The sequence below is a fragment of the Haliotis rufescens genome, unplaced genomic scaffold (assembly GCF_023055435.1).
Source record: "Haliotis rufescens isolate VD_foot unplaced genomic scaffold, xgHalRufe1.0.p SCAF_8, whole genome shotgun sequence".
NCBI lineage: Eukaryota > Metazoa > Mollusca > Gastropoda > Lepetellida > Haliotidae > Haliotis > Haliotis rufescens.
Window position 1 is genome coordinate 19,577,471 of NW_025964372.1, and position 120,806 is coordinate 19,698,276.

General features: G+C 40.2%; 4 protein-coding genes across 9 annotated transcripts in view; 1 reads left to right on the forward strand and 3 right to left on the reverse strand.

Moving 5' to 3' along the window:
- The window catches only part of LOC125376813, an 8,631-nt gene extending 4,723 nt beyond the window's left edge, over positions 1-3,908 (reverse strand). The window contains exons 1-5 of one of the 2 annotated variants that reach the window (XM_048388836.1): positions 3,517-3,908; positions 1,872-3,062; positions 1,022-1,081; positions 581-637; positions 1-5 (exon numbers count right to left, since the gene is read on the reverse strand). The exon at positions 1-5 is cut by the window's left edge and continues 89 nt beyond it. In XM_048388836.1, coding sequence (XP_048244793.1) covers positions 1-5; positions 581-637; positions 1,022-1,081; positions 1,872-3,062; positions 3,517-3,688 — 1,485 coding nt within the window. In that variant the 5' untranslated portion in view covers positions 3,689-3,908. Of the gene's footprint in view, positions 9-580; positions 638-1,021; positions 1,082-1,871; positions 3,063-3,516 lie in introns of both variants that reach the window. The other variant, XM_048388835.1, reaches the window with a different exon arrangement.
- On the reverse strand, positions 3,720-7,552 carry LOC124142515 (IgGFc-binding protein-like). The gene is made up of 3 exons (XM_048389732.1): positions 7,396-7,552; positions 3,865-4,665; positions 3,720-3,754 (listed from the first exon to the last, which is right to left on the reverse strand). Exons 1-3 carry the CDS (start codon positions 7,451-7,453, stop codon positions 3,720-3,722), a joined length of 894 nt encoding a protein of 297 aa, XP_048245689.1. The 5' UTR covers positions 7,454-7,552.
- LOC124142514 lies at positions 7,507-10,669 on the forward strand. The gene is made up of 3 exons (XM_048389733.1): positions 7,507-7,569; positions 9,988-10,323; positions 10,466-10,669. Exons 1-3 carry the CDS (start codon positions 7,507-7,509, stop codon positions 10,667-10,669), a joined length of 603 nt encoding a protein of 200 aa, XP_048245690.1.
- A 9,855-nt stretch (positions 10,670-20,524) lies between these two features.
- On the reverse strand, positions 20,525-89,564 carry LOC124142513. Of its 5 annotated transcripts, none has more exons than XM_048388828.1 (10): positions 89,496-89,564; positions 86,954-87,010; positions 84,948-85,030; positions 47,173-48,348; positions 44,281-45,459; positions 43,569-43,625; positions 43,382-43,438; positions 42,366-42,422; positions 41,812-41,908; positions 20,525-20,888 (listed from the first exon to the last, which is right to left on the reverse strand). In XM_048388828.1, exons 3-10 carry the CDS (start codon positions 85,012-85,014, stop codon positions 20,681-20,683), a joined length of 2,898 nt encoding a protein of 965 aa, XP_048244785.1. In that variant the 5' UTR covers positions 85,015-85,030; positions 86,954-87,010; positions 89,496-89,564; the 3' UTR covers positions 20,525-20,680. The 5 variants fall into 5 exon arrangements, with proteins under 5 accessions (XP_048244785.1, XP_048244786.1, XP_048244783.1 ...); XM_048388829.1 differs by lacking the exon at positions 20,525-20,888 and adding an exon at positions 36,962-39,569 and having other exon boundaries at positions 41,812-41,905; XM_048388826.1 differs by lacking the exon at positions 20,525-20,888 and adding an exon at positions 36,962-39,569.
- Positions 89,565-120,806: the final 31,242 nt, after the last annotated feature.

Sequence of the window (120,806 nt, forward strand, 5' to 3'; positions counted from 1 at the left end):
ATTGTCTGCTGAAATGAATATATTTTTAAAAATAATTGAATGTTTTTACAAATCAAAAGGACTGTAATATTTCATAAAAGGCCACATATCACGATATACAGACATGGCGTTTTGCACTCATCACATCACTGAATGATGATGTCGTTGGCATGGCAACTATCGTTTTCTTCACTGATATTAACGTTGTTGTTTTTGACACAGAAATAACGTCCTTCATGTTTCAGACATGATAACAAATCAACAGTATAAATGCCGCTGAGCATGGGGGAAGAAGATAGTGAAAGAATATCACTCACAGCTTTGTTATTATGACCTGTCTGCTTAATAAAAGTCTGGTATTCCAGCGTATCTGTGACAGCTACAATCAATCCTTGGCCTTGTTTCACAAAACAATCGCAAATCAGTGTTTAAGTTGTACAATATAATGGTGGTGACTTTTATGATCAGCTCGAAAACAGGTCCGCGTAACGAATACATCAATATATGTTGATAGGTATAAGTTTCAAGGCAAAGTAGAATGTGGATACACATGGCACATGGTGGACGACGGACGAGAAAAAGAATCATATTTAACATTCACCTTGTAAGGAACCTTCTGTATTTAACTTGTTTCCAATTCCATCTGGCGTAGAGGTCACTGGAATGAATCAGTGAAGGTATTCAATGTATGTATTGTCTTGATAACTGACACAAGAATAGAAGTACACCAAGCAGTGCACAGGTTCAAACATACAGAAGAATGAGCTGGTTTGGTTTGAGGCCACTTTGAACATGAATAGTAGACACAATGACTGTTACGCATTATTGAGAAAGTTGTTAGTGGAGACCTACTATTTTTTCTTAACTCCTTTGACACACTTCCGCAGTAACACGTTAATGAGAGAGTAAAATATGTTTAACGTTGCAATAAGCTGTACCACGACATATATATAAGCTGTACCACGACATATATATGGCAAAGAAGATAAACATGGCAGACGATGGACGACGGACGGGAAAAGGAATACCATTACCCATTTACCTTGAAAAGAATCACCCGTGTTTAACGTGTTTTCATTAATTCCATCTGGCGTGGATGCTTCTGGAACGAATCAGCAAAGCAATTCAATGTATGAAGTGTCTGGATAACTGACACAAGCATGGCAGTATACCGAGCAGTATATATTGCAGAAGGGTGTGTTGGCTTCGTTTATACGAATAAAAGGCACAATGATTGTTACATATTATTGACAACGTTGCGTTTGTCGGACCAACTACTATTTTTATCTAAACTCCTTTAACACAATTCCGCAGTCACACGGCAGTAAGAGAGTGAGTATAAGTTGCTTAACGCTGCAATAAGCAATATGTTAACCTGTTAATAATTATGCCTAGAATAGGCAAACCAGTGAATGAAAGAACGACCAACGATCTCCGTATTCAGGACACAATAACAATGAGCAAAGTCACAGATATCGACTACCCGACCCCAGTTTAGTCGGCACATACTGTGTTTATTGTTCAACGCACACAACAATATTCCAGGTGTATTACGGTGGCCTAAACATAATCTAGTCTGAATCAAACAAGCCAGTGATTAATATTATGAGCATCGGCACATTAAGTACTTGAAAACCATTCCGATTCGAAATCACCACATGGCATTGGACCTACAACGTCAGGCTTTGTTCTCAAACGGCCATGCAAATACTGTTGATTCTTGCTTCAAAGAATTGCCCTTACACATCTGTAGGTACATGGACATGTGTCTTGAGGAGAAGGTTGACTCCAAGTAAAGAACTGAAGGACCTACGTACCTACATAAAGAAATAAGGCATCGAAGGAATGTAGGCTTTTAAGTTTTACGTATAAATGTACATGAAAAGACCTACCTGCATCAAGATATGTCCTAAAATTGTATCCTCCGTTGTATATGGCAAATCTACCGTATCCAAGGACAGCAAAGGAAAAATTTGAACGAATTGTTGTTATGTGTTGACCACTTGGTAATGTTCCCACTTTGTATCTTGTACCTGGAACTTTCGTCCACTTTATTGGAGGACTGAAAACTGTAGAGAGAAGGGCAGGCATTTCTTGAACTTGTACATTGTTGTTGTCTTTATCTGTCATTATTTCCCTGATACCTTGGACTTGTAGGGTTGTTTGTTTAGAGTAGAGGGATACTGGTGGTACTACAATTAACCCATCAGGGACAAAATGATAATACGTCCCAATAGTACACAATGTGACCATGGCTGGCCTTGTGGTGTTGAAGTAAAATGTTTCAAAACTTCCAAATTGTTCACGGTACAGTCCATCTTTACCCACAGAGACGGAAGAACCGTTATTAAACATGATGCTTGCGTCACTGTGGTCAGTAACAACTTGAAGTTGGTATGGTAGGGTACCCATGGACGTTCGATAGTAAGAAGAATCTTGGATAGCGAGAATATACTCACTGCCATAATGTTTCACAGGCAGTAATTGCTCATGAGTTGCAAAGACTCTATGGCGCATATCGTATGTTCCACTGTAGACAGCTATTGTTTCCGTGGCATTAACAATGGTTCTGGTCATATCAGATGAACTGTTTATGGAGAAAGTCTTATATTTATCTAATCTCATACTGAGGGTGTCCCCGTCGCTGTACGTCCTGCCGTTGTAGGTCACGTTGCCCTCCAATCGGAAGATGATGTCAACATCCACCTTCTTGCTGTGTGTTGCTATCACTAAGACTGCTTTGTACCCTGTGCTTCTATACATGTTGTTAGTAAGAAGACAGGAAGAAATGATGTACTTGGTGCCTAGCGCAGACACAGGAAGGGGAGAAAATAATGTGTAAGGGGTCAGTCGACCACTGATCTGAATAGTCTCATCTCTCACATGCACAAGCACTACCTTGGTTGTTGTGGTATTAGGATAAAAGTAGTCTGTGTTGTAAGGATTGAAGCGTCGAGACCAGACGCGCCCGGAGATAGGATCCTGTACCTGCCACTGGCCTCCTGTCTCCCCAGCAGTGGCGAGTATCAGGGGATCGTAGGAGGAGGGATCGTATCCCGGCAATGCCATCAAGTAACTTTCCCCTGTATGGAATGTTAATGTTTATGTATTTAATAAACCTTATGATTAGCGAATTAAAGACAAAGTAATACCAGTATCTTCTCTGGCACAGATGTCTATATTAGAATAATTGATTTTGATTAATACAACGTTATGTTGTGAAAGATTATCAATAGGCAACAGTCGAAGAGACCCCATTCTTTGACAAGTTTCCTACATGCATAGGTCTAAAAAGAAATTTGTCAGAAGTACAGAATAGTGTTTAGCTTGTAACCATTTGTTATGAAATAAGTCTTTAACTCCGCTTTTAAAAATAGTTTAGTAATATAATGGCATGCGAGCTAAATGACACTGCGCCTCAGACAACATCATGAAAACATTACACACATGTACTAACTACACAGTCAATCAATGTATTCAAACGTAGTTCGTTGATAACTATAATGCCATTATCATGACGGAAACTGTGACACATACCTGTATACTGCACTGCTTCCTCTGCAGACAATTTGTAGCCGATGTTATGGACCGATCCGTTATAAAAGGACAGACCTGTGAAGGGGAGGTCGCTGGAAATGAACGTAAAAGATGTATACCCTTTGGTTGACTTCACTGTGCCAACTTTGTATCTGCTGCCCGGTACATCCATCCATGTCAGAACATCGTTTAGTTGTTCGTTTTTAATCAACACTCTCGCTGTCTTCACAGTTATTATCTTTAATGTTGTATTAAGTTTGTTACCCAGAAGCCAGACACCCCTGTGTGTGACGTAAGAGTGTACAGGTGGTACAGTTGCGAAGGCACTGCTGTAACCATCCGCTCTACTGAGTGTCACCAGTACTGGGTGTGTGGTGGTGAAGTGAAGACTCTCTCCCAGTTGAAGTGAGCGGTTATAGAGACGACGCTCACCAGTGGAGACTGTGGCCCCGGTACTGAAAGTGATGTGCACGTGGCTGTGTTCACTGATGATCTGCAGCTCCAGCTTGGTGTCATCAACAGCAACAACATACTCCTGTCCGTGGTGCTTGACAGGCAATAGTTGGTCATACACAGTGTACTTCGAGGCATAGTCTATACCACTGTAGACGGCCACATTGTGTTCACTGTTAATTACTGTTCCATTCAGATCATGTGGGGTGTTTATCATCAACGTTTGATATGGATCAAGTTTGATGGACAGAGTATCGCCGTCACCATATTCGTAGTTGACAAAGTAAACACTTCCTTTTCCCATTTGAAATAATAGTTTAACATCAGTGCTCATGTTGTGTGTAATTATCAGTAGCAAGGATCGATAATAACTGTTAGGTGCAAGACTGGAAGGTACAAAGTACTTGGTCCCAAGGACAGATACAGGAAATGGAGAGAATAAACCATCAGCTTCTACCAGAATATTTACATCTTCGTCACTTCCGCTTACAACGACAGCTGTATTTTCTACAACACTAGTGATTTTCATCTTATCGGTAACACTGCGTGAACCCCCATTGAAGGGACCCACTTCACTGGATGTTCTATAGGCGAAGTGTGGATACTGTATCTCCATCAGGCCCCCGGTTTCTCCAGCTGTGTACCTGATGTACGAGTATTTGCCTCTATATGCCAGAGCCACCACGTAGTCTTCACCTGTAAAGTCAATTCAAAACGATATTACATCCATATATAATGTACTGAATTCTGGTATTGTTGGCAGCGAGATCAAAAGATGACAGATGTGCTGTACCCTTGAACCACACCCATCGGCAGGACAATGTGCAGAACTCAAATAACTGTGTCCGTGCTATGACGTGGTCAATATCGCAACAGTTTGAGGAATGTCCTTCATAGGCCAAAGGAACCCTCCAAGTGTAATAACATTCTACAAGGACAGTGCCAATGAAATAGTCCCATTATGTGAGTCGCTCTATTCAACAACGGCCGTGGATCTGCCGGATACGCTGGAACCGTCGGTCACAACGACAGACCAACTCAATGTACCTGATAATTTTAGAGGGGTGCTCTGCTCACATTATGGTGCTGCATGTACTACAAACAGCTACTCATGACGTCACAAACACCTTCACTTCAATCTCTATATTGTCAGCAGTAAGCGAGAGGAACTGTTGGAGTTACTGTGAAAATGCTTCAAAAATCAGGGCCATGGCCACGCAGTGACAAGAACTGAAAATCACCCCTTAATACTTTTGCATTTTGGCGTGTATCCTGGCCCCTTTACGCTTTCGTCATGACAACAATACTTTTTGAGAAATATTTCATGGATTTATGTGTTAAGTAAAATAATAAAATGACCCTTTTATAAAAATAAATCCTGTATTACCGTCAGTAAGTTAACTAAATGTAAGAGCCAATAGTTGTTACATTCGTGAATGTGTAATAGTAAGGCCCCGCAGTCACAATGAGAAAGTCACCAATCAGGGATCAATCAGTATTTAAAACTAACTATATTATCATGATCATCAATAGTATTTGTTATTTTTTTGTCGGGATTCCGGTTAAGAATGTGTAGGTCCCCAGCAACCTATGATGGTCGTAAGAGGAGACTGTATGGTTTGGGTAGACAGGTTCGGTGACTTGGTAAATTGCATGTCGTCGTGTCCCAATAACGTTATATAACAAACAAACAAACAACAATTCTGCAGCAAAATTAGTTATATCTATAATCGAATCTGGATCAGGCAAGCAATTGTTGAAAGCATGGTCGATGTCCCAAAACTTCGGGGCAAAGTCACAGACCCTGACCACTGGTCCTTGCTTTACAAGAATGTGGTACTGTGAACCTATTCGTACCCGTATTGACCATAGGGAACATGTATAGTAAGTTGTTGTCAGTTAAGTTTTGTCAAATACCCAAATACATGAGGAATTATGGGTTGAGTAACAAATTATATGAAGCCTCTTTAGCAGACTGAGAATGTTTTCGAAAGAATTCAAAACTTCAACGCCATAGAATAAACAGTCTCCCTTTTCTTCAGAAACAGATTCCATTGGACGTAAAAATGCTGACTGTAATTATAGGAATGGATCATTGAAAATCAGTGATGACACATATGGGTGACACATCTGTGAAGTCAATGTAATGTTAAGGGGATCCATTATTTTCCATGAATGGACCGCCCAACAATCATTCGGTCATACAATAATTAATGTAAACATATAATTAACTGAATGCTTAGTTTGTTTTCACTTTGACACTCAAATCACAGATTTCAAAATTTGTAGGAAAACATGTGTCGCCAGTGGGACCCGAACCAGCATAGTATGATGTGAGGACCTTGTGATAGTAGACTTCGGTTACATGACACATGTCAGAACGCTCTGAATGTATTTATTTTTTCAAAAGTTTGTACAGCACATAAAGGTTTTGAAAATAAAATATTCATTTGAAACCCCAGGCAATTGTAAAGAGCTTTGTTCAATGCATTGTAAAATGACTCAGTGATCAACAGATAACACATTTTGCGGCCAGCACGCAACGGTGACGCAAACGTTATAGATAAAAACTACAAAGGGCTCTTGTTTATTTTTTAAATATTCACCATGGCAGTATGTTTTGTCAGAGTATAAAAGTATTTCATATTTAAGTAACTTGGGACGTGTGTTAATAAAGAGAACATGCTTATTACTCGTATGTTCTCCTTAACGTAAAATTTGTTTTTCGATTTTTACGACAAACCTAAACATGTTTTTTGTCCCCTACATTAAAGTCCTAAACATATTTTAAAAATCCATACCTTTTTATGATATGATTTCTTTGATCTGGCGGATTTTGACATTCAAGCACTGTTTGTGTGTATAGATCTTAAACGTGATGAGATGCAACACGCAAAAACCTTTATTGAACATGTCAAGTCCGTGTTAAATACCTGAACACCTTTTTTTACAGCGTACGATTTTAAGAATTATTTATGGCTATTTGAAAGATGTTTTGTTTTCATGAACAGAAATGAATATACCTCAATTTTGCTTGTCTCATTTCATCTATGGTATTCTTGACCTCATACGAGGTCATACAATATCTAATCTTAAGAAGACTTGGATTCAAGATCGTGTTTATCAAATACAAATCACAAATAATTAAGTTATTGGGATCCCAACAAATTATGCAGATTCAAGTGTCATTCAATTATGTGTTCGAAATTCTGCATGGACAAGTATTTGGTTATCTCCAACCGTGTGACAATTATGGTATCAATATGTGTGAAATTCGCTGTTGATTGAAAAACCGATTAAACCATACATCTTTATTCTTTGTAATAATAACAGTTAATAGATAGTTTCCAAACAGAGATTTACTTTGGTGACAACAGTGATTTGTCAAAGAAACGTGGCAAATAAAACCACAACAGAGTTACTTACCCTTGCCACTCTGCAGCACCGTCAAAAGAACAACCAAACGGAAGTACTTGTAATTCATCCTCTCACTCGGCTGTTTCTGGTTCCCATGAAAATAAGGGATGAAGATCCCAGATGTCTCCTGAGATGACTGGATGGAAAATCAAATCCACATGTGACAGGTCGACCCAAGCGGGTGTGAGTATGCCATCAGTGACACGGCCTCTTATATACAACAATATTTTACATCCTTGTTCTACATAGGTCTCGTTTGTGTTGTCAGAATATACTGGATAAGAATTGTTACAAATCAAGGAATGCGTAGATAACTACGAGGAAGTGCTATTGAATCACTGTGTGTGAGTGAATGCTTTGATGACGCAGTCAGCCAAGGTCCAGCTAGTTCATGTTTGTGTATAATCATCACTAGACTTTTAAAGGCAGGTTTAGTGCACATAAAACATATGTTGTCGATGGTAAGATGTGTCACAGAGATATTCATGTTGTAGTTCTCTGCATTTTCTACAACAGGTTATAAAAAGATACAATGTTTCCTGAGGGAAACCGGCGCGGTCGGGTAGCCTAGTAGTTTAAGCGTTCGCTCGTCACGCCGAAGACCCGGGTTCGATTCCCGACATGGGTACAATGTGTGAAGCCCATTTCTGGTATTCCCCGCTGGATATTGCTGGAATATTGCTAAAAGCGGCGTAAAACCATACTCACTCACTCAGTCACTGAGGGAGACCATCGCCATATCGTTCCTACATATCAACACGATATCGCGCAACAAAGCGATAGTCGAACTGACACGATGTTCCGATACGATACAGTGATATTGCGATACAGACACAAACGACACAGAGTAAACACACACTGAATAAGCGTTAGAATGAGACGATGCGGTGGATGAACGACACGACATTATGACAACACGACACGATATGGCGACAGTACAACAGCAGTTACATGCATATGAGACAAGTAACACCACATGACAACGTGATCAGTGCACGTGCAGGGTTATGCAGTGGGGTGGTTATGTGTTATCTGAACTGAACAGAACTTTATTTACACTCAGAGGTACAAAAGTATTTCAACAACATAATACATATACATATGAATATAGAATACATACAAAAACATCTTTGCCGAGCATACATGTATATTTAACCAGATTTACTATGGTAGCAATATATGTTCAATTCAGAAAGAGGGAGCGTTACTTGATATATTTAAACAATGACATGATGATTTTACAGAATTTGGACAGTTTTCTCAATGTTCCTAGTCGTGAGTTATTGAAAAGTAAATTCATTTTATGCATATTGGGTTTAATGTAGAACCTGTGTAAAAATGTTTTCTTTCGTTTTCTAACGATGTCAAAATGTTGACTGTTAGCGTCGGTTTAATTATGACGTCATTAGATCATGTTGGTGTGTAATCAACACTAGCCTTTGACAGGCAGGGTTGGTGCACATAAAACATATGTTGTCGATGGTAAGATGTGTCACAGAGGTATTCCTGTTGTGGTTCTCTGCATTTTCTACAACAGGTTATAAAAAGATTTTCTGAGGGTGGTCATCGCCATATCGCTCCGACATATCAACACGATATCGCGCAACAGAGCGATAGTAACAAACTGATGCGATGTTCCGAAACAGTGAAATTGAGTTACAGACACAACATTGACTAAAAATTGACTAAAAGTTGACTGTTAGCATCTGTTTAACTATGACGTTATTTCACGGAGGATTGCAGTCAGTTGTAGAAACGATACTGAAAAGAGACGTTTATGAGGTACTGAGGATGTTTGGACGCTAGGGGTGTACCGGCCGACGAAGGCTGATCAACAGAATATGCTTTTGCAGCGTAATAATACGGGCGGATTTCTTTCACACCGGAAGAACAAACCCAGTGCCAGGCAACTGAACAGCACAGCGCTCTTGTGATGGAATTGTGTAGCCGCACGTTTTCATCACGTTAATTATGTTTCAAGGTGACAATGCTGGACTGCATACTACATGTGTAACAGCAATATTCGTATGAATTAACAATGTCCAGATCCTTCCATGGCTCTTTTGTGAATGTATATCTAAAGCTGTTTTTAAATATAATTAATTACTCGTTGATCTTGTGTAATCATTTATTTATTTCACAATTAAGTTCTACATGAATAGATTTCTTGTTGAACCTTTGCGTTTAAATTTGGAAATCACCTCGTAACAACAATACAGGGTTTGTGAGCTATCAATCTCCAACGTGTACTTCGTACTCCGTGGACAGGCGGTGGCTTGCCCTCATCTACACCTTATATCGCATACACCTCATATGGCCTTCACTAAATACAAATGGTTTCTTCCACACCCCTGTTGTGTAGAATGGTACTGTCCATTAACCCATTAATGATTTCATTCATTTATATCAATTAATGACCTGAGTACATGGGCCTTTGATCCTTGAGTTTATTTTGACTGTTTATACAGGATTACTGTCATAACCCACTTTGATCATTTAACAGGTCTACTCATCTCAAATGTTTTGTAAGTGTGTATACATTACCTTACCTGATATAATCCAATTATTCTGTTATTATTATTACTGTTCACCTTGCTGAAGGATGTTGTTGGCACAAGGACTGGGGTAGACCTCTCTCCAGACATCATCCAGACAGACTACGAAGCAGCTGTCATCAGTGCCATCAGCGATGTCTTCCCAGCAAGTTCCGTCAGAGGATGCTTTTTCCACTACGCCCAGGCTCTGTGGAGACAAGTTATGGACAGAGGCCTGGCCCGAGACTACACCGACAACCCAGCAGTGCAGACCCACATCAGAAGAACTGCAGCGTTGCCGCTTCTACCCCTAGCTGAAGTCCATGATGCCTGGATTGAAGTGATGGAGCAAGGTCCATATGGGCAGCAGATCAGATGGGTTCAACGACTACGTCACCAGCACGTAAGTGGACTTCAATGCCACGTTCCCTCGAGCCCTGTGGAATCAACACGAGAACACCGGTCCACGCTCCAACAACCATCTTGAAGGTTTCCACAACGGCCTGAAGAAGAGAATGCCGAGAACCCATCCCAACATCTTCCAGTTTGTCAAAGAACTCAAGAAGATCGAGACAGCAGATAGACGGCCAAGAAGGCAGATTGGACAGGGTGGTGCAATGAGACCTCGTGCTCGTGTTGACAGAGACCGAGATGCAAGGATCGAGAGACTGAAGCAGCAGCTTGCTGTTGGCAGAAGATCAGTGATCCAGTTTCTGGATGCAGTTGGACATTTCATCAAATTACAGTAATTTTGCTAGTAATGATGTAGTGCTTATGTAATAAAACATGAAGGTGATGGATATAAATGTACAGTGCTATGATAATACATGTGTATTTATGATATTTGATTTTGTGAAAACATTTGAGTTGTGAAGATGATCTCATATACAAAATGAAATTACAGTATCAAAAGTCATTTACATTCTTTGTTATCTTGTTGCAAGAGTTCATTTTACTTAAGAGATAAGGGTACAAGTGTGATGTGCACTCATCCATAAATTTGTTTTGATAGTAGTGTAGGCGATATGAGGTGTAGGCCAGATGAGGACAGGCAGGCGGTGCCAGGCCGCTAATGGCAGACACATGAGATATTGAGTTCTCATTTAACTTGACATTTTGCGTGTCATGTCTTCATATTGGACACGTGTTTTATGGCCTTTTATGTATCGCTATGTCGAAATACTGCAATATCGTATTGTGTGATGGTACAGATAAATAAGATGTATTTTTTTAATTATATATACAGGAAAATCTTAGTCACTCGAACTATTAGAACTAGAAATGAGAAATAAAATACATTCACATTAGGAGTTTTGGACCAAATTCATCAGTAGTAATCTTGCTGCTGATCAGCGTATTATGCATTTCCACTCATTCCACCATACATGTAGTTATCAGTTTAAATTTCCTCATATGCATTCATTGATCAGTATTCGATGACGGATAACTGACGAGATTTATAAATAAAATGGGAACATATTTTACCTGTAACATATATAGTTCTCAAACAAATAGAAATGTATAGAAACTGGATCTGGATAGCACTGACGCAAATAGTTCTCAAACAAATAGAAATGTATAGAAACTGGATCTGGATAGCACTGACGCATATAGTTCTCAAACAAATAGAAATGTATAGAAACTGGATCTGGATAGCACTGACGCATATAGTTCTCAAACAAATAGAAATGTATAGAAACTGGATCTGGATAGCACTGACGCATATAGTTCTCAAACAAATAGAAATGTATAGAAACTGGATCTGGATAGCACTGACGCATTATTGACTACGACAACAAGTTTCCTTGTTACAGTAGATAGTAATACCCTATTCAACATAATATTCCTCCTTCCTTATCTGGTTTTCCTCGTATGTGACAATTATTATCAACTTGTTGGGTGTGTCGACGTATGGTCTAATACCAGTTAGCTTTTTCGTGGGACTTCCACTGCAGAATAGGTACCAGTTTGCTTGCCTTTGTAGTCAATTGGAATCGAGCGTATTTTGTTCTGTTAAATACAAATTTAGACACTTGACACTTATTTAGACTTTTCCTGTACAATCCTTGAATATTCCCATATATGTGTCAATTAGCTGACTGGTAAACAAGCATGTTCGTGGCATGTCCTGTATATCAACGAATATGCAAATTATTTATAACAACGCACGCGTTGTAATATAAAGACTAAATCAATATTTAAAGCTCGTATCAATTGATCTTTTATATCTTTGTTGATCTGATCGATTATAACTAAGCAATAATGTTTTTAATAACATGTACATTTAACTTTGATGCTTCAGAATTAAGCTTGAATAGAATTCCATAGAGCACCCAAAACTGGAACGTTTCTTTACAAATGAATTGTAGACTCGTATTCGTTATTTTTCGATGTAAAAATGTTAACCCGGTGCTCTGTTTCGGTTGTGTGCATGTATGTCCCGTGGCTGTCGTTACCTGAGAAACACGACTTGCCTTCAGTGTACTGCATGATTTGCTATACACGAGAGCTCCTAACTTAGCTTAACACAGCGTGGGGCGTTCGGGTAGCCTAGTGGTTAAAGCGTTCGCTCGTCACGCCGAAGACCCGGGTTCGATTCCCGACATGGGTACAATGTGTGAAGCCCATTTCCAGTGTCCCCCGCCGTGATATTGCTGGAATATTGCTAAAAGCGGCGTAAAACCATATTCACTCACTAACTCACTGAACACAACGTAATGTCATAATGCAAATAGTTAAAGACTCACGAAACAACTGTATCTGTCTAGGCATCTTCGCGATTGAAATAAATATTCATTTGTGCCATTTTTTAAGATTAAAATTCAAAATGTTATTTCATACTCAGAACAACTCTAAGAAGCAGAAACACCCATTTTCAACTTCCGTGGTCTAGTTGATAGAGCGCCTGCCCGGAGAGCTGAAGGTCGGTGATCAGATCCACGGCCGTGTCATACCAAAGGACCTTAAAATATGGTATTTGTTGTAAACCTGCCTGGTCCTCGGCATCAGGGTTTAAAGCAAATAGTGCCACGGCACTGTTTAAGGATGAACAAAGACAGACACACAACAAAAGCTTTGATATTGAAAAATTTTCTACATTAATAATAATCAAATGGAGAAACATACATGCGAAAGTCCAACTCCATCCGTCTGTCAGGGGATGGAGTTAACAGAACAAAATATGCATTTTGAGAAAATCATGGTCAAAACAAAGGTAAGATATTAAAAAAATGAAGAAGTAAAACAGAACATATTTATTGCTCCCATTTCATGTTACATTTTCTGCATAAACGGCCAGGTAATTAAAAATAGGTACGAACGTTCATGTATTATAACTGATTGGAACACGTGATGTTTAAGCCTTATTCTTCCAGTGGTTTCTGAGTCAAATTTTAACGTATCGGACAACAAGGAGCATATGTTGAGTCCCACTACCAAGAAAATACATTGTGAAACTGCCTGAGGCGCACGTAAACTCTCTAACTTCGACCACACATTACACAAGTAAGCTTCTAAACGAATGCTGACCACCATTCTGCAGGGTACAACTCACTCAGTCAAAACGGTTGCTTAGCTCCCCTATTCTGGGTGCACTCTCACTCAGTGACACGGCTGCTGACCTCCTCTCTGCTGGGTGCACTCTCACTCAGTGACACGGCTGCTGACCTCCCTTCTTCTGGGTGTAGTCACACAGACTAACACGGCTGCTGACCTCCCTTCTGCTGGGTGGACTGTCACTCAGTGACACGGCTGCTGACTTCCCTTCTGCTGGGTACACACTCACACAGTGACACGGCTGCTGACCTCCCTTCTGCTGGGTGTATTGTCACTCAGTGACGTGGCTGCTGTCCTCCCTTCTGCTGGATGTACTGTCACTCAGTGACACGGCTGCTGAACTCCCTTCTGCTGGGTGGACTGTCACTCAATGACACGGCTGCTGACCTCCCTTCTGCTGGGTACACACTCACACAGTGACACGGCTGCTGACCTCCCTTCTGCTGGGTACACACTCACACAGTGACACGGCTGCTGACCTCCCTTCTGCTGGATGTACTCTCACTCAGTGACACGGCTGCTGACCTCCCTTCTGCTGGATACACTCTCACTCAATGACACGGCTGCTGTCCTCCCTTCTGCTGGACGTACTGTCACTCAGTGACACGGCTGCTGACCTCCCTTCTGCTTGGTTCACTCTCATTCAGTGACACGGCTGCTGTCCTCCCTTCTGCTGGATGTACTGTCACTCAGTGACACGGCTGCTGACACGGCTGCTGACCTCCCTTCTGCTGGGTTTACTCTCACTCAGTGACACGGCTGCTGACACGGCTGCTGTCCTCCCTTCTGCTGGATGTACTGTCACTCAGTGACACGGCTGCTGACACGGCTGCTGACCTCCCTTCTGCTGGGTTTACTCTCACTCAGTGACACGGCTGCTGACACGGCTGCTGTCCTCCCTTCTGCTGGATGTACTGTCACTCAGTGACACGGCTGCTGACCTCCCTTCTGCTGGGTTTACTCTCACTCAGTGACACGGCTGCTGTCCTCCCTTCTGCTGGGTTCACTCTCACTCAATGACACGGCTGCTGAACTCCCTTCTGCTGGATGCACTCTTACTCAATGACACGGCTGCTGACCTCCCTTCTGCTGGGTACACACTCACTCAGTGACGCGGCTGCTGACCTCCCTTCTTCTGGGTTCACTCTCACTCAATAACACGGCTGCTGACCTCCCTTCTGCTGGGTTCACTCTCACTCAGTGACACGGCTGCTGACCTCCCTTCTGCTGGGTACACACTCACACAGTGACACGGCTGCTGTCCTCCCTTCTGCTGGATGTACTGTCACTCAGTGACACGGCTGCTGAACTCCCTTCTGCTGGGTACACACTCACACAGTGACACGGCTGCTGACCTCCCTTCTGCTGGATGTACTCTCACTCAGTGACACGACTGCTGACCTCCCTTCTGCTGGATACACTCTCACTCAATGACACGGCTGCTGTCCTCCCTTCTGCTGGACGTACTGTCACTCAATGACACGGCTGCTGACCTCCCTTCTGCTGGGTTCACTCTCATTCAGTGACACGGCTGCTGTCCTCCCTTCTGCTGGATGTACTGTCACTCAGTGACACGGCTGCTGACACGGCTGCTGACCTCCCTTCTGCTGGGTTTACTCTCACTCAGTGACACGGCTGCTGACACGGCTGCTGTCCTCCCTTCTGCTGGATGTACTGTCACTCAGTGACAAGGCTGCTGACACGGCTGCTGACCTCCCTTCTGCTGGGTTTACTCTCACTCAGTGACACGGCTGCTGTCCTCCCTTCTGCTGGGTTCACTCTCACTCAATGACACGGCTGCTGACCTCCCTTCTGCTGGATGCCCTCTTACTCAATGACACGGCTGCTGACCTCCCTTCTGCTGGGTACACACTCACTCAGTGACACGGCTGCTGACCTCCCTTCTTCTGGGTTCACTCTCACTCAATGACACGGCTGCTGACCTCCCTTCTGCTGGATACACTCTCACTCAATGACACGGCTGCTGTCCTCCCTTCTGCTGGACGTACTGTCACTCAGTGACACGGCTGCTGACCTCCCTTCTGCTTGGTTCACTCTCATTCAGTGACACGGCTGCTGTCCTCCCTTCTGCTGGATGTACTGTCACTCAGTGACACGGCTGCTGACACGGCTGCTGACCTCCCTTCTGCTGGGTTTACTCTCACTCAGTGACACGGCTGCTGACACGGCTGCTGTCCTCCCTTCTGCTGGATGTACTGTCACTCAGTGACACGGCTGCTGACACGGCTGCTGACCTCCCTTCTGCTGGGTTTACTCTCACTCAGTGACACGGCTGCTGACACGGCTGCTGTCCTCCCTTCTGCTGGATGTACTGTCACTCAGTGACACGGCTGCTGACCTCCCTTCTGCTGGGTTTACTCTCACTCAGTGACACGGCTGCTGTCCTCCCTTCTGCTGGGTTCACTCTCACTCAATGACACGGCTGCTGAACTCCCTTCTGCTGGATGCACTCTTACTCAATGACACGGCTGCTGACCTCCCTTCTGCTGGGTACACACTCACTCAGTGACGCGGCTGCTGACCTCCCTTCTTCTGGGTTCACTCTCACTCAATAACACGGCTGCTGACCTCCCTTCTGCTGGGTTCACTCTCACTCAGTGACACGGCTGCTGACCTCCCTTCTGCTGGGTACACACTCACACAGTGACACGGCTGCTGTCCTCCCTTCTGCTGGATGTACTGTCACTCAGTGACACGGCTGCTGAACTCCCTTCTGCTGGGTACACACTCACACAGTGACACGGCTGCTGACCTCCCTTCTGCTGGATGTACTCTCACTCAGTGACACGACTGCTGACCTCCCTTCTGCTGGATACACTCTCACTCAATGACACGGCTGCTGTCCTCCCTTCTGCTGGACGTACTGTCACTCAATGACACGGCTGCTGACCTCCCTTCTGCTGGGTTCACTCTCATTCAGTGACACGGCTGCTGTCCTCCCTTCTGCTGGATGTACTGTCACTCAGTGACACGGCTGCTGACACGGCTGCTGACCTCCCTTCTGCTGGGTTTACTCTCACTCAGTGACACGGCTGCTGACACGGCTGCTGTCCTCCCTTCTGCTGGATGTACTGTCACTCAGTGACAAGGCTGCTGACACGGCTGCTGACCTCCCTTCTGCTGGGTTTACTCTCACTCAGTGACACGGCTGCTGTCCTCCCTTCTGCTGGGTTCACTCTCACTCAATGACACGGCTGCTGACCTCCCTTCTGCTGGATGCCCTCTTACTCAATGACACGGCTGCTGACCTCCCTTCTGCTGGGTACACACTCACTCAGTGACACGGCTGCTGACCTCCCTTCTTCTGGGTTCACTCTCACTCAATGACACGGCTGCTGACCTCCCTTCTGCTGGATGCACTCTCACTCAATGACACGGCTGCTGACCTCCCTTCTGCTGGGTTCACTCTCACTCAGTGACACGGCTGCTGACCTCCCTTCTGCTGGGTGTACTCTCACTCAGTGACGTGGCTGCTGACCTCCCTTCTGTTGGATGCACTCTCACTCAATGACACGGCTGCTGACCTCCCTTCTGCTGGGTACACACTCACTCAGTGACATGGTTGCTGACCTCCCTTCTTCTTGGTTCACTCTCACTCAATGACACGGCTGCTGACCTCCCTTCTGCTGGATGCACTCTCACTCAATGACACGGCTGCTGACCTCCTCTCTGCTGGGTTCACTCTCACTCAGCGACACGGCTGCTGACCTCCCTTCTGCTGGGTTCACTCTCACTCAGTGACACGGCTGCTGACCTCCCTTCTTCTTGGTTCACTCTCATTCAGTGCCACGGCTGCTGACCACACTTCTGCTGGGTTCACTCTCACTCAGTGACACTAAACCCGTCAGCCACACTATCAAACAAGCATTTATATGTATTCCAATATCTGTCCCGAGTGGAATAACCTTGTTAAGTTCGGGGGAACAATTGATCATGACCAGCCTTTGGATTTGACTTTTCGCTGGCACATGATTTTGACTATGGAAATGGTTGTGTTGCTTTTATCTGTAACGTGTATGGTTCGGTTTTGGTCCTGTTATTGCATGCATTGATCCAATTCGATTTCCACCAGATTAAGTTTCCTTCCTCAAGTAATAACATCACACCTAACCTCATCTTCCTCATCTTATAACAATAATATACAGGCGACAAAGCCCTTTGCCTTAATCACAAGAAATCTCTTCTGAAAGAAAGATACATTGTACGCTTCCGTCTATATGATGAGCATGTGTTTCTAAATCATTATCAAATAGTGATGATGCCAGGCCCCACCTGCGGCACTTGTCACAAATACACGCAGTGGGAGTCAATTATTCACCTGAACAAACACAGGCATATATGATGGTACAAGTCAAGACAAGTAAGGAGTCTGCAGTACCCCGCAGCTGTTACAAATGATGAACGTCGCTTCATACTTTGCAAAGAAGTTTATTGAAAGATGGAAATAAGCTAATTCTAAGAAAATAAAACATTTAAGAAACATGTTTGGTTCTAGCAAATTAAAATGGGAATGACAATCAATGACAACAATCAGAAATCTCCAAACGAAACATAACATTACAAAGCTTCATGAAATTTAATACATGTGAACTATTAAGACATCAGATCTTAAACCAAATCATCTCTCAAAAGCATCAAGGTGATTTAATGTTTTTTAAGGGGTGGTCTTTAAATTTAGAAATAACCTCTCGCAAATTAAAGAGATACCAATATTTAATATTATAACGGGTAAGGGTAACGCTCTTTTTCAGGGCATTATCATTTGCAGAAGCCCGAGGTTTTCCATTAACTGCCCGACGAAGGAGGGCAGTTGAAAAGACCGAGGGCTTCTGCAAATGATAATGCCCAGAAAAATAGCGTTACCGTTATTATAGCTGAAATGGATGGAATTTGTTATCAAATAAAAAGAAACAACAACAACATCGGTTTTGAAACATTTACTGCAATCAACACGAATGTCACTGACCACATTTTACAAATATGGAAACGTCATAAAACAAACAAGATGACGTCACTATAATACGTGACGTCATTTTCTCACCCTATGGCGACACCGAACAACGGGCTTGATAATGGCCCGTCGTCGAGCAATATGAGGGCATTATCAAGTTACAGTGGCCCGCTTATTTCTGATAACGTGCGGGAGGTTTAATGATGATTCTATCCATTTTAGCTATAAATAAAGATATGCATGTATGAATAAATGACAAAACTATAAATATAACAAGAGTTAATCATTAGAATGTATTTTAAATGTTGAATCGTGTCAGTAAACAATAAACAATGAAATCATTAGAAACATGGTCAAATACAATAAAAGGTTGCTACACAAAAAGAGTCAAGAATTAAACCTCTTCAACCGTCAGTTAAAGCTATCCTCCCACGTCACCGTATGTGATATAATTGAATCACTGTTAAACAAATCTCCATGAGTAACTCAAGTAACAAATTTAAGAAAACTGAAAAATAAAAACTAGCTTGAGGCTGCTATAGTGTTGCTCTGTCCTGCTTATATCAATATAGTCACACAGCTTTGGTATAGAACTCTGCAAACTCTGGAATTAAACCTAACTTTATAATAACATCAATGTTACCCCAATACGGTGCTTTTCCTTGAAATGGATGTCAGGGATACTCACCACAACAAACTGAAATGTGTTTTTAAAGAGAGATGCTTTATGCATGCCCCTTAACACCAGATAGCCTTATCTTGAACGATCCGTGCAACAATGCAATATCTACACTAAAAAAAACCAAATGCAGACGGGACCAGTTCACAAAGACTTCCTCGAGTGCCGCCATATGTAACTGTTTTGTAATCAAGTCGGTTTGAGCATGCTGAAAAGTCTTATGTTGAGCATTTTACATAACCTCTTAATATATGTTTACAAATACTAGCTGAAAATGTATTAACGTTAAAAAACATATGTAATAAATATAAATATTAAGTCATTGTATAGCAGTGAATATATGCTCAGCACATTAAACATTCATTTGAAACTAACTTGGATGAATGCTTACACTTGTTAACGAACCTTTAACCAAACCATCTGTGAAAAGCTTCCAGTTTACTACTTCCACAATGACGAAACAATTAACAGTGTGTTCTTAAACTGCATCTACATGTATGTTATCAAGAAAATGTACAAACATGTAACCCCTCTCGCCCGAAAAAAATTCCCCCCAAAACAAACCCAAAACAACAATAAAATGATAACAAAAAAACACTACGAATATAATACAAAGTTGCTACACCCAAAATAAAAAGGATTAAAATCTCTACTGCTGTCAAATCGATCCCCTGATTCAAAATTGTAGGCCAGTGAGTGAAATGGTACACTAAAAACTAAAATGAGGCTTCACAATGTTGTTTCCAAAATTCATTCTTCCTATTCCAATGAGTAGAGGAATAGAAACGAAGAAACAATTTCCACAATCAACATGTAGCGGTACTGTGAATGATTCTGCTTTACATGATAATATAAATAAAACCAAGTTGGTTCTGGAACCTGTTCAATAAATACTCCCTCATCTGACAGTTCTAAAAACATATTAGTTAAATGGCACGGTCAGAGATTGTTTCTGAAGACAGAGAACACATTGAAATGTTTCATTCTGTGTTTTATAAATTTCAGTTGTTGGGGGCAGCTATGTACGTGAATCATGTCCTGGTTGATGCCTTGTACTTTACTCAAACTGTAGCAGATGCAATTTCATGACCTTAATACGACAGTACTTACCTTTTGAAATTAAATGTAATACAATCAAAGCTCTTTGTGCCTTCTGATACATGTCCTAATTGTTAAATAAACTCTGAAAAGTCACATGAATACGACTTAAGATATATTCTTATGAAAATAAAACATATGTACACAAATCATTTAATGTTTATAACATGAATGTTTACTCAGTGTGTTTGAGAGAATGTATCTACAGTAAAGTACGTTTATAACGAACACGCTTATAACGAACTGATGGATATAACAAAATGATTTTTTGGTCCCGACTATTTGCTATAGTTATGCTGTATATATGCTTATAACTAACTACGGTTATAACAAACTAAAGTTAGTGGTCCCTTCGAGTTCGTTATAACCGTAGTTTACTGTATTTAAAATAAGACAGCTAAATGTCTCAGAATCGGTTTCGATAACAGTTCTAACTCATGTTTGCATTGTTTCGAGTTATTTTCCACCTTTGAAATTGACATATATGGCAGAACTGTCAGCGATGCTAACGTCGACAGGTGTGCAGTTAGTTGTAATCTCCGTGTAGGTGGCCTCATCTGCTGCTCCTTCAGCGACACTGTCAGGCACCGTGTAGATATTGGAGGTCGAGGGAGCATCGGCGCCTTGTGCTTCAACTCTCTTAAGTGGCATTATCTTCCTGCGGCTTAAAAAGAGAAACAGACAGACAGTAGTTAATCCAACGTAAGATACATCCAAACAGCGAGTATTAAAGAATTAAATCATTTTCTTCAGATTCACAATGATAAACAGAATAAGATACGCTTGTATCCTTCAAAGAATATATATGTAGTGACCCCAGAACTTCTGAGGTGTCCAGTGTAGAGATTAGCTGAGTACCTTATCTGACCAGAAAGACAAAGGGACTTGAAAGGGGAAGGGATTGGACTACAGTGTTAGGCAGTGCAAAGGGCGTATTAGAGAGAGAAATAATCTATCATAATACTAATCACGCAGAAGCTTGCTCAATTAAATGGTTGTTTGTTATGGTTTATGTTTGAGGGGTGTTGAACAAATAATAAAATCAGGTAGCTAGAACTGTAACTGAGAAAGGATTTCTATATTTACATGACTTATAGTAACTAAGACACTCATATCAAGAAAACTGAAATAATCATATGCTGGTGATACCAGAAATATCTAAAATCTGTTACTGCCAGATACATGATATTTAAAAGGGCATGAAATAGTTTCTATATCCTATCAATTTCCTTGTTCAAGAAAATATTATTGGGTTTCATCACGCACATACCCTACGACTGATACCGCTATAGTATCACACATATCTCATCCTGTCTGTGTGTACTCCACAATTAACTATGTATGTTACCGGTTGGACAGGATAAGACCGCTGATATCGCGAGCTGTTTCTGTACATGTGATCTTGAATAGAGGCACAGAATACGTCCAAATGACACCCTGTTTGTCATTACAGCCGACATAAATTCGGTTCAGATTGTCACAATGCGTGACGTGGCTGATTCCTCATGCTCTCAGTCGCTAGTTCTCATTTATTTACTTGCAGCAGTCATATATGCTGCTACTGGCTGCATGCATAGCAACACTTACTTGATTTGGTTTGGAGTCTTAGTCTTCCAACTGCTGAATGGTGGTTATAGACGATCGCTTTCATATATTATACTCTTAAAAAATGGAGGGGATCATGAAATATAAATGTTAATACCAGTAAAAGAACAGGTGTTGACGACAAACATCCTATGCAAGTGTGACAATCGTCCTCTTTCAGGCGTCCCAGGAGGTCAACGACACGAGTACAGGATCGATTGATCCGAAACCAGGCTCTACAAAATCGAGCTCAAACGGCGAATCAAGCTGCTGCAAACTTCAGGCAACTGGAGTACGGGTCAAACGATTAGAAATCACCTACAAGCAGCTCATCATCTATGCTCAACAGCCACGTGTTGTGCCGCCACTTACAAATCGTCATCAAGCCAACAGAGGTCAATGGTGTAGACAACGTCAAAACTGGGGTCATTGTCGCTGGTCACGTGTCATGTTTTCAGATGAGTCCCGATTCACTTTGCACGTCCTTGATAGGTGTGGTCGTGTCTGGCGACGTCGAAATGAACGTTAAGCCAATGTCAACCTGAGACATCATGACAGACTTGGCGATGGGTCGTATTTTGTGGGGGTTGGCATCACTATGACTGAACGAACTCCACTCCATGTTGTGTAAGGAAGGGTCACAGGAGAGTACAATCAGGACAACATACTGAGCCAAGACCTTATCCCCATTGAACACGTCTGGGACATGATAGGGAGACGTGTGCGTCAACGTCATAGGCCGCCGACCACGTTGGCTGAACTTGGCCATGCGCTGCAAGTGGAGTGAGACACACTCCCTCAAATCACCATTGGGAGTCTCATACGCGGTATGCCTCGTCGATTGAATGAATGTTTGACAAACGTGGCGGTAGTACGCACTACTGATCAAAGAAAATCAACTCTCATACTTCACTACCGCTTGTAATGTGTTCCCAATTCGTTATTATTATCATGCAATTATTACTCGAAACTAATATCTCATACAAGTTTGAAAATTCTGAGTTATTTCCAAGTATCCCGTACTTTTTAGAGGGTATTGCTAAGTAACATGTTTAAGAGATAGCGTCTTTAAGTGGCTTTTCAAAGTTCGCATAATGAACAAGGGATACAGTTCTATGGATATACAACTTCTTTATTACAATGAAAGCGACGTTCCGGTGTAAGGATCAACACCAAAACGTCGCTTTCATTTTAATAAAGAAGTTGTATATCCATGGAACTATGTCCCTTGTTCAAGAGATTGTAATACGTTTCGACAATTTGAATGTTGTGGTTATCGACTTATTTAAGAGTAAAGAACGATCACGTTTGAGAAACAAATCTCAGTGAACTACCATTTTTAAACATATAAACACTTACAAATATAAACACTTACATGTAGAATACATATGACATAAATGCGACCAGGAGAGCCACAATAACAGACCCACAGATTATCCCTACGATCAGTGCTGCGTTGTTCGGATTGTCTGCTGAAATGAATAAAACTTTTAGAATAATTAAATGTTTTTACACATCAAAAGGACTGTAATATTTCATAAAAGGCCACATGTCAAGATATACACACATGGCGTTTTGCACTCATCACATCACTGAATGATGATGTCGTTGGCATGGCAACTATCGTTTTCTTAACTCTCATTAACGTTGTTGTTTTTGACACAGAAATAACGTCCTTCATGTTTTAGACATGATAACCATTCTACAGTATAAATGCCGCTGAGAAGGGAGAAGAAGATAGTGAAAGAATATCACTCACAACTTTGCTGTTATGACCTGTCTGCTTTATGGAAGTCTGGTATTCCAGCTATCTGTTACAGCTATAATCAATCCTTGGCCTTGTTTCACAAAACAATCGCAAATCAGTGTTTAAGTGGTACGATATAATTAATGGTGGTGACTTTTTTGATCAGCTCGGAAACAGGTCCGCGTAACGAATACATCAATATATGTTGATAAATATAAGTTTCGAGGCAAAGTAGAATGTAGATACACATGGCAGATGGTGGACGACGGACGAGAAAAGGAATAACATTTAACATTCACCTTGGAAGGAACCTTCTGTATTTAACTTGTTTCCAATTCCATCTGGCGTAGTGGTCGCTGGAATAAATCAGTGAAGGTATTCAATGTATGTATTGTCTTGATAACTGACACAAGAATGGAAGTACACCAAGCAGTGCACAGGTTCAAACATACAGAAGAACGAGCTGGTTTGGTTTGAGGTCACTTTGAACATTACTTCAGTATTCAGTACATATAAATAATAAATAATATACACAACGACTCATTTGACACACTTCCGCAGTAAGACGGTTATAAGAGAGTGAGTAAAATATGTTTAACGTTGCAATAAGCTGTACCACGACAGCCTGTAAATAATCGTGCCTGGACCATATAATTCAGTGGCAAAGAAGAATGTTGATAAACATGGGAGACGATGGACGTCGGGCGGGAAAAGGAATAACATTACACATTTACCTTGAAAAGAATCACCTGTATTTAACGTGTTTCCAATTCCATCAGGCGTAGGGGTCTCTGGAACGAGTCAGCAAAGCGATTCAATGTATGAAGTGTCTGGATAACTGACCCAGGCATGGCAGTATACCGAGCAGTACATATTTTCACACACTACAGAGGGATAAGTTGGCTTCATTTATACGAATAATAGGCACAGTGATTGTTACATGTTATTGACAACGTTGCGTTTGTGGGACCTACTACTATTTGTATCTAAACTCAATTCCGCAGTAACACGGTAATAAGAAAGTGAGTATATGTTGATTAACGCTGCAATTAGCAATATGTTAGCTATAACACGGCACACAGTAAATAATCATGCGTAAAACAGGTAAACCAGTGACTGAAGGGACGAGCAACGATCTCCGTAGTCGTGACACAATAACAATCAGCTAAGTCACAGATCTCGACTACCCGACACCAGTTTAGTCGGCACATACTTTGTTTGTTGTTCAACGCACACAACAATATTCCAGGTGTATTACGGTGGCTTAGACATAATCTAGTCTGAATCAAACAAGCCAGTGATTAATATTATGAGCATCGGCACATTAAGTACTTGAAAACCATTCCGATTCGAAATCACCACATGGCATTGGACCTATAACGACAGGCTTTGTTCTCAAATGGCCATGCGAATTCTGTTGATTCTTGCTTCAAAGAATTGATAATGTATCTACATGGTCATGTGTCTTGAGAAGAAGGTAGACTCCAAGTGAAGAACTGAAGGAACTACCTAAAATCAAATTAATGCATCACAGGAATGTAGGCTTTTAAGTTTTACATATAATTGCAAACCAAAAAGACCTACCTGCATCAAGATATGTCCTAAAATTGTATCCTCCGTGGTATATAATATTATAATCGTATCCAAGGACAGCAAAGGAAGAATTAGAACGAACTGATGTTATGTGTTGACGACTTTGTAATGTTCCCACTTTGTATCTTGTACCTGTAACTTCCTTCCACTTTATCGGGGGAGTGAAAACTGCAAAGAGAGTGTAACCAGTTTCTTGAACGTGTACATCGTTGTTGTCTTTATCTGTCAATATTGTCCTGGTACCTTTGGCTTGTAAGGTTGTTTGTTTAGAGTAGAGGGTTACTGGTGGTACCACAAATAACCCATCAGGGAGAGGATACATATACGTCCCAATAGTACACAATGTGGCCATGGCTGGCCTTGTGGTGTTGAAGTAAAATGTTTCAAAAAGTCCACATTGTGCACGGTACAGTCCATCTTTACCCATAGAGACCAAAGAACCGTTATTAAACATGATGCTCGTGTCACTATGGTCAGTGACAACTTGAAGTTGGTATGGTGGGGTACTCATGTATGTTCGATAGTAAGAAAAATCTTGGATAGCGAGAATATACTCACTTCCATAATGTTTCACAGGCAGTAACTGCTCGTAGGTAGAGATAGCATTGTCGGCCATATCGTATGTAACACTATAGACAGCTATTGTTTCCGTGGCATTAACAATGGTTCTGGTCATATCAGATGAACTGTTTATGGAGAAAGTCTGATATTTATCTAATCTCATACTGAGAGTGTCCCCGTCGCTGTACGTCCTGCCGTCATAGGTGACGTTGCCCTCCAATCTGAAGATTATGTCAAAATCCGCCTTCCTGCTGTGTGTGGCTATCACTAACCCTGCTATGTACGCTCTCTGTCTAGTCATGTTGTCAGCAGGAGGAAGACAGGAAGACATGATGTACTTGGTGCCTAGCGCTGACACAGGAAGGGGAGAGAATTGTGAGTGAAATGTCATTTCGCCACTGATCTGAACAGCCTCATCTCTCACATGCACAAGCACTACCTTGGTTGTTGTGGTATTAGGATAAAAGTAGTCTGTGTTGTAAGGATTGAAGCGTCGAGACCAGACGCGCCCGGAGATGGGATCCTGTACCTGCCACTGGCCTCCTGTCTCCCCTGCACTGGCGAGTATCCGTGGGCCAATGGTGAAGTCGAAGGGATTGTATCTCGCCAAGGCCATGAAGTAACTTTCACCTGTAAGGCATATTAATGTTTATGTATTTGATAACCTTTTGATTAGTGAATTAAAGGGGAAGTAATACCAGTATCTTCTCTGGCACGGATGTCTATATTAAAATATATGACTTTGATTAATATAACGATACGTGAAGCATATCGATAGGCAACAGTAAACGAGAGCCCATCCTTTGACATATCATGTTTCCTTCATGTACAGGCCAAAAACGGAATCTATCACAAGTAAAGTATAGTGTTTGGCTTGTAACCATTTGCAATGAAATGAGTCTTTAACTTCGCTTTTAAAAATAGTTTAGTAAGATCTTGGCATGTGAGCCAAATGACACTGCGCCTCAGACAAAATCATGAAAACATTACACACATGTACTAACTACACAGGCTATAAACATTTATTAATGTATTCAAAACCCTGTAAGTTGTCGACCATAATGCCATTGTCTTGAAGGAGACTGTGACACATACCTGTATAGTGTACTGCCTCCTCTGCAGAAAAATTGTAGCCGATGTTATGGACCGATCCGTTATAAAAGGACAGAACTGTGAAGGGGAGGTCGCTAGAAATGAACGTATAATATGGATACAGTTGTGTTGACTTCACTGTGCCAACTTTGTATCTGCTGCCCGGTACATCCATCCATGTCAGAAGATCGTTGAGTTGTTTGTTTTTAATCAACACTTTCGCTGTCTTCTCAGTTAATATCTTTAATGTTTTTTTAAGATTGTTACTTAGAAGCCAGACACCCCTGTGTGTGACGTACGAGTGTACAGGTGGTACAGTTGTGAAGGCACTGCTGTAACCATCTGCTTTACTGAGTGTCACCAGTACCGGGCGTGTGGTGGTGAAGTGAAGACTCTCTCTCTGTTCAAGCGAGCGGTTATAGAGACGACGCTCACCAGTGGAGAATGTGGCCCCGGTACTGAACGTGATCTGCACGTGGTTGTTTTCACTGATGATCTGCAGCTCCAGCTTGGTGTCATCTACAGCAACAACATACTCCTGTCCGTGGTGCTTGACAGGCAATAGTTGGTCATACACAGTGTACTTCGAGGCATAGTCTATACCACTGTAGACGGCCACACTGTGTTCACTGTTAATTACTGTACCATTCAGATCATAAGGGGCTGACATCATTACCGTTTGATATGGGTCAAGTTTATGTGACAGAGTATCGCCGTCACCGTATTCGTAATTGACAAAGTAAACACTTCCTTTTTCCATTTGAAAGAATATTTTAACATTAGTGCTTATGTTGTGTGTAGCTATCAATAGGAAGGATCGATGCCAGCTGTTAGGTGCAAGACTGGAAGGTACAATGTACTTGGTCCCATAGGCAGATATAGGAAGAGGAGAGAATTCACCATCAGCCCCTACCAGAATATTTATATCTTCGTCACTTCCGCTTACAACGACAGCTCTATTTTCTACAACACTAGTGGTTTTCATCTTATCGCTTACACCGAGTGAACTACCAGTGAAGGGACGCACTATATCGTATGTTCTATAGGCGAAGATTGGATACCGTATCTCCACCAGGCCCCCGGTTTCTCCACCTATGTACCTGACGTACGAGTCTTTGCCTCTATATGCCAGTGCCACCACGTAGTCTTCACCTGTAAAGTCAATTCAACACGATATTACATCCATATATTACGTACTGAATTCTGGTATTGTTGGCGGCGAGATCAAAAGATGACAGATGTGCTGTACCCTTGAACCACACCCTTCGGCAGGACAATGTGCAGAACTCAAATAACTGTGTCCTGGCTATGACGTGGTCAATATCGTATCGCAACAGTTTGAAGAATGTCCGTCACAGGGCAAAGAAATCCTCCAAGTGTAATAACATTCTACAAGGACAGTGCCAATGAAATAGCCCCATTATGTACGTCGTTCTATTCAACAACGGTCGTCGATCTGCCGGCTACAGTGGAACCGTCGGTCACAACGAGAGACCAACTCAATGCTCCTCAGAATTTCAGAGGGGTGCTCTGCTCACATTATGGTGCTGCATGTACTACAAAATGCTACTCATGACGCCACAAACACTTTCAATCTCTATATTGTCAGCAGTAAGCGAGAGGAACTGTTGCAGTTACTGCGAAAATGCTTCAAAATTCATCAGGGCCATGGCCACGCAGTTGACAAGAGTTGAACATCGCCACTTAATACTTTTGCATTTTGGCGTGTATTCTGGCCCCTTTACGCTTTCGTCATGTCAACAATACTTTTTTAGAAATATTTCATGGATTTATGTGTTAAGTAAAATAATAAAATGACCCTTTTATAAAAATAAATCCTGTATTACCGTCAGTAAGTTAACTAAATGTAAGAGCCAACCCAGCAACCTGTGAAGGTCGTAAGAGGAGACTGTATGGGTTGGGTAGACAGGTTCGGTGACTTGGTTAATTGCATGTCGTCGTGTCCCAATTACGTTATATAACAAACAAACAAACAACAAGTCTGCAGCTAAATTAGTTATATCAATAATCGAATCTGGATCAGGCAAGCAATTGTTGAAAGCATGGTCGATGTCCCAAGACTTCGAGGCAAAGTCACAGACCCTGACCACTGGTCCTTGCTTTACAAGAATGTGGTACTCTGAACCTATTCGTACCCGTATTGACCATAGGGAAAATGTATACTAAGTTGTTGTAAGTTAAGTTTTGTCAAATACCCAAATACATGAGGAATTATGGGTTGAGTAACAAATTATATGAAGCCTCTTTAGCAGACTGCCAATGTTTTCGAAAGAATTCAAAACTTCAACGCCATAGAATAAACAGTCTCCATTTTCTTCCGAAACATATTCCATTGGAAGTAAAAATGCTGACTGTAATTTTAGGAATGGATCATTGAAAATCAGTGATGACACATATGGGATGACACATCTGTGAAGTCAATGTAATGTTAAGGGGGATCCATTCTTTTCCACGAATGGACCGCCCAACAATCATTCGGTCATACAATAATTAATGTAAACATATAATTAACTGAATGCTTTGTTTGTTTTCACTTTGACACTCAAATCACAGATTTCAAAATTTGTAGGAAAACATGTGTCGCCAGTGGGACCCGAACCAGCATAGTATGATGTGAGGATCTTGTGATAGTAGACTTCGGTTACATGACATATGTCAGAACGCTCTGAATGTATTTATTTTTTCAAAAGTTTGTACAGCACATAAAGGTTTTGAAAATAAAATATTCATTTGAAACCCCACGCAATTGTAAAGAGCTTTGTTCAATGCATTGTAAAATGACTCAGTGATCAACAGATAACACATTTTGCGGGCATCACGCAACGGTGACGCAAACGTTATAGATAAAAACTACAAAGGGCTCTTGTTTATTTTTTGAATATTCACCATGGCAGTATGTTTTGTCAGAGTATAAAAGTATTTCATATTTAAGTAACTTGGGACGTGTGTTAATAAAGAGAACATGCTTATTACTCGTATGTTCTCCTTAACGTAAAATTTGTTTTTCGATTTTTACGACAAACCTAAACATGTTTTTGTCCCCTAAATTAAAGTCCTAAACATATTTTAAAAATCCATACCTTTTTATGATATGATTTCTTTGATCTGGCGGATTTTGACATTCAAGCACTGTTTGTGTGTATAGATCTTAAACGTGATGAGATGCAACACGCAAAAACCTTTATTGAACATGTCAAGTCGTGTTAAATACCTGAACACCTTTTTTTACAGCCTACGATTTTAAGAATTATTTATGGCTATTTGAAAGATGTTTTGTTTTCATGAACAGAAATGAATATACCTCAATTTTGCTTGTCTCATTTCATCTATGGTATTCTTGACCTCATATGAGGACATACAATATCTAATCTTAACGTGTTTATCAAATACAAATTACAAATAATTAAGTTATTGGGATCCCAACAAATTATGCGGATTCAAGTGTCATTCAATTTTGTGTTCGAAATTCTGCATGGACAAGTATTAGGTTATCTCCAACCGTGTGACAATTATGGTATCCATATGTGTGAAATTCGCTGTTGATTGAAAAACCGATTAAACCAGACATCTTTATTCTTTGTAATAATAACAGTTAATAGATAGTTTCAATACAGAGATTTACTTTGAAGACAACAGCGTTTTATCGCAGATACAGGGAAAATAAAACCACAACATAGTTACTTACCCATGCCACTCTGCAGCACCGTCAAAAGAACAACCAAACTGAAGTACTTGTAAATCATCCTGTCCATCGGCTGTTTCTGGTTCAAATCAAAATAAGGGATGAAGATCCCAGATGTCTCCCGAGATGGCTGGATGGAAAATTAAATCCACATGTGACAGGTCGACCCAAGCGGGTGTGAGTATGACATCAGTGACACGGCCTCTTATATACACCAATATTTTACATCCTTGTTCTACATAGGTCTCGTTTGTGTTGTCAGAATATACTAGATAAGAATAGTTACAAATCCATGAATGCGTAGATAACTACGAGGAAGTGCTATTGAATCGCTGTGAGTGAGTGAATGTTTTGATGACGCAGTCAGCCAAGTTCGAGCTAGACCATATTGGTGTATAATCAACACTAGACTTTGAAAGGCAGGGTTGGTGCACATAAAACAGATGTTGTCGATGGTCAGAGGTGTCACAGAGGTATTCCTGTTGTAGTTCTCTGCATTTTCTACAACAGGTTATAAAAAGATAAAATGTTTTCTGAAGGAAACCGGGGCGGTCGGGTAGCCTAGTGGTTTAAGCGTCCGCTCGTCACGCCGAAGATCCGGGTTCGATTCCCGACATGGGTACAATGTGTGAAGCCCATTTCTGGTGTCCCCCGCTGGATATTGCTGGAATATTGCAAAAAGCGTCGTAAAAACCATACTCACTCACTCGGTCACTGAGGGAGACCATCGCCATATCAACATGACATCGCACAACGAAGCTATAGTCGAACTGATACGATGTTCCGATACGATACAGTGATATTGCGATACAGACACAAACGACACAGAGTAAACACACACTGAATAAGCGTTAGAATGAGACGATGCGGTGGATGAACGACACGACATTATGACAACACGACACGATATGGCGACAGTACAACACGTCATTACGATAGAACGACAAGCCATGACCATAACGCGACATGACATGGCGATGAAGCAAAAAAGGTGTAATGCGATATGGTCACGCAAAACGACGCTATAACAATATATTGCGAAAGTGCGATATCACGGTATGGCAATGGTGCGATATTGCATAATTGCGTTGTGACGATACTTTCAAATCTACAACTCAAACCGGGGCTGATTTGCCATCTGCAGATGCCTTGAGAATAATACAATGAAAATGATCCAAAGTTGTGACAAAGTGACACTACTACCTGCACCATAAACATGTCTGAGTCGTTCAAAGCGCAACAGCAGTTACATGCATATGAGACAAGTAACACCACATGACAACGTGATCAGTGCACGTGCAGGGTTATGCAGTGGGGTGGTTATGTGTTATCTGAACTGAACGGAACTTTATTTACACTCAGGCCGCTATCAGCGGAATCAGAGGTACAAAAGTATTTTAACAACATAATACATATAAATATAGAAGAGATACAAAAACATCTTTGCCTAGTATACATGTATATTTAACCAGATTTACTATGGTAGCAATATATGTTCAATTCAGAAAGAGGGAGAGTTACTTGATAGATTTAAACAATGACATGATGATTTAACAGAATTTGGACAGTTTTCTCAATGTTCCTAGTCGTGAGTAATTGAAAAGTAAATTCATTTTATGCATATTGGGTTTAATGTAGAACCTGTGTAAAAATGTTTTCTTTCGTTTTCTAACGATGTCAAAATGTTGACTGTTAGCGTCGGTTTAACTATGACGTCATTAGATCATGTTGGTGTATAATCAACACTAGCCTTTGAAAGGCAGGGTTGGTGCACATAAAACATATGTTGTCGATGGTAAGATGTGTCACAGAGGTATTCCTGTTGTGGTTCTCTGCATTTTCTACAACAGGTTATAAAAAGATTTTCTGAGGGTGGTCATCGCCATATCGCTCCGACATATCAACACGATATCGCGCAACAGAGCGATAGTAACAAACTGATGCGATGTTCCGATACAGTGAAATTGAGTTACAGACACAACATTGACTAAAAATTGACTAAAAGTTGACTGTTAGCATCCGTTTAACTATGACGTTATTTCACGGAGTATTGCAGTCAGTTGTAGAAACGATATTGAAAAGAGACGTTTGGTTAATCGATTTATGAGGTACTGAGAATGTTTGGACGCAAGGGGTTACCGGCCAACGAAGGCTGATCAACAGAATATGCTTTTGCAGCGTAATAATACGGGCGGATTTCTTTCACACCGGAAGAACAAACCCAGTGCCAGGCAACTGAACGGCACATCGCTATTGTGATGGAATTGTGTAGCCGCACGTTTTCATCACGTTAATTATGTTTCAACGTGACAATGCTGGACTGCATACTACTTGTGTAACAGCAATATTCGTATGAATTAACAATGTCCAGATCCTTCCATGGCTCTTTTGTGACTGTATATCTAAAGCTGTTTTTAAATATAATTAATTACTCGTTGATCTTGTGTGGTCATTTATTTATTTCACAATTTAGTTCTATATGAATAGATTTCTTGTTGAACCTTTGCGTTTAAATTTGGAAATCACCTCGTAACAACAATACAGGGTTTGTGAGCTATCAATCTACAACGTGTACTTCGTACTCCGTGGACAGGCGGTGCGGCTTGCCCTCATCTGGCCTACACCTTATATCGCATACACCTCATATTGGCCTTCACTAAATACAAATGGTTACTTCCACACCTCTGTTGTGTAGAATGGTACTGTCCATTAACCCATTAATGATTTCATTCATTTATATCAATAAATGACCTGAGTACGTGGGCCTTTGAACTAATCCGATGTTTTCATAGTGGTATCTGATCCTTGAGTTTGTTTTGACTGTTTATACAGGATTACTGTTATAATCCACTTTGATCATTTAACAGGTCTACTCATCTCAAAAGTTTTGTAAGTGTGTATACATTACCTTACCTGATATAATCCAATGATTCTGTTATTATTATTACTGTTCACCTTGCTGAAGGATGTTGTTGGCGCAAGGACTGGTGTAGACCTCTCTCCAGACATCATCCAGACAGACTACGATCAGCTATCATCAGTGCCATCAGCTTTGTCTTCCCAGCAAGTTCCGTCAGAGGATGTTTTTTCCCACTACGCCCAGGCTCTGTGGAGTCAAGTTGTGGACAGAGGCCTGGCCCGAGACTACACCGACAACCCAGCAGTGCAGACCCACATCAGAAGAGCTGCAGCGTTGCCGCTTCTACCCCTAGCTGAAGTCCAAGATGCATAGATTGAAGTGATGGAGCAAGGTCCATATGGGCAGCAGATCACCAGGTTCAACGACTACGTCACCAGCGCATGGGTGGACTTCAATGCAACGTTCCCTCGAGCCCTGTGGAATCAACACGAGAACACCGGTCCGCGCTCCAACAACCATCTTGAAGGTTTCCACAACGGCCTGAAGAAGAGAATGCCGAGAACCCATCCCAACATCTTCCAGCTTGTCAAAGAACTCAAGAAGATCGAGACAGCAGATAGACGGTCAAGAAGGCAGTTTGGAAAGGGTGGTGCCATGAGACCTCGTGCTCGTGTTGACAGAGACCGAGATGCAAGGATCGAGAGACTGAAACAGCAGCTTGCTGCTGGCAGAAGATCAGTGATCCAGTTTCTGGATGCAGTTGGACATTTCATCAAATTACAGTAATTTTGCTAGTAATGATGTAGTGCTAATGTAATAAAACATGAAGATGATGGATATAAATGTACAGTGCTATGATAATACATGTGTATTTATGATATTTGATGTGAAAACATTTGAGTTGTGAAGATAATCTCATATACAAAATGAAATTACAGTACCAAAAGTCATTTACATCCTTTGTTATCTTGTTGCAAGAGTTCATTTTACTTAAGGGATAAGGGTACCAGTGTGATGTGCACTCATCCATGAGTTGGTTTTGATAGTAGTGAAGGCGATATGATGTGTAGGCCAGATGAGGACAGGCAGGCGGTGCTAGGCCGATAATGGTAGAAACATGAGATATTGAGTTCTCATTAACTTGACATTTTGCGTGTCATGTCTTCATATTGGACACGTCTTCACCTTTGTCTTGTTTTATGGCCTTTTATGGCTACTATGAGGACTGTAAAATAGAATGCTTATCGAGAACATTGGGTTTGAATTTAATGTTATCATTATCTATTATCGTCTTTATTTTACGTTTTTACAAATATATAATGGTATATAATGGTATACATCAAAACAGAAACATCAGTATAAATTTGCGATGATTTTGCAATTAGAATGCAATTATTTTGTTGTAGCCTTACACTTGTGCCTCTACTAGCAAAATGGTGCTTTCGGGCTTGCAAATTCGATATATAAGTTTATTACTCGACCGTTGTATATGCCACTGTTTAATAACAAAAAGCGCGTGATTATGTTCTATTATTTTATCAGAACTATTCACACGTTTCATAAGATTGGTATTACACGGGAACTCGTTGCGTATTCTATCTTTATGCTTGCGTTTATCACACTTACGTACTGCTATTATAAGATGTTCAGTTATGGCACAGACATGTCGTGTCGTGTCATCACAATATCGCTATATCGTTTCGCAATATCGCCATACCGCGATATCGTATTGTATGATGGCACAGATAAATGTGATGGAATTTTGGAATTATACTTACAAGAAAATCGTAGTTACTCAAACTATCAGAAGGAGAAATGTGAAATAAAATAATTTCACATTATGGGTTTTAGACCAAATACATCAGTAGTAATCTTGCTGCTGAACATTGGTGTCAGCGAATTATGCATTTCCACTCATTCCGCCATACATGTTGTTATCAATTCAAATTTCCTCATATGCATTCATTTATACGTTTTCGATGACGGATAACTGACGAGATTTATAAATAAAATGGGAACATATTTTACCTGTAACATGTATAGTTCTCAAACAAATAAAAATGTATAGAAACTGGATCTGGATAGTACTGACGCATTATTGACTACGACAACAAGTTTCCTTGTTACAGTTGATAGTAATACCCTATACAACATAGTATTCCTCGTTCCTTATCTGGTTTTCCTCGTCTGTGACAATTATTATCAACATGTTTGGTGTGTCGACGTATGGTCTAAAACCAGTTAGCTTTTCGTGGGGCTTCCAGTGCAGACTAGGTACCAGTTTGCTTGCCTCTGTAGTCAATTAGGATCGAGTATATTTTGTTCTGTTAAATTCAATTTTAAACACTTGACACTTCTTAAGACTATTCCTGTACAATACTTGAATATTCCCATGTATGTGTCAATTAGCTGACTGGTAAACAAGCATGTGCGCGGCATGTCCTGTATATCAACGAACATGCAAATTATTTATAACAACGCACGCGTTGTAATATGAAGTCTAAATCAATATTTAAAGCTCGTATCAACTGATCTTTTATATCTTTTTTGATCTGATCGATTATAACTTAGCAATAATGTTTTTAATAACATGTACATTTAATTTTGATGCTTCAGAATTAAGCTTGAATAGAATTCCATAGACCACCCAAAACTGGAACGTTTCTTTACAAATGAATTGTAGACTCGTAATCGTAATTTTTCGATGTAAAAATGTTAACCCGGTGCTCTGTTCCGGTTGTGTGCGTGTATGTCCCGAGGCTGTCGTTACCTAAGAAACATGTCTAGCCTTCAGTGTACTGCATGCTTTGCTATACATGAGAGCTCCTAACTTAGCTTAACACAACGTGGGGCGGTCGGGCACCCTAGTGGTTAAAGCGTTCGCTCGTCACGCCGAAGACCCGGGTTCGATTCCCGACATGGTTACAATGTGTGAAGCCCATTTCCAGTGTCCCCCGCCGTGATATTGCTGGCATATTGCTAAAAGTGGCGTAAAACCATATTCACTCACTCACTCACTCACTTAACACAACGTAATGTCATAATGCAAATAGTTAAAGACTCACGAAACAACTGTATCTGTCTAGGCATCTTCTCGATTGAAATAAATATTCATTTGGGCCATTTTGTTAGATTAAAATTCAAAATGTTATTTCATACTCAGAACAACTCTAAGAAGCATAAACACCCCTTTTCAATTTCCGTTGTCTGGAAGACAAAGCGCCTGCCCAGAGAGCTGAAGGTCGGTAACCAGGTCCCCGGCCGTGTCATACCAAAGGACCTTAAAAGAAGGTATTTGTTGTTACCCTGCCTGGTCCTCGGCATCAGGGTTGAAAGCAAGTAGTGCCACGGCACTGTTTAAAGATGAACAAAGACAGACACACAACAAAAGCTGTCAGTTTTGATATTCAAATATTTTCTGCATTAATAATAATCAAATGGAGAAACATACGTGAGAAAGTCCAACTCCCTCCGTCTGTCAGGGGATGGAGTTAACAGAACCAAATATGCATTTTGAGAAAATTAAAAAGCATTTAAAAACAAAGTTAAGATATGCACAAAAATGAAGAAATAAACCAGAACATATTTATTGCTCCCATTTCATGTTACATTTTCTGCATAAACGACCGAGTAATCTAAAACAGGTACGAACGTTCGTGTATAATAATTGATTGGAACGCGTGATGTTTAAGCCTTATTTTTTTTGTGGCTTCTGAGTAAAGTTTCAAAGTATCGGACAACAAGGAGCTAATGTTGAGTCCCACTACTTAGGACATACGTTTCGAAACAGTGTCTGAGGCGTACGTAAAATCTCTTACTTCGACCACACATTACAGTCTCACTCATGGACATGGCTGATGTCTCCCCTTCTGCTGGGTGTAGTCTCACTGACTAACATGGCTGCCGACCTCCCTTCTGCTGGGTGTACTGTCACTCAGTGACATGCCTGCTGACCTCCCTTCCGCTGGGTGTACTCTCACTCAGTGACACGGCTGCTGATTTCCCTTCTGCTTGGTTAACTCTCACTCAGTGACATGGCTGCTGACCTCCCTTCCGCTGGGTGTACTCTCACTCAGTGACACGGCTGCTGACCTCCTTTCTGCTGGGTGTAATGTCACTCAGTGACACGGCTGCTGACCTCCCTTCTGCTGGATGGACTCTCACTCAGTGACACGGCTGCTGACCTCCCTTCTGCTGAGTTCACTCTCAGTCAGTGACACGGCTGCTGACCTCCCTTCTGCTGGGTTCACTCTCACTCAGTGACACTATCAAACAAGCTTTTATATGTATTCCAATATCTGTCCCGAGTGGAATAACCTTGTTACGTTCGGGGGAACAATTGATCATGACCAGCCTTTGAATTTGACTTTTCGCTTGCACCTGATTATGACTATAGAAATGGTTGTGTTGCTTTTATCTGTAACGTGTATGGTTCGGTTTTGGTCCTGTTATTGAATGCATTGATCCACTTTGATTTCAACCAGATTAAGTTTCCTTCCTCAAGTAATCACATCACACCTAACCTCATCTTCCTCATCTTATACCAATAATATACAGGTGACAAAGCCCTTTGCCTTAATCACAAGAAATCTCTACTGAAAGAAAGATACATTGTACGCTTCCGTCTATATGATGAGCATGTGTTTCTAAATCATTATCAAATAGTGATGATGCCAGGCCCCACCTGCGGCGCTTGTCACAAACACACGCAGAGGAAGTCAATTATTCACCTGAACAAACACAGGCATATATGATGGTACAAGTCAAGACAAGTAAGGAGTCTGCAGTACCCCGCAGCTGTTACAAATGATGAACGTCGCTTTATACTTTGCAAAGAAGTTTATTGAAAGATGGAAATAAGCTAATTCTAAGAAAATAAAACATTTAAGAAACATTTATGGTTCTAGCAAATTAAAATGGGAATGACAATCAATGACAAAAATCAGAAATCTCCAAACGAAACATAACATTACAAAGCTTCATGAAATTTAAAACATGTGAAGACATAAGATCTTAAACCAAATCATCTCTCAAAAGCATCAAGGTGATTTGATGTTTTTAAGGGGTGGTCTTTAAATTTAGAAATAACCTCTCGCAAATTAAAGAGATACCAAAATATCATATATAAAGATATGCATATATGAATAAATGACAAAACTATAAATATAACAAGAGTAAATCATTAGAATGTATTGAATTGTTGAATCGTGTCAGTAAACAATAAACAATGAAATCATAAGAAACATGGTCAAATACAATAAAAAGTTGCTACACAAAAAGAGTCAAGAAATAAACCTCTTCAACCGTCAGTTAAAGCTATCCTCCCACATCACCGTATGTGACATAATTTAATCACTGTCAAACAAATCTCCATGAGTAACTCAAGTAACCAATTTAAGAAAACTGAAAAGTAAAAACTAGCTTGAGGCTGCTATAGTGTTGCTCTGTCCTGCTTATATCAATAAAGTCACACAGCTTGGGTATAGAACTCTGCAAACTCTGGAATTTAACATAACTAAATAATAACATCGATTTCGCCCCAATGCGGTGCTTTTCCTTGAAATGGATGTCAGGGATACTCACCACAACAAATTGAAATGTGTTTTAGAGAGAGATGCTTTATGCACGCCCCTTAACACCATACATCATTTGTTGGGGGCAGCTAAGTACGTGAATCATGTCCTGGTTGATGCCTTGTACTTTACTCAAACTGTAGCAGATGCAATTTTACCACATTAATACGACAGTAATTACCTTTTGAAATTAATGTAATATAATCAAAGGTTTTTGTGTCCTAATTGTTAAATAAACTCTGAATATTCACATGGATAAGATATATTCTTGTGAAAATAAAACGTGTACACAAAACATTAAATGTTTATGACATGAATGTTCAGTCAGTGTGTTTGAGAGAATGTATCTATTTACAATAAGACAGCTAAATGTCTCAGAATGGGTTTCCATAACAGTTCTAATTTATGTTTGCATTGTTTCGAGTTATTTTCCACCTTCGAAATTGACATATGTTGCAGAACTGTCAGCGATGCTGACGTCGACAGGTGTGCAGTTAGTTGTCAGCTCCGTGTAGGTGGCCTCATCTGCTGCACCTTCAGCGACACTGTCAGGCACCGTGTAGATGTTGGAGGTCGAGGGAGCATCGGCGCCTTGTTCTGCAACTCTCTTAAGTGGCATCGTGTTCTTGCGGCTTAAAAAGAGAAACAGGCACACAAATTACAGTAGTTAATCCAACTTAAGATACACCAAAACAGCGAGTATTAAGGTATTAAACCCTATTCTTCAGGATCACAATGATAAGCAGAATAAGATACGCTTGTATCCTTCAAAGAATATATGTGTAGTGACCCTTCTTAGGTGTCCAGTGTAGAGATTAGCTGAGTACCTTATCTGGCCAGAAAGACAAAAGGACTTGATAGAGGAAGGGATTGGGCTACAGAGTTAGGCATGGCAAAGAGTGTTAATATTATAGAGAGAAATAAGCTTGCTCAGTTAAATGGCTGTTTGTAATGGTTTATGATAAAGGTGGGTTGAACAAAATAATAAAATCAGGTAGCTAAAACTGTAACTGAGTAAAGATTTGTTTATTTACATGACTTAATTAATTACAGTAACTAAAACACTGATATCAATAAAACGAAAATTATCACGTGCTTATGATGCCAGAATTATGTTACTGCCAGACATATGATATTTAAAAGGGCTTGTAATAGTTTCTATGTCTTATCCATTTCCATGTTCAAGAAAATATTAATGGGTTTCATCACGTATATACCCTGCGACTGATACTGCTATAGTATTACACATATCTCGTTCTGCGTACTCCACTATTAAATATGTATGTTACCGGATGGGCAGGATAACGTAGCTGTTTCTGAGATGCTGAATATGCGGTTCATCCTCGAGTTGATTCAGGCACAGTACCTACCAATCATATATGCTGCTACTGGCTGCAGGTACAGCAACACTAACTTGATTTTGTTTGGAGTCTGTTTATTCTTTCAATCGCTGAATGGTAATTATGGGCGATCACTTTCATAAATTATACTCTTAAAAGTAAGGGATCATAGATATAAATGTTAATACCAGTATTAAATCAAATCTTGACGACAAACATCCTTTGTTAAAGCGTTTATGTCTGAAACACAGAAGCGTCGCACACGTACATGGGGTATCGTTCCCAATTCTGTCACTTTCATTGAAGGTCGATTAATCTCTATGGATCATTATTTCTGTCAATCTATGTCTGTCTATTCATTGACTCTGCTTATCATACAGTTGCGATTTACTTGATTTCATTCATTGTTTGTGTATGCACTAGCGGTACGCTGTCTGCAAGGCGCGGAGCGTCTACGGGCTGTCAGCATGATGGAAACTTTCACAAGTCAGCAAACAGTGACCAACGTTCGACGTTTCACAGTCTATGATTAGCAGAGTATAGAACATACCCCAAATGTGACAATCGTCCCCATTCAGGGGGTGATACCAGGCTCTACGAAATCGAGCTCAAACGGCCAATCTAACTGCTGCAAACTTCGGGCTACTGGAGTACGAGTTACGTGTCAAGACCATTAGACATCGCCTTTATACAGCTCATTTCTATGCTCAACGACCACGTGTTGTCCCGTCCCTTAAAAATCGCCATACACCCAAAAGAGGTCAAAGGTTAACTTAACATCGAAAGTGGGGTGATCGTCGCTGGTAAAGTTTTGAGATGAGTCCAAATTCACTTTGCACGTCCTTGAAAGGCGTGTCTGGCGATGTCGAAAGTTACGTCAAGTGCTCAGTGCTAACCTCGAGCAGCACAACATCCACAGAATGTCACTGCCAGCAATAAGCCCAGACCTTACTCTCGTTGAACACACCTGGGACATGGTTAGGGAGACGTGTGAGGACGTCATAGACCGCCGACCACCTTGGTTGAACTTGGCTAGGCACTGCAAGAGGAGTGGGACAGACTCCCTCAAATAACCAGTAGGAGACTCTGTATGCCTCGTCAAGTGAATGATTGAGTGGCGGCAGTACGCACTACCAATCCACAAACATTAACTTTGAAATTTCTCATCTCACCCTTATCCTCCTTCAAGATCGTTGGCGGTCAAATCATTGACTGTCATACTTCACTTTCTGTCGTACTGTGTTCCCAATTCGTTCAGTATTATCGTGCATTAAGTCATTTCCGAGTATCTCCTACTGTTTTAAATGGTATATAACCAAGTTACCTGTTCGAAGTTCCTGTGATGAACAAGGGATATGGTTTTATGGATAGTATCTGCACCGAAACGTCGCATTCATTGTAATAAAGAAGTTGTATATCCATAGAACTTTTTCCCTTGTTCAAGAGATTGTAATACATGTACGTTGTTATAGATCTAAGAACAAAAACGTTTGAGAAACAAATCTCAGTCAACTACATGCATGTAAATACTTACATGTAGAATACATATGACATAAAGGCGACCAGGAGAGCCACAATAACAACCCCAGAGATTATCCCCACGATCAGTGCTGCGTTGTTTGAGCCGTCTGCTGAAATGAATATATTTTTCTCTTAAAATAGTGACATCTTGTAAAAAACGAAGGACTGTTATATTTCTGAAGGGGCTACATGTCAAGATATACAGAGTGAATGAGTTGGGTTTAACGCCGCTTTTAACAGTATTCCAGTTTTATCACGGCGTGTCAGCTTTATGTGGGGGGAAAGCCCGAAGTGATGCAGGTCTCAGACGTTTACCACTTCGATGAAACCAACGTGCACGGGTATGGTGCTGACACAGCGAATCGCGGCGCCTTAGACGACTGGGCCACCCGCGAGTGTTTAAGTGGTATACTAAGATGCTGGTAACGTTTATGATCAGCTCGGAAACGGGTCCGCATAATGAATGCATCAATATAAATTTGGGAAATCTCATGGCAAAGTAGAATGTTGATAAACATGGTCGGTGGTGGACGACCGACGAAAAAAGGAATAACATTTAACATTTACCTTGTAAGGAACCTCCTGTATTTAACTTGTTTCCAATTCCATCTGGCGTAGAGGTCGCTGGAATGAGTCAGTGAAGGTATTCAATGTATGTATTGTCTTGATATCTGACACAATCATTGAAGTATACCAAGAAGCATAAATGTTAAAACATACAGAGTGAGTGAGTTGGGTTTAACGCCGCTTTTAACAGTATTTCAGTTATATCACGGCGTGTCAGCTTAATGTGGGGGGAAAGCCCGAAGTGATGCAGGTCTCGGACGTTTACCACTTAGGTGGAACCCACGAGCACGGGTATGATGCTGACAAACCTAGAAACATAATTGGGGCGAACCGGGATTCAAACCCACAATCATAGGTTTCTGGTGTGCCCAAGTGACGCAACTCTGCACAGCAGATCGCGGCGCCTTAGACAACTGGGCCACCCGTGCCCCCTAAAACATACAGAAGAAAGAGATAGTTTGGTTTAAGACAAATTTGAAATGCAGTATTCAGTATTTCACAACTATTTTGATCTTAACTCTATCTATCTATACTTACACATTCCTGGGTGGAACCCCCGTGAATTCCCAAGCACGAATACATACATACATACATACATACATACATACATACATACATACATACATACATACATACATACATACATACATACATACATACATACATACAGAAGCGTTGTTTCTGATGATTAAGATTCTTCAATTTTGAATTCAGCATTTTATCAAACATTGAGAAACGTCAGAGAGTTTGGCTGCACGATCGTTCTCGTATATCCTCACCAGTAACCCGTCCTATTTAAAAAAACAAAGAAACGTACATCCAACCTAGGCCTATCGTAGTATCGACTCTATCCGTGTCTGGAGTGACGGTGACGGTCCACAGCAATCTATGCATTTACATGCGTATCTATTTGACACATCCTCATAATCACCAACGTGATAGGTCAAACATACAGTTTGGCCCTCACTCTATGAGAGTTCATACTCCAAAGAAAAAGAATAATATTAAACATTCACCTTGAAAGGCAACACTTGTATTTAAATTGTTTCCTCTTCCATCTGGTGTAGAGGTCTCTGTAACGAATAAGTGAAGCTGTTCAATGTATCAATATATGTTTGGGAAATCTCATGGCAAAGTAGAATGTAGATAAACATGGTCGGTGGTGGACGACCGACGAAAAAAGGAATAACATTTAACATTCACCTTGTAAGGAACCTCCTGTATTTAACTTGTTTCCAATTCCATCTGGCGTAGTGGTCGCTGGAATGAATCAGTGAAGGTCTTCAATGTATGTATTGTCTTGATAACTGACACAAGCATGGACGTATACCGAGCAGTACATATGTTAAACCATACAGAGTGAGCTGATTTGAATCCAATTAGCCAATTATTCCACGACTTGAGGTACATATGACCAATCCGTACAATGATTGTTACACATTAATGACAAAGTTGTTTGTGGGGGACCTACAACTATTTTAAGCTCAATCCCCTTAACACACTTAAAATGTAATATGGTAATAATAGAGTTGAGTATACGTTGCTTAACGCTGCAATAAGCGAAATGCTTGCTATACCACGGCAGCCTATAAATAAACAGCCACACATCTCGACTACCCGACACCACTGTAGTCGACACATACTTTGTTTGTTGTTTAACGACGCACACAGCAATATTCCAGCTTTACTACGGCGTCCTGGACATACTCTAGTCTGAACCAAACAATCTAGTGATTGGTACTATGAGCAACAGTACATAAGGTACATCTGAAAACCATTCAGACCCGGAATTCCAACATCGCACTGAACACATCACGACAGGCTTTGTTCTCAAATGGCACTGCAAATTCTGTTGATTCTTGATTCAAAGAATATCCCTTAAGTTTTACATTTAAATATACATTAAAAGACTTACCTGCATCAAGATATGTCCTAAAATTGTATCCTCCGTTGTATATAGTAAAGTGATGATATCCAAGGACAGCAAAAGAATAGTTGGAACGGATGGTTGTTGTGTATGAACCACCTGATAATGTTCCCACTTTGAATCTTGTTCCTGACACTTTCTTCCACGTAATTGGAGGACTGGAAACTGTAGAGTGAACCTTGTGGGTTTCTTGAAAATTATTGTTTTCTTGAAATGTCAATATTTGCATGACGCCTGGGACTTGTTGTGTTGTTTGCGTAGAGTAGAGGGTTACTGGTGGTACTACAATTAACCCATCAGTATAGTAAAACGTTCCAGCAGCACACAATGTGACCGAGGCTGGTCTTGTGGTGTTGAAGTAGAAAGTGTCGAAACTTCCACATTGTTTACGATACAGTCCATCTTTACCCATTGAGACCAAGGAACCGTTATTAAACATGATGCTCGTGTCACTATGGTCTGTAACAACTTGAAGTTGGTATGACAACCCTTGTCGCTTGTCGTCAGAATCATTGATCGCAAGAACATACTCACTGCCATAATATTTCACAGGCAATAATTGCGCGTAGGTTTCAAAGACTCTTCGGATCATAACGTATGTTCCACTATAGACGGCTATTGTTTCCGTGGCATCAACGATGGTTCTGGTCATATCAGATGAACTGTTTATGGAGAACGCCTGATACTTATCTAATCTGACACTGAGAGTGTCCCCGTCGTTGTACGTCCTGCCGTCATAGGTGACGTTGCCCTCCAATCTGAAGATAACGTCAACATCCGCCTTCCTGCTGTGTGTGGCTATCACTAAAACTGATAGGTAGGTGTACTCGTATATGTTGCCAGTAGGAGGAAGACAGGAAGACATGATGTACTTGGTGCCTAGTGCAGACACAGGAAGGGCAGAGAATGAAGTGTAAAAGTTCATTCCCCCTGTGATATGAATAGAACCATCTCTCACATGCACAAGGAAAAGCATTACTCTATTGGATATTGGGTAAAAGTAGTCTGTGTTGTAAGGGTTGAAGTTTCGAGACCAGACGCGCCCGGAGATTGGATCCTGTATCTGCCACTGGCCTCCTGTCTCCCCTGCACTGGCGAGTATCCGGGGGATATGGTCGTGGTCGGTGTGGCCAGTGTTTCCTGGCAGTGCCATCAAGTAACTTCGATCTGTAAGGCATAGTACTGTTTCTGTATTTGATAACCTGATGATAAGTGAATGAAACAGTAATACCAGTATCTTCTCTAGCACCGATGTCACATGCAACTTTAAGTAAAGCATTTCAATAGGCAATAGCCAAAGGGAGCCAGTAACAATCACATGTTCCTTACAACCACAGATCAATGAAGTATTTTTTTCAAAATTAAAAATATAGTGGGTGGCTTATAACCATTTGCAATAATGAGTGCTTGACTCCGTTTTCAATAATAGTTCAGTAATATCAAGGCATGTGAGCTAAATGTTGGATGAAATTCCGAAGGTTTCTGGTGTCTACATTCCACAACTTTTCAGGTACAATCGAGCATGCTCTTTCTGCAAAGATTTTTAAAGACTTTATTCGACTCTTGCTCAAAAGTTGTTTTATCAAAATTACAAAATTCAAGGCTTAAGTACAACTTTCAAAAAGTGTTATTGTAGACATGTGGAGGATATTTTCAATCTGATACAATTCGTAATTTTGACTTGCACCATATGTTCCCGGGTTTTTCAGGTGAACAGATGACATGCATTTGCATGTGTTGGTGACGGATGCCACCGGTTTGGCGGGATGCGCTCACCTTTTACGAACACGTATCATTGTTATGAGTGACGTTTTATATTTGTGTAGTTCACAAGGGGTCTAGTTTGGGTGGACGGCGTCATGCTTGATTGAGTTAAGCAAGCTACCTGACGGGGAGAAGCGTGCTTGTGGGGTGATTGGAGTTTGAGTTGGCTTGGTAACTGATTGGTGTGGGCCGATCAACCTTTTGTTGTGTGCTGAAGTAGATAGCTTACTTGGAAATGTGTTTACTATATGAGGGCAAGTTATCGAACAGAAAAAAAGAAGGAAAAAGAATTGGAGAGGGAGAAATATGGTTTAACTGAACGAGGGCAGTTCAGCCCAGCGTTATGTCCGGAGACAAAGTTAGAGGGTCATGTCGACGCTTCGAAGGAGGAAACTGTTGTTACCCAGTTATCCTGTGAACTGTTATATATAAGTTTGGAACAATGTGAAATGGAATTCATTGGGAATGTGATGACAAGAAATCTGAGGTGACTATTATCTATATTGCACATTTGCCATATTGCTTTGCCTAAATAGATGTGTATGAGTGCCTTGCCCAGTAACTGAGAACTGTTATATACTTATCTTTGTTTTAATTATTAAATCTAGCTTTAAACTTCAGAGATTGTTGTGTGATTATTGTAATTGTTATTTGTGGTATTAGCGGGAACCCCTGCCGTTCATACCACACGTAACATCATCACTATTTGATAGTGATTCATAAACACATTTTCACTGTCGGAATCGTACAGTCGACTCTGCTTTTAACAGAGATTTCTTGTGTGTATAGAAAGGAATTCGTCGCTTTTATTAAGGAGTATACAAGTTGTATGAAATCTATAAGCAGTGACATGGTACTGACACAGATTAATCCTAAGCAGGCGGAATCTACTCCACACAGCGGCGCCCCAGACACCTGGACAGACCATGAACACATTACACACATGTACTAACTACACAAGCCATACGGAATATACCTACATCAAATTATTCAAAACACTGTGCGTCACTATATGGCTGAAATATAGCCGATGTGACGTTAAATTTTAACTCACTCACTCACTCACTCACTGAAAACATTTTAAGTTGATAACCATGATGTAACTGTTCCACTTACCTGTATAATGTACTGCAGACACACGGTAGCCGATGTTATAGACTGATCCGTTAAAGAAGGACAGAGCTGTGAAGGGGAGGTCACTAGAAATGATCGTAGAACGAAATGTATATCGGTCTGACTGTACCAGTGTGCCAACTTTGTATCTGCTGCCTGGAATATCCACCCATGTCAGACGATTGTACGGTCGATCGCTTTTAAAAAGCACAGTCGCTGTCCTCTCAGTTAATATCTTTAATGTTGTATTAAGATTGTTTTCTTGAGACCAGTAACCCAATGATGTGGCGAAGGATTGAGGCCAGTAACCCCTCTGTGTGACGTAAGAGTGTACAGGTGGTACAGTTGTGAAGACACTGCTGTAACCATCTGCTCTACTGAGTGTTACCAGTACCGGGCGTGTGGTGGTGAAGTGAAGACTCTCTCCCTGTTCAAGTGAGCGGTTATACAGACGACGCTCACCAGTGGAGATTGTGACCCCGGTACTGAACGTGATCTGCACGTGGCTGTGTTCACTGATGATCTGCAGCTCCAGCTTGGTGTCATCTACAGCAACAACATACTCCTGTCCGTGGTGCTTGACAGGCAATAGTTGGTCATACACAGTGTACTTCGAGGCATAGTCTATACCACTGTAGACGGCCACGCTATGTTCACTCTTAATGACCGTTCCATTCAGATCATGAGGGGTGTACACCATGAACGTTTGATATGGGTCAAGTTTATTGGACAGGGTATCGCCGTCACTGTATTCGTTATTGACAAAGTAAACACTTCCTTTTTTCATTCGAAAGGATATATCAACACTCGTGCTCATGTTGTGTGTAGCTATCAGTAGCAAGGATCGATAACTACTGTTAGGTACAAGACTGGAAGGTAGAATGTACTTGGTCCCAAGGGCAGATATAGGAAGAGGAGAGAATACACCATCAGCGTTTACCACAATGTTTACATCTTCATCACTTGCGCTCACAACGACAGCTTTATTTTCTATAGCTCTCGTTATTTGCATCCTACCGCTTACACTGTCTGAATCTCCTTCGAAGGGACCCAATACACGGGATGTACTGTAGGCGAAGTGTGGATTCTGTATCTCCACCAGGCCCCCGGTTTCTCCGGCTATGTACCTGATGTACGAGTCTTCGCCTTTATATGCCAGAGCCACCAAGTAGTCTTCACCTGTTGAGTCAATTCAACACAATATTACATCTATGCATTATGTACTGAATATTTAATGTCATGGATGGAGGCGAGATCAAAAGACCACAGATGTGCCGTACCCGTTAACCACTCCCCTCAGTGAGACCATGCCCTCAACTCAAATAGGTCTTTCCTGACTTTTGCGGGGGTCAATATTGATACAGTTTGAATAATGTCCGTCTCTGACCAAAGGTAATCTCCAAGTGTCGTCACACTTGAATTTTAATCTCTATATTTTCAGCAGTAATCGAGGGGAACTCTTGAAATTTGTCAGTGACTAGGTGTAATTGATCACTTATAACTTTTGCGTTTTGGCGTTTATCTTGGTCCCTTTACGTTTTGTTCATGTGAAAAATATTAGTTGATAAATCTTTGACGGATTGGGGTGTTGCGTAAATTATCATCTTGCATCTGTTTTGATAAATACAATATGTAATAGTAAGTTAACTAAACGTGTTAGTTAACAGTTGTTACATTTATTATTATCAGCTAGACGACCCTATCTGTGGATGTATAGTGTTAAAAACATGTAAAGTTTAATATAATCAATGATAGGACAAGACAATAATGAAATCGAAAAACATAATCTTCTTAATCATATTATTTTAATTCGTGGCATTAAAAGCATCGTCTGATAAACAACAGATAATGCCTGGACATATTATATTTCTTAGACAGCTTGGGCGAATCTGGGATCATTAACAATCATAAGCATCTTGCGCGCCTAAGGGACGCAACTCTGCACAACGAAATATGGAGCTTCAGACGACTGGACCATCATAGATCCGTGTAATGTCAGTTCCGGGTACCCGTTGTTTGAAACAAACATGCTCCAGACAAACCCCAGAGGAATATATAGGTCAGGCCGACACTGTCACGCCAGCAGACCCACCTGAAAGGAATGACATTGCTCTACAGATTGGTATATCTTTTGTGAACACAATTATTATTGTGGTTTGCACCAGGTTTTACCACGTGGGCTTCCCGTGAAAATCAGCCACTTTATCGTAACAACTTTACTTTGTTATCATACATAGTATGTTAACATTTTCTTTGGGATTCCCGGTATAGAATATATAGGTCCCCTGCAACCTATTGTGGTCGTAAGAGGCGACTGTATTGATCGGGCGGACAGGTTCGGTGACTTGGACAATTGCATGTCGTCGAGTGCCAATTGCGTTTCACACCAACAAACAAATAAAACAAATAAACAAACAACAATTTTGCAGCTATGTCACGTCAACCTGTCATAAATCGAATCTGTCTAAGGTAAGCACTGGTTGACGCCATAATCAACGTCCCAAGTCTTCGTGAATACGACGATTCTAAGCAAATTACCAGTCAGATACTGACCACACGGTCCCCGCTTTACAAGCATGTGGTACTGTGGACCTATTCCAACCTTAATCCCCATAGGGAACATTATTAAATTATTGTTAGTTACCTTTTGTCTAATACCCAAATATATTTGCAATTATGGCTTGAGTAGCAAAATATATGAAGTCACTCCAGCAGACTGCCAATGATTTCGCAAAAATATCCAAAAAATATCAACAAGTCTTTACTTAACTGTAGGTCCCATTGTTCCACTAAAATTTGTAATTCAAACCGTCAACGCCAGAGAATAATCAGTTTCACTTATCTACCGAAACAGATTCCACTGGACGTAAAAAGCAAAGTAGTAATGAAAAATATATGATTGGATCACTGAAAACCAGTGATGGCGCGTCTGTTTAATATGATGTTTAGGCGATCCATTATTTTTCACGAATGGGTCGCCCAACAATTATCTGGTTCTACATTATCTCTATAAATATAAACATAGAGTTAACAAACAAAAAAAGTTTATATTTTGACTCGCAAATCAATGATTTAAAAAATGTAGTAAAAAATGTGTCGCCAGTAGGACTCGAACCCACATAGTATGATTTTGATAGTAGACTTCGGTTACGGCGACACATATCAGAACGCTGTAAACTGATAAATATTTTTAAAGTGTTTGTAATGCATTAAGGTCTAGAAAATAAAATGCCCATTTGTAACACCCCACGAAATTGCAAGAGTCTTGTTCAGTGCATTGTAAAGACGCGTCATATTGCCAGCAATGGCTCGTTAGTGTGCAGCAACCACTTATGGCGAGGAGATCTACTTATCCACAGACCATTGAAGGTTTCCGTTTATGCTGAGTATATGTTAACCCTGATTTCATCGACGCACTGCATTGAATTGCTGTCGGCTTTTTAAGTTACCAATGGCTTTAGGAAGTATAATGAAAAGATTGTGAATATGACACATGCTTAACATGTGGGTTAACTCCCTCACACGTTTATATGCATGCCAGTTATGTGTTGAAGCTTTATATAATCTGAAGACTACACTGTTGTGTTATGAACAGATATGTTTGTTTTAAGGAAATGATTCACATAATTACGTTTTCATAAACATATAAATAATCCTCGCCCAGACATACGCTACCCTCAGAATATTTAAAAGTCAATTCCTGAGTAAATTCGAGATTATGATTTTTTTATTTTCGGTCGACAAATAGTTTGTTTTAGATCTAGTCTGTGTTTACAAAGGAAATTCATAGTCTTTCACCATCTGCTGGAATTGCCGCCGTGAACGATACAATAATATGCAAGCTTTTTAAAGGATGGTAGATATTCAGAATAAATTCAGTTGAATACTAAACCAAGCCTAAAGTTTCATTCTATGACTTTTCTGGAGTTTGTACAGAATTACAGCTTTTTAAACATTCTGACAACATGCACAAACCTGAAATCCACACGTGTATGGTACTATCCGGGGGAACTACATGCATTCTTAAAAGAGGGATATGTCCTTATAAGTGAATTTGTAACATCGTACCTCACAGTAACAATATTACAAGTGTTTTTTTCAATTTAATCCTCTAGGTCACACTTACTAGCATGCAACAGTCTTACCTTATTCACCTTCAAACTCAGATCTGTACAACTAAGGATACTCTTTCACAGAATGTAGGCGAATGTATTTATCCTAATTTATTATACATGTAAGTGTTTTATGCGTAATGTTTTCCTTTATCATTCAAGTTAAAGTTCCATATAATTTGTCATTCTTGTCGAGTCTTCGCTCACAAAAGAAAACGATTTTCTCGTATCCTTCATTGCATGTATATTGTGTATTTGAATAACAATGATTATTTTTCAATGTCTGTAAAATGACTTTTGAAGATATACTGGGATACTCAAATAGCATAAAGTAATCTAATGATCTCTGTCTTTATATTACTAGTGGGAACTTCCTTTCCCCAGAAGACGTCTAATTGGTAACAACGTTGTAAATAGTGTTTAATGCTTGCCCGATAAGTTAAACGGGTTTTAATGCCTAAATATGTTTGTATCCTAAGCTTGTTGTGGAATTGTTTAGAATGAAAACGTTACAGATTTAATTAGCAAAGCAAAATGAAACAAGAATCAGTTAATCAAATACATTTTATATCGAAATGTGTTTGTGTCGGACGATATTATCTAGTACGTATATGTGATTGATCACTTACAGTTGTTAATGGTGTCACTAAACGATCGCCATTTCTCTTCTGATACGCTTGATTTAATTGCATTGTGATTAAATTTCACCAAGACCCCAAACATAAGTTTGATATAACGATTGTAACAGCAGAAGATTGGCGCGCGAAAGAAACCGGTTAACTAAGGAATGACACCATTAACTATATTACACAGTTTTCATAAACATGTTTATATTCAAAACATGTGGAGACTTTAGGATGTTGAGATCGCGGCATAAGTCATACATGACAAAACGTGTTTAGTTAAAATAATCAATAGTCTCTGTTCCTTTTGGGACTTAAACATAAAGCTTAAGCACCAGTTTTATACCCCACATATTTTTTCCGTGTATTAATGTGGTAATATCGTTTGGACACGACCCTTAACATTTCATTATTGCAGCAGATAACAGAGCAAAATACTAATATATAATATAATAAAATAGATTCGAAAGTGATACTTAAACAGTTAATTTGAATCTGAAGGGTATTATGTTCAAGTGGTTTCTGTGATTATGGTCATGCGTGTACATGTACATGTGAAACGCAATAACTGAGTGTATTGATTCAAGGAACATGTACCTTTCACTGCTATTATTAACTTACCATAGACAAACACTTGGAAGGGTAATATATGTAATAAAATCATTTTCATTTACGAGGAGGAAGACAAAGACAAAACCTATCACTATTGTCATAATAATTTGGGATAACATCAAATCTTATAAAGGTGTAAAACACTTTTGGCAATGCTAAATGCTAAATCTGCCCTTGAAATTTCGTATAAAAAAGGACCGGATCGGACCGTGGTCTCGTGGAAAGAGCGTCAGTCTTGAGAGCAGAATGGGAACACTTCTTACTAGAAGACTTTGAAAGATGGTACTTGTTGTTGGCATGGTACCTAAGTATTAAACCGACATTAGTTATGACGAGTACAAACAGTGCTACTAAACCGTTCAATATTAGTTTATTATTTATAGAAGAATTGTGTCTTGAACGCAGCATGGCCACAATCATATTTACACTATTCTTTCATGTCATGAGAAGTTATATTTCTATGTTTCTCGATTTTACACTTCTCCCTTTCTTCTGGACATATAATTATTATTCATTTGTTGTTGGTACTTTTTAATAATGATAAGGATGGTGTCAAAGATTCGATAAATAGAATTTAAAGTCATTAGGAGAAGCACTAGGAAATCTTGCAGGGAAAGCTGCATCTGCTCTTCATGGTATATTAAGAAGTATTGTTTCCTGGCTCTAGAATGTATTCGCTGAGACTGCTACTTAGCTTAGTCAAAACTATTTATCCAAATCATGAACAAACCTGCCGTAATTCCACCTACTCTAAGTGTTGTTTTCTGATCGATATGTTGTTGATTTTGAGTAACAATATGTGGTGTTTGTTGATCAATTACTGAACGTTGTTGAGATGTTACTTCTGTGTTTGGCTTAATTACAGCAGATGGCTGTGGTTTGATTATTCCTATCTCATGATCACCCGTTGGGTGAGTTATTAAGACAGTGTTTATATCTGAATTGATACCTAGTGTTTGTTTATCAGTAGTAATTACAATTTTATTATTATAACGTACCACTTGAACAATCTTAAGTTCCATGTTACTCATGTCATATACAGACCTGTCCCAAAAACATAGTCCTCTTTACCACCAGCATACTGTAGAGCATCTTGATATGGGTTGTTGGCCGAAGGTGGATCAGCAGGTGACGAAATAGCATCCTCTACGTTTCAGAAAACTGCTTTTGTGCAACAAATGCTGCGCATCCACCAATGATGTTTGTACGTGTTTGCGCCTGAGCCCCAACAACAGCCCACACATAAGTTCTGACTGAGTCATTAAGTCTTTCAATACCGGGGTTAGTAATAACTTCTTTTTTATTTAAAATGAATTCCAATCAGTTTCAGCATCTTGTGGTTGCTCAACCTGTTGAATAGCGAATACAACTCCACCCTCAAAGTTCATATGATCATCTCTCCACTCGTTACTCGAGAGAGCAATATCCTATCTAAGCCAACAACTTTTCAATAAACTATTGCTGACTTCTTTAACAGAGCGTGTGCCACTGTATGAGAGAGAAGAGTAAGAGAGAGTAAGAGTAAGAGAGAGAGAGAGAGAGAGAGAGAGAGAGAGTATGAAATTGTCGGATCTATATGGAGGCTCCCTGATCCAATCCACACATCATAGTTATTGTAGGGAGATTGCGATCAGATCATCTCTATTCCTGAGATTTCGGTATAGTCTGTTAAGGTATAAGAAAACCAAGATGCATTCGCGCATTTACTCTAAAGATATTTCTATTATGTTTCCAATGCTCAAACAGTTTTTGTTTTCACATTGTCAATTCATATTGAAGGAACATTATCACGGCCCCAAACGCGAACGTTCACTTCTGTCTCCCAAGTCTGTAGACACATTCTGGTTCCACTAGATGATTACTGTAAAATAACTTGGTTTATCAGGATTGTGTTATGTACTCCAAGTTGTGGGGAAAAATGATGAAACATATGGCTGACATAATGAAAGCTTGCTGGTCCTTTGTTTGTCGTTGTACTAATGACTATGTTTCACTTATTGTGGCCAATTGGTAACAGTAGCCTCTGTCCCGCTCAGAGACAAACATCAACACATTGAGGTCAGGATGTTATGTAACCGTCAAGGCAATGAAAGACATGTGGTGGAAGGAATAGCCTTGCTGTGGACTTACTGACCTCATGATCAGTCTGGCCAGAAAAATTGGACCGCCATTTTATCTCATTTTGCTGTTAACATTCTGTTTAAATATGTTTGTCCTATGAAGTAGGACGACTACGTCACTATAATTTACAAGCTTCGGGTAATCGGGGCACAATAGATAGATCTCATGAGTAGTATAGGTAATGATGGTTCTGCCGCAATTCCACTGGAGCTGGATTTATATACCTATACTGCTACTACAGATGGAATTTTTTATGCCAAAATGACTGTGCAATTCAATGATAGTCATGAGATTAAACTAAATTGGCTATAGCTCACCACCACCTGGAGTCTATGATATAAATTTTTATAGGTAATGATGGTTCTGCCGCAACCCCACTGGAGCCGGATTTATTTACCTATACTGCTACTACAGGTGGCAATTTTTATGCCAAAATGATTATGAGATTCAATGATAGTCATGAGATTAAGTTAAATTGGCTCTAGCTCACCAATACCTGGGGCCAATCATTGCTTCTATTATTATAAAAATGATGATGTGATTCAACAAAAGTCGTTTTAAAAGAAATATCAATATTAATTAATAATGAATAAAATTTACTATAGCCCACGAGGATATTGGAAAGGTGTAGGAGCAATACAAAAATTAGCCACCGCGGCCAAGGTATCTAAAGATGTGGCCAAGGATTGGTTAAAGAAACAAGCGATGTGGCAAATATATTTACCGGCGTCGCGTTATATACCGAGGAAGAAGTTTGATATTTTTACAACGAATGAAGTTCATCAGGCTGACCTCTTGTTTCTTCCCCACGATAAGGTAAAACGCAAAACGTATAAATACGCTTTAACCGTAGTGGATGTGGCTAGTTGATACAAAGAGGCTGAGCCATTAACCTCGAAAGATTCAACATAAGTTGCTAATGCACTGAGTCACATATATAAACGCGGGCCACTAAAATGGCCTAAGCTATTTCAAGTAGATCCCGGTCGCGAGTTTATGGGATCGATAACTAAACTGTTAACAAAGCACGATGTCGAAATCAGGCATGGTGAAAGAGAGGCCCACCGCAGTCAAACTATCGTCAAAAGATTTAACCGGACATTAGCGGAACGTTTGTTTGGCTATCAGTATGGGATCGAAATGAAATCCGAGCGATTGAGATCAACCGAATGGGCGACACGATTATCAGCCGTTGTATCAGCGCTGAATAATGAAGTAACGAGAATTAATAGGGAAGAAACCATCCGATGCTATTAAAATGAAATCCGTGACTTCCGAATCTTCAGCACCAAGGAGAGGCAAAGAACGAAAACTTCCGGATAGAGTAAGGGTAAGATATTTATACCAGGCAGGTGAACTCGAAGGAGGCCTACGTCGCGCAACCGATCCCATATGGTCCCTTAAGACGTATAACATTAGTCGATTGGTTACGAAAGAAGGAGAGCCTATTCTTTATTATCTTCAAGATGGACTGGGTAGGGCATTTGTACGAGAAGAGTTGTTCATAGTTCCCGACGGTACGGTATTACCACCATAACCATAAGCATAGGTAGTTACACCATCATTTTCAATCCATCTCTTTGTATCTAAGGGGGATAATGATGTCTTGTTCATTCTTAATCCATATATCCTATGATTGTAACTTCTTAAAGAGTTCATCTCGTGTTTGAACGTTCTACAGTTGAATAATGATTCTTTATACTGTTCGTGTTTGATATGCTTTTTTACAACATACTTCTTAACACCCTTAGCTTTTCTTATCTCCCCATTATCGGACTTCTTTATAGAATACATCTTAGGTCTTAATCCGACATACTCCGCTATAGGGGTCCCAGCACATTCATCCTTCATCTTACCTAACACCTTTTTATTTACTCAATTGTGCAGTGGATTATCTTTTGGGTAATCGCTCGTGTCGTACATATCTATTTTTTCTGCCATATCTTTATACACATCCTCGGTTTGTATTTCCATCAACAAAGAATCTGTGTCGGTATATAGCATCTATCGCCATATTGCTTCTTAAGTTCGTTGTAATAAAAGTCATACATTAAGTGTTTTGAGAAGTCGAGAATACTCATACCGACGTACCGGTCTGTTGAATTTTATATTACTCTTCTGCATATGCAACGTGGCTAAGTCGTTATCGAATATCTTGCTTCTGTTAAAAGCCCGACTGGCTATAAGTTTCCTGAGTCTTTCTTCCTCATTAGATCTGACTAATTTAACATCAACACGCTCCCTTAGATTCTCCATAGTTTTACCAAATACTGAGTTATTCATGAGCTTATACAGGTTCTTTTCGAAATCGCTGGTAGCTATCTTTCTTAAATCTGTGTTCAACCTTATATAGGGCTCCATCCAAGGGCTTTGATCAAACTTTAGAACTCTGTGTATTTTCGTTAATTTCATACCTAATGATAGATACAACTGGAGATTTCTGTAGTGAACTATATATTTTGTCTTATCCATCAAATTTGGTATGAGTTTTTCTATGTTAGCTAACATAGTATTACCCATTAAGGAGTGTTGATATTCCGACATCCAATCTTTATTAACCATTAATCTTTCGGGAGCTAGCGGATAACTGTTATGGTCTTTATGTAACGAACTTGGATATTCCAAGTCAACTTCTAGTATGTACCCTTTATTCGCATCATTCACATTGATATTATGGATATTATTCACATCGACATCATCGACCCACTCAAAACCACCCGTGGGTAAAGGTTGACTCATAGCCCATCCGTACAAATTGTTAGCGTTGAGATATAATATGTGCGTGTCGGGTTTACTGGGATCATATCCTTCCACTAATTTATTATTAGCCTTAGAATACCTTTTCACTGCCATCGATATACCCCCTCTTAATCCTTTCTCAATAAACAAGTGCATATCGTAATCTGTGAGTAGTTTTAGTTCTACGCCGGTCTTCTTCAACAATGCATCCCACGATAGTCCAGGACTGGAATAGTACCATGCCGGGTCCAAGCCGTATTGTTTTAAACACGTCTTTCTAAATATCTCGAATATATCGGCGAGTAACAGTACATCGGTTTTTAAGTACAGATCGTGATAATCGCCTAAATTCTTACAACTTATTTTATCTTCGAATCTAGACCAATCATCCATATATTCGTAAGGATATACACCTTTTCTCAGCAACAAATGATGAGTTATCTTATCGGTATATTGATTTGTTATCGCAAAGTCATCGGAATTGTTCGCATTAGCTAAATTGTCCAGGGAAGATAACAGAAACTGTACGGAGTCTATGAATCTAAGCCCATTACTTTGCTTTATTCTAGATTTCCCATCCTTGTCCCTATAATGTATAGGTTTAGTCAACGAGAACGATATGTATTTTTCCATATTATTAGGAATGCACGTTAAGCCGCCGTCGGTCTTTGAGATAGCTTGCATAATGAGATGTGAATCGTATCCCCTAAGGTTGTGAAACACAACGGGGATGGGTATTGTTTGAGAATTCATTTTTAGTTTCAAGTTACACTCGTTATGCGCGGCTCCCCGATAATTACCCGTGACATGGCAATGATCTCTTACGAAATCCTCATCCAGGGGTTTATTACAAACGTGACAACTTGTTGACTTCTTATGGGCCCTCCAATCATCCCTCGTCATACACATGGGTTTCTTACACGATAATTTTTCTCTGATTATTCTCTCTTCATTTTGTAGATATTCTAGGAACTTTCCCGCTGCATCGGGATCGCTGTAAATCACGGGAGTGTTTGCTTTCCCATCATACCTTACAACTATATATCCAAACCCACAAGGAATATGTTCTTGAGTTGTACGTAAAACTACTATCAGTATTCGTTCAGTATTTTCTATGGGTTTGATAAGCGCTTCGAAGTCGGCGGAAATTACGTACGGTACTGGCATTTGATTACAATAATGTTCAAATTTTAATATATTTTTTACCTCTTTAGGCATATCGATCCTGATAGCGGTCTGTCCAACACCTCTACAGTCTTCTTTATGCGCTTCTAATAGATCTTGTCTGCTGTACCCATGTAGGCATCTTTCGCAGAAATATTTCTTTCTAGCATGTTTGTTTGTGCGGTTTGTTGTATTCCAAACCGAGTAAGGTAATCAATTCAGCTTTTCTCATTCGAGAATATCCACGTAGACCACGTTGCTTTGCCATAGCCTTCAACTCTCTGACAAAAACCATTGTGGTTGAATGGTATATGCAAAATGACTCAAATGTCTAATTGGTTGTTTTTCATATATCTAAATACGTATTCTCCCCAACCTATTCCTCTCATTGATGTAATCTCTCTTCCTAGCATAAATAATCTGGTTCCTGACCCTATCAGCACCGTGTTCCTTACATAAACAATTACGACCTTTGACCCCTATCCCGCATTCAGAACACGTATAGTTAATGTTTCCGCGCTTGATGTAATAATTGTGTATGCCGCAGTAAATTTCAACACAGCGTCGGTTACATAGAGTCTTCTTACCCATGAGTGTAAATCTGCAATGATTCATGGTATATACATCTATCATATCATTTGTCTAAATGCAAATCACATCTACACTATTGATTAGGAAGTCAGCCTGTCAATGCTATTTATAGATCGCTCTAAACTAGGTCATGGTATAGCTGAAAATCAATACAGCAGATAACCCCATTATCACAAATGCGACCTCACGGTTCTTTTGTTCCTCTGACGGTGTATAAAACTGACTCATTGTTGGTCTCGGTATTGGGTCAAGTTTTTTCCCATAAACGAGGAAGTATTCGTGCATGGCAGATTCGACATCCTTAAAGGGGCACTGATCTAACGCAATCCCCGGGACTGGTTGTTGCCTTTGTTATTGTTTTTTCCCCAGTGAGTACCCGGATGATACGCAACGCAACTGAGCATGACCAGAGACTGGGCTACCATCTGCAAGGACAGCTAAATAAACTTCGAGGCTGGAGGCAATATTTGTTTTACGCATTTTTACATAAACACTGATTGGTTAACTGTGATCTATAAAGATTTCGACAAAGGGCGCATGTTAATTAATTTCTTCAGCCTAAACAAACAGACAAAAAGAACGTCGGAGCTCATCGGATGTCGTCATTTAGAAATACCCCAGATGGGTTATAGTTTAATTCTAATAAAAAGTATCCATGCAGTGAAAGCATTTTCGGATTTCGGCTTGCGTCGATAATACGATTACTACTCCCTTGTTGTCATCCACATTTTCACGTATAACCCTACACTTGTGTATTTGTCGTCATTTACTTGATGCTCAGTTAATGAATTTATTACAGGTACAATTAGTGGTAGCACCACTTAGATTACTTGACAAAGGTTCCCATTTGGCATTTATTGTGTCTGGGGTAATTATTCAATCTAAATCCAGGTTTGAAGTGAGGTGAAATGTGTGTTATGTAATATGCACGTGGCAGCCCAGCAAGAGATGAATGATCAGTTGATTTACTTTTTTTTGTAAATCAACGGATCGTTCCTAGTCATCAAAGGATTAACAGAAAATACGTTGATTGATTAATCACTGTTATCTTGGACAGTGGATATGTCAAGAGTGAGTGTTTACATGTCTAGGTTTACTAAAACAAAGGGCATACACTCATATCATGGCGTGAAGTGCCGATGTAAAAACAACATACTTTGGTCAAAGGGTTAACTGATAATACGTTGATTGATTGATCATTGTTATCTATCAATCAATGTTTTTTTTAGGAACCATGGACGTTATGAAAATAGTTGTCACGTGGGCTTTCTCAGCTGACCATTGAGACTTGACACCTATGTGAAACACCTGAAACAATCTAAGTGATCAGTTGAGAAACGAACACTTGTTATTATATCCCAAAACGATATATATATTTTAAAATATTTGATTGTTACAGAGACACGTGACATCGAATAAGTTTCTTTGTACAGCTGCAGACGAGGGGGTTATTGTTCCTTTGTGTGGATATTTACGGATACTTTCCTCGAACAAGGAAGCTGCCTAAAACTTATACACATAAATTTGGTAGGTTGTAATTATGATATTTGCATTTTGTTTTCCTTCATTTGAACCGATTCGTTCAGCAATCTTGTTTCTCTACGTCTTGGTTGGGAAATTCTTCAGTGCGCGATAGACGTTGTTTTCATAGGTCCTTTTCCTTTGTAAGCATGTATATATTACCGTCAGTTGTGATTCTCTCAGGCAATTTTTAAAATGTGTAAATATTTCAGTCATTTTGACTAAAAATCTGTCCAGATTGATTAAGACGATCAAAAGGGCCTACAAACATCACAACAGATTATTATGTAGGATTAGAAGCCAAACAACATAGAAATGTACTTTTCAACGTAACATTTTCAGTCTCTTGGTGATGACTTTAAACATAAAAATGTTTGGAATTCGTTATCATAATAATACAGATGGAAATGTTTTTCAGTCACTTTGTAAAATAACTGAATATTTAGACGTTTCATAAATTTGTTACACATTTGACAGTAAAAAAAATATACACACTTTAAAAAAAAGCAATGCTCAGGTGAAATATTTACTTTGTGATGCAAGTGAAAATATTGTAAACGAAAATCGCAAAATTACCAAGCAAGTGACTTATCAAAACTTCATCACCATTACCGATACTACCCACAAAGAAACCTACATTTCCTTATTATCTCGAAAACTGTATTTCAATTTGTTGATCAATGTGACACTACGCCCTTATTACTACCCATAAAAGTGACTAATGCGCTTACGAATGGCGCAGCAGAGGTCGCGAACTAGTCTAGATTTCTGCTATACATCCGGGTACTCACTGGGAAAAAACAATAACAAAGGCAACAACCAGTCCCGGGGAATTGCGTTAGATCAGTGCCCCTTTAAACGTTTGAATTGAATGTCCTTCCTTACGCATTTCTTCATGAATAAAATCTAATCTCTTCATTCTCTGCCGCGTATATTGTGACTGGGGTGCTTGGAGTTGTTCTTAAGCATTGTTATGTCGTTTACGCTCCTCTTCAACTTCTTTAGCGTTTGATTCCCTCATACTAGAAAATAAAAAATTACTCACCAAAAAAGCTAGAGCATTAACAATAGCTCCACCGACCATCATCGCAATTGTTGCCATATGTTTAATAATATAAAATATTCAAATGTTTATATGAATATAATATATTCAAATGTTTAATTAATTACTTCATTATGTCTTCCGGGATAAGCCCTTGTTTGATGAGCATATCCTTCGTTGCCATTGCTAATCCAATATCCAGAATCATCATTGGTATATCATAACTATTAAAATCTAGCTTGGGAGGTGTGGCTTTTGTAATCATTTTAGCCATACGAGCATAGCCAATGGCCAAGCCGGTGACCACAGCTGAATGATACGTTGCGTTTACCAACATTTTACCGTCTGTAACTGGAGTAGTCATGCTTCTTATAGCATTATATGGGGGCTAACCTCTTATTGAACTTGTTGTTGTATTGGGGGTGACGTTTTCTCTTCTCCGGTCTTATAAAAGAACCATACAGCCGCTATACCAACAACTCCTACTAGTGCCAGTGTTTTAATCGGATTAATATTTGAATTATTTATTAATTTTGCTTTCCTCGCGAGTCCTCCCTTTCTTCCTGCAGCTACTTTTTGGGGGTTCTTAGTAACTCTGGCTTGTTTTTGTGTTTGTGGTGCAATCGCTGGTTTCTCATTCACATGTGGTGCAATCTGTGTTTGTTGTGGTGGTTCCTCATTCACTCGTTGTTCCGCAATCTGTTGTTCCTCGTTCACTTGTTGTTGCGTTTTCACAATCTGTTGTGGTGTCACCTGTTGAGTCTCCATTATTATTAAGTGGGCACGTATGTTTAAATTGACAATACCTAGCCGTTATTAAAGCTGTGGTGAACGGAGCTAAGAACATTCCGTATCTATGATAACACTCACAGCTCACTGCGCTTATAGTGTGTTCGATGAATGGGTCTTTCTCGAGAGATTCGCATAAATACATGCGATGTTCTGCCGGGATAGGGAGAAACGTACTAGCTACGACTGTGTATAGTTGTAACATAGCCGACCCTATTGTTTTAGTCATGGTAGCTCCCAGTCCAGACTCGTAACACGCGTACAGTTTTTTAATCTCTTCGTCGGTCATGTTATCAATTATTTCGATGGTATAATTTTCCCCCAAATATTGGGAACATTTTCCACCGGCTACCAAAGCCGCGAGTCTTTCTCTATGTTTATCTAAAGGTTTATCTACATTTTCATCAGGCTCAGATTCTTTGAGCATTTGTTCGATGAGTTCGTCGCATTCCATAATGTAATACCTAAGGAGATATTTAAGTCTAACATAATATAATATGGCATATCCAATACATCCCGTAATAATGAACTGTTCGAAAGAATGATGATTTCAAACCACATTTTATGTCATATTAACCGCTAATGTTCAATTTATCGTATTTTTGCTATAATTTTGCTATATTTGCTACATTTGCTATAATTTTGCCAAATTTTGCTACATTTTTTCTACAATTTGCTACATTTTTGCTACATTTTGCTAAGCAATTGCATAAGCAGCTGGTTGGTCGGTTTTTAATACGAGTTTACAGTGCTTCGTTGCCGCTAACAGTTTTCTGACTTTATCTCGTTCGAGCTTGGTATAAATGACGTAAACATTCCTCGAATGAATCTCGATCTTTGCAATGAAAGAGTGCTACCCATTTGGTTTGCTCTCGCAGATCTTTCAGGACAGAGTTGTATTTTTGAGTAAGTACCCAAACGCTATGTTGAGTATGCCGTCCGGAGAATGCTAAATAGGAAAGCATATCTTTCTTTTTTGTGAGTTCTTTACTCGCGCTGCAGTCGTCTATTATGAAAAGGGTTGATTCTCCTTTGTATTTTTCGTGACATACTCGTAAACAGTCTTGTAAACGATCGCCCGGATCGACTCTGTGTACCCCGTCGTCCTTCATTACCCCATCTCTCGATAGGTAGGTTTTATTAACGCTTATAGTCGAGCACAGAATAATAATATGATCGAAAACGTCCCGATAATGACTTTCTAAAATATCTAGAATAAAAGCTGTTTTTCCACAGCCCGTTTGCCCGCATATGATAGCGCAGTGCGGATCTTTAGGTAAAATATTATTAATAGATTGCTTGCACGAATCATCCATTCTGTATATTAAGTTGCGCATCCATAATCACGTACAAATATATGTTTAATTTACCGGCCGTTCCCTGGAGCTTCGTTATCTGTATAGTGTCACCCTCGCTAGCATTTTCTATTCTCCTCCCACTGCCGTGTAGTTGGTCATCGTCCGTTGTTCGCATGTCGAGCCATAGCGCATACTTCGTTGTGAGGTATTCATCCATTGATACACTCCCGAGAGACAGATCTTTCACGACCGCGTTAACTTCCGGGCTTTGTTTTATAGAAGGAAGTTTTTTAATCTCATCCCACTGGTGATACGCTAGCATTCCTTGGCTATATAGTTGATTAGGAACGCCCTCGATCGTCAATTCTACTTTTGTAATCTTGGGATTGTAAAACTTCTCGGTATTTCTTTTAAACGCATCGGAGGGGTCCTCGAACAACATTAAAATACCCTTCAACGACCTCGTGGGGACGTTTAGATTGATATTCCACCACGTATCTTTTTTGTCCCTCATGATCTTTCGATGTCGCAGCACGCGATCGTACAAAATGGCTAAACTTCCGGTATAATGGTTACGAATTTGCCTGACTAATTCGGGATCCGTTATCATATCGTACTCCAGCGAGATATTGTCAATGGAATAGCTAGCATCTTGACCACCGGTTCTGATTACTCTACCGTAGTCATTAAAAGTGAGTTCGTATTCTAACCTATCGCCTAGGGATGCTTGATAAAAGGGCATGTGGGAATCTAGTAATTCAAAGTCTAAGGGAATATAGAATCGGTTACCTAATGCGTCGGCAACGGCCTTATCTTTTACGACGGTATCATCACCATTTTCAGCACCTACGCGCAGTCTCAATGTGTTCCGATTACAAATACCTTGGTACTGTAAGTTTCCCGCTCTTTATCCGTTCTCCAGAGATCCATGTAACAATAGTATACATCGCTATCGTCGATACTCAAAACCTCATTACCGCTAATTTTAATGGCGATTTTCTTAATGATAGCACGACCTATGTTCTGAATGGGCTCCCTGTTAAAGTCGGTAGAAGTCAAAATAATCGTATATGCTAGTTGGACAGTTCCCGGAACTAACACATCGTGTGCGCCGAGATTAGGAAAGCGAACCAGAAGCGTTTGATTCTGATCGATGGTACTAGGGTGATTAGTTATAGTTACAGAATGACGAATTGCTTTGACCCCTAACTGATCTCAAAGTCTACGTTGTGGGTTTAACTTGCGTCCGTATTGCAAAGACATTGTTATATTGAAATTATTATAACCATATGTTTAATATAAAAATGACTGATTTTGATCTAGATTATTTAGATAACCTGAATCCAATCAAAGAGGGTACTGATGAAACCAGCTTTACGAATCTTAACGATGAACTTTTGAACCCAACCGTAAATGATGAACTTTTACAATCAACCGTTGATGATTATTACGATACCTTTAAAGATGATAGTCCTATTGGTCATGAGTATTCAAAGTTTACGATAGATAGTAAAGGAATATTGCGACTGCGTGGCGCTCCGGATATTGACCTTATGCATTATCGTACTCGTAAGCCCCTAGCCTTGTCTACGATAGCCGCTAAACACGGTATCAGCACTGTTCGTGATAAATTAGGTTTTGTAGACTACTATCGACGAGAAAAACTTCCCGTGAAGACTACTAAGGTTCTTAGGACTGTGCGTGATAAACTCGTTAACAACACAGATAATTTGGAAGCTTACTCGAAGGTGGCCTTGGACGGACTCGAAGAAATCTTGGGTACCTACTACAATAATTCCACGGTCAGTGTATCACCATATTCGGAGTTCAGTATAGGGAATTAGGAGGTCTTGACAAGGCAATGCGAACAATGCGGGGAGAACTCACCAATAATATGGCCAAGATATCCGAAATCGACAAGCATATAGTTTACGAGAAAACAAAACTTGAACAGGCGGGCGATGAATTCAGTAGACGCCGCGTAGCGGAAAGATTGCGTAACTTAGAAGACGAAAGATCGGCCCACCTCGAGGCTGCTTCCACTAAAAGAGAGACACTGCGTTCGCAAATCAGTCGAATTCGAGAAACTATCGATCGAGTCCTCAACGATGACACTACACTGGCTGATAAAATTAAAGCATTGTTCAGAGATCAGGGAATAACTATTGCCAGTATTTTAACCGCGTTGGGATTTATTATATCGACTTTGACTCTTGCGTTAACTGGTGGCACAGGTGGAACAGGTGGTGGTGGATCACCGCCTACTTCGGATGGTATAAAAGAGTGGATAAAAAAGCATTTAAAAGCATTAGGTTCAGCACTGGGAAAGCTCACTGAGAAAGCCGCGGCCGCATTTCCTGGTATAGTAGGGAGTGTTGTTTCCTGGCTATTGAATTTATTAGCTAAGACCACCACTTGGCTTAGTCAAAACTTGTGGGCACTGATCGTAGCAATTGCTGGGCTGTTGTACGTATCCGCTAAGAACTATTTAACCAAATCATGAGTAAACCAAATCATGAGTAAACCAGCCGCGACTCCACCTACTATAGGCGCTGTTTTTTCATCGATATGTTGTTGATTTTTAGCCTCAATATGTGGTGGCACTTGTGGTTGTGCATCAGTAGATGTTTGTGCGTTAGTAGATGGTTGAGCGATAGTTGGTGTTTGCGGCTTGACTATTCCCTTTTCGCCTGTGATTGTTTGCGTTATTAATTCGACGTTAATATCTGAATTAATACCTTGTTTTTGTTGATCGGTAGCGATAACAATTTTATTATTATAACCTATCACTTGACCGATCTTAAGTTTTAATATTACTTGGAGACATGTATAGTCCCGGTGCATAAACAAAGTCCACTTTGGATTGAGCGTACTGTAATACATCTTGAAAACGCTTTATAGACGATGGTATGTCAACTGGTGAATTAATTGCGTCCTCCACGTTTGCGACAAACTGTTTTTGCGCATCGAACGCCGTCCCAGTACTGATAATGGACGTTCGTGTTTGCGATTGTACACCGAGAATTGCCCATACATAAGTTCTTATCGATTTATTAGCTCTTTCAAATCCTGGGTTAGTAAAATTATTTTCCGTTTTATCATTAAGAAATTCATTCCAAGGGTCTGTTGTATCGTTTGGATGCACAAACTTTGTTATAATATAAGGAATGCCACTCTCAAAGTTCATACGATCTGCTCTAAACTGTTTACTCGAGAGAGCAAAGCCTGAAGGGATCACATTCTCTTTAATTAAATAATCGCTTTTATCTTTAATAGTTCTTTGTCCATTGTACGGAATACCTAGACCATGGCTGGGTCCTTTAATGCGCCAATCTTTACTCGTAGAAACATTAAATTCATTACAAATACGTTCGAAGGCCCTCTTATTATAATGATTATTTGCGTGATTCCATGCTGGATCCTGCGGTAATGGAGCACTAATTTCTTTAAGTATACGTCTAATCTGATAGTACACGTGAAATAATATAACAGACTTATATAGTTTAAATCCTGGGGCATTAACAGATACGCCACATCCCGTTGTGGCACACCATACAGCAAAGTTTAACTCATTCTGCCAAAATTGCATCGGACGGTTAAACCAATCGTCCACCAGTGTATCGTTAGTTGCCGTGCAACTGTATTTTTCAAAGATATCTTGGAATTTAACGGTAAACTCAGCACCAGAGGCAGTTACTATAATCGATTGATTAATAATGTAAGTTGATTTCATATTTAAGTTATGATATAGTATCATTGTATATTTAATATGTATGTTACACTCCCGGGAATAACAAATGGTCAGTCTATTCAACTGCTTCATACTATCGATAACTCGAATGGACAACTCGAAGTAGCTCTATGCGATGTAACGTATTACCTGCTGTGGACCAATATAAGTGCTGTGAGAAGAAATAATGAGGTATGGATAAAAGGAGAAGTGCGCATTATACCTGAGGGGTATTACAGCGTATGCTCCCTCAATGATAATTTTTTTAAGCCTAACAGAGCTAGTCTCACACAAAATGAGCCAAACGGGATGCTGAATCTAAGTGTTGGAGAAGAAAAAGAACTTTTTGACCCGAGAACAGCAGACACACTTGGATTTGATTGGCGCAAATCAACAATACCACCCAATGTAAATATTACAAGGAGTTAAATTACCTAAATTACCTATAAAGGGTTGTGCATCCATCTTGATCAAATAAGCACGATGGATAATATTCAACTAGAAAGTCCTTCAACTCTGCTCAGATCTATTCCAGTGAAAAATGAAAAATATAATAGCGGTAGAACAGAATCTTTCTCGTCATTACAATATAAAAAATTAAAGCGGGGTATGATTTCAGACCTCAAAATTTCTGTATTAGATGTAAAACACCAACCTGTACATATAGAATACTTAAGTGTAACACTCCATATTATAAATAATGGTTGATTCATCAGGCCCTGGAATACTCAGACAATGTAAAACAATTGCGCTTTCCGATCTCGGAGACACAGAAGGATTTGATGAACCCGGTACCAATGGTAAGTTATACACTTTACACTTACACGATAATGTATACAAGCGGAAAGAAGTTACATTCACGGGTAATCTAGAAGATTTAAGCGATATCGACGTGAGAAGACTAATTAAAACACTTCGTATAATATTACTCGCAACGACGATAATAATGGATAATAAATGGACTATGGTCGACGCAAACATTGAGTGGCTAATGAATATCGTCATTACCCCACCTCATGTGATGATGGGTAAGGGACATAATTTAACTAACATAATAAATAGTGGCATCGTACTCGCGGCTTATATCCCGTCAAAACGAAAAAGTGTGTTAGTCACCCCCCTGCCAGAAAACCCAGGTCATATGTTATATAGTCGTCCGGCCTTAAAAAATGTTACTTTAAATTTGGTTACCGAATTCGATGATTTAAACAGAACTTTAGTGCAATACCTAATATTTCTATGCTTATTATTGAAGTCTTGTTCGGAGAAAAACCAGTAGATACCTTCGAAATATTACCAGGTCTATCGATTAAATGGCTCAAGAAACACCAACGTCGACGTTGCAGTATGATTCATATCGGAGCATCGCCCGTTGCAACCCTCGAGGGCGCCAAATTATTAAAAGTGGTAGTATTTCTCTTTCAAAGATATTCTTGCCGTTTAATATACTTAATAATATATTTAATAAGGTTGATGTATACTCTCAAAGCATTTAAGCAAGACCAATTAAAGACTATTATATGATCGTAATATACACTCTGAGTTTATATCCGGCGCTTGATGAGGCATTTGAAAAGATGAAAACTGTTGATGGATTTCGATTACATCAAATAAGCGATATAAAACATCGAATAGAGAAGGATAGGGAGTTTAGACTTGGATTGTATAAAAAGTATCGCAGAGCCGTGAATGTCTCGACGGAGTTGACACCGCTCTTGTAGCAGCTGGCATGGGACTCGGTGTAGCGGGTGTCAGTTTACTATCAACTATAATCGCCGCGCCTGTTGTGCTCGGTATGGAAATAGGCGCCGGAGTCTCGGGACTGGCATGAATAGCGATAAAATTCATTTCTCGTAGGTTGCAAAAGAAAGCATTAAAACACGATAGTATTCGGATACTCGCCGAAGCAAAGTTGAACAGCATTGAGGATCATATTTCGACAGCAATGGTCGATTGTAAGATATCCGAGGATGAATTTCGTTTAGTGCTGTCGGAACTCACCAAATACAACGCAATGAAGCAGGAGATTCAATCAAAATCTCGTAAGACCAGTGGTATTAGCAAAGACGAGAAAAAAAAGTTCATAGAACAGGGGAGGCAACAAGCGCATCAATTATTCCGTGCCAAAACCAAAGAACTGGTTGGAGATTAAAAATAGATTGCTTACTATCGTTTGATCACATTTAGACAAATGCTTACATAAATATATATTATAATGGAGATCGAAAAAGCTATTAAATGGAGAGAGTTACCACAAGGTTTTTATTATATCAGTGATGTCAAACCAACCAAATACGGTTATAAATTGTTTCTTATCAATTTACAAGAAGAGTGTAGTTATATAGTCTGGTCTCCTAGTAAAATGAACGAAGAACTTAATAAAAATGTTGAATATCGCTTTATCGATAAAAATAATAAAGAATATTTTTATTACCATTTAGGCTCATCTAAAGCAATGATTGGCCCCAGGTATTGGTGAGGTAGAGTCAATTTAACTTAATCTCATGACTATCGTTGAATCGCATAATCATTTTGGCATAAAAAATGCCACCTGTAGTAGCAGTATAGGTAAATAAATCCAGCTCCAGTGGGGTTGCGGCAGAACCATCATTACTTATAAAAATTTATATCATAGACTCCAGGTGGTGGTGAGCTAGAGCCAATTTAGTTTAATCTCATGACTATCATTGAATCGCATAGTCATTTTGGCATAAAAAATTCCATCTGTAGTAGCAGTATAGGTATATAAATCCAGCTCCAGTGGAGTTGCGACAGAACCATCATTACCTATACTACTTCATGTGTTAACAATGAAGACCATACACAAGGAGACAGTCCTTGGTTAAAGAATAACACCCTGTCCCTGTAAAGACCTTGACGTGCAACTTGTGTGCAGATGTTTCTACCACTACATATTCGTGTAACACGCATTTAAGAAACAAAATCATATCTGGAAGATTATTTTGGTATGAACTGCATGTCACCATGATACATGTCAACTTAAGAAAAACCGTCAAATTATATGTGCGCATAAAGTTAAACTGAAGCAATTTGAAATAACACCACTTATATTATTTAGGTTTTAAGTCTATGTTGTAGTTATGAATGTAGGACACTGAAATATAAATAATGAGTCGGGCGTTGGGAAGGGTAAAATAATTAAGTTTATTACTAATTAATAAAATGCATTATTTTGGTAATCTTACATTATTCTTATTCAAGGGGCTTTCTTCCCCTGCTTTTGTGTTCCACGGTCAAAGGGACGCTTCTCTTCCTGGTTTAATAGTGCAAGGCACCTTATTAATGTATTATTCAGTCTTTGTTCTTTGTCAAGTAATCCATGTCGCAGCATGGCCGAAGCAGAGGTCCATGCACGTGGTCGCAGAGGCTATCGACGAGATAACGCCCGTAACCACTATTCCTTAAGGAGGTAAGTCTGTGCAAATTGTTTTTTATCCTAATAATGCATATACCCAATCAGTTAACTCACAAATGTATCCTCCCGGAATTTCAAATCATGTCCCTCAATCCCAGTATCATAACAATGCTCCTAGCATGGCTAGTAATCCAATTGCTACTCATAATTCACAAGGCATTCCCATGTTTCAAAATGTTGACACGTTAAATATACCACCACCTTCAACATGTACAACAACACAAAGTGTGGATGATAACCTGGGTTGTAATGTCCCTGTCAACATTAAAAACAAAATATGGAATGGTGAGTACATCAACTTCGCACAATTGGATATATCTTCAGTATTCATCAGTACAGATGGACAGCTGGAGTTGAGGCCCAAGTCTCAAGGCAAGAGAATTGAGAACATTTTTGATTGGACAATGGCTTTCACAACTAACATGATTATTTATGTCCAGCACAGGATGGACATGGTTCAAGGTTTACTGAAGCACATGAATACTGTCCCTTTAGCAGATCTCGTCATACTGGTTTGGGCTGGAGAACCTATGATGAACAATATCGTCTTCGCCAGGCTCGTGACCAGTCTCTACCATGGGGAAAATTGAATGTGGAATTGTGGATGTTGTTTGTACAGACAGACACCTTATGATCAACAGGTCAGTTCTGAGTTTTCTGGATTTCAAAAACGACACGTCAGCACAATTCAGGGCAAATTACAACGACCGGCAAACAACACATGTAACTCCAGTCAGAGCAAGTGCTTTAGACAAAAGTGCAAGTACCAACACAGCTGTTCCGCACGTGGAAGCAATGCCCATCCAGCCTGCAGATGTACATCAGCCAACACTCCTTCCAGAGTTATACAAGCTCGGTCGAACACTACTGGTGCTGGAACGTATGGCAAAGCATTTTCCGGATCAGGCTCAAGCTCAGTTTCTCGTTAATGGTTTCAAATATGGCTTCAAGCTAGAATATGATGGTCCAGTGGTAGGTTCTATGACAGGAAATCTCAAATCAGTTTTAAAAAAATCAAATTATGTCACACTTAAAAATCCCCAAAAAGTTGGATTTGGGTAGAATAGCAGGCCCATTTGACTTCCCTCCTCTACCACATTTTAAGGTTTCACCGCTTGGATTGGTCCCTAAGAGCACTCCAGGAGATTATAGATTAATACACTGCCTATCTTTACCAGAAGGTCAGAGCGTAAATGATTTTATTGATGAAAGTTTGTCTTCAGTTCAGTACACTACATTTGACCAGGCAGTTAAAATGGTTAAACAGTTAGGGCAGGGAGCTTTGCTGGCTAAAGCCGATGTAAAGAGTGCTTTTCGATTAATGCCTATCTGGCCAGGAGACTTTAGGTTATTAGGTTTTACTTTGGAAACAACTTTTACTTTGACAAATGTTTACTAATGGGTTGTTCAGCAAGTTGCTCTTTGTTTGAAAGATTTTAAATTTTTATTGAATTGGCTTCAGCACAAAGATTCAGCAACGGAAAAAGCATACATTACCTTGACGACTTCCTTCTGGGGGGTAAAAAGCTACAAACTACTGCCAAATCGCTCTGGATTAATTCATTTCGGTATGTGCTGATCTTGGTGTACCAATAGTTACAGAGAAGACTATTGGGCCAACAACAAAGCTGATATTTTTAGGCTTGGAACTAGACTCAGGCAACATGTGTGTGCGTGTGCCTGAGGAGAAGCTCTCTCATTCGTTAGATGCTATAGATAAATTTTTGGCACGTTCAAAGGTTAGATTAAAGGAAATGTTGTCATTACTTGGTTTACTTAATTTCCTGTGCAACGCAGTTCCACCAGGCAGATGTTTTCTCCGACGAATGACTAATGCTACATGTGGCCGGAAGCCTCACCACCACATAAGATTGACAAAGAACATGAAGAGTGACCTAAGAGTTTGGCAGAGATTTTAGAAGTTCAATGGAGTTTCCATAATAAGATAAAGGTTTTGGGCTTCAAATGCTGATCTGGAGTTTTATACTAACAGTGCTGGTGGACAAGGCAAAGGTTTTGGTATTTATTTTGCCTGTGGAGCTTGGCCGAATCATTACCGTCCTTGAGTATTTTCCCATCGCAATTGCAATTGCGATATGGGGTGCTGAGTTACTCGGGAAAGGGGTCGTATTCCATTGTGACAACCAGGCAGTAGTCGAGATCATTAACAAGATGACCTTAAGATCAGATTCAGTCATGTCTTTGGTTAGGCACCTTGTCTTGTGTTGTTTGGAGTCGAATATCACAATTAGAGGCGAGTATATTGAGGGGAAAAGAATGTTCTTTCTGATGCACATTCACGTTTTCAGTAAGAGAAATTCCGGCAACTGGCTCCAGATGCACATTTGGCGGCAACTCTTATACCAGACACAGTTTGAAAGATTGTGGAAGGGAAGTAAACCGATTACTACTGGCGTCTATTTCACACAATACGAGGAAGGCTTACCACTGACCAGTTTTTCATGCTTTCGACAACAGTTCAACTATCCTTATCTTTGGCCGGCACCGTCACGACAACTTACAACATATATTGCATTTTTGTCCCTAAAAGGTTTGGCCCACTCGACACAGTGTCAGCACCAATCGCTGTAAGCTACCAACAGAAACTCACAGGATTGCAAGATACCACAAGCAATTTTATCGTCCGAAAGATGTTGGAAGGCTCCTAACGACTCAAGGGCTCTAAATGCTCTTTGTAGTTCTACATATGAAGCTATTTTGTTTACAACTGGATTTTTTCTGGCCTATTTCGGTTTCGTGAGAGTTATATGAAGCTATTTTGTTTACAACTGCATTTTTTCTGGCCTTTTTCGGTTTCATGAGAGTTGGCGAGTTGGTTTACACTGACCATCTTCATTTGGAACGACCTCTTAGGATTTCAGATGTCACAGTCTAGAGGACATTTTTAGAAGTATCCGTGAGATCATCAAAGAAAGATCAGTTAGCAAGTGAAATATGCCCACTAAAAACAATGAAGCAATACCTTGCACTTCGTCCAGCGGGTTCAGTTTTTCTGTTTTGCCATTTGACCTGTCAACCTTTAACAAGATACCAGTTTGCAGCTATGGTTTCCAAATGCATCAGATATATGGGACTCGACCCATGTAAGTTCATATCACACTCGTTCCGCATTGGAGCAGCCACTACTGCCGCAGACATGGGCGTGTCATCGGAGACAATACAGTTATGGGGTCGATGGAAGTCTAAGGCATACTCAACTTACATTAGACTCTAAAACTTTGAATGCACAATCAATAACTTCAGGTAATTTGATATTTATAAATAATAACATCTTTCCGAAGTGGGAAATGCATTGTTTGTAAACACTTTACAAGAGGCTTTTCAGCACTTCATGGCAGATACTGAAGTAAAAAGTAAGGTATTTTTGGCTAATTAATTTCTTACACTATAACAGTAATCACAGTACAAGTATTGGAGGAGATGTGTAGAGACACATCTCGTGGCGGAACACTTTTGGGCTGGGAGTAGTGATTTTGGTGTTTTTGAGGTCTTTGAGGCATACCATCTAGGCACTATTGTATAATGGTGGTTGTGGAGCCTACATCAGACCCCCTATGCGCTTTTACCCTGGGGGGTCCCATCATTTGGCTCCGTATGGATTTGCTGTTCTGTCCTGGCACCTTCTGGTTGACAGTGTTTAGCGTTTCCCAGCCTAGGAGTGTTCTCCAGTCCTTGTACCGTTCTGTATATAAACCTGTGGCTTTACATCCAACTCAAGTCTTTGTGTTTTTTCTTGCAATGGTGCAGCATTTACTTCTGCAAAAGCATTATCCTAAAATAATTTGGAACGTTAACAAGAGGTATTTTACTAGATGTTGTTTCCAAGACAATTAATATGATATATCACAGATATTGTCATAAGGACGAAAAAACATTTTAGCCAAATATAGGAAGAGTAATCCATGTCAGCATCTGTGCTATCGGTGTTTATGTAAGTTGTTACAGAGGATTTGTATCACAGCATGAACTCAACAGATCAGTATTAGATCCAAGTGTGTTTTTAGAGTTATTCAATCTCGTGTTCCTTTTTAAAACTTACAAGGTTCTTGTAAACTCACACGCACAAACACACATACACGCACGCACATACACACCATTGGTAGATCCCGATTGCAATTTTAATTATATCCATATATTAAGTGACAGGTCGTTCTTCCGAAATTCCCATAGACGACTACAATCACATTGCAGAGACGTGTTAGTTTGCCTAAGTTTGATATAATTCCTTTTATATTGATGCATATTTGTAACAGACAGACATGGGTATTTTATCCGTAGAAAGGCAGTCAAGCCTACCATACAATTAATTCATAAACTACCTCAGAACAAAATGAATGTTTCATCCTTTATCAAAATTGAGTATGACGTAAATATTTAAAAAATAGTTCTCTTAACTCTGTCCAATAATTAAATTGTCTTATTTATCATTACTTAAATTGAGACAATGTTATAAAAAGCCCATCTGCTTACTGGGATAGATTACAGCCTCGGATAAAACAAACCGGTATTTTCAAAATTGTAGTTCTTAGTTTGTATGGCCTCAAAGCAGTGGCGTGGGGGAAATTCGAAGCCTGTAATAAAAGAACATGATATATCAATAATACGTGTCTTGGAGTCAGAAATGGATCTATGACAACGTGTTATTGTATTATCGAATGGTTATATAAGGTATTATTCTTTTCATATCGAAACCAGAATGATTTTGTTGCTATAATAGTATCAAAAATAATTAAGATATTGGTATCAAAAATAATTTAAATGTAATGAAGACTTATTTAATCACAAATCTCTTGATGTTTATAAATATAAGATAACTAACATAGGAAAAGCTAAATGTGTCATATATACATTAAAGAATGTCACCAATTGTAAAATCATGATTAAAGTAAGCATCAGTTCTAAATTTTGAAATAATATATACTCTTCAAAAAAAGAAACTTGACACTGACTTTCAAAATGTAATATAATGCGATTGTTTCAAAATAGGACACAGAAACCATAATTGAAACACTGTTTGAAGATCAATGTACACAATGTTCAAAACATTAATCGTGTCACCTAGACAGACACACGTACACGATACAGTTAATGTCACAGGGGTGCAGAAAATGTCAGTATCGGTTGTGCCAACCACGTGCATCAATCACCGCTTGACACCGACGACCCATAGATGCAATCAAGTTGTCAATAACACGCTGTTGGATGTGCTGCCATTCTTGCTGAAGTGCATCAAGAAGCGCCGGAAGTGTTTGGGGCGATGGATTCCTGAATGTGGAATTGTGGATGTTGTTTGTACAGACAGACACCTTATGATCAACAGGTCAGTTCTGAGTTTTCTGGATTTCAAAAACGACACGTCAGCACAATTCAGGGCAAATTACAACGACCGGCAAACAACACATGTAACTCCAGTCAGAGCAAGTGCTTTAGACAAAAGTGCAAGTACCAACACAGCTGTTCCGCACGTGGAAGCAATGCCCATCCAGCCTGCAGATGTACATCAGCCAACACTCCTTCCAGAGTTATACAAGCTCGGTCGAACACTACTGGTGCTGGAACGTATGGCAAAGCATTTTCCGGATCAGGCTCAAGCTCAGTTTCTCGTTAATGGTTTCAAATATGGCTTCAAGCTAGAATATGATGGTCCAGTGGTAGGTTCTATGACAGGAAATCTCAAATCAGTTTTAAAAAAATCAAATTATGTCACACTTAAAAATCCCCAAAAAGTTGGATTTGGGTAGAATAGCAGGCCCATTTGACTTCCCTCCTCTACCACATTTTAAGGTTTCACCGCTTGGATTGGTCCCTAAGAGCACTCCAGGAGATTATAGATTAATACACTGCCTATCTTTACCAGAAGGTCAGAGCGTAAATGATTTTATTGATGAAAGTTTGTCTTCAGTTCAGTACACTACATTTGACCAGGCAGTTAAAATGGTTAAACAGTTAGGGCAGGGAGCTTTGCTGGCTAAAGCCGATGTAAAGAGTGCTTTTCGATTAATGCCTATCTGGCCAGGAGACTTTAGGTTATTAGGTTTTACTTTGGAAACAACTTTTACTTTGACAAATGTTTACTAATGGGTTGTTCAGCAAGTTGCTCTTTGTTTGAAAGATTTTAAATTTTTATTGAATTGGCTTCAGCACAAAGATTCAGCAACGGAAAAAGCATACATTACCTTGACGACTTCCTTTTGGGGGGTAAAAAGCTACAAACTACTGCCAAATCGCTCTGGATTAATTCATTTCGGTATGTGCTGATCTTGGTGTACCAATAGTTACAGAGAAGACTATTGGGCCAACAACAAAGCTGATATTTTTAGGCTTGGAACTAGACTCAGGCAACATGTGTGTGCGTGTGCCTGAGGAGAAGCTCTCTCATTCGTTAGATGCTATAGATAAATTTTTGGCACGTTCAAAGGTTAGATTAAAGGAAATGTTGTCGTTACTTGGTTTACTTAATTTCCTGTGCAACGCAGTTCCACCAGGCAGATGTTTTCTCCGACGAATGACTAATGCTACATGTGGCCGGAAGCCTCACCACCACATAAGATTGACAAAGAACATGAAGAGTGACCTAAGAGTTTGGCAGAGATTTTAGAAGTTCAATGGAGTTTCCATAATAAGATAAAGGTTTTGGGCTTCAAATGCTGATCTGGAGTTTTATACTAACAGTGCTGGTGGACAAGGCAAAGGTTTTGGTATTTATTTTGCCTGTGGAGCTTGGCCGAATCATTACCGTCCTTGAGTATTTTCCCATCGCAATTGCAATTGCGATATGGGGTGCTGAGTTACTCGGGAAAGGGGTCGTATTCCATTGTGACAACCAGGCAGTAGTCGAGATCATTAACAAGATGACCTCAAGATCAGATTCAGTCATGTCTTTGGTTAGGCACCTTGTCTTGTGTTGTTTGGAGTCGAATATCACAATTAGAGGCGAGTATATTGAGGGGAAAAGAATGTTCTTTCTGATGCACATTCACGTTTTCAGTAAGAGAAATTCCGGCAACTGGCTCCAGATGCACATTTGGCGGCAACTCTTATACCAGACACAGTTTGAAAGATTGTGGAAGGGAAGTAAACCGATTACTACTGGCGTCTATTTCACACAATACGAGGAAGGCTTACCACTGACCAGTTTTTCATGCTTTCGACAACAGTTCAACTATCCTTATCTTTGGCCGGCACCGTCACGACAACTTACAACATATATTGCATTTTTGTCCCTAAAAGGTTTGGCCCACTCGACACAGTGTCAGCACCAATCGCTGTAAGCTACCAACAGAAACTCACAGGATTGCAAGATACCACAAGCAATTTTATCGTCCGAAAGATGTTGGAAGGCTCCTAACGACTCAAGGGCTCTAAATGCTCTTTGTAGTTCTACATATGAAGCTATTTTGTTTACAACTGGATTTTTTCTGGCCTATTTCGGTTTCGTGAGAGTTATATGAAGCTATTTTGTTTACAACTGCATTTTTTCTGGCCTTTTTCGGTTTCATGAGAGTTGGCGAGTTGGTTTACACTGACCATCTTCATTTGGAACGACCTCTTAGGATTTCAGATGTCACAGTCTAGAGGACATTTTTAGAAGTATCCGTGAGATCATCAAAGAAAGATCAGTTAGCAAGTGAAATATGCCCACTAAAAACAATGAAGCAATACCTTGCACTTCGTCCAGCGGGTTCAGTTTTTCTGTTTTGCCATTTGAACTGTCAACCTTTAACAAGATACCAGTTTGCAGCTATGGTTTCCAAATGCATCAGATATATGGGACTCGACCCATGTAAGTTCATATCACACTCGTTCCGCATTGGAGCAGCCACTACTGCCGCAGACATGGGCGTGTCATCGGAGACAATACAGTAATGGGGTCGATGGAAGTCTAAGGCATACTCAACTTACATTAGACTCTAAAACTTTGAATGCACAATCAATAACTTCAGGTAATTTGATATTTATAAATAATAACATCTTTCCGAAGTGGGAAATGCATTGTTTGTAAACACTTTACAAGAGGCTTTTCAGCACTTCATGGCAGATACTGAAGTAAAAAGTAAGGTATTTTTGGCTAATTAATTTCTTACACTATAACAGTAATCACAGTACAAGTATTGGAGGAGATGTGTAGAGACACATCTCGTGGCGGAACACTTTTGGGCTGGAAGTAGTGATTTTGGTGTTTTTGAGGTCTTTGAGGCATACCATCTAGGCACTATTGTATAATGGTGGTTGTGGAGCCTACATCAGACCCCCTATGCGCTTTTACCCTGGGGGGTCCCATCATTTGGCTCCGTATGGATTTGCTGTTCTGTCCTGGCACCTTCTGGTTGACAGTGTTTAGCGTTTCCCAGCCTAGGAGTGTTCTCCAGTCCTTGTACTGTTCTGTATATAAACCTGTGGCTTTACATCCAACTCAAGTCTTTGTGTTTTTTCTTGCAATGGTGCAGCATTTACTTCTGCAAAAGCATTATCCTAAAATAATTTGGAACGTTAACAAGAGGTATTTTACTAGATGTTGTTTCCAAGACAATTAATATGATATATCACAGATATTGTCATAAGGACGAAAAAACATTTTAGCCAAATATAGGAAGAGTAATCCATGTCAGCATCTGTGCTATCGGTGTTTATGTAAGTTGTTACAGAGGATTTGTATCACAGCATGAACTCAACAGATCAGTATTAGATCCAAGTGTGTTTTTAGAGTTATTCAATCTCGTGTTCCTTTTTAAAACTTACAAGGTTCTTGTAAACTCACACGCACAAACACACATACACGCACGCACATACACACCATTGGTAGATCCCGATTGCAATTTTAATTATATCCATATATTAAGTGACAGGTCGTTCTTCCGAAATTCCCATAGACGACTACAATCACATTGCAGAGACGTGTTAGTTTGCCTAAGTTTGATATAATTCCTTTTATATTGATGCATATTTGTAACAGACAGACATGGGTATTTTATCCGTAGAAAGGCAGTCAAGCCTACCATACAATTAATTCATAAACTACCTCAGAACAAAATGAATGTTTCATCCTTTATCAAAATTGAGTATGACGTAAATATTTAAAAAATAGTTCTCTTAACTCTGTCCAATAATTAAATTGTCTTATTTATCATTACTTAAATTGAGACAATGTTATAAAAAGCCCATCTGCTTACTGGGATAGATTACAGCCTCGGATAAAACAAACCGGTATTTTCAAAATTGTAGTTCTTAGTTTGTATGGCCTCAAAGCAGTGGCGTGGGGGAAATTCGAAGCCTGTAATAAAAGAACATGATATATCAATAATACGTGTCTTGGAGTCAGAAATGGATCTATGACAACGTGTTATTGTATTATCGAATGGTTATATAAGGTATTATTCTTTTCATATCGAAACCAGAATGATTTTGTTGCTATAATAGTATCAAAAATAATTAAGATATTGGTATCAAAAATAATTTAAATGTAATGAAGACTTATTTAATCACAAATCTCTTGATGTTTATAAATATAAGATAACTAACATAGGAAAAGCTAAATGTGTCATATATACATTAAAGAATGTCACCAATTGTAAAATCATGATTAAAGTAAGCATCAGTTCTAAATTTTGAAATAATATATACTCTTCAAAAAAAGAAACTTGACACTGACTTTCAAAATGTAATATAATGCGATTGTTTCAAAATAGGACACAGAAACCATAATTGAAACACTGTTTGAAGATCAATGTACACAATGTTCAAAACATTAATCGTGTCACCTAGACAGACACACGTACACGATACAGTTAATGTCACAGGGGTGCAGAAAATGTCAGTATCGGTTGTGCCAACCACGTGCATCAATCACCGCTTGACACCGACGACCCATAGATGCAATCAAGTTGTCAATAACACGCTGTTGGATGTGCTGCCATTCTTGCTGAAGTGCATCAAGAAGCGCCGGAAGTGTTTGGGGCGATGGATTCCTTCTGCGAACGCGTCGATCCAACTCGTCCCACAGATGCTCAATCGGGGACAAATCTGGTAACCCGGCTGACCAAGGTAATGTCTGGATGTTGTTGTGCTGTAAGAAGTCCTGACAAACACGTGCAATATGCGGTCGAGCGTTGTCCTGCTGGGACTGTCCGCCATGAACGTTGACGTGAGGAAGAACGTAAGACTGTAGGATCAAGTCTCTGTAACGCACACCTGCCACATGCACGAGAGGCGTCCTACCACCGTGATGAATTCCGGCCCATACCATGACACTCCCGCCGCCAAATGGGACAACCTGCTGCACACAGTTAGGGGCGTAACGTTCACCCCGACGTCTGTAGACACGTGCGCGCCCATCAGCACGTGTGAGTTGGAAACGGGACTCGTCAGTAAACAGTACATTTCTCCACCTTGCACGTGCCCATCTAACCCTCTGTTGGCACCAAAGCAGACGGTCCGCCAGATGACGTGGGGTCAATACATGACGTCGAACAGGTCTTCGTGCAAAAAGTCCAGCCTCCCTTAGTCTGTTGCGTACCGTTTGATCTGATATTCTGCGTACCCCAGGGATCTGTGTGGTTGTAGACGTGGCTGTGGTAGTGCGGTCTCGGAGGTGTCGCAGCCGGATGTATCGATCTTGTGCTTGGGTTGTCACCCTTGGTCTTCCTGACCTTGGTCTGTCGTCAACTCTGTTGGTGTTGTTGTATCGGGTCCACAGTGCGGAGATTGTCTGTCTGGATACGCCAAAGTGCCTGGCCACTTCTTGCTGAGTTGCTCTAGCTTGTAATCTCCAAATGGCGTTGTTCCGTTGGGCTGCATTCAGTCTTGGCATTCTGTCACCGCCTCTACTGCCGTTATAAGGACTGTATGAACAGCCGTTGATGTGGATTTTTATACCCATTCAGCAGGGGGGCCTGCATGCCTAAATGCAGGATCCTGTGCTGCAAGTTTTTTACAGGCGGTTGCGTTTGGATGAAGCTGTAAAATTGTTCCCCAAACGCTACGTTTATGTGCTTTGCATGTGTTTTCGCGAATAAAGACACATCATCGTTCTGTTTGACTTATTTACATCTATGTCAAGTTTCTTTTTTGAAGAGTATATATTCGAGCATAAAAAGTTTAGTATCTTTAAATGGGTCTCTACATGGACAAGTCAGATAGGGGAAATTTGCCATTAGTATCGCCGTACCTTGTTTCACAATTGCAAGTTGTCTGTTCAGAAACTTAAATTATATGAACTATATGATCGCTTATGATACGGACTAAATGAACACACAACAAATGTTAAGTAATTATATGAAGGTGATTTCATAAACATCATTTTATCCAAAGCGTATTCTGTTCAGTTAGTTTAATTCCACCGGAAATGTTCATGCATCAATGTTTTATGAAGTTTAAACGTAGATTTGTACCCTTGGTAAATGCATATATCTATACATCTTCCGTATTTTCAAACAGACAAAACGATTACTTGTTACACTGAAGCAGATGACATCGATCTATACTACCTTTGCGTTACAAAAGAAACTGAGCATATTCTTTCCCAGTAGATGGAGAAGAGGATAATCCCAAAGTTTGTTCAATTAAGAGAACTGTTACATGAGAATCAATTGCCAGACATTCTCATTCACAACAAATCAAACACGAATTTAAATATTATATTTACAAAATAATGCAGCCATTATATATGACAAATACGTCAATTAGAAGTGAGGCGCTCTAACAGAACAGAACTTTGGTTAATGAAGACATGAGTCAACAATCTACGTCTTGTTTTATTAGTTGTAGAACACAAAAACCCATATTGGTATTCGTCACCGATGTCTCATAAACCACATAAAGTGCATATTATTTTATTATGTAGGATACATTGCCACCAACCTACTCTAATTAGCATATAAAAGTTAGCCAAATATCATCTATGTAGATTAAAGTTTCATCGATCACGACGTCGATGTTACTTTCATCTACATAGATGATACATTTTCTTAGACCGTGGCCCTAATACGCTTCCTCAAGGTACATGTATGAGATAAATATATCAAATCAATACATCACATACTTGATATGCGTGTTTTAGTGCTGACATTGATTTAATTTATTTATGCCTAATGTCATTTGAATTGATAGTGCTGTAAATTTTTGTGTTTGTGGTGTTCTTTCCTTACTCCTTACTGGCTGACAGATGGGTGAAGAAAGGATTGACTCCACTTAAACCGTAGGTAACAGGCATTGGATTAGTAATGAATCAACCATTACTAAAAGTGTCTTAACAAGTGGGATGTCTGACAGATGGGAGGACACCAAATTTACGGGTCACCAATTCCTAACAATGAATTTAAAGACACTGGACAACGACGACCACCGGACTTTGCTCCTTTTTATCCCCCCGGTATATATTGCCAGAAGTCCTTCCCCTACCCCAATTCTACCGAGGCATATGTGAAATGAATGGTAAAAATATGATTTATGAAGGATCGACCAATTACTAATAAAATACATTGTGCTGTACAGACCTACACAGCATGTTGTGACAGCGCACTGAATTATTGAAACTGCTTAGGAAATGCATATGTAGCCTAGTTTAGACAATGCACTTGTTTTGTGTACAGATGTGAAGGCGAGGTTAGGGCAACCTGACACACATGTGCATCAATAGCCATGTATACCTGTACTAGTTGACTGCTAAGGTTGAACTCATTCGTGTGTGAAAAATGTTGTCGAGGCATCTGTACATCTTCTTTGTCGAATTGCATTGTTAAAGTACATCAAGATGAGGCATCATATACATTCATATATATTTGTTGAGCACGAAACCATGAAGTGTAGCCCGGACATTTCCTCGAAACTATGGGCGGCCATGTAGCTTCAATATCTTAATAAGTTATATCACTGAACATTAGTCAAGGTGTATTCAGTAAACAAAGATCTGAGGGGCTGTATTTCCTTCAACGAACACACGCTGCGTTTGGAATCATGCAGTTGTTAGGCTTACGGATACTAACGAACTAGTACTTGTTTGGCAGGTAGGTTTTGTTAAGATTTGTTATCTTGTTCTCACTCTACCCTCGACTTCCTTAATCATAATTTAAATCCTAAATAGACTTTCGGGCTTAACACTGTGGCAATTTTAGGGCCTCTGTTTCTGTATTTACTTGAGCTCATTTCCCCTAATGTTTACATCATCTCATAAGACTAAGTCTTTAATGATGTCAAAGCTGTCTGACATGTTTCTTATAAACAGTTTATGAAGCTAAACAATGTCCAAGTGATTTAAGCACAAAAATACGCGCTATCCATTTGATCAACGCCTGTATGTGATTTTTGGGGAGAGGAGGTGCTAACTACTACTTAAAAACAGAGATCATATCAGATTACTAATGAGATGGTGATAAGGCTCAGGTTATGAAACAATCTGAACTCACAGTCTTGAATTACTACACAATACACTGCCTGGGACCCCAGCTTCAATGGCTACAGTGTGCAAAGATTGTTTGTGAATGAGATAAGCTATATTGTTAGATTCACGTATCATTCAGTTATGTGTTAGAAATACTACATTGACAATTATCTGGTCATCTCCATTTTATTGAATAACAGTAACTCCAACGTATGTTTCTTGACATCCCCTGAGGCGGTCTGGTAGCTGGGTGGTTAAAGCGTTCGCTCGTCATGCGGAAGACCCGGGTTAGATTGCCGATATGGGTATAATGTATGGAGCCCATTTCTGGTGTCCCCCGTCGTGATATTGCTGGAATATTGCTAAAAGCAGCATAAAACCATACTCACTCACTCACTCACTCACTCACTTGACATCCCCTACTGTGTGAAATTCGATGCTGAGTGAAAAGCTGATTTAAAGGGCATGTCATTCTGTGTAATAATACAGTTAATGTATAAATTCAAAAAATATATTTACTCTGGTAAAGGATCCGTATCTAATGGATGATACATGTTTTTTTATTGCAGATACTGAGGTAATAAAGCACAACAGAGATACTTACACATGCCACTCTGCAGTACCGTCAAAAGAACCACCAAACTGAAGCGCTTGTAAATCATCCTCTCCATAGTCGGTTCCTGGTTCCTATTAAAACAAAGGATGAAGATCCTAAATGTCTACAGAGATGGCTGGTGGGAAAATCATTCCACATCTGAGGGAGAGAACATCCTGTCACTGATAAGGCCTACATATACACGTACACCAAGATGTTACATCCTTGTTTTACAGGATCCTTGTTTTGTTAGTGAGAATATATCACAAAGAATGTTTCAAAGTCCATGTTTGTGTCAGATGGCTACAAGGAAGTTCTGTTTCATCACTGGAAGTGAGTGTTTAGACGACGCAGTCAATAACGTTCAAGCTAGATCAGGAATCGAATCGTAGAAGTGTGACAGAAGTATTCCTGTTGTGGTAGTGCACTTGCACTCCTGCATTTTGTTTAACATGTTATAAGATGGTCACTGAGAGGGGTCCTGGCCATATCGCTCCGAGAAATCCACACAATATCGCGCGACAAAGCGATAATACAAAACACAATGACAAAACAATAGAATTAGACAATGCAGCGATAGTACGACACGACAAGTTGATAGCGTGACACGACATAGGGATAGAACGACATGTTATGGTGATAACATGACATGTTATCACGATGAAGCAAAAAATCCATAAAGCGATATGGTCACGCGATACGATGATATGGCAAAAGAACAACATGGTAATAGAGTAATATTTTGATATGACAATATGATGGTATAACAACAGACCGATATTGTGTAATTGCGTTATGACAATGTGAGGACATGACTACACTTTTAACTGAATATGATGGTATAACAACAGACCGATATTGTGTAATTGCGTTATGACAATGTGAGGACATGACTACACTTTTAACTGAAACTGAGGCTGATTGGTCTATTTCAAATGCAAGGAGCATAATATTATGGAAATGACCTCAAAGTAGTGGCAGAGCGACATCATTACCCGAACCATAAAAATATACATGATATATTTCATACCTTGTTGTCTTCATATACATAGTTAATAATTAAATTGTCACTGTTTGAATCGTTCAAAGCGCAACAACTACCACATGCATATTGCAAAAGTAAGAATGGTAACACCACATTACAATAGGATCTATGCGCTTTCATGGTTGGGTGATTTTGACTGGCAGCAACTGTTTTACCTGTGACGTCGTGCCACTTCTCACTGAAGCTCAACGGAACAACCTCGTAGGTCGATGGGAAACAGGAGACTTGCAGTCAGTTGTAGCCAGGATATTGAAATGTGTGCCAAGACACCATCAATTCCTCTGGTATCGATACGAAAAGCATGGCACGTCAATTGACTGACCCAGGTCGAGCCGTCCCCGTGTGACAATGGCTTCCAAGGTCCGCTTAATACGACTACGTTTTTGCAATTCTCAAATTGCGAAAGATATCTGACCAGACAGCCTTCGTAACGCAGGTCTTAGAGCTCGACGGCCTGTCAGACAAAAGTGTTGTTTTGACGTCAACTGAGCCGCAAGCAGTTTATGCCCCAAACAGCGATGAAACATTGTTCAGCGACGTTTGGTTAAGGGATTTATGCCGTACTAAGAATATGGGTAAGCCAGGATGCACCGACATCGGCAGATCGACGGATTTGGCTTTGGCAGCAAAATAATGTAGGCGAATTTCTCTCACACTGGTAGAATAGACCTCGTGCCAGGCAACTGAACGACCCAACGCTATTGTGATGAAACTCTTCAGCCGCATATTGTTCCTATCAAGTCACTTTCAGCACGACAATGCTAGACTCCATACAACATGTTCAACTGTTGATCTGACTTCTTTGAAATCAACAGGCAGGAGAAGTATTCTCATCTTTCGGGAAATAAAACATGCAAGAGAAAGAGTTTGAAAGAAAAACAGATCGCTTTTGAGAATTTATTTTACGCTGTTCCCCATAGTACATAGTGCCTTTTGAAGATATCTACTTGAACCAAAAAAATGTACTTACCGCAAGCTCCCACTTTGATCTTGTCACTTCCGACAACGAATCGTAATAGAGAACAACCTGTATATAAACGAATATACATATTATTTTAACAAGGCGTTGTTATATGAATACAAAAGATGGCGACAAAATAATTGTATTATAATTGCACATGTGGTGATTTTAAGTGAGACTGATACCTTACATAACAAGTACATGTAATTTTAACTATAGCCCTATCAGGTTAGTGAGCACGTTGGTGGCCCAAAATTCACATTCACGACTACAATCCCATTGTAGAGTAGTAGAAGTTGGTTAGCTAAAGTTTTCATTTCATTCCTTTTATATTAATGTATATTCATAGCAAACAGACATGCGCTATATTCGTACAAAATTCACACTTAAGATTAATTAATAAACTCTCTAAGAACGAATTTTTTTTTTTTCTTTTATCCATTTAAATATAAGTAGTACCCACTAAAATGGGCGTGTTGTCTCTGATAACATTGTCTTATTTTACCATTACTTAGAATGAGACCGTGATATGACAAGACCTATCTGCTTCCTGGGATAAGTTACAGTGCAAAGAACTGTTATAAGGTTAAAAATGCATCCCAAAAACATTAGAAAATGGTAACCGTTATAGCTGCAATGAGGAGTTGCATTAGATATAGTTTGACAGAACTTTTAGTTTGAAAGGAATCAATAGATAAGACATTTCACATGTATCACAAGTGTATTCTGGCCATTTCATAATTATCATTGGATTGGTTCCTGGCTATCGTCCATTAGTTAATGAAACAAATAGAGAGTTTCAAGGTATATTTCATTTGGAGCTTCCGGATGCGTGTCACAAAATGAATAGAGAGATGAGCAATCTGGCACGTAGGCTTCTGTATTTTTCCGATTACGACACACATGAGTTCATGGTCAGATCTAACTTTTAACGAATCAAAATGAGGTATTGTGACATGTGACAAGGACAGGCCAGGCTCGAACACTATAAAATGATAGGAGAGGAGAGCGCGGTTTGCAATCGATCGAGTCGAATCCCGATCGTTCTAAGTTTCCCCAGTTAGTGACGAGTCTGGCCGGTCTGATCCTGTCCTGTATTGATAGATGGACTGAGAGTAAGTAAAACTATGTGAGTATAAAACTGGTGTTGCGTTTCTTTATTGTGCGTGTGTGAATGCTGATCGAGACAACTTGGAGTAAGTGTCGTTAGACCAATCACTCCTTGACGGAGCCGAGCCGCGGCGGACAAGGCGAGGGGCAATGTCTTGGCGTAATTGATTTACACGAGGACCAGGAACGGCAATACAATAAATTATTACAGTCCGTTTGATTCCATTTGAGACCGATGAATTGCTCACTAACTCAAAATCCAAAAATTGCAACAAAACTAAAATGTGCACAGCGACATGAATTGGACAGACCAACTCTGATGGTTTGTCTCATAATTTTGGACACCCGAATCAAAAAATTGTTTTACAAACGATCATCATATTGTTGACATTTTTCGCCATCCCATACCAGGGAGGACCAGTCGCTCATAGAACAGCCAGGTGGGCGAGTTTCATGTGCGAAAGTGACGTAAGGCTTGCTGAGCAAACCATAGATGCGTGATTGCTATACCTGAAACAATGAGAACATCACTCGGTGCTAAGTCAATTATTTGCAACGTCTTCAATTTTTTTTAAAAAGATTGTGAAAAAGGTAGACCACAATATGCTTTGAAAAAGTATCGTTTATGAACTGCACGTGCAGTTGGGATAACAGAAGGGAAGTTAAAAACTATGTTAACAAAGTGTACTGATTCAACCTGCAGTGACACACCTGAGGGGACCATCTCAAAACCCAAGCGATGTTTTAAAGTCGATTCATTTCAACAAGAGATAGTTAGAAACGCCATTAAGACTCTGTATAAACAAAATATCTATGTCTCTCTCCGTACTCTAAAAAAATATAGAGAGACAAATAATTCTTTGACCATTTCAAAATATCAGTTATTGAAATTGCTACACAAATTTGGTTTCCGTTACAAAAAAGTAGGCTCCGAAAACAGACATGCATTATGCGAGAGGTCTGATATTGTTCGACTAAGGAACCATTTCTTACGCACAATACGAGAAAAACGTTACGAGGGTATTGAAGCACTTGTTTGAACACCCATACTCAGTGTGTGAATGTGAATATGTCAAAACGTAGATTCTTACATGTAGCTGTACACCTTGAAGAAGATTAAGGGTAGTCCTGATTTCTCAAGCAGAAGGGGCATGTCAAACAAACACACCAGGGACTGTCATGTCAAGGCGGAATGACCTACTTTATTTTTTAACTGATACTTCCGCTTTGCCCACTTTGTTAGATCGTAGCCCAGTGATAACACAACGCCTTGAGTCAAGGTTATTTATTCGGTTGTATAATCGATAACATGTTTGCACACATCAGCACTCTCAACCAGACTAACGTTAAACCGCCCTTCAATCACCACACCACACCCCAACCCACCAAACACAGCAACTTACCTACCTTACGTCATATATACACATTGAACATTACTTACCAGTTACAAGTTATACTGGCCACATCTAACGCGATCCATGATCGCTGGGCGCCGTTATCTTGAACGGAGTCTCGGTCTCGCGAGATCTCGTTATATCTTTATGAACTAACATTTAACATTACCCACCACCACCCACCCCCACCCCACCCCCACCCCTTTGAAACATGGCTCACGTCTGCGTGTTATATCAAAATAGTATGTATGTACAACAGCTCTAGTGACAAAGATTAATTCGTCTTGAGTAACCTACATTAAGATATTCTTTTGTGAGCTCATTTTGACTAAGTACTTAAGTATGTATATATACATACAAACGATAGTTGCTTTACTTGTCTAACAACAATAGGAACAAGATTAATGTAACAGTTCACATTCAGTAACATCACTATTCATATAACATTTAATAAAAGATGCAAAGAAATAATCACAAAAACAACGAGACACTGACATCATAGAACCATAGTGGTTCCCTGTTCATTGGACACAGTCCTCAGCCACAGTATGCGGGACGCCTGTGACGTATACCAGTTACAGACATAACATATTTACAGTTCATAGTTCCCTGTTCACTGTTCACTGAACATAGTCCTTCAGCCACGGCGGGGGCCGTCTCATTCTTCTCCCTTCCTCTAATAGAAGACTGCTGGGTAACACAGGCACGGAGAAGTCAATTTCTGTAAAGGAATGCGACTTATTTCACCGTTGAGAAAGACAAAATCCATTACTACCCAGTACTGTTTTTCACTTGAATGAACAATTCCAGTCTTTAAAATGTTGAGGAGTGTCTGAGGCACAGGGTTGACATTCAATGAAGATGTGGATGGGTTATTATTACGAATATTATTGCACAATTTGAATCTATTACGATGGACTACCATCTTCTTATGGTTAAAATTCTATAGATCACAACACAAAGGTTTGAAAGTATTTGGGGGCGGTCGGGTAGCCTAGTGGTTAAAGCGTTTGCTCGTCACGCTGAAGACCCGGTTTCAATTCCCGATATGGTACAATGTGTGGATCCATTTCTGGTGTAAAACCATAATCACCACTCACTTGAAAGTATTTAATAGGGTCCATCCAACTGCTGAAACAATTTATGGCATTTTCCTGTTGGTACAGTAGAATGAAAAACGTATTTAAAAAATCCCCTGCTTGAAATGGTTTAGCATCAGCTTTGCTATCATCATACCAATGATGCTGGGATGATCTTCCTTCACTATTTCATCAGCCTCTGTAATCCGTGACTCCATTTCGTCCACACAAATCCCCTTTTCTTCCAAATTTTTCTGTTCCCCTTTTTGTCCATACATGATATCTATTGGTAGATTAATTACTCTTCCAAAAACAAGGTAGTTTGGTATATACTTGGAAGAACTGTGTACACTGGAGTTATAAGCCATTGTCACCAGAGCCAGATGTTCATCCCAGTCACAGTGATTTTTGGCAATATACTTGCTCAACAAATCTCCCTTAGTCCTCATAAAGGGCTCCCCCATTCCTTGAGAGTTCGGGTAACTAGTACGTTTTTTGTGATACCAAGTTCCCCACACATAAATTTGAATACTAGTGATTCAAAGTTTCTCCCTTGGTTAGAATGCAGACCTTTTGGAACTCCATACCAACTAACAAACCCGTACACAAGATGTGTTTTGACAGTGTGTGCTCTCTGATCTGGTATAGGATAGCATTCCACATGCTTTGTAAAATAGTCCATAACCACCACAAGAAAACGGTTACCTACTTTCTGTATCTGGCAGCGGGCTTGTAATGTCTACTGCAATCCTTTCTGGTTGATGTACAACTGGACCGGATGTTTTCATTGACGCTGCTTTTTGAGACTTGAAAGCTTTCATTTTCACACACTGCACTACCACGCCATTTTTTCATGGTCATCCAACAGAATCTGGTTCTTATTCCCTCAAGTGTGCGTTTATGACCTAAATACCTAGTCGTTGGGTTGTCGCCACAAAGTCTCATTGTTTCTTTTCTCGCTGTGTTTCAGGCTCAGTTAAGTTGAAAAATAAAATCTGCTTAAGATTCTCTCCATCTTGCAACTTTACCCTCCTGATGCCTGAAATGTTATTACCATTATAAATAGCCATGATCAGTTCTTATCAGACATCGACGTCCAATCAAATAATGTTTGAATTAAGTAAGGATAAGATTTTATGGACGAACAACTTCTTCATTACAATTAAGAGCGATGTTTCGGTGTAGGTTCTAACGCCGTTATCAAGCAAGTGGTAGACAGAGTATAGTTGACAAGTACATATACAGGTAGGAAGCAATGTTTATACAGTAGAGTAGATATCAAATGTAGTTATACTGGTTTACAGAAGCCTGCCATGTACACAAAAGGGTAGGAAAGGCATTACCGGCGACGTCAGTTACATAAACAAAAGAGTGAAGCCAGGGATATACACAACAGGATTATTACTGATTGGTCCCTAGAAACATCCCAACAAATCCCTCTGCTGGTTCCGAAAAGTAGATGTCACCTTTGCTGGGTATACTCTCAATCAACGACACGGCTGTTGACCTCCCTTCTGTTGGAAGCACTCTAACTCAGTGACACGGCTGCTGACCTCCCTTCTGCTGGGTGGACTCTCATTCAGTGACACGGCTGATGTCCTCCCTTCTGCTTGGTTCACCCTCACTCAGTGACACGGCTGCTGTCCTCTCTTCTGCTGGGTGCACTCTCACTCAGTGACACGGCTGATGTCCTCCCTTCTGCTGGGTGGACTCTCACTCAGTGACACGGCTGCTGACCTCCCTTCTGCTGGGTGCACTCTCACTCAGTGACACGGCTGATGTCCTCCCTTCTGCTGGGTGTACTCTCAATCAGTGACACAGCTGCTGATCTCCCTTCTGCTTAGTGGACTCTCACTCAGTGACACGGATGCTGACCTCCCTTCTGCTGGGTGCACTTTCACTCTGTGACACGGCTACTGACCTCCCTTCTGCTGGGTTCACTCTCACTCAGTGACAAGGCTACTGACCTCCCTTCTGCTGGGTTCACTCTCACTCAGTGACACGGCTGCTGACCTCTCTTCTGCTGGGTGCACTCTCACTCAGTGACACGGCTACTGACCTCCCTTCTTCTGGGTTCACTCTCACTCAGTGACACGGCTGCTGACCTCCCTTCTCCTGGGTTCACTCTCACTCAGTGACACGGCTACTGACCTCCCTTCTGCTGGGTTCACTCTCACTCAGTGACACGGCTGCTGACCTTCCTTCTGCTGGGTGCACTCTCACTCAGTGACACGGCTACTGACCTCCCTTCTGCTGGGTGCACTCTCACTCAGTGACACGGCTACTGACCTCCCTTTTGCTTTGTGCACTCTCACTTAGTGCCTCGGCTACTGACCTCCCTTCTGCTGGGTTCACTCTCACTCAGTGACACGGCTGCTGACCTCCCTTCTGCTGGGTGTACTCTCACTCAGTGACACGGCTACTGTCCTCTCTTCTGCTGGGTGGACTCTCATTCAGTGACACGGCTGCTGACCTCCCTTCTGCTGGGTGCACTCTCACTCAGTGACACGGCTGCTGACCTCCCATCTGCTGGGTTCACTCTCACTCAGTCACACGGCTGCTGACCTCCTTTCTCCTGGGTGGACTCTCACTCAGTGACACGGCTACTGACCTCCCTTCTGCTGGGTACACTCTCATTCAGTGACACGGCTACTGACCTCCCTTCTGCTTGGTTCACTCTCACTCAGTGACACGGCTGCTGTCCTCTCTTCCGCTGGGTGCACTCTCACTCAGTGACAAGGCTGATGTCCTCCCTTCTGCTGGGTGCACTCTCACTCAGTGACACGGCTGATGTCCTCCCTTCTGCTGGGTGTACTCTCACTCAGTGACACAGCTGCTGATCTCCCTTCTGCTTGGTTCACTCTCACTCAGTGACACGGATGCTGACCTCCCTTCTGCTTGGTGCACTCTCACTCAGTGACACGGCTACTGACCTCCCTTCTGCTGGGTACACTCTCACTCAGTGACACGGCTACTGACCTCCCTTCTGCTTGGTGCACTCTCACTCAGTGACACGGCTACTGACCTCCCTTCTGCTGAATGCACTCTCACTCAGTGACACGGCTGCTGACCTCCCTTTTGCTTGGTTCACTCTCACTCAGTGACATGGCTGATGCCCTCTCTTCTGCTGGGTGCACTCTCACTCAGTGACACGGCAGATGTACTACCTTCTGCTGGGTGCACTCTCACTCTGTGACACGGTTGATGTCCTCCCTTCTGCTGGGTGTACTCTCACTCAGTGACACAGCTGCTGATCTCCCTTCTGCTGGGTGGACTCTCACTCAGTGACACGGATGCTGACCTCCCTTCTGCTTGGTGCACTCTCACTCAGTGACACGGCTACTGACCTCCCTTCTGCTGGGTGCACTCTCACTCAGTGACACAGCTACTGACCTCCCTTTTGCTTTGTGCACTCTCACTTAGTGCCTCGGCTACTGACCTCCCTTCTGCTGGGTGCACTCTCACTCAGTGACGCGGCTACTGACCTCCCTTCTGCTGGGTTCACTCTCACTCAGTGACACGGCTGCTGACCTTTCTTCTGCTGGGTGCACTCTCACTCAGTGACACGGCTACTGACCTCCCTTCTGCTGGGTTCACTCTCACTCAGTGACACGGCTGCTGACCTCCCTTCTGCTTGGTTCACTCTCACTCAGTGACACGGCTACTGACCTCCCTTCTTCTGGGTGCACTCTCACTCAGTGACACGGCAGATGTACTACCTTCTGCTGGGTGCACTCTCACTCTGTGACACGGTTGATGTCCTCCCTTCTGCTGGGTGTACTCTCACTCAGTGACACGGCAGATGTACTACCTTCTGCTGGGTGCACTCTCACTCTGTGACACGGTTGATGTCCTCCCTTCTGCTGGGTGTACTCTCACTCAGTGACACGGATGCTGACCTCCCTTCTGCTTGGTGCACTCTCACTCAGTGACACGGCTACTGACCTCCCTTCTGCTGGGTGCACTCTCACTCAGTGACACAGCTACTGACCTCCCTTTTGCTTTGTGCACTCTCACTTAGTGCCTCGGCTACTGACCTCCCTTCTGCTGGGTGCACTCTCACTCAGTGACACGGCTACTGACCTCCCTTCTGCTGGGTTCACTCTCACTCAGTGACACGGCTGCTGACCTTTCTTCTGCTGGGTGCACTCTCACTCAGTGACACGGCTACTGACCTCCCTTCTGCTGGGTTCACTCTCACTCAGTGACACGGCTGCTGACCTCCCTTCTGCTTGGTTCACTCTCACTCAGTGACACGGCTACTGACCTCCCTTCTTCTGGGTGCACTCTCACTCAGTGACACGGCTGCTGACCTCCCTTCTGCTGGGTGCACTCTCACTCAGTGACACGGCTGCTGACCTCCCTTCTGCTTGGTTCACTCTCACTTAGTGACACGGCTACTGACCTCCCTTCTGCTTGGTGCACTCTCACTCAGTGACACGGTTACTGACCTCCCTTCTGCTGAATGCACTCTCACTCAGTGACACGGCTGCTGACCTCCCTTCTGCTGGGTTCACTCTCACTCAGTGACATGGCTGATGCCCTCTCTTCTGCTGGGTGCACTCTCACTCAGTGACACGGCAGATGTACTACCTTCTGCTGGGTGCACTCTCACTCTGTGACACGGTTGATGTCCTCCCTTCTGCTGGGTGTACTCTCACTCAGTGACACGGCTGATGACCTCCCTTCTGCTGGGTACACTCTCACTCAGTGACACGGATGCTGACCTCCCTTCTGCTGGGTGCACTCTCACTCAGCGACACGGCTGCTGACCTCCCTTCTGCTGGGTGTACTCTCACTCAGTGATAAGGCTGCTGACCTCCCTTCTGCTGGGTGCACTCTCACTCAGCGACACGGCTACTGACCTCCCTTCTGCTTGGTGCACTCTCACTCAGTGACACGGCTGCTGACCTCCCTTCTGCTGGTTTCACACTCACTCAGTGATGCAAAACCAGCCAACCAGAGTACACCACACTATCTAATTGTTATTTTTATCTGTACACCAGTCTTGAACTACACACCGACATAAGAAGTTGTGTGAAATGTAAATCAGAACTATGACTTTTATTCAATTATGAACACAAGTACGCCATATGCACGTGTCCTTATATGAATACAAAATTAAAGGATAGAGCTGCATCACTTCCGACATACATACAATAACATCCCTATGAACTGAATATAGAGACCGCTGAATAATTTGGAAATCATAGCTAATGGCAATTAGTGATCGGGGATGATTACCTTTTTCAGTCTTTATCACATGACAAATTTCATCGCTGTTGATCAGCTAATGACGACTTTTGACCAGCACAAACGTTCAGCGTACACAGAAATAATTAAGGTTGACGTGTTGGGTTAGATCAGCCGACCGACCTGTGTATTATTTATGATAGGACATTTTGTAACTCACTTGATATCCCAACCTGATCGGAATCGCAATCGGTAGGTTACCCTGAACTTAATGTTGCAAATAGTTTAAATTATTGAGCAATATATATACTCATTTAAGTTTGTTATTCGAAACTATTCGAAGTTAAATCTTCTCACATCTGCTCTTCTGTTCCACCAAAGACCACACACCAGTTTTATTCACCTCTATCTGGCCCTAGGGCGTTATATTTATCATGAAACGTGTATGTAAATATGATAAGTTTATGTATCTATGTAAATGCATCATGTATGCAAGTTTGTTGCAATGTAATATTAGATATCCATTATTGTTGAAGTAAGCATTGACTTAAGAATGAACAAATTATATAGTACCAGAAATATCAAAGAACGTGTATCTACCAATCACATTCCATTAAAGTGTTAAGTTTCAAATCAGTTTGTTATGCTACATGTTTACGTAGAACCACGTTGAGTTATGAATGATAATGTGTGCATATATATGACGGATAACATATTTGGATATGAGGGGATATGTGGCTGATAATATATGCGGATAAAATGATTAATACTAAAATATGATGTTGAAATTCCCGTAGATCACATATATCATTTGGAAATTCATATATGGATGCAATTTGGGATCGCCCCTAATACTAGTACATTGTGTATGTGACTGAATATAGATATCCGTAACATTTTCGCCTGAACCCAATTACATATCCGTTGGCGTTCGCCTGTCTTTTTGTGCTTGCCTAAAAAATAATGTTCAACGCAATTCCCTATTTTGACTTGTATCATACGTTCCCTTGTTTCTATCAGGTGATCAATTGACAGGTCTTTGCATTTAACTTTTTTCGCTAACACCTGATTATTACAATGGAAATGGTTGTGTCGTTTTTATCTGTAACGTGTATAGTTCGGTTTTTGGTCCTGATATTGCTAGCTTTGATCTGCTTGGATTTCAACTAGTTTAAGTTTTCTTGCGCAAGTAATCACGTCACACGTAACCTCTTCCTCATCTTATAACAATAATATAACTTCTGCAAACTCACAGACCTCAGAATCTGTAATGGGCGAATTGTTGAAGATGTAGGGATTGGTACTTTTACATGTTATGCTAACAACGGCCAAAGTGTGGTAGACTATGTTCTAGCGACTGAACATTCCTTCCCATAGTTTTCATCTTTCTCGGTTGCGAACCAAATAGAATCGAGCCATTTACCTGTGACATTCGCATTAGAATTTACAATTATAAATGAGAAATGTGCAGAAAAAACTTTAACACCAAAAAGTGGACTATATTGGAAAGAAGAGTTGAAAACAAACTTTAATCATAACTGGAATACTTTACCGGTTTGTAAAATTAGTGAATTCTCAGATAATCTTGCCAATTGTACAAGAGCTGTAACTTCATTTGTAAACATTTTGGCAGCCTGTGCTGAAGGCTGTAGAGCTCCTCAGTCAAGCTTACGTAGAAGTGATGATAGAAGGGGAGGTAACTGGTACGACAAAGAATGTGTTGAAGCACGAGCCGATGCACGCAGGTTGTTGCGTGCATTTCAAGCCTCAAACAGTAAAGTTGATAGACAGCCATATTCATCGGCATGTTAATACTATAAAGAAATTTGTGTAACTAAATCACAGTATTACAGATCAGTTTTGGTGGAAAAACTGGTGTCTTCTTTAGAAATAAGTAATAATAAGATATTTTGGTCTTTAGTCTTAAAAAGGACTCGTGCCCCCTTTAAAACTATATCTGTTAATCACTGGATTAAACATTTCGAGTCAGTGTTTCAAGGTAGCCGAGAAAGTGCAGATTTTGTTGAGTTTTATAAATTTGTAGATGACTTTGTCAACTCCATTTGTGATGAGTTGATAGAAAATACAGTTATTCCCGAAAGTGAGCTAGACACTGTTATTACTCTAGAGGAAGTGGTACAAGCTCTCGGATATATGAAGTGTGGCAAAGCTCCTGGTTATAGTGGGATACCTGTGGATTTCTTTAAGAATGCCCCACCTAATTGTCTGGATATGTTATTACAATTATTTAAGGCAGTATTCATAAGTGGCTCTTATCCAGATCAGTGGTCTTATGGCGTTATAATTCCTATCTTGATCCCTCTAACTATAGACCTATTACACTAGAAGTAGCAGGCAAAATCTTTGCAAAAAATGTTTGTAACAGACTTACGAGCAAGCAGGTTTTAGAAAGGGATTCCAAACTTCCGACAACATCTTTATTGTAAATACTTTATTAGATAAATATCTGTCTCTAAAACGCGGCAGGATGTATGGTGCCTTTATAGATTTGAAAGGAGCGTTCGACTCTGTGTATAGGAATGGCTTACTCTTCAAATTGTGGAAAGGCGGTATTAATGGTCGAATGTTTAGATTAATTCGTAATATATAAAGATCTGTGAAGTCCTGCATTTCTTTAGAAGGTGGATATACACAGTTCTTCGAGTGCTACTCTGGTGTTAGACAGGGATGCCAACTGTCGCCTTTTTTGTTTTCATGCTTCATCAATGATATTGTGAAATTTTTGAATTGTGAGGGAGCTCATGGTGTAACTTTAAGTCCTTTGGAATTATTTATTCTATTGTTTGCAGATGACATAATCCTGTTAGATGTAACAGCTAATGGCCTACAGAAACGTCTTGACCAACTTTCTTTATATTGTAATAAATGGAAAATGACTATTAATACTCAAAAAAGCAAAGTGATTGTATTACAGGAATGGCGGCAGACTTAGATCTTATCAAAAGTTTAGGATTGGAGATTCGGTCATTGACATAGTCCCTAGTTATAAATATCTAGGTGTGCTTATCGTCCTCTGGTTCTTGGTATCTTACTCAAAAGACTTTGGCACAACAGGCATGGAAAGAAGTTCGAATACTACAATCAACACTGGCAAAATTCTCGACAATCCCAGCTCGTGTCTGTTTTCATATTTTTGTATTGCCAATTTTAAATTATGGAGCAGAGGTTTGGGGATTTCATCCTTCACCCGATATTGAAAATGTACACGATCGTTTCTGTAAACTTGTTCTGAGCTTGAATAGAAACACCTCTAACATAACTGCAAGAGGTATTGTGAATAGAACATCAATCAAGGTTTTTCATTACATAAAAATTATACAATTCTGGTTAAGGTCATTGTCACAACAGGTTAATGTTATCATGAAAGGTTCTTATGATTTTCTGTATAGAAGGGCAGAAAGTGGTAAAGCTTGTTGGGCTACTAATGTTAAATCTTTGTTATATTCATATGGCTTTGGGGAAGTTTGGTTACAGCAAGGTGTTGGAAATAAAAATGCATTTCTATTGTCTATGTCTATCTGCCAACAAACATGGAATAATAATTTAGAATGTTATTCTAAGCTGGAAAATTTTGCTCTGTCAAGGAAAATTTTAATTATGAACATCTGACTGATTGTATTGATATAGCCATCTATCAAACAACACTTGTTAGGTTTAGCTGTTCTAGTCATAATCTATTGGTAGAGGCGAGTAGGCATTATAAAATACCAAGGCCAGAACGTCTTTGTCCGTTTTGTATTGTGCCATATATAGAAACTGAATTCCACTTTTGTCTCGAGTGCCCATTCTATTCGAATTTAAGGGAACAGGTACTTCCTAAATATGATTGCAACTCTGGATAAACTAAAACAATTATATAGCTGCAACCTCAATGTTATAAGAAGATTTGCAAAGTATGTATTTCTCGCTCTCAAGAAAAAGAACTCTTTTCTTAAAGATGTGCCTGTTATGTAGTACTATGCCATTGTAACAATGTGAGACTGGTTGTTGCCAGGGTGTGTAACGTGTGTTGGGACCCGATCCACGGGGCGTTTGTGGGTTATGACCGGCCTCAGTAACCTTATGTGCATCCTTCTCCTTGACCCTCCTTCATCCTTCTCCTTGACCGCTTGTTCGTGGCCCGCGGGCGCTTTGTGAATCGGATGTAATAATCAGCGCTCTCTGTACATGTGAACTGACTAATCCAATGTACCTTGTATAATGGGCCGGTGGTCCCTTTACGGAATAAACTCATTCATATAACAATAATACACAAGCGACAAAGTCCTTTGCCTTAATCACAAGAAATCTCTGCTGAATGCAGGGTCCACTGTACGATTCCGAATATATCATAAAGCATGTGTTTATAAATCACTATCAAATGGTGATGATGCCAGGACCCACCGGTGGCACTTGTCATAAACACATGCAAAGGGAAGTCAATTCTCCTTGACCCTCCTTCATCCTTCTCCTTGACCGCTTGTTCGTGGCCCGCGGGCGCTTTGTGAATCGGTTCCCTGATGTAATAATCAGCGCTCTCTGTACATGTGAACTGACTAATCCAATGTACCTTGTATAATGGGCCGGTTGCCCCTTTACGGAATAAACTCATTCATATAACAATAATTCACAAGGGACAAAGTCCTTTGCCTTAATCACAAGAAATCTCTGCTGAAAGCAGGGTCCACTGTACGATTCCGAATATATCATAAAGCATGTGTTTATAAATCATTATCAAATGGTGATGATGCCAGGACCCACCGGTGGCACTTGTCATAAACACATGCAAAGGGAAGTCAATTTTTCACCTGCACAAAGACAGGCATATATGATGGTACAAGTCAAGACAAGTAAGGAGTCTGCAGTACCCCCCAGCTGTTACAAATGATGAACGTCGCTTTATAACTTTGCAAAGAAGTTTATTGAAGGATGGAAATAAGCTAATTCTAAGAAAATAAAACATATAAGAAACATGTATGGTTCTAGCAGGTTAAAATTGGAACCATTATTCAGAAACCTCCAAACGAAACATTTCTTTTCAAAGCTTCATGAAATACTTTACTGAAATTTATTATATGTGAAAACATCAGATCTGAAAAAAATCATCTTAAAAAAGTCTCAAGATTATTTTAAAATGTTTAAAGGGTGGTCTTAAAATTTAGAAACAACCTCATGCAAATGAAAGAGTACCAATATATCAGATATACAGATATGCATGTATGAAAAAACGACAATACTATAAATCTAACAAGAGTTAATCGTTAGAATGTATTTTAAAAGTTGAATCATCATGTCAGTAAACAATAAACAATAACATCATAAGAAAAAAAATACAAATACAAAAAGTCAAGAATTAACCTCGTCAACGATCACGCAAAGCTATCTATGAAGAAAACTGAAAAAGTAAAAACTAGCTTGAGACTGCTGTCGCGTTGCTCTGTCCTGTTTATATTAACATACTTACACAGATGGGTATAGATTGTTGAACATCCAACATCTAAACTGCAATTAAACTTAACTTTATAATAACATCGATTTCACCCCAATGCGGTGCTTTTCCTTGAAATGGATGTCAGGGATACTCACCACAACAAATTCAAATGTGTTTAAAGAGAGTTGTTTTATGCACGCCCCTAAACTTGTAATCAACACCACATAACCTTATCGTGAAGGATCTGCGCAATAATGCAATATATACAAAAACAAATGGAACCAGTTTCATGAAGACTTCCTCACCTGCTGCCATATGTAACTGTTTTGTAATCAAGTTGGTTTGTCGCATGCTGAAAAGTCTTATGTTGAACCTTTTACATAACCTCACAATAACTATTCACAAGTACAAGCTGAAAATATATATAAAACCATATGTAATGAATATAAACGTTAAGTCATTGTGTAACAATGAACATATGCTCAGCACATTAAACATTCATTTGAAACTTAACTGAATGATATCTTCATAGGAACCGCTACTTCACTTTATGTGTACACTTGTTACCAACCTTAAACCAAACCCTCTGTCAAAAGCATCCAGGTTACTAGTTCCAAGATGAAGAAACAATTGAAAGTGCTTAAGCTGTATGTACATGTGAATGAGTGAGTGAGTTGGGTTTAACGCCGCTTTTAACAGTATTCCAGTTATATCACGGCGTGGCATGGACATGTTTGTAATCAAGTAATTGAATACTAAACAACCCAATAAACTACAAGAATAAAATGACAGCAAAAACAACATTACGAATAAAATAAAAAGTTGCTTCACCAAAAATGAAAAGTTTTAAGGTCTCTACTGCTGTGGGTTTGCCCTTATTCTCCCACATGTGACACTGGCAAATCGATCCCCTAATTCACAATTGCAGCCCAGTGAGTGAAATGGTACACCGAAAACTAAAATAATGCTTAAGAATGTTGTTTCAACAATTCCTTCTTCCTTTTCCAATGATCAGAGGTCAGCGTTACTCGTTTGCACCACAACAAATCTGGTTAATTATTGTCAGTGAAAGCAGCCTTTGGTTTAATCAACTGGTAAATAAAAGTGATAAGACCATTTCCACAATCAACATGTTGTAGCGGTATTGCGAATGATCCTCCTTTACATGATGATATAAATAAAACCAAATGGGGTCTGGAACCCGTTCAATAGATACTCCCTCGTCTGACCGTTATCAAAGAATATTAGTTAAAGGGCACGGACAGAGATTGTTTCTGAAGACAAAGAACATGTTGCCATGTTTCATTCTGTGTTTCATAAATTTCAGTTGTTTCAGCCATGTACGTGAATCATGTTCTGGTTGATGCCTTATTCTTTGCTCAAGTAGAATTAAATTTACCACCTACATACAACAGTAATTATCTTTTGAAATGTAATGTAATACAATCAAATATCTGTGTGTATTCTGAGACATATACTATTTTCATAACCTCTGAATATTCACATACGACGTTAGATATATTCTTTGGAAAATAAAACATTTGTACATAGATCATATAGTATAACATGAATGTTTAGTTAATGTGTGCAGAGAATATACGATTTTACAATAAGACATGATCATGTCTCAGAATGTGTTTCCATATCACGTCTATGAATTTGTCTTACTTTCGAGTTCTTTTCCGCAGTCGGAATTAACATACGACACTGTCAGGAACCGGGTAGATGTTGGAGGTCGAAGGAGCATCGGCACCTTGTTCTGCAGCTTTCTTAACTGGCATCATCTTCCTCTGGCTACAAAAAATATAGAGAGAAACATAGAAAACTGCCGTGGTTAATCCACCTTAACATATATTCATTTAAGGATTGACTGTGTATTTTTTCTTCGGTTTATTGAGTTATGAGTCGAAAAACCGATGTGCAAACTGTATGAATCCGCGGTCCCAAAGGGTTGTATGGACAATGAATATGCATGAATTTCGCTAAATGTCCTGTGCATGATGATACACGTGAGCAGAGAGTGAATTCCCTGGCATGTAATATTGGATTCTCCGACATTCAGTTGTAATAAAAGTAGTCCGCTTCGGTAGGCGAGGCTTAATTGTTTACATTCATTGGGAAATGAATGCAATAACACTTGACCAAATCAACTAATCAGAATGCAGGAATTTCAATGAAATCAAGGAACATTTAATTATTTTATAATGCATCCAAACAGTAAATATATTCAAGATCGCAACGTTTACGATCTACGTTACTTCTTAATGTGTTACAGACGTCTTATAACTGCGATATAGCAACAAACAAAACAATCATAATACGTTAGCAATAACTAACGTCATGGGTGTGTGAGAGCGTATATGGTATCACGCCGCGTTTAGCAATATTCCAGCAATATCAAGGAGGGGGATCACCAGAAATGGGCTTCACACATTGTACTCATCATAGTGTTGGGAATGGAACCCAGGTCTTCGGCGTGACGGACGAACGCTTTAACCACTAGGATACCAGCATTTCACATATTGTTTTCTCTTCAGATGACATTTGCTTCCATTTTTGACAAATTGAAAGCCTATGTGACACTTATGTTACGATCGCTACAGGTTACAATTTCTGCCTATCATCATAATTTGATGAAGTGTATTGTTTGTTCTAGTGCTTCGTGAATATAAGGCGGATGAAAAACAATATGATTCAAAGATCCAAAAGATCTAAATATATCCTTCAGATTCACAATGGTGAACGGAATAAAGAATATACGTGCAGTGTCCCCAGACCTTCTGAGGTGTCCATCATTCGCTTATTTACAATTAAGAGCGATTAAGAGCGACGTTTCGGTGTAAGTTCTAACACCGTTATCACTTGCTTGCACGGTGTTAGAACTTACACCGAAACGTCGCTCTTAATTGTAATAAAGAAGTTGTTCATCAATAAATTCTTATCCTTACTAAGTATTAATGAGTTTCATCAAGCCTACAGGCTACGACTAGTACCGCTTTATTACTATATATATCTAGTCCTGTCTGTGAGTACTCCACAATTATATATATATGCATCTTACCGGTACACAGGACAACATCATTCTCATCGCGAGTTGTGTCAGTGATCTTGAATTAGCGGTTCATCCTCGAGTTGATTCAGGGACAGTATACAACCTAATACCACCAGGTTTGTCATAACAGCCGACGAAAATGCGAATGCAAAATGTCACAATATATGAATTGATTGTGTATCTTTGCTTATCCCTTCAACCAAGAGTTTGGCTGATCCTGTCTCGTTCATTTACACGCATCAGTCATATAACGCTGCTACTGGCTGCATGTACAGCAACATTCACTTCATTTTGTTTGGAGATATTTGTTTATTTGCTAAAAGGTTGATATCGATGATCATTTGCATAGATTTGTACCAGATTTGTCACAGTTCAAGAGATGGTTGTACGTTGCGGCAAATGGAATGTTATAAATTGTCACCGTATTTAAAAACTAGGAATCAACATGTTTGAGAAGCAAATGTCAGTTACTATACACACATGAATACTTACGTATAGAATAGATATGCCATAAAGACGACCAGGAGAGCCACAATAACAATCCCACAGATTATCCCTACGATCAGTGCCGCGTTGTCCGGTTCTGCTGAAATGAATATAGTTCAACTTGAATATACGCATTACCTATGCAGCGCCGTATTATTTCGTAAGGGTTTCTATGTCAAGATATACAGGCATGTTACGGTCACGTGTTCTCAAAACGTTTTACACACATCATACTGAATGACGACTTCATTTGCATCACAAGTATCGTTTTCTTCACCACATAAAACATAAATGTTGTTGCCACCGTAAGAAAAATAGTTCTTTCTATCACTTCTGCATGTGTAATAGAAATAATGTTCTTCATGTTTACGACATGGTCACAACACAACAGCATAAATACCGAGTGGGAGAAAAGGATAGAGAAAGAATATCACTCGCAACCTTACTTTTGTAACCTGTCCTTCTAATAAAAGTCCTTGGTCTAGTTTCACAAAGCAGTCGTAGTGCTACGACTTTTGGAAAGTAGTGTTTAAGCTGTGATGGTGGTAACGTTATAATCTGCTCGGAAAAGGGCGTGTGATATTAATGCATCAATACATGTTTGTGGAATGTGACGCAAAAAAAGGATGTTGATAAATACGACAGATAGTGGACCACAGACGAGAAAAAGAGTAGCATTAAATATTCCCCTTGGAAAGAATCACCTGTATTTAACTTGTTTCCAATTCCATCTGGTGTAGAGGTCTCTGGGACGAATCAGGGTATGCATTGTCTTGGTAACTGACACAAGCATGGCAGTATAGCGAGCAGTTCATATATTCCCACACAACAGAGGGGTGGGTGGGTTGGTGTAAAGCCAAATTGAACATTATTTCAGTATTCAGTATTTCATGGCGTGTGGTACATACGAATGATAGGCACAGGGATTGTCACATATTGTAGTTCAAATTGTTTATTTATTGCAAACTGAAAGGCCACAGGCCCGTAGTTCAACGTATCTACAAGGTATGCGTGTTTCTTCTAGCAATGAATGGTGTATGTACAATGCAATATTTTGTAATAATGTAATATTTGAGGTTGACATGATTATGCAAAACAAATTTATATTTGGATAAGATGTAAACTTCTTTGGAATATACTTGTTTCTTACTTGAAGAAAAGAGTCCCAACGCAAGCATAAACTGATATTTTTTTCATTTTCTACAACATTAAAGTTACAAGATATTGTTAGAGTTTTGAAATATACCTTTATAGATCTTTAAATCATAATAACCTGCTCTGAACTCCGCTAGCGAGACTCGATATTCTTCCAGTATAAATTATTGTTTGAAGAAAGAATAGGTATATGTACATTTGCAATTTCTTAGTTTTTCTATCCGCCTTTGCGAAAACAATCTTTAGCTCTTTGTTGTAATAGAGACATAAACATTTTGACATTTCCAACACCCTGATCCAAGGCCTAAACTGAAAAGGGTGATTTTGATATTTGTTGCCCAATTATTATTATTACGTGAGTTACATATTATTACTACATATTATTGACAAAGTTGTTTGTGGTGACTTACTTCTATTTTGATCTAAACTCCCTTAAAACACTTCCGAAAATGTAACATGGCAATAAGAAAGTCGGTGTAAGTTGATTAATTAACGCTGCAGTACGTAATATGCTAGCTGCACCACGGCAGCGTGTAAAGAATGATGTTAGGACCAGGAAAGCCAGTGACTGAATAAACTAGCAACGATGTCCGTCGTCGTGACACAGTTACAATCAGCAAAGTTACATATCCTGGATACTAGTTAAGTCGGGACATACTTTGTTGTTTAACGGCGCACACGGCAACATTCCAGCGATATTACTTCTGAGCATAATTTAATCTCAGCTAAACAAGCCAGTGATTGATATTATGAGCATCGGCACCTTAGGTTCTTGAAAACTATTCCGACACGAAGTCCCCACATGGCATTGGACTAATTATGACAGGCCTTGCTCTCGAATGACCATTCCAATTCTGTTGAGTATTGCTTCAAAGAATTGCCCTGATATATCTATAGGTACATGTGTATTGAGGAGACTTTAGACTCCAAGTGGAGAATTGAAGGACCTACCTACAGTCTCGTTGATCCGACAATCGGCTTTATCCGACACTAATGGTGGGAACCAATTAAATCAGTGCTATTTAGACCCGTTAAACCGACAGTCTCGCACTCCGACTCCGAGACACTTAATTTGCAATGAATTACCGAAATCATTCATCAATCAGTCTCATTAATCTGACACAGTGATCTGCGTACTCCGTGGTCATATGCCCGCGAGTACACAGCCCGTCTGTTGATGCGAGACGAGTCGGCTGGTAGCTGCGTATTACAACGGCTGCAGAGATAAACTTGCTTAACAATAAACAATTAATGCTTGAAATAAAGAAAACAGGATTAATCACATGCTTAGATTACCTGAATCTCATTTTAATCAGATACAAATTCTCGCTATCGCCGAGGATATCCCATTACAGGTCACGTCAGAACAACCTTTCGCGAACTGTGACCGACCAATGAAATGACTAACAGGAAGTCAACGTTAGCCACTAAGATACGTTCATTATTCATGAATACATTGTAAATTACGAACACAGCAGAAGCATATATACATATCTTATCGCTTGTGGGAATTTCATTATATCCTCTATATACGCGTTTGAACTTTGTGCATGGGTTTGGAAAATTACTAATTTTTAAAAATGGATTCCAATTATTGAATGGATTGGCAAGTCATGCAGCCAATTGACACGATACATTCAGACAGACAGTATGCAATACAAGCTTTGACAACCCGATTGTATCAGTCAGATACACGACTGAAGCGCACGTAAACACTTTCCAAGGGAGTTAACTCCCTGATCTTTTCAGTATAAATAGCCACAGCTTTAACAATATAAACGCGGAAAATAAATGCTTGCTTCAGATTGCTGGCTCTTTAACAGAACGTTCGTAAATTTTGTTTTACCAGAAGGTTCGTTGTATTTTAATAGGGGAAATTATGTTTTGATTTTAATTGGTTCAACAAAACTAAACAATAAATCTTCTGGTTCGTAAAACTAGTTTCTCATTAGGTAAAGTATGTTTACTCAAAATATTTATGATCTCTATGTTCACAACATGTCTGTCCGACTGCAAAACTTTTAACTAACTGTGATACCTGGTTTATCTACCGTAGCAAACCTTTATATCTTCACAGATGTTTAGAGAAATTTATTTTATCAACAAGTAAAGAATTTTTATTATCTTTGATATATGTTTTTAGAAATGATACCCGCACTATGGTGTAGACATTTTTGGGAGTAATATACAATGTAGCGTAGCGCAACTGAGTCCGGCAACCAGGTTTGTTGTGTAGGAAATTAATAGAGCAATCAGCGTTCGCGTCTCACGGCGGAGAAGAGAGTTTTCCAGTCGTGTATATTGCGCGGCATTGGTCCACTATTTGCACAATATCGTGTATATAGAAGGTCCGTCCAAAACTGGCAACCTCCGTTCCAGACTATGCTTTTTAAAGTATTTTGAATAAGTCATACAATCCGCAACAGTTGTTTTGTGTTAAGCTTTAGAGGTTGCATGATTAGAAAACATACCCCGCTAACTATGTAACATAACAATATCAATATTTCATTTTTTATTACGCGTTTGTATCATTATCTATCGTGTAGTTGTCCGATTTTCGATCACACACGTTGATACTACTTAATTTCGTTTATCCGACATACTCGTTAATCCGTACTTAAAAAAATAATGCATCACAGGAATGTAGGCTTTTCAGTTTTACGTATAAATGTACATGTAAAGACCTACCTGCATCAAGATGTGTCCTAAAATTGTATCCTCCGTTGTATATAGAAACTGTATCGTATCCAAGGACAGCAAAGGAATAATTAGAACGGATTGTTGTTATGCGTCGACCACTTGGTAATGTTCCCACTTTGTATCTTGTACCTGGAACTTCCTTCCACTTTATTGGGGGAGTGAAAACTGTAGAGAGAGTGCGTGAGGTTTCTTGAACGTGTACATTGTTGTTGTCTTTATCTGTCAATATTTTCCTGGTACCTAGAAATTGGGATTGTATGGTTGTTTGTTTAGAGTAGAGGGTTACTGGTGGTACTACAATTAACCCATCAGGCGCAAAATTATAACGCGTCCCAATAGTACACAATGTAACCATGGTTGGTCTTGTGGTGCTGAAATAAAATGTTTCAAAACGTCCACATTGTTCACGGTACAGTCCATCTTTACCCACAGAGACGGTAGAACCGTTATTAAACATGATGCTCGAGTCGCTATGGTCACAAACAACTTGAAGTTGGTATGGCAGGGTACTGTTGCGATACTGAGACGTATCTTGGATAGCGAGAATATACTCACTGCCATAATGTTTCACAGGAAGTAACTGCTCGTAGGTAGCGATGACATTGTCGTTCATGTCGTATGTTCCACTATAGACGGCTATTGTTTCTGTGGCTTTAACAATGGTTCTGGTCATATCAGATGAACTGTTTATGGAGAGAGTGTGATACTTATCTAATCTGACACTGAGAGTGTCCCCGTCGCTGTACGTCCTGCCGTCATAGGTGACGTCGCCCTCCAATCTGAAGATGATGTCAACATCTACCTTCCTGCTGTGTGTGGCTATCACTAAGACTGCTATGTACGTTGAATTCGTATGCATGTGAGTAGGGGGAAGGCAGGAAGAAATGATGTACTTGGTGCCTAGCGCGGACACAGGAAGGGGAGAGAATGATGTGAGAGAGGTCTGGCCACCACTGATCCGAATAGCCTCACCTCTCACATGCACAAGCACTACATTGGTTGTTGTGGTATTAGGATAAAAGTAGTCAGTGTTGTAAGGATTGAAGCGTCGAGACCAGACGCGCCCAGAGTGTGGATCCTGTACCTGCCACTGGCCTCCTGTCTCCCCAGCAGTGGCGATTATCCGCGGGCGAAGTTGGTATAAGGAGGGATTGTATCCCACCACTGCCATCAAGTAACTTTCACCTATAAAGGCATGTTAATGTTTATGTAGTTGATAACCTTATGATTAGTGAATTAAAGACAAATTAATATCAGTATCTTCTCTGGCACATGTGTCTATACATTAGAATGCATGACTTTGATTAATACAACGATAAGTAAAGCATATCAATAGGCAACAGTAAAAGAGAGCCCATCCATTAACATCGTGTTTCCTACATGCATAGGTAAAAAGAAAGAAATTTATCATAAGTAAACTATAGTATTTGGTAACCATTTGTAATGAGATGAGTATTTAAAAATAGGTAAGTAATATCATGGCATGTGAGCTAAATGACACTGCGCCTCAGACAACATCATGAAAACATTACACACGTGTACTAACTACACAGGCCATAAACCTTTATTAATGTATTTAAAACGTTGTACATTGATAACCATGATGCCATTATCATGAAGGAAACTGTGCCACATGCCTGTATAGTGTACTGCCTCCTCTGCAGACAAATTGTAGCCGATGTTATGGACCGATCCGTTATAAAAGGACAGACCTGTGAAGGGGATATCACTAGAAATGAACCTATTTTCATCTGTATACCGCCTGGTTGACTTCACTGTGCCAACTTTGTATCTGCTGCCCGGTACATCCATCCATGTCACAAGATCGTTGAGTTGTTTGTTTTTAATCAACACATTCGCTGTCTTCTCAGTTATTATCTTTAATGTTGTATTTAGATTGTTTTCTTGAGGCCAGTAACCCCACCGTGTAGCGTAAGAGTGGGGCCAGTAACCCCTCTGTGTGACGTAAGAGTGTACAGGTGGTACAGTTGTGAAGACACTGCTGTAACCATCTGCTCTACTGAGTGTCACCAGTACCGGGCGTGTGGTGGTGAAGTGAAGACTCTCTCCCTGTTCAATTGAGCGGTTATACAGACGACGCCCACCAGTGGAGATTGTGACCCCGGTACTGAACGTGATCTGCACGTGGCTGTGTTCACTGATGATCTGCAGCTCCAGTTTGGTGTCATCTACAGCAACAACATACTCCTGTCCGTGGTGCTTGACTGGCAATAGTTGGTCATACACTGTGTACTTCGAGGCATAGTCTATACCACTGTAGACGGCAACACTGTGTTCACTGTTAATGACCGTTCCATTCAGATCATGTTGGGAGTACATCATCAACGTTTGATATGGGTCAAGTTTAAGGGATAGAGTATCGCCGTCACCGTAATCGCAACTGACAAAGTGAATACTTCCGTTTTCCATTCGAAAGGATATATCAACACTCGTGCTCGTGTTGTGTGTAGCTATCAGTAGCAAGGATCGATAACTACTGTTAGGTACAAGACTGGAAGGTACAATGTACTTGGTCCCAAGGGCAGATATTGGAAGAGGCGAGAATACACCATCAGCGGCTACCACAATGTTTACATTTTCGTCACTTACGCTTACAACGACAGCTGTATTTTCTACAACACTAGTGGTGTTCATCTTATCGCTTACACTGTGATTACTAGCAATGTAGGGACCCACTTCAATGGATGTTCTGTAGGCGAAGTGTGGATACTGTATCTCCACCAGGCCCCCGGTTTCTCCGGCTGTGTACCTGATGTACGAGTCTTTGCCTTTATATGCCAGAGCCACCAAGTAGTCTTCACCTGTAAATTCAATTCATCACGATATTACATCCATACATTTTTAGAAATATTTTATGGATTTATGTGTTTAGTAAAATATTAAATTGCCCCTTTTAAAAAATTAAAACTTGTATAACCGGCAGTAAGTTAACAAAATGTAAGAGCCAATAGTTGTTACATTCGTGGATGTGTAATACGCAGTCACAAGATGTGGAAATCACTAATCAGGGATCAATCAGTATTTAAAACTATACTATATTATAATCTATAGTATTTGTTAAATTTTTGTCGGGTTTCCGCTCAAGAATACGTAGGTCCCAATCAACCTATGGTGGTCGTAAGAGACGACTGTATGGATCGGGTGGTCAGGTTCGGTGACTTGGTTAATTGCATGTCGTCGTGTCCCAATTACGTTACACAACAAACAAACAAACAAACAAACACGAATTTTGCAGCTATATTAGCTATATCAATAATCGAATCTGGATCAGGCAAGCAACTATTGAAAGCATGATCGATGTCCCAAGGCGTCAGGGCAAGTCACACACCCTGACCACTGTTCCTTGCTTTACATGCATGTGGACCAATGCATGTGATACTGTGAACCTATTCGTACCCGTATTGACCATAGGGAACATGTATAGTAAGTTGTTGTAAGTTAAGTTTTGTCAAATACCCAAATACAGGAGCAATTACTGGTGGAGTAATTACTTATATGAAGTGTCTTTAGCAGACTGCCACTGTTTGCGAAAGAATTTAAAACTTCAACGCCATAGATTAACCAGTCTCCATTTTCTTCCGAAACAGATTCCATTGGACGTAACAACTAGTGACTGAAGTTATATGAATGGATCCTTGAATATCAGCGATGACACATATGGCATGACCATCTGCGACGTCAATGTAATGTTAAAGAGATCAATTATTTTCCATGATTGTATCGCCTAAAAATCATTGTAATGTAAATATAGAATTAATTGAATTCTTTGTTTGTTTTCAATTTGACACTCAAATCATAGATTTCAAAATTTGAAGGAAAGTTGGACTCGAACCAGCATAGTATGATTAGAGGATCTTGTCATAGTAGACTTCAGTTACGGCGACACGCTCTGAATGTATTTATTTTTTCAAAAGTTTGTATAGCACATAACGGTCCCCTAAATTAAATTCCTAAACATATTCAAAAAGTCCAAACCTGTTTATGATTTTTATCATTTGCTCTGGTGTATTATGAAATTCAAGCACTGTTTGTGTGTATAGATCTTAAACGTGTTTAGATACAAACCTTTCCTAAACATGTCTAGTCTGTGCTGAATACCTGAACACCTTTTCTACAGCGTACGATTATATTTACGGCTGGTTGAAGGATGTTTCGTTTACATGAAAAGAAATGGATGTACTGCAGGTTTGTTCGTTTCATTTCGTCTTGACCCCATACAAGGTCATACATCTTCTAATCTTAACAAGACTTGGATTCAAGATCATGTTAATTAAATAAAGATCACAAAGACTTAAGTAATTGTGATGCCAACAAGTAATGCGGATTCAAGCGTCATTAAATTATGTTTTCGAAATTCTGCATGGACAATTATCAGGTTATCTCCATTTTATTGAAAAACAATAATCCCAATGTATGTTTCTTTACATCCCCAACCGTGTGAGATTTATAGATTTCCTTAAACGGAAATTCGATGTTGTATGAAAAACCGTTTAAACCAGACGCCTTTGATAATACAGTTAATAGATAATTTCCAAGAAGATATTTACTTTGGTAACAGGTCACTATCAGATGGATGATACATTGTGCAGTAAAACCCCAAAGAGAGTTACTTACCCATGCCACTCTGTAGCACCGTGAAAAGAACCACCAAACTGAAGCACTTGTAAATCATCTTCTCCCTCGGCTGTTTCTGGTTCCTATCAAAATAAGGGATGAAGATCCCAGATGTCTCCCGAGATGGTTGGGAGGAAAATCAAATCCACATGTGACAGGTCGACCCAAGCGGGTGTGAGTATGACATCACTGACACAGCCTCTTATATACAACAATATTTTACATCCTTGTTTAACATGGGTCTCGTTTGTGTTGTCAGAATAATTTAGATAAGATTAGTTACAAGTCAGTGGATGTGTAGATAGCTGCGAGGAAGTGCTATTGAATCCCCGTCAGTGAGTGAATATTTTGATGTCGTACAGAGCGGAGCAACGGCCACATAAACTCATGGGCAAAATAAATATTCGCATCTAATAAAGACATGTGAAAAAATTGTCAACAGATATCATTTTATTTTACAGAAACAACAAACAATAGACATCAGGTTTACGAACTCTGACAGCCACGTGATGATATGTTCAGGAATAATGAGCATTTTTGGAAGAGGTGTTTGAATGTCCATAATTCGATCATGTTCTTTTTCTTGTTGTCAAACAATAACACGCCTGAAAATCACAATTAATCGTCAATATCGAGTGTGTCCACCTCTAGAACGTATGCACTCCCTGACACGACGTCGTACTGATGTTACCAGTCTCCTCACAATAGCTGGAGTGATGAGACGCCACTTTTCTTGCAGTGCCTGCGTCAAGGTCTTTCTGTCATGTGGGGGATGCTGACGTTGCCGAATACGTCTCCCAAGATGGTCCAAGAGGTGTTCTATTGGATTCATGTCAGGGGATTGGGCTGGCCACGGGAGAACATGTATGCTGTTTGCATTCAAAAAGTCTCTTGTAACACGTGCAGAATGTGGAGTGGCGTTATCCTGTTGCAACAGCGTTCTGGGATTATTCTGCAGGAATGGAAGTACGGCTGGTGTAATGACCTGGTTGATATAGCCGTTAGCGTTGAGGTTACCATTTATAACCACCAGAATATGTTGTATGATATAACAAGTTGTGATATGGTAATATAGAAATTATGAAATTACAGGGTATGGTATTGTACTGTATGTGTGAAATTATGTGACTGCGTTAAACTGCGAGGTGGAATGACGTGAGGTGATCTGGTGAGATATGTACATAAATTGTATAAAACTGTATATTCCTCAAATTGTACTATAGGCCTGTGGCCTCTTCAGTATGTGAAATAAAGATTAGAAACCACCAGGTCGGTCTTGGTGTCACCGCATATACCGCCCCAGATGATCACACTGCCAACGCCATGGGGGTGCGCTTCCTGAACGCAGCAACGTGACGTACGTTCGCCTCTACGCCGGTAAACTCGCAATCGGCCGTCAGCACTGAAAACCTGGAACCTACTCTCATCGGTAAACAGCACTCTGTCCCAATGTCGTCTTTGCCAGCGTTGCACTGTACGAGCCCACCTCAATCTGTTGAGTCTATGTTGTCGGGTCAAGGTCATTCCCCTCAAAGGTCGATAAGCTCTCAAACCAAAATGGCGGAGACGTCGGGCTACAGTCCTTCTGCTGACGGTGTGCTGGAAAGCATTTTGTGCTGATGACGTCGCAGTGAGGATTCTGTTACGTAGGTGCAACATACGCAAATAGCGGTCTTCGTTGGGCGTGGTTTCTCGTGGTCTTCCACTTCGTGGTTTGTCTGATGTCCGGCAAGTATCTCTAAAACGTTTCCCCTTTCTCTCGATGGTGGTTTTGTGACAGTTCATGATTTCTGCAACTCTGGTCTGAGTTTCACCCATCTGCAACATTCCTATTGCTCTCTCTCGCTGCTCAGACGTCAAACGTGGCATTCTTGTAGGTGAAATCTAAACGATTCAATGCTACAGAAGGTTTCTGTGCACATCTGTTAGCATCTGTTTAACAATAACGTCATTTCACGTCTAACCGAAGCACAACGGAACAACCTCGTCCGACAATTGGTAGCAGGATTGCAGTCAGTTGCAAAAAAGATAATTGAAAAGTGACGTTTGGTTAATCGATTTATCATCCAAAACTGGCCCCAACAGGAGATATCGCTTGGGTGAGATCAAGCGATATCTACATTGTAGATATCGCTGCAATGAAATTGCATCATAATGCTTTGCAGACGATTGTGATGTCATTGTTACCATGACGTCACAGACAAATGACATCACTAATGGCTCTGCTCCTGAAGTTGTCAGCAGTACTTTTACACTTAAAACACTGCTTATCACTGTCTACAAACTGAAAAAGTCGAAATAATGATGTTGGAGTTTTCCCCTCTTTTATCAACTCGTGTTGATATATTTGATATCAATAGACAGGAGGGTGAGATTCTCTATTTATACTGTACTGAGAATATGGGAAAGCAAGGGATGTACCGAAGTCGGCTGATCGACAGAATTGGATTTGGCAGCTTTACAATTGGCAGAGGAGATTTTGAAAGTTTGTAGTGATTGTCGGTGGCAGCAAATGATCGAAGAGCACGTACTATTTCCAGTTCTGTCGTGGCCACATTTTAACATGAGGTGTGATTATAGTTACCTCACCTTGTTGTAAATATACATGAGGTCTGTATGAACATATTTCTTGTTTAACCTTTGCGTTTAAATTTGGAAATAACTTCGTAACAACAATACAGGGTGAGTGAGCTATCAATCTCCAAGGTGTAGTTCGTACTCCGTGGACAGGTGGTTCCAGGCCGCTAATGGAAGACACAAGAGATATTGAGTTCTCATTACCTGTGATTCATTACCTGTAATGTCTTCATATTGGACACGTGTCCACTTCTGTCCCGTTTGCAATATTTTGACAGTATTCAAGCATTCAGATGTGCCCAAAATATGTGTTACTTCCTACAGGTGTTACATGTTTCATTTTTTCAGGAGTTGGATTGACTTGACCTTTTATGACTATTACTAGGACAGTAAAATATAATGCTTATCAAAGAACATTGTGTTTGACTTTATTCCTGTATATATCATTCAATGTTATCATTATCGTTTTGGGCAGTTGGGTAGCCTGGTGGTTAAAGCGTTCGATCGTCACGCCGAAGACCCGGGTTCGATTCCGGACATTGGTACAATGTGTGAAGCCCATGTCTGGTGTCCCCCGCCGTGATATTGCTGGAATATTGCTAAAAGCGGCGTAAAACCATACTCACTCACTCAAAATCGTTTTGCGTTTTTATTCACGTTTTTACAAACATATAATAGTATAATATGGTATACAAGAAAAATGAATCATAGGTATGAATTAGCTATGTTTTTGCTGTTAAAATGCAATTAATATGTTGTAAACTTACTATGTAAACTTGCTAATTCAATATATAAATTTGATCCTCGATCGTTGAAGATACCACTGTTTTATAACAAAAAGCGCGTGATTATGTACTGTCAATTTTATCAGAAATATTCACTCGTTTCATAACATTGGTATTACATGGAACACGTTTGGTATTATAATATATTTCTTCTTGCGTTTATCACACGTACGTACTGCTAAGTCCTGAATATGAAAAGATGCGGATATTTTATCATAAGATGATCAGTTATATCATAGACATGCTGTGTCGTAATTTCGCCTTGTCCTTGCGCGTTATCACTATTTATGTTGTGGCTGTATCGCTATATCGTAATACCGCAATAAGTAATTACGCATTTTTTAAATTATACATACAGGAAAATCTTAGTTACTCAAACTATCAGAACTAGAAATGAGAAATAAAATACATTCACACTATGAGTTTTGGACCAAATTCATCAGTAGTAATCTTGCTAGTGATCAACGTATTATGCATTTCCACTCATTCCACCATACATGTACATGTAGTTATCAGTTTAAATTTCCTCATATGCATTCATTGATCAGTAATCGATGACGGATAACTGACGAGATTTATAAATAAAATGGGAACATATTTTACCTGTGTAACAGAAATTTAACATATGTATCAGAAATGTATAGAATCTGGATCTGGATAGTGCTGACGCATAATTGACTACAGCAACAACTTTCCTTGTTTCAGTGATAGTAATATCCTATACAACATAATATTCCTCGTTCCTTATGTGGTTTTCCTCGTCTATAACAGTTATTATCAACATGTTGGGTTTGTCGACGTATACGAGTTAGCTTTGTCGTGGGGTTTCCGGAGCAGAATAGGTACCAGTTTGCTTGCCCCTGTAAATCGACTGTATTTTGTTCTGTTAAATACAATTTTCAACACTTTAGACGTCTTGTACAATCCTTGAATATTCTCATGCATGTGTCAATGAGCTGACTGTGCGTGGTAACTGGTAACCACACATGTGCGTGTAACTGATAGATAATTTGGCAAACGCTAATTCGTGAAGGCCTGGCTCGCAGCATTTGTTTTATGGGCAATCAGTGATAATCCGATCGCTGTGTCCTGCTCCTGCTCAAATTCAGTGAACGTGGCTGCAACTGTGAAACAGTGAACGGGAAGCTTTCAAGACAGGGGACCCAACAGCCGTCGATACGATCTCTTCCCTCTTAGCACTGGCCAATGTGTGAAACCCATTTCTGGTGTCCCCCACCGTGATATTGCTGGAATATTGCTAAAAGCGGCGTAAAACCATACTCACTCACTCACTTAACACTGGTAGCCCGACCCACTGTCACCTACAAAGTCACACATAGACACTAACGAATCTCAAGACTTTGTGTATGACAACATTCCAAGATTGTACAATACAATCCTAAGATTTCTTTTAGATGAAGGTTCTTGTATATATCTACTTGTCCTTTTGAGATAAAAAATGCACAAACTTCAAACTCCCTTTTCATCTTGTCACTTCAGACAAAGAATCGTACAAATAACTCCTGTACGTCAACGAATATGCAAATTATTTTGCTCGTATCCACTGATCTTTTATATCTATTTTGATCTGATCGATTATAACTAAGCAATAATGTTTTTTAATAACATGTACATTTAACTTTGATGCTTCAGAATTAAGCTTAAATAGAATTCCATAGAGCACCCAAAACTCGAACGTTTCCTTACAAATGAATTGTAGACTCGTAATCGTAATTTTTCGATGTAAAAATGTTCAGGCGGTGCTCTGTTCCGGTTGTGTGCATGTATGTCCCGTGGCTGTCGTTACCTAAGAAACATGATTAGCCTTCAGTGTACTACATGCTTTGCTATACACGCGAGCTTAACATAGCATAAGTGGTCTGTCATAGTGTCAGACAGTTAAAGACTTACGAAACAATTGTATCTTTCTACTTATCTTCGTGATTGAAATAAATATTCATTTGCGTCATTCTGTCAGATTAAAATTCAAAATTTTATTTCGTACCCAGAACAACTCTACAATTCTAAGAAGCAGATACACCCCTTTTCAACTTCCGTGGTCTGGTGGATAGAGCGCCTGTCTGGAGAGCCGAAGGTCGGTGATCAGATCCCCGGCCGTGTCATACCAAAGGACCTTAAAATATGGTATTTGTTGTAAACCAGCCTGGTATATTTTCCGCATTAATAATAATCCAATGGAGAAACATACGTGAGAAAGTCCTACTCCCTCCGTCTGTCAGGGGATGGAGTTAACAGAACCAAATATGCATTTTGAGAAAATTAAAAAAGCATTGAAAAACAAAGTTAAGATATGTACAAAAATGAACAAATAAACCAGAACATATTTATTGCTCCAATTTCATGTTACATTTTCTGCATAAACGACCGAGTAATTTAAAACAGGTACGAACGTTCGTGTATAATAATTGTTTGGAACGCGTGATGTTTAAGCCTTATTATTCCTGTGGTTTATGAGTAAACTTTCAACGTATCGGACAACAAGGAGCATATGTTGAGTCCCACTACTAAGAACATACGTTTCGAAACAGTGTCTGAGGCGCACGTAAACTCTCTTACTTCGACTACACATTACAGTCTCACTCATGGACACGGCTGCTGACCTCCCTTGTGCTGGATGGACTCTCACTGACTAACACGGCTGCTGACCTCTCTTCTGCTGGATGGACTCTCACTGACTAACACGGCTGCTGACCTCCCTTCTGCTTGGTGTAGTCTCACTGACTAACACGGCTGATGTCTCCCCTTCTGCTGGGTGTAGTCACACAGACTAACACAGCTGCTGACCTCCCTTCTGCTGGGTGTAGTCTCACTGACTAACACGGCTGCTGACCTCCCTTCTGCTTGGTGTAGTCACACAGACTAACACGGCTGCTGACCTCCCTTCTGCTGGATGGACTCTCACTGACTAACAAGGCTGCTGACCTCCCTTCTGCTTGGTGTAGTCTCACTCAGTGACTAACACGGCTGATGTTTCCCCTTCTGCTGGGTGTAGTCACACAGACTAACACGGCTGCTGACCTCCCTTCTGCATGGTGTAGTCTCACTGACTAACATGGCTGATGACCTCCCTTCTGCTTGGTGTAGTCTCACAGGCTAACACGGCTGCTGACCTCCCTTCTGCTGGATGGACTCTCACTGACTAACACGGCTGCTGACCTCCCTTCTGCTGGATGGACCCTCTCTGACTAACACGGCTGATGACCTCCCTTCTGCTGGGTGTAGTCTCACTGACTAACATGGCTGATGACCTCCCTTCTGCTGGGTGTAGTCTCACATACTATCACGGCTGCTGACCTCCCTTCTGCTGGATGGACTCTCACTGACTAACACGGCTGCTGACCTCCCTTCTGCTGGGTGTAGTCTCACTGACTAACACGGTTGCTGACCTCCCTTCTGCATGGTGTAGTCTCACTGACTAACGCGGCTGCTGACTTCCCTTCTGCATGGTGTAGTCTCACTGACTAACACGGCTGATGACCTCCCTTCTGCTGGGTGTTCTCTCACTCAGTGACTAACTCGGCTGCTGACCTCCCTTATGCTGGATGGACTCTCACTGACTAACACGGCTGCTGACCTCCCTTCTGCTGGGTGTAGTCTCACTGACTAACACGGTTGCTGACCTCCCTTCTGCATGGTGTAGTCTCACTGACTAACGCGGTTGTTGACCTCCCTTCTGCATGGTGTAGTCTCACTGACTAACACAGCTGCTGACCTCCCTTCTGCTGGGTGTTCTCTCACTCAGTGACTAACTCGGCTGCTGACCTCCCTTCTGCTGGATGGACTCTCACAGACTAACACGGCTGCTGACCTCCCTTCTGCTGGATGGACTCTCACTGACTAACACGGCTGATGACCTCCCTTCTGCTGGGTGTAGTCTCACAGACTAACACGGCCGCTGACCTCCCTTCTGCTGGGTGTAGTCTCACAGACTAACACGGCTGCTGACCTCCCTTCTGCTTGATGGACTCTCACTGACTAACACGGCTGCTGACCTCCCTTCTGCTGGATGGACTCTCACAGACTAACACGGCTGATGACCTCCCTTATGCTGGGTGTAGTCTCACAGACTAACACGGCTGCTGACCTCCCTTCTGCTGGGTGTAGTCTCACAGACTAACACGGCTGCTGACCTACCTTCTGCTTGGTGTAGTCTCACAGACTAACACGGCTGCTGACCCCCCTTCTGCTGGGTGTAGTCTCACTGACTAACATGGCTGATGTCTCCCCTTCTGCTGGGTGTAGTC

Bases quoted from the DNA above. Each gene is read 5' to 3' on its own strand.
- LOC124142515 (XM_048389732.1), bottom strand. From the start codon at position 7,453: ATGAATTACAAGTACTTCCGTTTGGTTGTTCTTTTGACGGTGCTGCAG. The intron at 4,666-7,395 runs GTAAGTAACTCT...TTGACTTTACAG, and splicing joins GGTGCTGCAGAGTGGCAAGG to GTGAAGACTACGTGGTGGCT. The intron at 3,755-3,864 runs GTAGAGCGGATG...ACAACATTAAAG, and splicing joins CCCAGTACTGGTGACACTCA to ATAATAACTGTGAAGACAGC.
- LOC124142514 (XM_048389733.1), top strand. From the start codon at position 7,507: ATGTCTCCTGAGATGACTGGATGGAAAATCAAATCCACATGTGACAGG. The intron at 7,570-9,987 runs GTGAGTATGCCA...ACCTTGCTGAAG, and splicing joins ACAGGTCGACCCAAGCGGGT to GATGTTGTTGGCACAAGGAC. The intron at 10,324-10,465 runs GTAAGTGGACTT...AACATCTTCCAG, and splicing joins AACGACTACGTCACCAGCAC to TTTGTCAAAGAACTCAAGAA.
- LOC124142513 (XM_048388828.1), bottom strand. From the start codon at position 85,014: ATGGAGAGGATGATTTACAAGCGCTTCAGTTTGGTGGTTCTTTTGACG. The intron at 43,626-44,280 runs GTAAGTCTTTTA...GATTCATTCCAG, and splicing joins TAGGACATATCTTGATGCAG to CGACCACTACGCCAGATGGA. The intron at 42,423-43,381 runs GTGAATGTTTAA...GACTCATTCCAG, and splicing joins TACAAGTGTTGCCTTTCAAG to CGACCTCTACGCCAGATGGA.